Genomic DNA, 126,503 nt, shown 5'->3' on the forward strand with positions numbered 1-126,503 from the left:
TGTGTTCGAAACCAGTGCCATTTTACCTCGTTTATTTAGCGGAATTCGCGCAAATCGTGAAGTGATTTTGTGAGTGTGCGAGTTATAACCGTACTCAATTACGTATATATCTTATCATTGGTCATCTCACAACGTTTTGCTACTTATGTAAAAACATACCTACCTACCAAAGAGACGAATGAATGTGTCGTGTTTACATTGTTCAATATCTACGAATACCAGCAAAAGTCGTCGAATCGTATTCACGTTATATTCTGTAATATCGTAGCGAATCAATATTACGAGATCGTATTGATGTTTGTGAAAAGAAAGAGAAAAAAAATTTGATATTTTTACCACTTTTCGTGGGAGTAATATCGTATTTTTAAGAGTGTAATTTGCGACCGAGTTGGTTTGTGTGTTCTCGTACTTCCTTTTTATTTGTTATTATCAATTTGTTGTTGTTGTTTTTTTTTATCGTATTCCATGTTTGTGTATGTATACTTAACGTGCAACTTTATTACGAATAGTTTCTTTTGATATACTCCTTGTGTCCCCCCTCGCGATAATTTTCCAATTGTTAATCGTTAGAATTTTTGGTATTTTTTTTTTCTAGATTGTGTCAGTTTATCTTATTTTTGGTTATATTTTGTGTTCTTTTAGCGAAATCGAAAACAAAAACGAAATATATTCGTTGTGTCAGTTAGACAACTCATGCACTCCGCTCACGCCAGTCGATTCGCCGCCTCGTAGCCTTACCGCCGCCACAGCCGCCACCGACACAACATCTACCTCTACCACTACAGCCGCAGCCTCATCATCTGCAGCCGCAGCCGAAACATATCTGTACGAAAATTTTCCTCAACGTCTGATCGAGAAATTACGCATCAATCCGTCGCCGTCGTCTCCTTACAGCAGCAGCAGCGGCAAAATCACGGTGAACGCCACCAAAAACCGATATTCTACCATTGCCCCAGCCACCAATACCCAACAACAACAACGTACCGCTGCTGCCAGTACCGGCGCTATCAAAAACAAGAAACCGGCTGCGTTGTTAAACAGCAGCAGCAGCAGCAACAACAACAACAATGTAAAGTCGATGCCGAACCATTGACTAGTAGCGTACCTTTGGGCATCGAAGAACTGTTGCTGGCCAGTAGTAGCAGCAGCAGCGGAAGCAGCTGTAGCGATTCGGATACGTCAGCGTCGCATCAGTGTGCAACTTTGGACGAATACTGGTTGATGAACGAAGATCGTAGAAAGGATTCGGTATCGTTTTATGGTCTTTTGTCGTCCGGCAGCAGCAGCGAGAATGACAATTTGTCGTCGTCGCCTCCTTCGTCTTCTGAGGCCGAACAGTCGATTAAAATTGAAAATACTTATTCAATCTAATGAGTCTTCTGCCGCCCCATCATCGCCGTCCGATGATAGCAGCGTCGTCGTCGTGAAGGTTTCCGATATACCCAAACCGGCAACTGTTAATGTTTTTGTACCGTTTACCGAGGAAATGAACAAAGGATTTTTGGGATTGGATGATACTGGACTTACGAGTGAGTACCTTTTTTTGTTTTTTGGATTTGGGTTTATTTCTGTTGTGTTTGATGGAATGGTGAAAACCTACATAAGGGTAAGGTACCCGAATATCGACCACCATTTTGGGCGAAATGTCCGCGGCGAAACGTCCGCGGCGAAATGTCCGCGGCGAAACGTCCGCGGCGAAACGTCCGCGGCGAAACGTCCGCGGCGAAACAAATGGTACCCTCCCCTCTCTATCATTACCCTTCTTTATTGTGTTGCAAATATTCGCTTACATTTATTAATTATTCTCTAGATTGGCGAAATTGATTTTTCTGTATACAAGATAGAAGGAGAGGGTAAAAGAGCTCAAAAAATGAAAATTTTTTGAAAAAAGTTTTTTGGGTGTTTTTTTTAATGGCAAATTTTTTATGAACATGAAATTTTTTTAATAAAAAGTATTTGAGAATTCAAAATTGAAAAAATAAAAAGTATTCGAGAATTGAGTTTTTTTTTAAAATGCAATTTTCCAAAAATTTTTATTCTTGTGTTCAACTGGCAGAAAATTTTGAAACCGTATCATTTTGACCAAAAACAGGATTTTTGGTAAATTTTGGCAAGAACTGGACTTTTTTGACAGTTATGGAAAAAATCGGCTTTTTTCAAGAATTTTACCAAAAATGGGCACTTTTTGACAATTTTGACAAGAAAATTAAATTTTTTGACAATTTTGGGCAGAAACAGGATTTGTTTGAGAAATTTTGGTAAGCACTAGACTGTCACACAGCTTTGTCAAAAATTACCTCTTTTCCACAGTTTTACCAAAAATGGCCACTTTTTGATAATTTTGACAAGAAATAGGAATTTTTTGACAATTTTGGGCAAAAACAGGATTTTTTGGTAAATTTTGGCAAGCATTGGACTTTTTTGACAGTTATGGAAAAAATCGGTTTTTTTCAAGAATTTTACCAAAAATGGGCACTTTTTGAGTTTGACAATTTTGACAAGAAAATTAAATTTTTTGACAATTTTGGGCAGAAACAGGATTTGTTTGAGAAATTTTGGTAAGCACTAGACTGTCTCACAGTTTTGTCAAAAATTACCTCTTTTCCACAGTTTTACCAAAAATGGCCACTTTTTGATAATTTTGACAAGAAATGGGAATTTTTTGACAATTTTGGGCAAAAACAGGATTTTTTGGGACATTTTGGCAAGCACTGGACTTTTTTGACATATTTGACAAAAATTGACTTTTTTTGAGAATTTTACCAAAAATGGACAATTTTTGACAATTTTGACAAGAAAATTGATTTTTTTGACAATGTTGGACAGAAACAGGATTGGTTTGAGAAATTTTGGTAAGCACTTGACTGTCACACAGTTTTCTCTAAAATTACCTCTTTTCCACAGTTTTACCAAAAATGGCCACTTTTTGATAATTTTGACAAGAAATGGGAATTTTTTGACAATTTTGGGCAAAAAAAGGATTTTTTGAGAAATTTTGGTAATATGCACTGGAATGTCAAAAATTGTCTATTTTCAACAATTTTACCAAAAAAGGCCACTTTTTGACAATTTTGACAAGAAATAAGGTACCTAAGTGCCTACCTAGGAATTTTTTGACAGTTTTGGTAAAAACATGATTTTTTGGAGAAATCTTGGAAACCACTAGACGGTCTCAAATTTTGGGCAAATATTACCTATTTTCGATAATTTTGCCAAAAGTGGCTACTTTTGACAATTTTGAGAAAATATAGGCATTTTTTAGGAATTTTGGATAAAAGCAGGGTTTTTTGAGAAATTTTGGTAAGCACTGAACTGTCTGGCAGTTTTGGCAAAAATTGCCTCCTTTCAACAATTTTACCAAAAATGGCCACTTTTTGACAATTTTGACAAGAAATAGGAATTTTTTGGAAATTTTGCACAAAAATGGGCATTTTTTGATAATTTGCTTGGGCAAATTTGGCAAAAAAAAAAATCAGAACTTCATAGGAGAGTGGATCGAGAATTAGAGTGCTCTCAAAAAAGAAGTGAGAAGAAAAGACCTGATTATACTTAGATGAAGAAATACAAAATTTCAGCTGTCTAGATCAATTAAGTGTAATTTGCATTTTTTTTCTTTTTTTGACCCAAATTAAAACATGCACTTTTGGCTCCTGAAATTTTAACTGGTAAATGGTGATATATTTTTGCTGCTCGCTCTTTTGGTTCAAAATTTTTTTGCCAGTTGGAATACTTCACTTGTGGGCACAAGACGAGGTGCCATGCCATGACAATTGAATGGTCTAAGACGAGAGAAATATCGATAAAATGGCCCTCGAAAGTGTGAAGTTGAAGAGTTTTCAAGTGTGTTGTACTCGTACGTTTGATCGTAATTTGTCGACCTGGCGTCCTGGCCACGTATGCAAGGCTACGCATGCATCCATGGTTCGTGTTCGAGGTTTTGAAATTTGAATTTTTTACGTCGATACTTTCGCCAATATTACCCCGTCTCTGTCCCCTGTGAAGATTGTGCCGGTGCCGGCATTTTGTTTGCGACACGATACTGGATATTATTATCATCCCGCGATCGGAATAAGCAAAGTAATTATCGCATAACCGATCGTTCCAGCCTCCAGACGTATTAATTAATCGCGAATAAGGACATTAATAAAAAAAATTTTAAAAAAAGAAAGAAAGAAAGAAGAGGATTTTTTATAATACGTACATACACATGTACCTACTCGTCGTTGAAATTTCCTCCTCTTTAGTTCGATTACCCCCCTGATCCCCTTTCACTCTGGTTGAGCTCACCTTTTGTTTTTTAAAGCGCAATACACAGACGACAGCGAGTGGCAGAACTAAAGATTACTTTAGGCAGAACTGTGATTTCGAATCCATCGAACGTTATATGTATCAACCGTTTTTCCAGTTCAGCGAGAAATTAATTACACGTGTGATTGGAAAGGACGCGAATTCTTGGAAATTTTTTACTTAATCGAGTTTTTTTTCACTCGTAGACGCTAGAAGGTTTTTATTGGCGGTTTTTTTCCTCTCGCCCTCTCACTCTAGCACGATTTTCTCGAAAGAAAAGGTAGAACGTAGCTGCGTTAACGCAATTACTTAGGTGTACCTATACGTACCTGCTCAGGTGTAATAAGAGTTGGGACCGAATCGGACGTCAAGTTACGCAGCTTGTTTGCGAACCAATAGAAAAACGCGAGTAATTAGGTGCTTGTTTGGTGTGTCTGTGTAGTGTGTGTAAGCTGTAAAAAAAAAGCGTCGATTAGATGAAATTTTTTCTTTCAAATACTCGAGAATTCGTACATACTTGAAGACTATTGTGTGTAGGGTATACTACGTAACGTTGTCGTCGTCGTATAATTTAACGTACACTTGACAGATTATTAGAACGCCTTATAACCGAGATATAATCGAGTTGTTTGGTTCATTTTTTTTTTTTCGTCGTGTTGGTTTTTTGATAAGAATATATTATTACTCGTGTGGTATTTTTTCGAGGTTGACGTGAGATTGAGAATTGGCTCGTAATTTGGAACTGTTTTTTAGTTTGGTTATATGTCTTCGATGGTATTGCTCGAATGCACACCTACTCAAATCTCCGAATCGTTCAGAAGTAATCGCCAAATAATACTCCAAATGTGCTCCTTTCTTCCAATGTACATATGAGGTTCCTAGTCTCTCTAACTGTCACTTTTTCAGATGACACGTGCCTATATTATCATCACACAGTCGGTGAACAGAATGATAATGAATGAGGATTAATAATGAAGTCACGGTGTGATCTATAGGTATAAAAGTCTCTCCCGATGTTGGAACCGTTAATCGACTATCTCGATCTTATTTCATATTCATATTATAACGCACATCTACCTAGTCATCAAAAAGAAACAAACTGTTGCGCTAGTGTTGATTACACTTTAACCGAGATGACTAATTAATTTCCGCATGAATGCATCTTTTTTAAACAAAAAAGTGTTTGAGAGTAATTTTCAATTTTCACGAGATCACATATAGTTGGTGTGTTTTTTTAGGAAATCGACTCGAAAAAATGAATGAATGAAAAAAATGAGAGCTACCATCGTTGGCATTCTACATACTGGTAATATGTATGTGTACCACGTACCTAAAATATTGCGTAATAAATAGAGAGGTACAGCGGTTGGAATGTACTAGAAATGAAATGATGGATGATATTAGGTATCCCCTCGCAGTCAGCTGAACCTCGAACTTTGATAATGTACCTTAGAATTTGTGATAGATAACCTATTGCGATAATTATTATTAATTGTATGTCTTTATAATCGAGTATGAACCGAGAGCTATATGTATAAGTTTCAATGCTCTTCCCTAATGAATGCTAAGTGTATTATCAAATCTCACATCTGGTCTGAAAGATAAAACTTTCATCATATTTATTTTTATATAATAAAATCGTAGTATTTGGTATATTTCGCGTTCAAAAGGTACTCAAGGGGAGGACAAAATCAAAGCTTTAAGCGTGAATACTTTTTTGCAAAAATTTTCCAAAATAGAATATCACTTTTCTATGCAAAACTTTTCAAAAATCTTGCTTTCATGCCAAAATTACCAAAAATCCTGCTTTTATGGCAAAATTTCTATTAATTTTAATTTTTTTCCAAAATTGCTAAACATTTTACTTTTTTGCAAATAAATTGTCAAAAAATTTATTTTTTTGCAATGATTTCAAGAATTTTGTTGTTTTTTTTTTTGGGTCAGGATTGCATAAAATCTTGCTTATTGCCAAAATTGCAAAAAATCTTACTTTTTTGCAAAACTTTCCAAAAAATAGCTTTTATACTAAAATGTACAAAAAAAATATTGTTTTTGTTTTTAGCCAAAAAAACTTGCTTCTTACTTTTTTTCAAAAACTGCCAAAAATTATCTGTTTGCAAAAATTTTCAAAAATTCTGTTTTTTGTCGAAAAATTGCAAAATAATCATTAATCTTACATTTTGCCAAAATTGCAAAAATCTTACTTTTATGACAAAATTTCCAAAAATTTTGCTTTCTTGCTGAAATTTACAAAAATTTGGTTTTCTTTTTGTTTAAAATAAAAACGTCAAACAAACATGCTTTTTTGCACAAAATTTCCAGAAATTTTACTTTTTTTTTCAAAAATTACCAAAAATCTTACTTTTTTTGCAGAACTTGCCAAAAAATATTCAAAAAGTCATTTTTTTTGCAACAGTTTTTAAAAACTTTGTTTTATTTTTTACCAGCATTAAGTGAAATTTTCGAGATGTAATGTGGGACAAATGACGCTGCATTTTCATTTATCCATCGTCGTTTGAATTTTGGACGTATGTGCTCGTCTTGGGTATGAATAAGCTTATTCGTAATTATACAGGAGAAATTCATCGATTCATCGCGAACACGCGCTGGGATTAGTAATTAAACTTTGTAAATGCATTGTTCATTCGATTATCGTGATAAGAAAAGTACTCGAGCTTGGCACTTTGGAGTTACAATTTTCGTAAGTGTGCTTGGAAATAGTCGATGATGAAATGCTGGGCTTTCTACTAAATCACGAACCGTCATGTGTTTTCGGATCCAATGTACTGAATTTGAGTATTGAACTCCTTAAAGCAGTCTTCGTTTTGGTGAAATTGAAGTACATGTAACCAGATTGCGTTGATTTTTCTCTCATGAGATGCTGAAAACAAACGAAATGAAAATATGTACTTCGTTATACTAGGCTATGGAATAATAATATAGTTAATTAAGTAATACGCTGTAGGCTTACGAAATTGTCATTTTGTGTTCACACGACGACGATACTAAACAGTCGCCACGCGTACTAAAATTTTATTACCGTATAGTCTTTTTATCGGCGTCTTTCCTTGTACATATATATACGAAGAGTCCTACGAGATGTGATCAGTAGACGTTGTCTGGGTTATTATTTTTTCTCCACGAATATTTGATCTGTGAAAACAATTGTTGACGAAGTCCTACAACCTACAGAATGGATTGTTTTACTCGAGCAACTGCAGTTCAAAAATCAAAAAATCGATCGACGTAATTTTTTAGCAGCTCATTGAAAATAATATTTGTTATATTTTTGAAAATGACTAGAAATTTGGTAATTTTTTTGGTAAATTAAGTACTGAGGTGTATTATCTGTAATAGTGTAAGTAACTGTAACTTTGGCAAATGTCAATCTTCCAAAAATGACTTTCTGACATTTTGTCAGACTTTTGAAAACTTGAAAAAAATCTTGTGAAATTCTCATCATCAATAACTTTTTATTATAAAATTGAGAGCCAAAAACATTCCCATGATTGAAAACATTCCTTGCAGAGGAGTTTTTACCCCCCCCCCCCCCCCCAACACACACACACACCTTTTATTACAGCTATTCGGAAATAGGGGTAGGTATTGGAAGCCTGCGTCGATCGATGTCGCTACAGATGTACTTACATAAATATAGCTGCTGCATGTTTGTTACAAATACCTACTCGAGGGAAACGTCGAATCGTTCCATTTCAATTATTTCATTTTCTTTTTGCGGAATCGGAAGAAGAAAAAAAAGAAGCATAAAACACGACTGAACGACGTTGGTCGACAGAAATCGAAAGCGTGTAGATTTTCTCGATGTTATATGTAGAAACAAAGGCGAGAGAGAAAGAAAAAAAAATGCTAAACATTGGCCAAAGAAGGAAAGAAATTGACCGATATGGTTATAGTTATTGCGAAAACAATGAAAAAGAAAATGACGACGATGAAATGGAAGGTTAATAGAGACGAAATGTTGCTGATTAGGCGTAAATTTGCTTTTTCGTGCTTCGAAACACTGGTCGGTTTGAATTACAAGTCTGTAGCGTAGGAAGAAGTCCGTTACTTTGAAAATGCCTTTATTAGCTGAATTATGTTGAAATGTAAAAAAAAATATTTTTTCCAGCAATTGAATTTTTAATTTTTTCCCAAAAAGAATTGGTTTGTAATTGATGTAATTGTTGTAAAAAATTGTTGGATTTGAAATGACACAAAAAAATTTTGAAAATATGTGTCTAAATCGAGCAAAAGGATCATGAAGATGGTAAATTCGAATTTATGGGTGCTGAATTTCATTTTCACCTTGTTTACAGCGTTTTTTTTTTTTTGCAAACTGGGGAATTCGAAAATTTTCTGGAGGCTCCAGAACGGTTCGAAACCATCATCAATCAATTTAGGAGGTCGGAAATGAGGTACAAATTGAATTTCAGGATTTTATGTCAATTTGATCAAAGGGTATACTCTCGGGTAAAATAGGTGAAATATCTCTTTCTCTATTTTTTAAATTTCGATGAAACATTTTTGGGTACATCTGAAAAAAATGCTGAAGCCAACCCCCCCCCTTCTTTCCCTTACTCATAATGCCAAAAAACGTTTTTTTTTTCGGGGAAAAATTCACAACGAATTTTGCTCAAAAACTGTTGAATTTACCCAAAACAGCCCTAGAGGAGATATGAGTCTAGCCAAGTCAATTTTTTCAGAGTTTCAAATTTTCTTTTGTCAATACCCCCTCCCCCTCACCGCTCCGAGGGGCCATCAAATTTTTAAAAATTCACGTGGCTAGACTCATAATCTCCTCTATACATTTCGGGAGAATTCAATTTTTTTTTCAAAACTCGTTGAAGTAAGGTAGAGTGGGGTAATTGCAAAGCACTTTTTGATTAGTGACACTTTGAGAGAGCGCTGTGAGAAGACTATTGCACGGATGAAGCTGAAATTTGTACCACTTATACTTCAGGGGGTTCTCTATCAATGGTAAAATTTTGGTACAATTTGGTCCACAAATCGTGGAGAAAATTGCAATTTGCAAATTTGAAAATCGACTTTTGCATTTACCCTATGTTGGGGTAAATGCAAAAGTGGGTAATATTTTTTTTATTTTTTTGAATTTTCAACACACACATTGTATTCCACGTGTCATTTGCTAACTTTTGATGTATTCGTGGTCTTGATTCGGTAAAAAATTCGATAACTTTTCAACTTCCCAAAAAAATTTTCAGGGGAGTGAAAAAATGTTGAAAAATTATTTTTTTAAAAGCTCGCTAAAATGAACAAAAAATCAACTATTGATCATTTCTGATATTTTTTATGTAAAAAACTCGCAATAGAAATACATTTTTCGTCAAATATATTAGTAAAACGTTGAAAAGGAGCAATAATTTAAAAATTCAGTAAGACTCTTGATCACTTCTCTAACGTGTAACTCATCATGTGACGGTGGAAGTTTATTTTTTTTGTAATTTCGAACCATTTTCAAGTTATTTAGGGCAAAAAAATATTTGTGGTAAGCGCAAAAATGAAAAAAAAAATCGTTTTTGCAATTACCCCGAGTCGATTTTTTCTGGGGTACTTGCAAAAACGCAATTTACGGCCAAAATAAAAAAAAAAATTTCAAATTGCGATATCTTACCTTAAACTTCAATCCTTCATGACCCTAAATCGTGAAAATTCCAGATAAATTGACAGTTTTTTCTATTTCACATGCATTTTTTTAAAAAACACCTCTCACTTTACTTATGAGTGGTTTCAACATGTTTTGATAAAAGTGTTTGCTACGGAGCGACAAGTTGAACCACGCGAGTTGTGACCAGGTGAATATGTCGGTAAAGGTTGTTGCTTCGACACCCCCTAGTTGGCACAACCAGAAAATTGATATTTGTTAGCATGAGATCACAATTTTGCAATTACCCCGTTTTTGCAATTACCCCACTCTACCTTAACGATTTTTTCCCCAGAAAAATGCGTTTTTCACCATTGTGGGCGAGGTGGTGGGGCGGAGGAAAATTTTTTTAAGCTTAACTAACAATGTTTCATAAAAATTTCAAAAATCTGAGGACTGGAGCATTTCAGCTATCTTACCCGGGAATACCATTTTGAATTTTTTTATAAGAAATAAGCCAAATTCGAATTTTTAAAAATTCGCCAAAAATCGAAAAATAAATTTCAGCGACTGAATGTTTTTTGGAATCGTCTTTTGATTCCTGTTTGTTTGTTTTGTACATAAATTTTTGTGCTGATCGCGATGCTTATTTTCTCATTAGGGAAACATTCGATTTTCGACCCACGCAATACGTTGAAAAAGCTGCCAGGAAAATTGACAGCCGACGTTCGATCAATTGAGAAAACTGTAGAAGTGTTTACTGTGCTAGTTTTCCTTTTTTCTCTGCTTGTAGAAGCTTTCTTTCCCATGTTATGCCATTTTCTCACGTGTTTCATGCAACTTTTGCTTAATTCTTTGCAATTTCATTTTTTGGGAAATTCTAGTAGGTAACTATTTTTTGAATTTTCATTTTTTTTTTTTGATTTTGCAAAATTTTATTGTGCCAATATGTACTTTGATATTCAATTCTCCCAAATTTCTTGTAATTTTTGTTGATTTTTTGAAATATTTTTTTAAAATTTTTTATGGCATTTTTTGTTGTTTTTTCAAATTTTGTTCTGTTTTGTTTGCATTTAATTTTTTTTCCGAATTTTTCTTAATTTTTGTTGATTTAGTCATGTTTTGAAAAATGTTTACTAAATTTTAGCCATATTAAATTATTGAAAAAAAAATTTTTCTAAGCCAATTTCATAAGAATTTAACAAATTTTTTCGAGCGATTTTCGCAAAATTTTGTCCAATCTCGTTCATAAGAAAAATAGTATAAAATATCCGAAATTTTTTATAGAACTGAATATTTGTAATGAATGATACAATACTTTGCAAGGTAATAGGTGGAGGTACAAGCAAAGCTACTGACTATAAATCAGTCGGATAATAATTGTATAAGAGAGTCGTGTTTACCAAATTCATACAAGGTTACCAACAATGCATCTATTTTCTCTTATCAATGCCGAGTGAAAGAAAAAAATGGGAGATAAGCTCCGATACGATTTATTGCACCCCTTGTTCCCTACAACATCCACCGTAATCGTATTTTGCTCAAGATTTTCTTAGATATTTACTGTAGTGTAGAACTGTAGACCCAATTAGGTTACGTAGATTTCTCATTCCCAATGATTTATTGTTTTTTTGTCACTTTTCTCTCTTCTCTCTATATTAAAAAAACACTCACGCATTTAGCGTGAGAAGACCGACTTTTCTTTGAATAAAATTTATTTAGGAACGAATTGATTCACTTTTTTTGAAACATTTTTACAGCAATTGATCTGTTTACAATCGAGTCGAATCATTTACAAACAATTGACAATTTAGTAAATAAATTGATTGATTTCTTGGTGAATCATTCGATTGATTTGTAGGTGAATCATTCGCGAACGAGTTAATCAATAGTTACTAAATTATTCGCAAACGAATTGATTTGTATTTAAGTGACTCGTTCGCGAACAAATCGATTCGTGTAAGTGACTCGTTCGCCAACGAATCGATTCATTTACTCAATTTTTTATGAATCATTCGCGAGCGAATCGATTCCTATAAGTGACTCATTCGCGAACGAATTGAACTTTTCATTTAATTATTTTTCGTGAATCATTCGCAAACGACTCGATTCATTTAATTAATTTTTGTCGAGTGATTATCGAGTCCAAAATTGATCTGCATACATTCGAAATGAGAAAATCGATAAATTCCAATATTTTCTGTCAAAAATCAACTTTCAAAAATTAAAAATCATTTGAAATAAGAAAATCGATAAATTTCAACATTTTCTGTCAAAAATCCATTTACCTAATCAATTTTTGGTTAATTATTCGTGAATAATTCGAGTAATTATTGAGTCCAAAATTGATCCGCGTACATTCGAAATAGGAAAATCGATAAATTCCAACATTTTCTGTCAAAAATCGTTCAAAAATTTTTTAAAAAATTGTGCTGGGGGTGCGATTTGAACCTTGTACCTCCCGCACACTGAGCCAATTCCTTCGCTACAGGGCTACCGCAAAACCTTACCGAAATGAATTTTTAAAAGGTATACATGTTGCCAAACTATTTGAAATGAGAAAATCGATAAATTTTCATTTCTATTTTCGTAAAATTGATCGATAAACGTATCGTTTAAACGTAGATCGTATCAATAAAAATATCCTCGAATTTTTGTCGAACTCGAATTTCCAAAATTCATCCGCGAATATTCGAATTTCGAAATAATACGAAAATCAATAAATTTCATTTCGTAAAAGTGGCACATGAAAAAATCATTAAATAAAAAAATTAATTTCTCAAGAACGGCTGAACCGATTTTGATGAAATTTAAAATTTCACTCGTTGGATGCTAGCTTGACATTTTGTCATCATCAGCATGTTTCAAAATTTCACAGCTTCCGCGTTTATCGAGCGACAAAATTTGCAGGGGGACTTTGCACAAAATTCATTAAAAATGAAATTTCTCAGGAACGGCTCAACCGATTTTGATCAAATTCATTACCTTACAACTAGGTTAGTAGCCGGATTTTTTGACATCATCGTCATGTTCCAAAAGTTCAAAGCTTCCGAGGTTATTGAACTTTAAACTTTTTTTAAATTTTTTTTTTAAATTCATTATCTAGAAAACGGCTGAACCAATTTCGATGAAACTTTGCATATCACTGGACCTCTACCATCCCTACAAACCAAAATTATCACCACGACCCAAATTCCCAGAGCGGAAAATACTCGAACATGACGCAAGGACCAGCTGTGGCTCATTTACAAGCCCTTCTGCCCCCCTCCTCCTTACTCATGATAAGTTGTTCACGATTCTGAACCACTCCAAAGCGTCTAGCAAATTTCTGAACTTTTGAGTATTTTTTTAAAAATATTCTGGAAATAGTCAGGCAGACGTATTGAGGTCCCTTCCGTCCCTTGGATCAGTTCAGGCCTACTTTATTGATTAGTGCGTTTATTTAAGTATTTTTATCTATATTATTTTTCAAAAATATACCAATTTCGCTGAATACTGGAGGCTTTAGAACCGTTTGAAGCCATCGTCGGCCATTTCAAAATGTCAAAAATAGACTTAGAAATAAGTAGTTTTTTTTCTCTCTATACTTCGGTTCAATCAGGTGAAATTTGTGTGTTTTTCATGCAAAAGATTTAAATATTCGTTCTGCAATATTGTCTTTGAAATGTTTTTTGGTTGGTTGAGTGTGGAGGAAATACTGTAACAGGTTGTACTGTACTTCTATGTACATCCACAATCCACATCCTATCTACATGTTGTTTAATCGGTGGTAATGGCTTAGTCTGGGATGGGGTTGAAGTTCTTGATCCATCTGTTTCTCTCTGACCCAATTATACGTATTATGCTTGTGTACTTAGGGGTGATATGCGTACAGGTAAAGAGCTGGAAATGAAAAAGGGTGTATTGCAGAGAATAATGAGAATAATGTGCATGGAGAGTTGAAATATGTGTTTGGTGAGTGTTGGCGCCAAGGGACGAGAGATATGCACATTGCTTATGCACGTGCATGTGTATTTTCAGAGTTGATCTAATTAACTCCTTAATAATTAAAAAAAAAAATTATAATTAACATATCGTATTTTATCGGAACTCTATAGCCTTTATTTATCGTCGTGTCGATCGTTAAATGAAGCTTTCGACTTTATGACCTTTGTTTCATAACAAGTAATTAAGCAAAAGGGATAGCGATAGAGTACTTCCCAATATAATTAATCTTATCTTCCCCCCAGCATTCTAAATGCGTATTAGTGAAAAACATATTTTCGTGTGCAAAAATAATTGCGAGGTATCAAATGAACTTTTTAACAAGTTCATTACTGCGTGAAAAGTGCTTGTGGTACGTTTGAAAACCTTTTAACAAAACTAAGTATGAAAAATTTATTGTTTACCTGTTTCCTGGGATGTCTGACGAGTGGTAAGTGTAGATTCTGTGCTCTTTTTTTCATAATGCAGTTTCTTTTTCGAGGGATTTCGAACTTAGGAGAAGATTTTTTCTAGTCATAGTTGAATTTACTAGCATATTAATGCGATTTTGAGCCTCACATCTTTGAAATAAATGGTCGAAATTGATTTTATTTTTTTGGAATTATCCACAGATTATACGAAAAATTTTCATTTATTAGCAATTTGATTGGTTCTTACAGGATTGTTGTTTAGAAAGGTTATATCTCGGCGAGTACAGAGCTGCTTTTTTAAAATTTGTTTTAGAATAAAAATGAATTGGATTTAAGCTTACGTAATTTAGGGTCATTTTCATGCGAGCATAGAAATTTACACAAACAGGACTAAAAGTCATTAATGCCAATACATGTAACATTTATTGTTACACTTTAGGTCTAGAACTCTCACTACCTGCCTCTTCCAGCCATCTAGCAGGATGTAGCATTGTCAACAGTTACTTACAAACACACACAATAGGTACCCGATTTTTTTTTCTACACACATTCAAGTATAGAAAACAGTTTTACTGCTTTCTTTCTTAGTATTTTTTCTCTATGTTGTAAAAATGAGCGTGGTACATTCTTTGTTCAAATCGAACTAGTCACTTATCTTTTGAGGGTGGTTTTTTTAGTCATCAAAGAAATAATTCCGAACTCATCTATTCACTCACAGCACCGAATACGAATACAAGAGACCTGTATAATCCCTGCAGGTACCGTGATGTCTGGCCTTTAACCTCGAACAATAGGTGTAGGTTTGACATTTTGGTGGTACCTGTTAGGGAGAACCTTGAGAAGAAATTATTTATTCATTACCTATCAAAAATCTTTAATTTTAGAGGGAAGAGGTGTCCGATTTCAAATTTGTTTGCACCTATCGTAAGATGGCGGATTTTCACATCGGAACATCAACGTAAAATTTCAAATTTTGCAATCATCACGGCAAATTTTTCAAGATTATAATTTTTTTTAACCTTGTATAAGTACCTACTTCAAGTTTTAAAAAACTCTCGTAAATGTGCGAATTTTAAGAGATGGCCGAACGGATTTTAAATTTTTACCATCGATGGAAAAGGCGTGAGATTCCAATCAACATGCTGCCTTAAAATTTCCTTAATTTTCATTTTCTCCCTCAAATTGATGTTTTTTCACTTTTTTTTCGTATCTCTGGAAAATATTCAATTTGAAGGGGAAAAAAGAGTCTGATCTCAAATCTATTTACGGCAATCGAAGGATGACAAAACTTTTCGCGTAGGAATATTTGAATCGGTGAGAATAGAAAGGGAGCAAGTCACAATTTCGGAGTTTTTTTCACGGTTATGTGGGTTTTGAAACTTAATTCCTTGAAAAATGGCTAACATTTTCGAGAAGATCATTTTTTGAAATTTAATTTCATCTCTGTACTGAAAAAAGACGAAAAAAGTAACAACTTCGGCAAAAAGTTTTATGTCTCAAGGGGTTTTTGGTCAATTTAAACGAGATAGCAGTCTAAGTGATGTACTTAGATGTAGAATCAAGCCCCATTCGTGCCCGAGCAATTTCAAGAGAAATGTTGGTGATTGAGTGCAGAAAGGGTCCAAGTCCCATTTGTTTAGGCAGCAACAGCGCCGGCGCATGTGAATATTTTTTTTCAAAACTGTGTGCTTGGGGTCCTCTTTCAATGACCTTAAGCATGTTTACCAAAAATTTTTCATTTTCGAATAAATCAGTGTTTTGTTATTCCTGAAAAATGCGAAAATGTGACTTGGCCCCTTTCTGTTCTCGCACTGATTCACTTATAACCTACTAAAAGTTTGAAGTTGTCCGAAAAATGATTTTTAAACGAGCGTTTATAGTGAATGTGAAGCTTTAAACTAGGTAATTTACTATTTTTCAGGTTACTTTTTCATAAATATTACGTAAATGTGCGAAGTAAAAGAGAACCGCCGAGCAGATTTGAAATATTTCACCAGTTCACCTCTGTTGGAAAGGGCGTGAAATTCCAATTCACATGGTGTCTTCAAACGTCCTTATTTTCAAATTTTCCCCTTCATACGTTTTTTTCTCGCTTTTCATCTTCAAATTTTAAAACAAAAACTCAACGAACTATCCAAATTTCGTTGATCCTACCCACTGGAGACACACATTCGTCCAAGCATGAGCACTTTAAACAATTTTGTCAAAAATTGGTAATTTTTGAAAATTTCTTCATTTATACTTGGATTAAATACCTACTCTAATTTCAAATTTCAATAATATGAAAATTTTCAAAACGAGAAGTCACGTCTTTGTTTTATTAGCATTGATTGCAAGTGTATTCCTTTAGGTTTCTACCTACACCTTTATTTTTATGATCATGTAGATTTGCTCATTGCTGTAACGATTGCGATGTATGTACGAGTACCTATTTGCCTATAATGAAAAAAAACACAAAAAATTCATTATTTTGGAAAAAATATAAAGAAATCTGAAAATTGCATTTTAGGAGGTTCTCAAGGAAGGGGTTACTTCGGGTAATTAAGGGACTATGTGGAAAATCTGAATATAAATGCATAAGTACTGATCTTTTCAATGTTCATTGCAAAAATTATTTAAATCCGTCCAACTGCCCTCATGAAATTTACAATTTTACGCAATTTTTCAAGAAGACATGACAGCTACATTTTCAACATCACTTGGTATCATTCATTTCAACCTAAATTTTTTGTCAAGATGGCATTTTACCTACAACTCTTGAAATTTTATTTTCTTATCAAATCCAATAGAAAATTTCACGGTCTATTTATTGGTGTCTGAAAAATGGATGAAATAAAACCTTTTCCTTCTCTACCCATTTGCAGGATTTCTTGAGTTATAGCATGAATAAACATGAATTTTTTTTAAAATTGCATAAAAATTCTTTATAAATTTCAAGAGAACGGTTTGGTGGCTTCATACCTCGTGACATGTACTGTAATTTAACAAGGGATGTCTATCTTAATAAAAAATTGGTTTATCCTAATTCGAGGTCGCTGAACTCAAATTTCGATTCCATTGCATTCCAAAAATCAATCCAGCACCATTATTACTTAATCATGAAATTTGCGTCAAAATTCACAATCGCCCACAAAAACAGATTTTTTGGAAAAAACTTCAAAAATGCGTTTTTCAATTATTTAGGTGCAAAGTACTCGTAATAATGTACATAAGTACATCATGGCTCGAAAAATTTTAATTTTTTTTAAATTTCCATTTTAAAACCACAAAATATCCCTCAATGCACAATTACGCGAGCATTGATATGAATATAAGTGATGAGAAAAAAAATGATTGTTTCAGCAAAGGTGAAGCGAGTGATCTTCATTTTAAAAAAAATGAATTTTAAATGTCAAGAAAGGTGTTTGCTCATTTTTCAAGAGCATCAAAATCAACAGCAGCTCAATAAGTAATATTAAGTACTTCAATTTATTGTAAAACAATTGCATAGGTACCTACGTTATATTTCACCTACATATCAGCGCCACGCACCTATGTTTGAATATGTAGGCAACTCTTCTTGCAGGTAACAAATATGTATGAGCCATTGCAGGTCTAGCAAAACCATGAATAAACAAGCTATCAGCTATTCGCTGATTGCAAAAGGGTTTTTGCTTTTTGTTAGGTGCTTTTTTTTATTTTTTTTTTTTTTTTCGTAAATTTGATCACAGCCAAAAGCAAGAAGAAATTTACGAAGTAACGAATTTGCAAAAAAAAATAAAGAAAACTGAATAAAAAGCTTCTGGCTTTCGCTAGCTTTTAAGTTGCTACTTCCTCAGCTTTCAGCTAGCTTTCTGCTTTCCTGCGTAAGGTAACTTGTTACTGATCCAGTTCTGTATTGATCCAGTCTGTTATTCATCCCGCACCTCGATATTCCGGACTGCTTTTCCGTAAAAACTAAAGTAAAAACTAATGTCGCATGGGTCAATAATGTCGTTTTGCGAGAATCCAAAATTGATAAAAACATGGGTCAAATGTCGCATGGGTCAAATCGTCAAATGTCCTGGTCCCGATAATTGATAACTTTACAAAATTGTTTTTGATTTTGAGTTATGAGTTACAATAAATGTGGCTAGAAGGGTTTATGATGAAAAGAACGAGAAATACCATTCTCAAAATGCAAAAATTGCAAAAACCGCACAAACGCTCTCTTTATTGAAAATGCTTCAACTAAAATATGTAAACAAACCGAAACAAACGCAAATATGTTTACTGTCATGGCAACGTTAATCTAAAGTCGGCAAAATAGTGTTCGTATTTTCCATTTTTCACACTCAAAAATGATCAAATAATGTTCATTTTTGGATATGTTGTTTAGAAAGGTTATATCTCGGCGAGTACAAGCTCGGTTTTTTGAAATATTGTCTCATAAATGAATAATGCTCGCATGAAAATGACCCTAAATTACGTAAGTTTAAATCCAATTTATTTTTATTCTAGAGCAAATTTAAAAAAAACAGCTTTGTACTCGCCGAGATATAACCTTTCAAAACAACATATCCAAAAATGAGGCAGATCCATTCGTCCGTTTTTGTGTAATTTGGAAAATAGAATTCGTCATATTTTACCTACTCGTTTACCTACTAAACTACACCCTTATGACCATTTCTAAAGCATCCAAAATTGAAAAAAATCGTCGTTGTTTTTTTTTTTGAAAATTTACCAAGTAACAGGAAGATTGAAAAATAATCCCTTTTTAATGAAAAAACATTCCACGTCTCCAAAAAATAAGAAGAATCTTAGCTTATTACTTGGGTATAATTGTGTAGGTAGCTAGGTGTACGTATCTACGTATGACAGATATTTGGAATTTTTTTGGAAATAAACGCCGCGCCTGTACCCGGGAACCTCGTCGAGGGTTAAACAGAAAATAGAAATTTACTGGACTATTTTCTTTTGCTGTTTCTATAGGTTATTGTTCAGGCTTTTGCGTGCCTACAGTTATCAATTCAACAGGCTACGCATTTCAATTTTATGAGACAAACCAGATACAAAACGCGACTGATTTAAAGTACAGCGTTGGAGTTCGAATGGTATACGACGAAAATAATGAGCCTCCAGGCGACGCAGTAATTGCATTTACTTATCAATCGTCAGTATCGACAGGAGAAGAAATGCTGGAATTTGTTATCGGAAACAAAATTATCATACGATCAGAATTAGGTGGGAAAGATATTTTTGCAGTTAAGCAATCGAAAAAATTAAATATCTTACCCTTTACTACATTCAATTTTCATATTAAATACTCCACCAATAAACTAGATGTGAGTGTCACCTCCATAGGCTGGAATGAGCTAAAATATTCCCTCGTTGGTAATTTTTCTCATTTTAATTATATTGCATTTGCCTCATGGAAGGCACTAACGTACTTCCAGTTGCCATGTGCTTAGGGCACAAAAAATCCAGCAGTAGATGAGCGCTTATGTATGTGTATATTGATTGGTATAAATAGTAATTATGTGTGATTTTTAAAAAATAAAATTTCTTTCTTTCTTTATTTCTTTCTTTCATTATTGCTATAGTGAGTTGAGTATTCAGTAGGGCACCGAGGTGTCCACTTGTCCAATTGTCAACTACTGAATGGGAGCAATATTATATACCTACGAAGTGAAATCGTTGGACTTAGTGATTTAGTACTGCTCCTTGTGGTACCTTGTAATAGGATGATGAATGAACAGTTATGAAGAAAAAAAGCAATGATTTTGGTTAGAGCCATTGGAAGTATGTGAGCAAGTTTGTGTATTAGACCAGCATGCCAAATGGAAAAGAAAAACAGGAATTAACAGTTAAGTATGTCATCAACTGGTCAGCATAACTATAAGCATTTTTTGATGATGAAACAATCGTTGCGTTGATCAAATTGAATTCAAAATCTCACTTTTCTCTAACACAATTTCCGGGTGTTTTTTTCATATTTTTCTCCAGCAAACCTTTGTTCTTTGCAGCTGGAGGCAAATTATTACCAAATTTTAAAAAGTCCAAACTATTTTTAGATGATCTGAATAAAAATTAAATTAAATAAATAATTAATAAATAAAACAAGTTACATAGAAAATACGAGGGTCGATCAAAATTGTAAGTAGACTTCTCCTATATTTTTCATGCTTAGTATAAGCGTAGCGAGTTCGTAAACACGGTTAACTATAGTATTTTCGTGAACTATAGTTAACTATAGTAAACATGAATTTTTTTTTTCAATATTTTGGACAATTTACTGGCTTATAATTCCTGAAAACACACAATTTATCATTCCAAATTGTGTGTTTTCAGGAATTATAAGCCAATAAATTGTCCAAAATATTGAAAAAAAAAATTCATGTTTACTATAGTTAACTATAGTTCACGAAAATACTATAGTTAACCGTGTTTACGAACTCGCTACGCTTATACTAAGCATGAAAAATATAGGAGAAGTCTACTTACAATTTTGATCGACCCTCGTAAATACTAAGCCGTGGATTATGCCTACAGGGGAAACCACGCCAAAAAAAAAACGCGCCTACATCAGTACCTCCGAGGTGGTGAGGAAAACTGATGATTAATAGTATATTATGTGACAGGAGCGGAAAGTATGCGATTAACGAGTGCGAAGTTTAAGGAGCGAGGCGAAGCCGAGTGACCTAAATCGCACAAGTTAATCGCGTTACTGTCCAATTCTGTTACTTTCCTCCCTAGATTTTAATTTCATATGATCGAATTATGAGTAGTTATTTCAAAAATCCCAATTTTCTATTTTTTCAAAAATCAATCTTTGGAATTTTCCATTTATTTTATGCTCCTCTCAAAATTCTAATTACCTACTTTCTCCTTCATTTTTTTTTTTTGAAAATGGGAAAATTTTGGCTCATTCAACTCTGTTTTTTGACCTTCATTGAAACATTTGAAAACTGTTCTGCTAAAAACCTGTTTTTTTCCTTCTTTCAAAATTGTGATTTTTTTATTTAAAAATCATCTTTGAAAATGAAATAATTTACAACTTGATTGAATTTTGATCTGGTCTCCCTTCTCCTACCCCTCCCATTCCAAATTGAAGCATTTTTAGAAATTTTCTCTCTGAAAGTGTTGCTTTTTTGGTTATTTCACTGTTTTGATCATTTTTTTAATTTTTCCGTTTAATTTTCTCTTTTTTCAAAATCTTAAATTTTGAATTTTTTTCCTTTTTTTGTTTTTTTTTCAAGATTTCAACGTGAAAAATTTTGTTTTAGATGAACATTGACCTAATTTCCCCTCCTCTCCCTTCCCCTCAGTTCCTCTCTTCGTCCTTTCCTTTCAAAAAAATTGAAAAAAATGCTGCTGAAAATCCTCTTGTTTGATATTTTTCTTGATAAAACAGAGCAAAATTATAGAAAATCTATATCGAAAATTGAAAAATTCAAATTTTTACCAATTATTTACCTGTTTATGTTCTCATCGAAATTAGAAAAAGATAATACCTATGTTGAGAGAGGGCAGATTGGCCCCACTGCCGTAAGGTAGTGCTTATGTTATGAACCCCTTATATTGAAAATATTGGTAACGTCTGAACTACTTTAGGAAATAGGCTAAGTACAAATATATACGCGACATACTCGCACATATAAGGCGGCACCATTCTCTAATTAAGAAGGGTCGCGAGCCTTTGACGTTTATGGCCCGAGATAGGGATTTCGGACATAAATAACTAAAATCACATAAATTCTTCAATTTATGTAAAAGTATTTGTACTTAGCAAGTGCGCTATTGGTCCCCCCCAATTAGGGGTGGAGAATAAGACAAAAGTAGCGCCTTTATAATACAGATTTCTACTCTTGAGAAATCACTAGTGTTTCGGCAATTCGCGATAGTCGGTTCATTCGTCGATGTTGATTAAATTTACGTCATGGAAGCGCCCCAGTTGAGGGGAGTCCATGACGAAGACTTTGCGTTTTACACCATTTCTAGCATGGTTAATACTACTGTGAAACTTAGATTAATCGATCCTCAATCGATTAATAACGTGAGCCTTTTTGGTATTGGGGGATTTATCCGGAAATCACCCCAATATGCAAAGTTTAACGCGATACCTCGTTTAGTTAAGTGTCATCAAGCCTACAGTATTGGACAGGCCAAGATAAGCGATGACAAACGTGTACAGTTTGAAGTAAGTGGTGGAAACGCCAACTGAAATAATTATAGTGCATAATATTAATCTTTTCTCGTGGAGATATGGACCATGGTGTTGCCTCCACGATGACTAAACTAAAATGCTTCATTCTCGTGTATATATTATGTGAATGTATTCTTCTCCTATTCTATGTCTTCTGTTGTTGACTAGGGTAAAATCTACTTGTTAGATTATTGTCAATTTTGGCTGACCTGTGTCACTGTGTGACCTGGTCATAACATAAAGAAATTCGTTAGGTCATACTGTCTCACTAAATTTATAGACTGCTTTGTATGCCAATGAATTTATGTAAAAAGTGTAAATATACGTAGTAAGTAAAACAGAATTCGTATTTATTACGTGTATTCTTTAAATGATGTATAGAGTGATTAGACAGACTACGCCCTTCTGAGCTATCTAGGTATTCGAAAATATTCCCCCGCCTAAGGAATATTTCTTATCTTCACCCCCAATGGTATTCCTTCCCAACTATACCAACTAATAGTATGTCTGTATTTTCCCACTATATCATTATTTTGGCGCCTGAACGTGGGACCTGTGTTTTAATTTATTTATAAATTAAAGATGGGTTAATAAGTCTGCACTTTGAGGTGCTCGATGTAGTGAATTAGGGACCTTTTTAATATTTAATTTGACCCCCTAACTGTTCAAAAATCGATCTTTTTGACCAGTTGGCGGAGCCTGTAGTTAGGTCCCCCTACTCATAAAACGAATTCTCACAATTCGGATTACGAGTGGATGAGTTTCTGATGGACGAGAGTCCGAAAATGAACTTTCATCTGTCAGAGACAGGGCACTCCTAGATTTTTGAGACGAAAATGTTGATTCTCTACCTGGATACTATGTACCAAATTGAGATCAAATGGGTCGTGATTGTCCCCGTTTTCAGCTTGTAAAATCTAGGACTCTAGGGAGACCTACATTAGCAATTGATCTTAACGTAGATCTTTTGTGTAGGTCGCACTTTCATTGATTTCATGAAGGTTACTAAACTCACAGAGACCCTTTGCACTCTCATCGCGTCCCAGTTGGGTTTGTCTCCGAAGTGAGTGTAACGCCATCATGAAATCTTTGGTTAGCCTCAAAAAATGTAGGGAGATCCACTTTAAGCATCAAGAGTTGAAATTATACCTGTTGTTGTGGATCGCACTTTCATTGATTTTCGAGAGATCGGAATCTTTGGTTAGCCTTGATAAATCTCACTATATTCACTACAGTTCGAGTGCGGCAATGCTCCAGACTTATTACGAATTCTACCCTAAAATTAGATTATGCTTAGATTTTTACTCATTCAGCATTTTCTCCAAACCTTATGGGGCGGAACGTATGTTGAAAATTGAGAAATTAACCTAGTTTATTATCAATAGAAAATATCTAGATTTAGACTTTTTTACCTCGTCCTTGATGTTGTCACTCAACCCTAACAGGTTCAAACAAGGTCGGACTGAGACACTAAAAAATTAATTACGATAATAGAAAAATTTAAGCATAGTTTAACTTTATTCCATATCTCGTCCTTGATACCATTTTTTACAATAATATGGCATGAATTCGTGTCGGACTGAGAATAAGAACTAACCAATAGCTATACTATTAGTTACAACTTAGGTAGACATATTTTTAGACAAAATTAATTCCCATCAAAATTGACCAAATTGTCACGAAGTATTTTCGAACCAAATAGTACCAAAAATTCAGTAGGTAACTAGGTCAATAGGATATTGAACTCGCATCGCGTCCTTTACAAGACGAGGGTGACGACGATGCCGCGTTTCAATATAACCAGTAGATTAGGGATACGTGACATTTTTAATGTACCATAGCACCATTAAAAGAAACACCTCTCTTTCAGCAAAGAGGGTGTTTACACGTGATTATTTAGTCTTTAAATAGTTTACCGCATGGATTTAATAACTCGGAACATAATGTTCAATGGTTATTGAAACCCACAAAGAATGTGTGTTGTATTTTTTCGATAACATAAGTGAGAATTTTCCTATGCATGAAGCTAAGATTTTCACTTAGACAAAAAATACAATACACCTTCTTACCTCGTTTTTGATACTGCCTTGGACGACCTATAACCAAAAGGTCAACACAGCCAAACCAGTGTCAAAAATGTGACATGCGTAATTTTAACAACTTAGCGCATATATTTTTTCCTCATTTTCGGAGCTGTTTTGTTGACTCTATTCAGGGACCAATCAGCACCGAATTGATTAAATTGATTGGCTTAAATTTACATATGACTAATATAGATTTTTATAACTCGTTTTACGAAATAATTACATAGTCGATACAATGTAGATTTACGTTTTTCAAATAGAATATTTCGATTCTTACGCAACCTGTTACTTGGTCTCATTTTTAAACTATTTTTTGGAAGGAAATACTCGTAAATGTGACAACACTGTAAATTAGGGTGAGATGCATTTTCGTCTAAATAACATTATTTTTTCGGTGCAATCTTTTACACACGAGCCGCTAGATTTTCGTCCTTGAAGTTCCCTTGAAATTACATACGAAGGGAAAGAATTCCATCACCTTAGACTTAGCTCATGGGGGCGTAGCCTGCTCTCCGAAAGAGCGTAGTTGTAAGCGAATGATGTTGTAATTTCAAAAGAAGGGATGCAGGAATTTTTTGGAAGTGGAAAATAGTACATAGAGCACACGTTTACCTCCACCAACCCCGCCACCACCGGCGGTATTTTTCAAAGCAAACCTCCGTTAAATAAGTTAAAATAGGGATACTTAGCTACTATGTATTTACGTATATTTGTACAACAAGTGTCACCCCTTTTACGCGGAGGCGCGAAGCCAAGGTCATAAATCTCAAGATTTAATAGCCCAAGGCGACGATTTGAAAAAAGGGGGAAATTCTTTGAACATTAGGACCTCCTACCAACAGGTCAATGCTAATATAACTATTATACACTTGACACAAAAATTATTCTGTTTTCGACTCGCGTGGGTTACAGTACCATTCCGTTTTGCACTTCGCGATTTATGAATACTCCTCCAGCTTTAAGCACTCGTAGCAGAGTAAGTAAAGAAAAACCTTTGATTTCTTTGGACTTTTGCAACAGTAGCCGAAAGCCCGCTCGCGTAATGAATCCGGATTTGAATATGAACGAAGAGAATCATAATTCAAATAATTTTAGTGATCAACCGCAGGAATACACCATGGTGTGTATAAATGCGGATGATAGTAATTCAGATACACTTTCCGATGAAGGTGTTGGTACTCAGGAAACTTCGTACCCCATTGACCCCGAATCACTTAGGGACTCGACTGACGATGAGGTTTACAAAATTTTCAAAAAGACTTGGGATTGGAATAAGAAAATGCAATCAAAATTAAAATCGAAAATCGATGCTACTACTCAGGAAAATAAGAAAGCGAAAAATTACGCCAAAGAAGCAAAAAAGACCGCAATCTATTTAAATGATAAACTGCAGGACATTTCGATTCAACAATCTAAACTTGTCGAATCAACCAACGAATGGTTGAAGGAACTAGGCGAAAAATTAGAGCAAACCTCTTTGAATGTATCGGAAGCAAAAATTGACTCTGCTAGCAATTCGTCTGCCATTCAAAAACTTTTGGAAAAAATGTTACAAATGAACAACGAATCGCGAGATAGGGAGAACGCATCTAACCAGTTTCAAAACGACCTAAATTTCGTGAAAGACGTAATTCGTAGACTACCAGCCAAAACTAGGAAGGTTAAAACCAACCCAATTGATCCAGGTTCGGTAAAAAATGCAGGTGTCTATTTTTCGGACGAATTAAAATATTTCCCACATGAATTTTTGGACGATTTCGAAAAATATTTTAATAACGCGAACGCTGACGAATCTCACAAGGTATTTGCTTTCAAAAAGGTCATGCTTACAAAAGATGCTCCCCAATTTTTGGAAACGGTTCGTAATATCCATCGTTACGACGAATTAAAAAAGAAATTTCTAAATTATTACTGGGACAGACATTCCCAAAACGAAGCGATGAAATTTTGTCAGTACAAATTTACAACCGCGAACGATGTTAAAGACATGGCTAATAACATGATTCGATGGGCGCGATCTCTATCTCACCATCGCCATGGTGATGCGGAGGACCTCATCGAAATGTTAATCAATAAAACTCCAGAACAATATCACAATAGGCTCATAGAGGAAGGGCAAACTTTGGACCAATTTATTGATAAATTATCCAGGCTCACTGACATCCAACGCGACACCGTGAATGAAGTTCCGATAACTTTCTCTCGAACTCGTAGATACGAAAATTATCCAACTTTTTCACAACCTCCCCCAAAACAAGTAAATTCGTCGTATCCGCCCCAAGAAACATTACAAAATTTATGGGACATGCTATCCCAGCAAGCCAAAAAACCCAATAACAATTATCGAAATAATCGTTCAGGTATTTCTGAGGAAGCCAAAATTTCGGCCGATAAACCCATAGCGACTTATACCAAAGATAAGCCCGAAAATTCAAAATCTAATCAGGCTTCCACTCAGACCCCACATCAACAAAAACCAAATTCGAAACCTTTCAATGTCGATAAATACGGAAACTTAGTCGCGAATAAACCAAGACTGCCGCGTACACCACCTGCCGACGTCAAAACGGTAGAATTCGATGAAAAAACCGACAAATATGTTCTCGTCGACACCCCTCCAGAAGACTTAGAGGAAACTGTATCGGTATGTAATCTCCTTAATCAGATGTTTGAGGATCAACCTGAACAGTTAGACCTTCAAACCATAACTCTGAAAGTAGGCACGATAACCTCCGCCATGTCTTCTGAAGAGAGTGAAGAAGAATACGAAAGTTTGAATTCGGGAAACGCATATCACTAGGCAGCCCGGGGGCAGTACCTAGTGTTAAGAAAGCCCCATTCAAAGACATTCTAAGCGATTACATATGGGTTGGGGACAGTCTCTCGCATTACATGGCGCGCGGAGAGGTCATTCTATCAAGTCAACTACCCAATTATTTACGCGACCAACTCCCTCTCGAAACATTATTTAATCGATTATCAAAAACTGAATTCCCACCATATTCAAATTACATACTTTCGGCCGGACAATTAGAATTCAACTTCTCGCGCAAACCTTATCGAGTAATTGAACAACAATTACGAAACATCGTTGAATTATTATTAGATAGGAAAGCAGAAAGTATAATTCTTTTATTTCCTTTGGTAAAACCGCGCAATATCGACGAGCCAGATGTGAAATTATATAGGTACATAAATTTCAAAAACATGTACGCTCGCGTAGCTGCGCACCCAAAAGTACTTTTCTGGAAAAACCCAGCCTTACGATTTTTACAAACGGAAGTAAATTGTGATGAAGGTAAATTTTTTACACGACCCAAAATAGGAAATCGCAAAGAACTTTTACCGATCGAACAAAAATTCCACTATGTACCTGCAATTAAACGATACTTCCCATCAATTCTTGAATACCGCGATGTTCGAAACTCTCTCATTATGGAATTAATACGCCAACGAAATTTTGAGGCATGGATTGAGCACGTAGATTCAATGGAACAAGAGCAAAATTACACCAATACTCAAGGTGAAATGTGGGGAAGAACGACTATGCAGGTCCAGAATATCACAACAATTACGGATTCCAAAAAATCCAAACCAGGCAAAATTGTTAGGGCTGCATTCAAAGAATTACAAAACGACCCTCGAGCAATTCCTAATCAAAATTTAGGCGAATTATTCGCATCCAAAATTAACGAAAATCGATTAAAAATTAGAAATGCTAAAAAACGTAAAAACAAAAATCCCCTCGTAAATCATATAAGACATGAACTCACATCGATCGATGCAATCGACAATGCGATACTCTTCAGAGAACCTGAGCCAAAAATCTCACGTCAGATAGTCACACAACGCACCGACGATCCCGCGTGTGTCGTACCTGTCTTCATAGGTCAGAGAAAAGTAGCACTGCAATTGGATACCGGGGCACTTCCCAATGTTCTCACGAAAGCAGTATTGAAAACATTTCTAAAAGAAGCACCCCAAAGTGTGAAGTTTTTTAGGCTGAAAAAGAAAGTCCAACTTAAACTTGCAGACAACTCGATAGTTGTAGCAGCTACGCACCTCGCCCAAATAGAAATGACACTAGGACCCGTAATAATCAGCGCTCCATTTTACATTATGGACGCTCCTGGTCAAACATTTTTAATGGGTAGAGTCTCAATGGAACACCTACGTATGACGATAAGTATTCACAGGCGCGAGTTAATATGTGAGCCAGAACATCTTGACGAATTCGTAATCCCTTTTATGCCCACGATCGAGTTTCAAAGTGCCCTCACGGTGTACTCTATGACATTCGAGGAGCAAGATGAATACCTCAGAATGTACGATTACATGGCAGGGGCAAGTTTTACTGAAGTGGAGAAAGAGATTATTGAGGATAAAGCGACAGCTATAAAAACTTTTCGTGAAAATTTGCGTAGAGATTTAAAGGCAGCTGTCGAAAATGGCTCAATCACAGAAGAGCAATCGATTGAAGGATTTAAGAGGTTGGAAAAATTTTACGATATTTTTGATCTAAACCCCGGAATATACTCAGGTGAACAAGTAAAATTCAACTTCAAAGAGGGTGATGAACATCTCAAACCCTGGAGAGGAGAGAAATTTCGACCCAGTAAAAAGCTACTCCCAGCATTACGTCGCGCGATCGCGAAAATGCTCGAACTTGAAATCATTCAATATTCACATTCACCATACATTAACACCCTAGCTCCCGTAGTGAAGAAAAATGGGGACATTCGTATCTGCCTCGATGCAGACGAATTAAATAAGTTCTTAATTAATGTACTCACTGAGCCGAATACTATAGCCAGCATGATCTACGATAATGCTGGAGATCGACTATTTTGTACATTAGACTTCACTGCTGGATTTTGGCAATTAGTACTACACCCAGATTCGCGAAAATTTGTAGCTTTCCAAGTTGAGGGGCAAGTTTATGAATTTATAAGACTCCCCTATGGTCTAAAAATATCATCTGGCGAATTCGTTCTCATGATAAATCAAGTCATCGACAACGAAGATGGAATCACGAAATACGTAGACGATATAAAAATATCGGGGAAAAATTTCGAGGAAACCATAGCTAGATTAGAAAAAGTTTTTCAAAAAATTCGCGATCATGGTTTAACACTAAACCCAACCAAAACTCAATTTTTTCGTAATTGCGCAGACCACCTAGGATTCGTAATTTCTGATCAGGGGGTGGGAAAACAAAACGAAAAAATCAAAAAATTGGATGAATTCGAGAAAAAACACACCAAGAGAGGTAAATTCTCTCTTTCTAAGAAAAACGATATTCTAGCCCTAGTAGGGAACACAGGCCTTTATAGGGACTTTATCCCGGAATACTCGCAAATAGTTAACCCCATTTACGAACTAACTAAGGGAGATGTACCCGTAGAATGGACTGAAGTCCAACAAAAAGCTTTCGAAAAACTAAAAGCTGAATTTCGTAAGGACTTTAAGCTACAACAAGCTCCAAAAGAAGGGGACCTCTTCCTTGATACCAAAATTACAGACGACGCAATGAATGGAGTTCTTTTTTACATGCATGAAAATGAAAAACGAATCATCCTATTCGTCTCAATCGCGTTTAAAGACCATCAGAAAAATTTTACCCTTTTTGACCGCGAAATTATGTGTTTAGTAAAGTGCATTCAAAAATTACAAATTTGGCTACACGGTCGACGAATACATGTAAGATCGAACCTCCTACCCATTGTAAACCGTTTTCGCGAAATTGCCCAAACACACAGAAAAGCAGCTCACTGGATCACTGTCTTGAATTGTTACGATTTAGTTTACGACATAACCACCTCTAATAAGAAGCTTTACGATATAAAAGCCCCAGACTTAGAGATAAATAGTGTCCAGATTGTGGATTCTCCCGAAGAGGAAAACTACCTAACTGATATCGAAACTGAAAAATTTGAAACAACTATTGAACCCTATGAGCTAAAATTCTTAAGTGAAAACATTTCGGAACTCAACCAAAGGCTACAAAACATCGCCTTCCACCAAAAACATGATCCCTTCTGTAAAAAGATCATCGAAATTCTTGAAGAAAGAGTCCCTCCTAACAACAAAAAACAGAGAGACATTCAAAAAACAAAAATGTCACGATTTGAAATTTTTAGGAACCCCGAAGGAGAGAAAATTCTTTTAAGAAAAATTGAACAGGGATCAAAAGTTCCATGCCTCCCCGATGACCTATTTTTCGACACAGCCGATTATTTACATTGCGCTTACGGCCACGTAGGAGCCAACAAACTCGACGCAATTTTTAGGAGAATATATTACCATAATAATTCCCTGACTTATATACGCGAAATTTGTAATATCTGTATCGTGTGCAAGGTAAATAAAAACTACGCAAAACACAAAATAATCGAATATGCCCAAATCGAAGCTTACGCTCTCGGGGATGTACTATCCGTTGACATATTTGGCCCTTTGCCAGCAAATCAATACGAGCCCAAATACCTGTTAGTAGCGAAAGACGTTTTTACGAACCGCACTTGGATTAGGACCCTGTATAATACTAAAAAAGAGTCAGTATGTCAGAGGATGGATACAATTATCAAAAATATCAAAGACCAGAAAGTTCGAGTTAGGAAAGTCATTACCGATAACGGATGCCAGTTTATCTCGAACGCCTGGTACGATTTACTAGAATCCCATAGAATTCAGGTGGCACACACAAGTGCTTACAACCCTCAATCGTCCTCCGTCGAAAGAACCATGAGGTGTATAGGTGATAAAATTCGCGTAAAAACCAACGCGAATTATGACCCTCAACGCTCTCATATAGGATGGTACGACGTCATTGAGGAAATCGAACTCGAACTCAATAATACTCCCACCTCTTTCGGATTTAAACCAAATGAAGCATGGGGCATTCTGGATACGATCACATCCCAAATCCCACATGAGAAATTGAAATTCAATTTCCCTCGCGAACTCGAAAAACTCCGCGAGAAATTAGCAAAACAAGAAATCCCATCCATTTCGGTCGCACAATGTCTAAGCCAAACACTAGACCCCAACGTTGACCTTATAATAGATAGGGACGGTTATGCTAGAGTCACTGCTGATGGCGCGTGCTCAAAAAACGGTGACGCCAATGCAATCGCAGGAATAGGGATTTGCTTCGCACCAGAATCCTTATTGAACATTTCTGAGCGCATCACTCACCCTGACTATCCGACATCCAATAACCTGGCAGAGCTACTCGCAATCAAAACAGCTCTCGAAATTTTGAAAGATAACGAAATCAAAAAAGTTAAGTTATTGAGCGATTCGAACTACGCAATTAAGGCACTCAACAATACTGTCTCTTCATGGCAGACAAATAATTGGAAAAATTCGAGAAACAAACCTGTTCATCACGAACAGTTATTTAAGGAAATTCTCGAATTGAAAAAAGAATTCGACGCGTTAGAATTTATTCATGTATTTGCTCGCAAACACGAATACACTAACATAATAGCCGACTCTTTAGCCAAGAAAGCTGTCTATACCATGGAGGAACGAAGACAGCGAATTTTCGATATGACTCAACGCCAAATTGTCGAGACCTTCATTCGTGAGAAACGCAAACTTAAGAAAATCGAAGAGGAAACCTCTTTCAATAAAAAACATCTCGATCCGACATTTTTTGAACCAGGTGATTGGGTCCTTATGACCAACCATAAATTATCGTCTCACGAAAGAGGAACTTCTGGAAAATTATATCAAAAGAAAATAGGACCCTTTGTAGTTATTCAGAGAAATGGGCAAAATTGCTACTTATTAGCACCAACCGATGATACTACAGATGAGCGTGTGGCAAATATTCGTCAATTAACCTTATTTATCACTAAAGAAAATTTGGAAAAATTAAAAGACGAAATTTGTTTACAATCTCATATCGATTCTCGAACATTAGAACAAAAAATTAAGGATTTCCTCACAGATTATCGCAATAATATCGAAAGCGAGTCAGAGAACGAGGAAAATAAGTCAAATTCTGATGACGAGGATATTGAGAGTGAGATCATTGTTAGCAATAAAGACTTTAGTCGAGCATCACAAGCCGTTATGAAAGAGGTCACAAAAGCAGCACGAGAATATCGCGCAAAAGCTCAATTAGAACGAGAAAATCGCGCGAAAGCTCGAGCCGAACGTGCCGCACAAAACGAACTAGATTCTCGAATCCAAGAAGGTGATACCCTTGCGAACCCACATCCCTCCTCTTCTGGGGCAGTTGTAGCCAAAGACTCACAGCCAAAAAGGAACAGGGGGAGACCTAGGAAAAATCGTTTAACCGATTCGCAGGAAACCACTTATAGTCAATCATCCCAAACTGACGATGACGAACAACCTTCTCAAGGGGCACCCGAGACCTCGACTCCAAAATCCAAAAAACGGGGAAGACCCAAAAAGAATAGAGAAAATGACTCTCAAAACAGCCCCCCAGAGAAGGAAAATGATTCTCAAAATAGCCTCTCAGATAACTCTCAAATTGACTTAACATTGACAGACTCCCAACAGACCTCTGATCAAAATGATAATAACCAAGAGGTAACAATAGGATCCCAAGAACCCACACTGACATCAACCCCAGTCGTAATCCTCAAAAGAATTAGGAAATCGCAGAATTCCCCACCTGACTCAGGATTCGTAGATACGCAGCAACCTGCGACACAATCCCAAAATGACCCTCAGGTAGGAAATCAAAACTCTCCACCTGACTCAGGATTAGTAGAAACGCAGCAGCCTGCGTTACAATCCCAAAATGACTCTCAGGAAGGAACATATAATTCTCGATATCCTCCCCTACCTATCATCCGAATTTCCGATCGCGTCAGAGCTAGACTAGGACGACCCCAACCCGAGTCTTATTGGAAAAAACAATTTGTAACCAATACCGTCGAAGTCGTAGTCGATCCCAACGAAAACAACGAAAGGTGGGATCACCCAAACAATTAAGGAACTCATCCTTTTGCCTCATGGGGCAAAAATACGATTCATCTAAAATCCAGGTATTCATTACGCGATGCGAAGTAAAAATTATAAAACCCACAAAAATAGAAAAAGTATTTATAATCAAACAAATGACGCATTTTTCAAACACACGTGTTGAAAAATGCACATTTATAGCCAACCAGTCTGTCGACCCTACACAAATGCGATCACTGTGTCAGTAAACCAAACGCCGAAAACGGCCTTGACTCCTCGTCAAAACATTACCGTTTTTTGTTGCGCAGGTTCACGAAATAGGCAAAAATGTGTATTCACCTACCTCACTGTAGAAACCTCTGTCGATTGCCCCACCTTTCACAAAATAAGAGGTGGATGAATAAACAAATCACACACCTATGATCGACAAATAAGCATTCATATTTTTATTTATTACATTGAATAAGTAGGTAAGCTCACCTAATGCCAATCTGTCAATTGCCTCACAATTACTGAAAAGCAGGCGAGTCTACGTAATTATTCACACATAGAAATGAATGCTTAATAATCAAAACTAGACGCAAAAAGCGCAGACAACTTCTACATAAAAACCAAACTCGTCTATAAAAGATTATAATCCACAAGATGCCCTGTGCACCTAAACAACTAATTTAAATCTGCATTCTTCAAATGCAAATAAATGCAATATCGGATCATTGTATCACTATAACCAAGAATATAAAAATCAATGCATTGAGTACCCCTTTTTGGTCCGATGTCAATTGTACCGACAGATAGATATGACCACAATCATGCTCGATGTGTTAGAACCAAAATCGGTTATAGAAAAATATAATCTACATGCGGCCTTATGCACTTATACAAACATATTGAATTTGCACTCTTCAAATGCAAATATTCAAATCACGTAGATCATTCATTCGAAAACACAATGATCTGTTCACACAAAATGACCTAAAAATCTCAAAACCATATAGACGAGAATGGTAACAATAATCTTAAGTTATTATAATTTATTGGTAGATAACTTTATTATTATTATAAGTTACAATTTAAATACGAATTCCATACTAATATACTCATTCCAGAATAAGCATAGAAAAAATCGTCTCGTAAATACGATGTACATCGCTACTGCAGAGCAACAGTTCGACACTCGCATCAATCACTGTCAGTTCGAAGTGAGAAAACCACCCTAGTTAAGATTTTTACGATCGCGGACAGTGACACGCTCGTAAAAAGTAAACTACTTAATGACCTAACGCCCACCGCGTAAACCGGTAGCAAGGGTGCGTAATACAGACGACAACATGCGCATAAACCACACATTGTAGACGACGAACCGATTCTCTCTCTCTTTTCCATTAATCCGATTCGTAAATAAATTATCAAAAAGGAACCAAAAAACAATAGCTAAAATATCAAACACATAGAAGACTCTCATCCCGAGATCTTCATCCCTTTTCGATGACTTTTATGGCAACTAATTTTTCACAAATTAAAAACCACCAAAAATCACGTTCTCACACTCCCAAAATTTTATTACCTAAGGGCGTAACTTCTTATCTTCTGTTTCACACCCATATCTTTCACTTTTGGTCATTATTTTGAAAACAAACCCTTCGCTTCTTGACTTTTTACGCATAAACATCGCGAGAAGATTAAAACGCACTAAAATTTATGTAAAAAGGAGTAGGGACACTTTTCAAAGGACAAAATAGTCAAAAAATCACGTCCAAAGTACATAGCAAAAAGAACAGACCACCATATATGTAGTGAAGCCAGTGCCAAGAAGACCTACCTCTACCTTTGGTGAGATCGACACTTTTTTCTACCTACTTATATTTTGCTTTTCTCATATCTTGCTTGTCTCGTATATGTAATTGCAGCTACCCACAGTGGTATACTGCAATATTCAGGATTGCTTGATTTTACGCTAATTTTTCCGTTTTTTCTCGTGAATTCTAATTTTCGCATCATGAACCATTGCGAACTCATATGCGACAAATGCAGTCGCCCATTAACCCACTGTGGCCCTGACGTAGTCACAGGTAGGGACAGAATTTCGATCACTAAGTGCCTACACCTTTTTCACTATAGTTGTATCTACAATTTTTACATCCAAAGTATGGAAACTAATGCCCACAACATGAAAATTTTTACGTGTATGCGTCGAGGTTGTCGAGAGAAATTATGTGGGACTGACTTTTCGGTAGTGAAACATTCTTCCAAAATCGTGCATTATATGCACAACGACACGCGAGTTCGTGATTTAAACAACCAACTCACGATGCAACGCGATCTGTACACTCGCCTACAGGCTACAGTGTCAGATATTTCGAGTGAAAATTCTACTCTGCGAACTCAACATGAGGATATTCAAAGAGAATACGCAAATTTACAGGCTCGATATAATATGCTAATAGATGAACAGACCAGCAACCTGTATGCTAGTATTAGGGCCAGGAATACCCCATTAGGTCCCTTTTCACCACCGCATTACAGGCCGCAATCTCCGATATACAGTCCTACATCGATGTCATATGCCTCTATTCCGACCAGTGCTCCAACTCCAATTCCTAACATGAATATTCCTCCACCGTCAGTAATTTCAACCCCATTAAACGCTCCACCTCCGACTCCTACCGATCAACCAATTTTCCTATGTACTCAAAATCTCGTCCAAGTACCGACTACAAATTACCGATCGATCCTTCCAAAGCCGTCGACTAGTACCGTTATTGTGACACCGGTCAATTCTCGTGCCTCAACACCTCATCCACAAGGATCCTCGACTGAAAGTAGCGGTCAAAAGCGGCCAATCAGCTCCGATCTCTTTGACGATGACATCAGGAAATATGAATCCCGATTCGACAACCAATTAACTGGCGATGAAAAATCAGGGGAGTATGGTCCGATAGGTTCACATATTTCCAAGAGGGCACGAATTCCACCACCGAAACAAAAACGAGGTACTGCAGCTGAGAAGGGAAATAATCACAGTAAATACCGTAAGCGCTTTGGAACCGATTCCAATGAACTCATTCCTTTCTATCCCATAAACTCATTCCCAAAAGGCTTTACAGCGGCGGCATACGAGGTATATGAAGATAGATATGTTGTGGTACTGTTCACCTACAACATCTTCATGATAGGGGATGGACACGTCTATGGCATTATAAAAAATCTTTCGTTAGGTAGGCCTTACACCCACCAAGTAAGCACAGAATTCTACCGACAAGACTTATTACTCGACGACCTCGTAAAATTTATTTCAAGTTTCAAAGAAATCCCTGCTCGAATCATGCTGTCGATAGGGACATACGACGTACAGTGCGGTACACCATATGACAACTTTTTCGAAAATATGCAAAAACTATGCATTTTTCTGAACACTAGGGCCGTAAAAGAATTAATTATATTGCCTTTGATCCTACATCCCAAAGCAAATTTAACTAATTCTACTCAAATTTCAGACGCTCTCAACTACGATTGGTCTCGCATATTAGATGCGAAAATAACTCGAATTCCAGGTATTTTCGCAATGATTAGCCAACACCTACCCAACTGGAACAGCGCCGGTCCGTACTACCCGATAACGATGTATGACGACACCATAGACGCTATCCGACGACAATTCATACCCGAGACCAACAAGAAGAGAGATGCCCAGCCACTACCGCCGACCATACCTGCAGCCGGAAATGATCAAACCCCAGCTGACCAACTAGAAGTTCCGCAGGAATCAGCCATAGACCTATCTACTGACGAAACCATGCAACCATCTCCACAGCCAGGAACTTCGTCAAGTTCGAATATATTAACCAACGCTAATAATTCTAACTCAAATGTATCTTTGATGGAAGTCGACAATAACCCGACCCCATCCACTTCTAAAGATTTTGATTTAGTAAATTTAGCCACGAAACAACCCGTTACAATGACAGAAGCACTCCAAGCCAGCGATTCCGGCGAGCCACTCAGATGCACGATTCGACGTACGGCCAACGACACGTTTGAAATCACCAACTCGAGAACCGTGGCCAGTCACCGAATGACGAATGGCACTGAAATACCTCGTAGCGCTGAGGAGATGCCTCAACCATTCGTACGCCTTCAAAATCTACAATCTTGGGCTGAGGAATCGGAACAGGACCCAGAGGTCCGCCGAGCAGCAGGAATAATCCAAAGTTTTAATGCAGGGCCCAACAGATACATGCGTACCACCGCAATGCGCACCCCAGAACCAAATCCGGAAGAATAAGTAAAACTGTATCGAATTCGTAATTTTTTACTTTTAAGCTTTAGCACTAAACACTAACAATAAGCTTAGCATTAATAATTCGACCCACGCTAGAGTGTCAGTTGAATCTTATAAATATAAATTTTTTAATAATTTACATTTGTTCAACAGTTTGAGAAATACATCGTAGTTGCCAAGGTAGAGACGATACGTAAATATGTAATCGATATAACAACATCATATCCACTCACAAGGAGATACCCCAACTACATAACTGATGGACAAATCAATATTCGTAAAAGTTCAAAAATATATTTTAATTTTACTCCTTTAAGTATGTACATAGTAGTTATATTAGGGCTTAGGAGTAGACGTATTCTACCACCCTTGATACTGTACACAACAATTTTTTCGATATAATCAGAAAATTAAATAACCCAGGGTGACATTTTTTTTTTTTTTTTATATATATATAAAAGATCCAATCATTTTCGACAATCTTCTTCATTTTTTCAAGTCACACCTGGTTAAAAAATTGCGCGTTAGTTAGAGAAAAATACGTATGATAGATGAAAATTTAAAAATGCGACTCAAAAATTTAGGAAAAAACCGGAATTTGGAAAACATAGTCATACGTAAATTAAAAATTTAAAAAATGTAGGTCAAATTTCTGCAATAGGTCAATAATTAGACAATGAACCGACATCGTTATTAAATACATAAAATGGCTCAAAATCTGACTAAATTTGAATAAGTTAGAAAATGGAGTGAGCAACCTTTATGTATTTTAATCAACAAACCATAAATAAAAGTATTCCTTTTGAATTAACCCCTCTTCTAATAGTTATTTGGCTACCCACAAACCTCACTATTTTTCAAATTTTGACTTATTGAAAAATAGCACCAAGCTCTTCGATATCATCCATGATACAAAAACAATTTTTTTTTTTTAACCCCATTCTAAATTAAGCCTGATAAGCAAAAAAAGCAAACACCCAAAAAATCGTTACCACCTTCTGAAAAACTCCCTCTTTTTGAAAATTTCTGCAATATAAGTGGCATGTCAGCCGTGTGTATTCTTTCATCAAGTAGTAATTAGAGCTCCTCAGTCTTTTGACGTCTTTTGTATTCTCCTACAATAGTTCCAATGACTCAACACGCCTGCGTGTGAGTGCTTGTCAAATGGACCGTTGGAACTTTATCAGGGCCACACATTATTCGAAATCGAATAGTAACCAAGACTGACTCTAATATACTCTTATGGGCGATACATATGGAGGATGTGTGCAATTGTACTTGCAAATCGAAATAGTCCCGCCTCCGAACCATCTTTGGAAGTTTGTTCCCTCAGAAATAAGCTGCACAGCGCAGTGAAAAACGGAGGGGCAGTGGCATGCATATAGGACTGGAGGGGGGATGGCAGGGTCTGTACGGCGTGGGATCAATCTCCTCTATGCTTTTTTCATGATCCGTGATCCACTTCGATGATCTGCTCTCCTCTGAGTGAACTCACGAAGGGGCAATTGAGAGAGGGCAGATTGGCCCCACTGCCGTAAGGTAGTGCTTATGTTATGAACCCCTTATATTGAAAATATTGGTAACGTCTGAACTACTTTAGGAAATAGGCTAAGTACAAATATATACGCGACATACTCGCGCATATAAGGCGGCACCATTCTCTAATTAAGAAGGGTCGCGAGCCTTTGACGTTTATGGCCCGAGATAGGGATTTCGGACATAAATAACTAAAATCACATAAATTCTTCAATTTATGTAAAAGTATTTGTACTTAGCAAGTGCGCTATTGGTCCCCCCCAATTAGGGGTGGAGAATAAGACAAAAGTAGCGCCTTTATAATACAGATTTCTACTCTTGAGAAATCACTAGTGTTTCGGCAATTCGCGATAGTCAGTTCATTCGTCGATGTTGATTAAATTTACGTCATGGAAGCGCCCCAGTTGAGGGGAGTCCATGACGAAGACTTTGCGTTTTACACCATTTCTAGCATGGTTAATACTACTGTGAAACTTAGATTAATCGATCCTCAATCGATTAATAACGTGAGCCTTTTTGGTATTGGGGGATTTATCCGGAAATCACCCCAATATGCAAAGTTTAACGCGATACCTCGTTTAGTTAAGTGTCATCAAGCCTACAGTATTGGACAGGCCAAGATAAGCGATGACAAACGTGTACAGTTTGAAGTAAGTGGTGGAAACGCCAACTGAAATAATTATAGTGCATAATATTAATCTTTTCTCGTGGAGATATGGACCATGGTGTTGCCTCCACGATGACTAAACTAAAATGCTTCATTCTCGTGTATATATTATGTGAATGTATTCTTCTCCTATTCTATGTCTTCTGTTGTTGACTAGGGTAAAATCTACTTGTTAGATTATTGTCAATTTTGGCTGACCTGTGTCACTGTGTGACCTGGTCATAACATAAAGAAATTCGTTAGGTCATACTGTCTCACTAAATTTATAGACTGCTTTGTATGCCAATGAATTTATGTAAAAAGTGTAAATATACGTAGTAAGTAAAACAGAATTCGTATTTATTACGTGTATTCTTTAAATGATGTATAGAGTGATTAGACAGACTACGCCCTTCTGAGCTATCTAGGTATTCGAAAATATTCCCCCGCCTAAGGAATATTTCTTATCTTCACCCCCAATGGTATTCCTTCCCAACTATACCAACTAATAGTATGTCTGTATTTTCCCACTATATCAATGTTTTTAATTGATTAATTTTCTTCGTTTTAGGAGGCTGAAAATGACGATGATGATGACATGGGAGGTCCTCCCGAAAAGAAAGGTAAATTATCAAAGAAGAACCAATCGAGGCTAGTCATCTTGACGAGAATTCTCTAAACAACGCTGACGACAGAATCGAACAAAGTCACGAAAGCGAGGGCAAGCAAATGAGACCAGATGGAATCAAAAGTACGTTTTTCATAATTAAGTATTCGACGGCTCTGCTAACGAGTAAGGTTTATTTAATCGATCGTTTTTTAATCACAGGTGAACCTAAAGAACCGCAAGACGAAAGTACGTCTTCATCGGTCGATTTGAAAGATAGTATAGATATCAAACCGGCCAGAACACCGCAACCAGTTCAAAGCACTTCGTCGTCGTCGTCGTCGTCGTCCGAAAAGAAAGAGAAATGCAGTAAGTATACCGAGACCGACATTTTGGCTCGGGGAACCTTTTGACAACATTTTATTAACGATCGAATCTATTTTTTTGCGATAGTTTTCAAACCAGAAGATCTGCAAAGAAGTTTTATGCCAGTGCTGCAAAAATTATACCAACAAGAGGAATCGGCGCCTTTCCGTGAACCAGTTGATCCGCTACAGTTGGGTATACCCGATTATTTGGATATCATCAAACAACCGATGGATTTGTCTACCATTAGAGGCAAGCTCGACGTTGGCCAATACGTTGATCCGTGGAATTTCGTCGACGATGTGTGGCTGATGTTCGATAACGTTTTGCTGTACAACAAGAAAACGTCGAGAGTTTATAAATGTTGTACTAAGGTGAGTTGAATATTCAACTTGGACGACGATAGGTTGAAATTTTCTTCGATTTTTTTCGAACTAACGATATAATTTTTTTTCCTTTGTGGAACAGTTGCCTGAAACTTTCGAACAAGAAATCGACCCAGTTATGCAAAACTTGGGTTATTGTTGCGGTCGCAAGTATACGTTCAGTCCGCAAACGCTGTGCTGCTTCGGTAAACAACTACAATGTAGGTACGATACCGAGAGACGCGAAATATTTCAATTACCAAAACATTAAGTGAGTTACTTTCGGGCTCGAAGATTCACCTAGGTCTACTTTTTTTTGAAGATTTACGAATTGTAACGTGTGACTTATTTTTTTCGTAATTTTTCAGATACACGAGTTAATAATTACCTCAAAAAGAAAGAAGCCGGAGCCGGCGAAGTAACCGTTCGTATCGTATCCAGCTCTGAGAAAACGGTCGAAGTAAAACCTGGCATGAAGAGCCGGTAAGTAGAGATAGTTAGATGCTTAAAAAAGTCGAACTATGCAATATTGCAACCTTTGCTAATTGAATTATTCGTAATCTGAAAATTCCAGACGACCAAAAAATCCCGATACCGAAACGATTAATGGATTGGTTCAGGAAAATGTTGGATAAATGTATCATCGAAAGAATAGTGCTCGATTACAAAGTGAGTATCGAATTTTACGTCCGATTGAAACTTTCAATTACTATCGTAAGCAGCGAAATAATAACTCGATGTGTTTTTCGTTCCGTAGGATATTTTAAAACAAGCGATGGAAGATAAATTACAGTCTGCTGCAGAACTGCCGTATTTTGAAGGCGATTTTTGGCCAAATGTTTTAGAAGAAAGTATCAAAGAATTAGATCAGGAGGAAGAAGAAAAGAGACGGCAAGCTGAAGCTGCAGAAGCCGCCTCAGCTGCTGCTAATAACGTAAGTGTCTCTAACAAGTCGATTTATCGATATTGAATTTTCATTTCTGAAGTGTAGATTTTTAATTCGATTACGTTTGTAATATTTTAGCAGGTGTATAACATGGATGGCGATTGGCGAAGGCGAAGCCGACGTCGATTTTTGGGCGTCGAGTTGTAAAATTGAATAAATTTCCAAACACGTTACCTTCATTTTCAATCTCTCAACGCTATATTTTTTGAATTTTTTATGAAGTACCAGGTTTTAGTGTCCAAGTTATGTTGAAAAATTTTTCAAAAGAGGCCATAAGCACAAAAATGATGATTTTTTAGAAATTGGATGAACCCACAGGAAAGAAGGGCTTCGAAAACATGAACCACCAGTTAATTTTTTTCTAAATTCTCACGTCACAAGTTATAATTCTGTCATAAAATTGTTTTATACCCCCCCCCCCTCCTGTTGTGACTACAGTGAACTGAACACTGATTTTATGAATGTTGAGACTATATTTTTTTCTAATCTTATTTTATTTTTTTGCACAGCCCATCCAAGATCGTGATCCTTTCATCGCCTGCGACCTCATGGACGGCAGAGATACCTTCTTAACGATGGCTCGTGAAAGACATTACGAATTTTCGTCGTTCCGAAGAGCGAAGTTCTCATCGATGGCGATGCTGTACGAATTACATACGCAGAGTCAAGATAAATTCGTCTACACCTGTAATAGTTGTAAAAATAACGTCGAAACCAGATACCATTGTACCCAGTGTGATGTAAGTATTTTTTTTCTCGAGCATTTTTTTGTATTAGTATGATTATTCGGTTTAGCCAGGAGTGAGTAAGGGAATCGTGGAACAGCTCTCTGGAGTCGTTTTTATCATTTTGTAATTCGAACTTCGTGTTTGTGAATGAATTCTCGAGTTTGTCGATTGAATATCACATAAATATGTTGTTGGTCTAATTAGTTCACAGCTTGTTTTGGATTCTAGGAAACATTGTTATTAGTAGATAAGGACGGTGTTTGAAATATCAACAGCTGTATAATATTTTTGTCTCTGGTCTGTTGTGAGAAAGTTATTAAAGATGATAGCAGAACGATCTGACGAATGCTTCAAATCTTTTTTGTATGAGTATTTCATTTTTTTTTTTTTTTTTTTTTGAAAGAATTATTTGAATTGTTATTTAGTTGTGAAGATGGGAAAATAATCCCTAGAGTGTTTCGAGCCTACTTCTACGTACCTGTGATTTTATTCGAAAAATCAAACAGAATTTCATTTTAATTTCGAAGATAAAGAAGATAATGCGAAGAGTACTTCGAAGCCTATATCCTTGTACATTTCATTTTAGTTGAAAAATCATCCTAAATCGTATTCAAATTCGAAGAAACAGTTTTTATTTTGAATTAAAAGACTACCTAGGTAAGATAGGTATACTAATCTTATCCGCCATGATAGTCCATGATTTATCATTTTCAACATACTTCTCTCAAAAATCTCGATATTTTGATACAAATGTACGCCATGTGTGTATGGAACTGTGAAGAAATTTAAAAAAAAAAAAAAAAACGAAGCCCGGATAGATTGCGACCACCTGCATGAAGTTATTCTCGACATAGAACGTGATAATTTTATCGAAGGACGATCAAATTTAGTTATACGAATACAATCTGAAACTTAGTTGTTGATATGAACAAGCATATCAACCGTTAATCGTTGCTTCTTAACGAATGAAGCCAGTTGAATTGTTTGTAAACCAAAACAATACTCAGTCAGATCGTATACAGCCAAAGACAGCCAGTAATTACTAGAATAGTTGGTAGGTGTGATCTTTATTAAATAGGATATTAACACCCCCACCAATGAACAGATTCTGGGTTAGTTTGTGCTCTAGACAGGTAATTTACTGAGAAAGCTATGTCAGGACGTGTAGTATTTGCAACATACAACAGTGCACCAATAGCTTGTTTGTAAGAACAGAAATTATCTACTGATTCATACGTGAGTTTCTTATGTACTGAAATTGGTGGCATTGGATAACTTTCCGCTGTACCATTTTTGAAACCAAAATTAGAAACTATTTCTTCCACATATTTTGACTGATTTAAAAATACACTATTTTCGATCCAATTTACATAAAATCCTAAAAATTTCTTAGGTTTACCTAGATAACGAGTTTCAAATTCAGTTTCAATTAATTTACGTACATTTTCGATTTTAGCAGGATCGTTACCTGTGATTAAAATATCATCTACATAAACAATTAAAATTATAATATAATTTTCGATTTTCAGAATATATACACAAGGTTCACGTTCGATTCTAATAAAGTTAATTGAGATTAAAAATGCATGGAACCGATTATACCAACATCTAGGTGCTGTTGCAAAGCCATACAAAGCCTGTATTACCTTGCACACGTAATTTTTCCTGTCACCTGTAGCCCCTTCAGGTACAGTCATATATTTTACTCTATCTAATTTCCCATAGAGAAACGCATTTTTGATATCTAACTGTACTACATGCCAACCATACTGAATGATTACAGCAAATAACCACCTTACAGTGATCAATCGAGGAGTAGGTGAAGTTGTATCCTTTGAATCGTACCTTTCAGGATCGCGACACCCTACAGCAACGATTCTGGCCTTTGCTGTACCATCATCTTTAACTGTGAAAACCCACTTACAAGGTACAATTTGCATGTCTTTTTCTTTCTTAACTAGTTCCCATACGTTACGTTTATACATCACATTTAATTCTCTTTCAATTGCAGGCCCCCACTTACTAACATTAGTTTGTGATGTTGCCTGACTATACGAAATAGGAATTTCTTTCGATGGAGTAAACAACTGTTCGATGTTACAGAAATTGATCTTGGAATTAGTTTCATCCCAATCATAATCAATAACGTTTTCAACAATTTCATATTCGTTATCATCCTCATTATTTACTAAATTAGATGAACTAGAACTAGAATCAACTACTTCTGGTGTATTTACGTTTGTTTCGTTTATTTCAGATGAAAATTCAAGACTATCAGTTTGATTTGATGGAAAATCATTTTTGTACAATTTTTCCTCATCAACTTCTACATGACACGAATCAATGGTTTTCTTTGTTTTTGGGTCAAATAAAGTATAACCTGTTCTAGTGAAACCAACCAGATACAGCATACTAGAACGAGAAAAGAACTTTTGTCCTTTTGGTATTAAATCGTTTTTCGTAGACACCCTAGATCCAAATAATTTTAAATAAGTCAAATCAGGTGATACATTAAACAGTTTTTCAAATGGAGTAACAAAATCAATACTCGAATGCGGAGTTCTATTGTATATGTAGCAAGCAGCGTCGATAGCTAGCCCCCACATATTCACAGGAAATCCTGACTCAAAAATTAAAGCTCTCGCACGTTCCTGTAAGGTTCGATTCAACCTTTCTATAAGGCCATTGTGTTGATGACAATGAGCCTCTGACAACTCTCGTGTCAAGCCATAATAAACTAGAATTTCATCTACTTGTGAATTGTTGAATTCTGTACCTCTATCGCACCTAAAGATGTCAAACTGCCCCATCCCAGGATATTTAGCCTGGAGGAAACGTAAAGCTTCTTTTAGACAAGGAGTTACCTCCTCCATCGATTTTGATTTAATAACAAAGACTTGTAGATAACGGGTGAAATCGTCAATTACACACAGTACATACGAATTCTTTTTCTCAAAAGTTACAGGTGTAATAGGACCAATCAAATCAGCGTGAATAATTTCACAAGGACGTACTGCTCGATACCTATCTTTGTCAAAAGATTTACAGGTTTGTTTAGCCTGTGCACAAACTGGACAATTATTTATCCGAGCTGTAGCAATTAAATCATTCACCCCTTTTGTCACTGATTTTAATTTATTTACAAAAGGAATTGAGATATGGCCCATGCGTCTATGCCAAATATCCCCCTCCTCTTGTAACAGTTTTAATTTTTGTGGAGAAATTTTAGATTTATTTCGTCTACGTTTTTTATTTTCTACTTCTGCAAGTAGAACTACAAGATCATCACGAATATTAATTTCATTTGAATTCAATTCGGATTCAGATTTTTCACTATTTAGGGACTGATCAAACGTTTTTGCATATAAAATATATAACTTATTTCGTTCATAAATATTCGCTATTTTAGTTTTTAATTTTCTACAAGAAATAAAACCAGATCTAGGATTTAAAATTAACGACGTTTTGAATTGGGTGTTCAACGCAGATGCGCTAATAATATTAGAGCTTGCTTTAGGAATAAATTTTACATTAGCCAAATAGACGATACTTTTGGTTTTACCATTATTAAGTAAAACAGGTAATGTACCAGACCCTAAAGCCTGTACGTTTGAAATATTATCAATAGTTCCTACATTTTCAGCAGATTCGAATTCTACATAATTCATTAAAAAATTTTTGTTTGATACAATATGGTGAGTCGCACCGGAATCTACAATGAAGGCTACATTATAATTAAACATATTCATTGATAATGCATTAGTACCTTTATTTTTAGGACAGTCCTTTTTTTCGTGTCCGTAAGCGAAGCATTTGTAGCACATTCTACCAGAATTTTTGCAATCGGCCGCAGAATGAAAATACTCGCCGCATTTCTTACAACGTATTTTATTTTTTTCTTGTGGAGTCATCTTCGCGAGCTTTTCGCGCTGTTCTTCGTTATACTTCATATGTAGTGGTACAGCATTCGAAGTAGTCGGATCAGTAACTTTCTGCTGCTTGGATGGACCATGACCATGAGAAGTATCATCTTCTGCCTTTCGTTTATTATTTGGTTTACCTGCCCTACTTTTAGAATTAACTGCTACTTCGGTAAATTTTTTCTTTATAGTTTCAAAATCTACTACAGGTAATGAAGAAATCGTAGTATAAAACGAAAAAAATACGGATTTAGGATCATTAATACCTTCGATCTTGTGCAAAAAAAATGTCTTAACATAATCATCAGAATAAGTCGTACCTATATCTATATAATCATTAATTAATTTCTCAAAGTCTCCGATGAAACGTTCTTCATCAAAACCTAACCTGTATCTCAAACGTTGAGATCTATCATGTAAAGAGATGTAATCTTGGGTTCGGCTACTTCCAAATAATTTGCTTAGAGTATCCATGGTATTAAAAGCGGTAAGTACAGTTGAAATACGATTCGCAATTGATTTAGATACAGAAGCGCGTATATACTGAACAGTTTGCGCATCCAAAACTACACGTTTATTAGGAGAAACATCAATTTGCATACCACAGTCAGTTTCTATAAAGGGAAGCAGATTTAGCGCTCGTAGATCTAATTCCACCATCGACTTCCATGTTTTAAAATTCTTGTGCCCATGTAATTTCTCATGCTCTTGCATATTGCGTATTTGAAAAGGTGGCGTAATATACAACTTATCGAGAGCAAGTAATCGCTGCATTTCATCGGAACTGGAAGCTTCACCTCCATCACCACTACCACCGCTAGCTTTTTTATTTCTCGTAGACATGTTCTGGAATAAGCAGGAATTAATAACGAGTACAGAAAAAAATTCTATTTTTTAAAAAAAACTTGGATAAAACGGTTGAAGTTATACGAATACAATCTGAAACTTAGTTGTTGATATGAACAAGCATATCAACCGTTAATCGTTGCTTCTTAACGAATGAAGCCAGTTGAATTGTTTGTAAACCAAAACAATACTCAGTCAGATCGTATACAGCCAAAGACAGCCAGTAATTACTAGAATAGTTGGTAGGTGTGATCTTTATTAAATAGGATATTAACAAATTTCGCTACCCTTGGCATTTTTCACTCATCTCGACTCGAAATGTTTCAATCAGTGGCTCGTAGTGTTACGCGTGTGAAAAAATTATGCATTATATTTGATTGTGAATTGCGATGGTGATGAAGGAAGGAGGGGAAGGATCGGTTGTCGTGTTTGTCGTATTAATAATTACTATATACAGTACGTATATATAAATCGTTAGCTTAATGCGCATTACTCGCGGTGCGTTCTTCGTTCTCTTTGGTTTGAATTTTAAAGAACGCTGTGAACATTCGCCTACCAAATGAAATGAAATGGTTTCCAAGATAAGAAATGCCGATGCGCAGGTGAAGGGAGCATTCGAGTTGGACTGACGTGGGAAGGGACAGAAGTGATAGTAGCCGATCAGAACGAAACTTCGCCTACGTGTTGTGCATGAAACATCAACTTACAGCTGATATTTCGTTTATCTGCAAAAAGCCTAATTTGGAAATTGAAGGGGCAGGGGTATAAGGATTTTCGTAAATCCAATTATTGATGAAGGATTCCGGAATGATTTTTCAAGACGAACAAAAAAGGTTCTCTGACAAAATTGCCTATCTCTAAAACTGAAGGCGCTACGGGCAACCATACTTTTTGTATACATAGAACAAATTTTTTCCAAGTTTTTCAAAAATTTTCAAAAGATGAATTTTTGTCAATTTTGAAGGTAAATTCTTGTGTAACTTTTCAAGACGAGCAAAAAATGTCATGTCGTGAAATTGTACAACTTTGAAATTGAAGGAACCAGAAACAAAAGTTGAAAAAAATTTACAAAAATTTTGGGGACATTCTTGAAAATTCATTTGCCTGTGGAGCCTTCAGTTTTAGAGATAGGCAATTTTTTCAGAGAACCTTTTTTGTTCGTCTTGAAAAATTATTCCAGAATACATGGTCAAAAATTGGATTTACGAAAATCGTTATACCCCTGCCCCTTCAATTTCCAAATTAGGCTTTTTGCAGATAAACGAAATACCGGCTGTAAGTTGATCATCCATGTACAACACATAGGCGAAGTTTCGTTCTGATAGGAGTCCATCTTGACCGGAATCGGAGCACCTTATCGATGACGTCATAACACTATTTCTCGATGTTTTTTTTTAAAGTCTCATTATTAGAAATTAGAATAGAAGTTTTTAAATTTTAATAGGATAGAAATTTTTCAACTTCTTGTAGAAATAAAATGAATTATGTAAATTTTGATAAATTTCTCGTCGAATGGTGTAAACAATTTTTGTTTTCGTGTAGAAACAAACTACTTTACGGATTGCTATGACTGTGAGTAATGTAAGTCCAAGTACACTTTGATATTGAAACTCATTGAGTTGAGTATGTAATTTTAATTTCTCAAAATTTTTAATGAGCACAATGCACATAAGTGTTTCAAAATGTTTACAATTTTATTCTGTTCAAAATGGGTTTTTATACTCAAAGGCTCGCCGTTTAGTTTAGTTTACCTTTCAAAATTCAAAATTCATTAAAGCTCAAAGTTCAAAGTTGTAAAAACCTGTGATGCAGAGTAAAAATCTAAAAATCAAACTTTGAGGCTTGAGCTTTAATGAATTCTAAATGGTAAACGCTAGCACCTTTGGATAAAAAACTATTTTGATTTTTGAAATTGAACAGAATAAAATTCTGAACATTTTGGTATCACCTTGGTACATATGTGTTGTGTTCACTAAAAATTTTGAGATTTCGTAATTTCAGTTCAAAATATACTTACATAACAATCTGTGAATGAAAATACTTCGTTAAGTCGTTTTTTCTGCACAAAAACAAACCATTTGACGAGAAATTTCATTTCAATTGGGAAAAGTCCTCATCAAAATTTACGTAAATTCACTTATTCCAGTCGAAAAACGATTTTCTCCCATACAAGTGATGAAGCGAAAAATAAAACAGAAAAAATTTTTTTAAAAACATTGAGAAATAGTGTTATGGCCAGTGATGCATAGTTACCGGTAATTTAAAATTGGGTAACTTACCAGTAACTTACCGGTAAGTTACCGGTAATTTAAGTAACTTATAAATTTTCACTAAAATTGTTCTGAACATCAGGATTGAGATGAAGGTTACCTTGAAATCATCCAAAACATCCAACAACTAACAGAACTGGGTAGGGACTTTTATCTCTCAAATGTTTTCAAAATTCCTTCAAAATTATTAAAAAACAAGTAAAAAAATACTTGATTATTGATTTTGCTTTTGCTTAATTGCTTTTCAATTTAAAAATAAAAATAAAATCAGTCTTGCTGTGAGAACTTGAAATTTGAATTTTGAAGGATCCACAGTTTTTCATGAATTTCTATTACAGTACAAAAAGAGAACTGAGAACTGAGAAGAGAACTGAATTAGCCAGTTGCAACTTTGCAAGAATGAAATTAAGGCAAAAAAAACACATTTTCACAATCTCATTCTCAACACCAATCATTTCTCAAGTTCAAGTTCAAACCACAGAGTATTCAAATCGAAATCAAACAAAAAAAAATGAACACTTTCGAAGATTTGTAATAGGTACTAGCCACTAGGTAGGTACCTATCTACGTATTAAAGTAGTTGAGTAAATAGTAATACAATACAGTGTGCTGTGTATCAAGAGGTTCAACAAAATTAAAATTTACACACAATTCAATTCATTTTTGATTTCACAATTTATTCATAGCCTTATAATAGGTCATCTCACAAGAAGTATGTACCTACTCTCTAAATTTGAAACAGTCAAATTTCCCTGTTAAGAAGGCAAAATCCAAAATGTCATCACTGAAATAAATGGTGAAAACAGAAAAAGTACTGCAAAAGTCAGTTATTTAAAATTTTTTACTGCCGACCAAGCTGACCACAGTATTTTTTGACTGATCAATACAGTACCAGCACCTACCTACCTAAATAATTCATTTTTGACTGATCAGTTCAGTAAATAAATAATTCACTTTTGAAGTTTTGACTGATCAGATCAGTAAATTATTCACTGAAAAATGAAAATCCAGTCAAAAACTATGGTTTTTAAGAAGCCAGAATTTTGTCATACCCTACTGTTAAGTGCTATGCAGTAAAATTTGACTCTTTTAAAATTTAGAGAGTACAAATTGTAACTTGTTGTATCTGGACAGCTACAGCAGTACATGCAAACATCAAAAATTACCCTTGTCAACATTTTTGTTGAAAATTTATAAATTACCACGGTAACTTATGGTAATTTATGTCATGGTAACTTACCGGTAACTTACCGGTAAGTTCTCGGGTAAGTTACCGCGGTAAGTTTCCATGCATCACTGGTTATGGCTCCAAAAAACTTCTAATTCTAATGAAACTTTGAAAAAAAAACATCGAGAAATAGTGTTATGACGTCATCGGTAAGGTGCTCCGATTCCGGTCAAGATGGACTCCTGTTCTAATCGGCGATTATCATTGGATTGGTACGATTCGGTTGCGAGTTGTGAACTACTTTTATGCTAAAACAGCATTGTGGTGTGAGCTACGGTTAGGACGTTCATTCTTCATTCTATATTACGTTAATTCGATCGGTGTATTCGGATCTTTGGATTAGTAGAGTCTAAGACGTAATTACGTACGTGATTTTTTTTCTAATTTTTTGCTTTTTTTTATTTTGCTAGGACTTTGATCTTTGCATTTCCTGTTACACGAAGGAAGGACATCCACACAAAATGGACAAACTTGGTTTGGATTTGGACGATGGTACCATATCGCCTTCGGAAAAACAAGCCAATCCTCAAGTACGTATTGCTGCAATGTTATTTTTATTTTTTCATTTTTTGAGTGTAAATCTAATCCACGATTCGTTGTTTAAATTGCGCTTACAGGAAGCTAGAAAACAATCGATACAGAGATGTATTCATTCTTTGGTGCACGCTTGCCAATGTCGAGACGCAAATTGCCGACTATCAAGTTGCCAGCGCATGAAACGCGTTGTCCAGCATACGAAGGCTTGCAAGCTAAAAGTGAACGGAAATTGCCCAATTTGCAAGCAGCTTATAGCCTTGTGTTTCTACTACGCCAAGTATTGTCAAGTGAGTACAAATTGCTACCCCTTATGGATCAATTCCCCTCCCAGGGACGAAATCAAAGGAGAGAAGGACATCTAGAAAGTTGGAAAAGTTGGCAAATTCGTATTCTTTAAAAGTCGATGAGAATTTTCAACTGTTTGGAACGCCATGAAAATGCCAACTGACAACATGAGTGGAATTTTGAAAAAAAAAAAATTGAAAAATTGACTAAAAAAAACAACCAGAAAATGTTATAATTTTTACAACTTTGTTGAAATTTTGAAAAAAATTGAATAATAATTATACGAATGTTTCGAAGAAATTTTAAAAGTTAGCTGAATTCAAAAAATTTGTCGAATGTTGAAGCAGGATAATTAAAATAAATTTTAAAGTTTTAAAAATTCCAAGGTTGGAAAAATTGACTTTTTATTTATACGTAATCTTTTACCAAATTGAAATTTCTGAAAAACTGCATTTAGATTCAAAAAATATTTTAACGCAAAATACGTAAATCTCGAAATACAAATTTTCATAACCTTTTGTTCTCGATCCGTTCGGCTTATTTATTTTCTAAAAGGGGGAAAAAATCATTCGAATCAAAATACAGCTTTTTAACCTCTCAAAATAGGAATTTTCTAAATTTTTTGACCAAAATTCTCGTTTTTTTGTTTTTTTTTTAAACAAAATTGTTAAAAAGTTTTTTTTTAAATCACTCAAACATCTCACTTTTTTGTCAGTAATTACTAAAAAGTTCTGCGTTTTGTCGTCTTTTATCAAAATGATCAAAAAGCCTCGTTTCTTGCTAAAAATTATTATCTACTTAAAAATTATCGATTTTTCGCGAGGAATTCCTGATAGTCTCAATTTCCTCCCCCCTTCTTCCCCTTCCTTCAAGTTAACCAAAAGTATCACTTTTTTATCTGAAATTTTCCGAAAATTTTCGCTTTTTTATCAAAAAGTTGGAAGAAAGTATCGCTTTTCCCACAAAAATATCATTTTTTTGTCAGTAATTTCTAAAAAGTCCTGGAATTTGCTAAAATTTTTTAAACTTTGATTTTTGACCACAATTCTCGTTTTTTTTTTTTTTTTTTTGCAAAAATTGTTAAGAAGATTCTTTTTTCTTATATTTTTGCTAAAAAATTTCGTGTTTAAAAAATGTGTAAGGATTGTCTTTTTTTTTAGAAAATATCAAAAGTCCTGCCTTTTTCCTCAAATTTCCCGAAAGTCTCGCCGCACTTTTGACAAAATTACGAAAAAGTATAATTTTATTGCCAAAACTTCCAAAAAGTACCGCTTTTTCCAAAAATGATTAAAGGTTTACTCATTTCTGACAAATTGACAAAAACTCTCGATTTCTTGCAAAATTACTGAGTAAAACATGCCATTTTTTTTTCTCAAAAATTCCAAAAAGTCTCCCTTTCCTTCAAGAACTGTCCAAAAGTCCAGCTTATTGTTTTTGTCAGAAATTGCCAAAAAGCTTTTCCTTTTGCTAAAATATTGTCGTGATTTTTCGTTTTTTCAAAAATAACAAAAATTTTCGCTTTTCAGCAGAATGGTCGAAAAGTGTCACTTTTTTGCAGAAAATTTCAAAAAGTTTTATATTTTTTCAAAGATTGAAAAGTCTGGATTTTTTGACAGAAATTCTATTTTTTTGAGCGAAATTGTTAAAGTCTCATTTTTTCTCAAGAATCACCTAAAAGTCTTGCTTTTTTCCAGGAACTGTTTTTTGCTAAAATTGTCGAAGACTTTGCAAAAATTCTCATTTTTTCAAAAATTGATGAAAAAATTTCTTTTTAGACGACCTGTTTGTTTTTCTGTTTCATAATCACGATTTCCAAAACAAAATCAATCCAAATTCTAAAATTTTGAAGCTAAAAATATATAAATTAAATAAACTCCTCACATAAGAAATATTGTTTTTTTTTTTTTTTGTTTCTCAAAAGTACGAATTTTGAAAAGCTTCTGCTCATGTTTTAAAATTGAAATTTCTAAAAAAAAAAACTAAAAAAAAAACCAGGTATTTAAATTCTAAAATTCTGAAACCCCCAAATTATGGCGAACCTTCTCACATAAGAATAATATAGTTTTTTCTTTTTTTTGAAATTGAAATTTTCAAATTCATGCCTTCGCTTTGTTTGAGCCAATTCGTTTGCCTTTTCTGAAATTGAAAATATTTCAACTTGGTTTTTCGATCTCATATAGCAAAAAAAAAAAAATTTGTAAAATTTTACTGGGCGATGTTGATTTTTGGTAACAAGAGTTGGCATTTTTAGCGATTTTGCTCACTCATCCCTCTCTGAGAAACCACTTCTGTGTTCTGTTCATCGCTGATTTCCCCCTCCCCTTCCCTTCCCTTCTGAAATATATTTTTACTAATTTCGTGTTGTAATTTGTGTCTATTCGCAGGATGCCAAATGCGCTGTGCCCATATGCTCGAGTATCAAACAAAAAATGAAGCAACAACAACTGCAGCAACGAGTACAGCAAGCTCAGCTTCTGCGTCGTCGTATGGCCGCGATGAATTCGCGTATATCGAGCAGTACCGGATCAGGCGCGCCGTCCAATTCGGGAGCTCTGTCTCCGGGCAGTTCTGTGCAGAATTCGTCGTCTTCTTCATCGTCGACGCCTTCGTCGTCGCATCACCAACCTCAGCATTCTCCGCACGCCGGCATGGGAGTGAAACCCGGAAGCCTGCAACCATCTCCTAGTGTTTTACAAGTACTGAAACAGGTTTGTTTAGTAGAAAAACGCATGTAAACAACGAGGAAACATTTTGCAAGGGTGCGGAATTAATCTCGGTTGTGGCTGTTTGCGTATAGGTTCAAGAAGAAGCGGCTCGTCAGCAACAGCCGCATGGTCATACCGGTATGGGATACCCGACTGTGTTGCAGCAGCCTATGCCATCGCCGCAGAGGGGATTGGTTCAGATACCCGGTCAAAATATTCCGAACGTCGCGCATCCGGCGGCTAATATACCTAACGAGCAATGGAAACAGACCAGGTAATTTTTTGTTGGAATTGATTACGAATTTTGGATGCGGTGAGAATGGGTTTGTGAAAAAATGAAAAAATTTTTAAATAATCTATTTCAGAATGCGTTTTTTTTCGGTTCGTCTAGATATATTGGTCTCTTTTTATGGAACCTTCCGCCTCCCCTTTTTCTAAAATACTTTATTCGTGTGTTGAGCCCATATTTCCAGTATTTGTACATTTTAGGTTGTAGAACTCCAAGTTTTTTAATTCAAAATACCTTGAATTGAAATGAAGTTTCACTTTTTGGCGGACGATTTTGACTGTGACCCTCCCTCCCCCCTTCTATCATAATTGTCGATTTTTATATTTTACGTGGGAATGGAAAAGTGCGCGAGGAACGTTCACCAGCAAATAGAGAAGAGATTAATCGAGAGTTGTCGACGTTTTGTTGATGCGATTTTTTTTTTTTTTTTCAATTTTCCCGGTGCCACTTTGCATTTTGAATGCTAAGTGAACACTGGAAAATTGAAAAATACAAAAAAAACGTTGGGCCGAGCCTAATTTGGGCCAGGCTCAACGTTTTTTTTTTTTTTTTTGAATTTCAGGTTGAGTCCAGTTGTATAGGGTTTCTCAAAAAAGTATTTTTTGAGAGGTTAACTCAAAGTTATATGACTTGAAATGTTCCCCTTCAAATCCGGGATAATTTGATGCCATGCTCAATACCATTCCGTCAAGAGGGGGGGGGGGAAGGGGGGTTCTGATAAAAATGTGGTTGAATGTTTAAAGATTCATTTTTTTCAAACCTTGCCTTTATTTCTTCAATAAAATAAAGAAAAAATTGTAGAATGCTAAGTGAACACTAGAAAAGTGAAAAATACAGAAAAAACGTTGGGCCGAGCCTAATTTAGGCCAGGCTCAACGTTTTTTTTTAAAATTTCAAGTTGAGTCCACTTGTATAGGTTTGCTCAAAAAATACTTTTTTGAGAGGTTAACTCAAGTTTATATGACTTGAAATGTTCCCCTTCGAATCCTCGATAATTTGATACCATGCTCGATACCAAACCGTCAAGGAGGGAGGGGGGTGCTAAAAAAAGGAAGCGGAAAGAATAGGTATTCCAAAAAAGGTCAGTCCAATAAATTAATCGAATTTAACACGTCTTAATATCATTCGTTTTCACTCAAATTTTTTTACAATGCCTACTCACCCAAATACTAATTAAACCGTCATTGAATGGTCCTTAACCCTCCCTAGGGGTAGATGAGGGGGGGGGGTGCTTGATTTCTCAATAAAGACACAACTGAATTATATATTTGAAAAACTACTTCGGACGTGCGGTATTTCGAATAGTATGTTTTCGTGGTCGCTAAATAAGAATATGAACTTACTTTTATGCCCAACCCTTCAATGTCCCTCTGTGCCCCAAAAAGGGGGGCAAAATTTTGAAAAATCGTGAAAAGTCGTGTGATATATTGAATGGTATGTTTTCGAAGTCGCTGAGTTCGAATATGAAGTTATTTTTTGGACCCAACCCATCCAAACTACTAAATGCCCCAAAATGGATCAAAATATTGAAAAGTCGTGTGATGATGATAAATATTGAATGGCATGTTAAAGTCCTTTTTTTTTCAATCGATTTCGAAATTTTCATTCGTTGTTTTCTTTTCTACATCAAATTTAGATTTTTATTCTTTCGCAGTTTACAATTGAAATTTTAACTCCCCCCCTCTCCCTCCAAATCGAAATATTCGTGAAATTTTCCTGTCAGAGTCGCGTTTCTTTTTGGCAGAATTTTTTGAAAGAAAAGTCTTACTGTTTTGCATTTTTTCCTCTTATTTCAATATTTTGAATTTTCTATTTATTTTCATATTTAAAATTGGAAAATTTTGACCCTCCCCCCTTCTTTTCTCGTTGAAAAATTTTACAAAAAAATGGGTTTTGATTTTTTTTTAACTGATTTTGAAATTGACTATTTTTCCTGTTTTCTTCCAGAATTAGAAAAAAAAGTCAGCTCCCTCCTTCCTCCGTGGAAACTGCAAAAAAAATTCATATTGAAAAATTTTTTACGCCCTTTCTCTTTTCAAATTGAAATGAAGAAAAATCCGGCTAGAAGGCCTGATTTCATGTCGCGATGTCTTCTATGTATTTCTCAATTCTCTTTGTATCAAAGTTTTGAAAAATGTCAATTTCCCCCCCCCCCCCCTCCTCCTCACCAATGGAATTTTTGCAGATATTTTCAGTTAAAAGTCGAATAAAAGAAAAATTCCTGTTTTTTTTTCATTTTTGTAAATACCTATTAAAATATTGTTGCTTTTTTGCAAAAAAATCCCTCAAGTCTCAACTTTTTCCGAAAATTGCTCATAAGTCTAGTTTCTTTCCAAAAGTTTCCAAAAATATATATATTTTTTTTTACTTTTTGAATTCGACTCCTCTGGGCTCCTTTACCCCCCCCCCCCCGGTTTATGAGAATGTGAAAAATTTGGAAATTGTAGCGTCACTTGTCGAATTGCCGAATCTGTCTGATTCGAGATCGCTTGGTAATTTTTGGATTCGACTACTCTGGGCTCCTTCACCCACCCCTCCTCCCATTTATGAAAAAATTAAAAATTTGGAAATTGTAGCGTGACTTGTCGAATTGATGAATCCTGCAGATTCGAGACCGCTGGATGAGAATATGAAATTACTTTTTGAATTCACCCCCCCCCCCTCCTCGGGGCCCTTCAGACCCTACCTGGATTGCGAAAAAAAAATTAGAAATTATGAAATTGTGGTGTAACAAACTGATTAAGGTTCCCAAGTTTAAATATCGGTTCATTTGTTTAGATTCGACTCATCAGAGCCCCTGCACCCCCTTTTTTTTTGAAAATTGAAAATTTTGAAATTGCGGTGTGACGTGTCGATTTCTTATTATTCGAGGTCACTGGATGTGAATATCGATTTGTTTTTTGAATTCGACCCCCAGAACTCCACCAACTCCTCGCCATTTGGAAGAAATTTTTAGAATAAAGATACGTTTTTTCCCGAATTGAGGACTGTAGAGATATTTTGGGGTTGGGTCTGAAAAAATGAACAGATATTCGAACTCGAACTCGACGACCACGAGTTAGTAGAAATCGGCGGTGGTTTCAAACTACGAGAGTTGACCTGTCCTTGCATTTGAAGGGATTTTAAATTCTAATCCGCGAATTTGTGCAAATGATGGTTAATTGGCACGCTTTTCAGGTCGCTCGTGTATCACTACTGATGGCAATATTGTCTGTTTTTGCTTTGCAGGTACCCTCAACCGTCGGTCATGATGCCGCAGAACCCGTCGCAGGCAGCGGCGGTGGCGGCGCTACGTCAACAACAGCTGAACATGCAGCAGCCGCCTCAAGCGCCGCCGAACGCTTCTCCGATGCTGAACCAGCAGCAACAGCAGCCGGGTGGCCCACCAGGTCCTCAGGGTCCGCCGCCACCGCAACAGCTAATGGTAGGCGGCGGCGGTCCGTCGGGCGCCGGTTTGATGAACCAGAACGCGGTAGCGCCTCAGCAGGCGCCGCCCAACATGGGCATGCAGGTGCTGCCGACGCCGGGCAACAGTCCGAACCGCGTGCCGCATCATCGGCAAGCTCTGCAGAAGCTTCTGCAAACGTTACGCTTACCGAGCTCGCCGCAGCAGCAAGACCAAATCTTGCAAATACTGAAGACGAATCCGCAGTTGATGGCCGCTTTTATCAAACAAAGACAACAGCAGCAGCAACAACAACAACAGCAACAGCAGGTTCAACAGCAGCAACAGTCGCAAGGGCAGCCGGGCCCTCACAACAGCAGCAACCGCAGCAGCAACAACAACAACAGCAGATGGTCGGTCCGCAGGGCGTGCAGCAACAATATCAGCAGCAGCAGCAGTCGATGGGCGTTGTGAACCAGCAACAGCAGGGCATGCAACAGCATATGGGAGTGCCGAACGCTCAGCAAGGCCAATGGTACCAGCATAATCAGATGGTCGCCATGCAGCAGCAAGGTTTCGCCGCCGCCAATAACTACAACTCGCCGCAGCCGCCGCCCCAGCAGCGGATACCGTCGGTGGTGAATCGACCCTACAATCAGAACTTCGGCGCCGCGCCGGCGTCGATCCGAACCAGCAATACCAGCAACTGTTGCACGTTCAGCAATCGCAACCGCAGCAACAGCAACAACAGCAGCAGAATCCCAACGAAATGAAACCAGCTCCGTCGCCGTTTCCCTCGCCTCAGGGTATGATGGGTCCGGGTAATCTGGGCAATCCTGGATTATCTGTGCAGCAGCAACAGTGACCATCGTGAATACGTACGTGTTTGTTTTATCTTACCTACTTTGTTGTGGAATTTTCTCGATACCGTATCGCTGCTACTGCTGCTGATGATGCTGGTTGTGAATTTTTGGGCATCGTTACCTTTTTCGTTGTTAAGCCGATGGTCTGTCTCGATGTTCTGATCTTCGAGCGTTGTTGTCGCGAATTGAAAATTCGTCCAGCAAATTACGACATCGCCATCTGTTCAACTGTCGCTAGTGTTGTTGCCAAAGGTCCGGGTGTGGGATTTTTCTCGAAATTCACCATTTTAAGGATGGCGAAAGCGATGAATAAAAAATCGAAAATCTATAAACACATTTTTACGAGCTTAATATGCAATTGCGAAGCGACGATGCTGTGTTGATTCGAGTTTACCGACGAAGCTCCTACCTATATTCCGCAGCTGCTGCTGCTTGCTACTGTTTCGATTTGTAGAGGGTAGACTCGTTGTTATCATCGTATATGTTGTATATGTATTTGTGTATTTTTAGTCTCGACGAAGAGAAGAGTTGTTTTGTAGCTTCGTTTCAAGTGATTTGTTGAAGATTTTGTATTTTACCAGCTGTGTCTGCGAGCATCAATTTGGAAATTTTTTTCATTTTATTAAGAAGCAATACGTTTATTTTAATTTTTTTCCCGTTTTGTTTCCCTTCTTTGTTTCTTTAATTTACTTTCTTTCATTCGATAGATTTACGTAACGTTTACTTTTTTTCCTTTCCTAATAATAATCTATGTTTTGGTACGATTCGATTCGATTGATTGAATAATTTTCTAAATTTTGTAATATAATACTATACCTTCTTGTGTTTATATGTTCGGACGGTTCGTGAAATGAATGACGTTGTGATATTATTTTTGTATGTTTAGCACAATTATTTTGATGAAAAAAATTCATCCCATGTTTTTTTTCCCCCTCTGTAACGAGATGTAATCTAATTTACGTGTAAAGCTATATCGCGTATGATTTTTGATTATTCGTTCGTCCCCCACCCCTCTCCCCTCTGTTGATTATTATTTTTTTCAGTACCTACGTATCTTAAATTTATGTAATGATTTTCTTCACCATTTTTTTTTTTTTGGTATTCTATTTCCTCGTATGCATAATTAATTCTTTTTAATTCTGTTCTGTTTATTCGTTCGATGAGAGCTGCGCGTAGTAATCGTGTGTATTTATTATTTTAGTCGCCATGTCCCGCCCTTGGCGACGAATTTATTCCAAATAAGCGCGACTTGGTGATCCATGCTCAACGTTGAGGGTACGTTCGAATTATGGACATAGAATTTTTTTTCGATATCACTTTCACTCTTTGATTTATGAACATCCTCCTCGTGAATGGGATTTAATGGGTTTTGATAGCCAAAGAGAATATAGATTAATTTAAGTATTTACGAATGACTAAGGGATTTTTGCGTTCAGAATTTACGATAAAAATAGGTAAATTTATTTAGGCAAAAATCCACGTTTATGGAAAGGAGGTAACGTTGCCTGTTTTTTTTTTTTTTTTTTTTTTTTTTTCAATTACAATTTTAATTGTGGAGTTGTAGTTAGATGAAGGGACTTTTTTGTGAGTCTTAATCACGATCTCATGTTTTTTTTCGCCTTTACGAAGTTATAACCGAGGTGGTTGGGTTTAATTTCGATGCATTCATATGACTTTTTAATCATTTACGATGAACAGGGTGTTCATAAATTGAATTTTGAAGTGAATCAGGGTGTCTGACAAACTTGCGAATTTTTTTTTCGTGATTTTGGTGTGCTTCAGTGGCCTAAATTACCAGAATGCGGTAATTTTTTGCGAATTTTGCAAAGTCCTGTTTTTTTTTCATTTTTATTAATCAAAGTTTAGAATTTTTCATTTTTCATTTTTTTTTTTTTTTTTGATATAGAAAAATTTCAACTTTACCTTTCTCCCCCCCTCCCCCCATTATGTATTTGAAGAATTATTAAATTGAATTTAAAGCCCTGATTTTTCAATTTCTTGAAATCATGAAGAATAATATTCTGTTCGCATACGATAAAAAAGTTTGAATTTTTCTTTTAAAAATTTCGAATTTTTTCTTTTTTTAATGTGCTTTGAAAATGGAATAATTTTAACGCCTCGTTTCCTCCTCTCCATTCAGATTTTTGAAACAAAAAATGATTTAGGAGTCTCATTTTTTGACATTTTTTTTTTCAATCAATTAATTTCACCTTTTACAACACGAACACTTTTTTATTCACGAAAAATTAAAATTACAAATACATTAAATTTTATAAAATGAGACGCGTTTCGGTCGTCGTAGCGACCATTATCAATCACGAATGAGATGAAAACTGCGAGATACATTGTAGAAGATGTGTAGATGCGTTGGGAAATTATCTAATGGTGGGAGGGGGGGGGGCGATAACAAGAACAAGATGAAAATGCGACGTAAATTATGATCGAGGTAGGTTGGGTAGGGGTTGATTTAAAATAGAAAGCAGAGAATCGATAATGCTGTTCGGTGAAATATCATTGACCATGTTGAATTGTGTTGAATTTTCATGGCGTTTTATTTCCAGTTCGAGGGTGTTGAGTCGATGTCCTTTTTCGGCTGTATGCAGTATCGCTACGCCTGAGTCAGGTATAAAGTCATGTCCTGAGTTTATTAAATGGTCCGCAAAATTACTTCTCCCAAGATGTCTGTTTTTCCAAGCTGAGATGTGTTCTTTTATCCTTATTGTAAAACTTCTCCCAGTTTGGCCTATGTAAGTTGCAGAGCAATTATTGCAAGACAAACGATAAACGCCACTTTTTTCCATTTTCGGAATTTTGTCTCTGGCGTTGCAAAGCAATGACCCTAGCGAATTCGTTGATGAGTAGGCAATTTGAGTATCACTTGTGTCCCTACTTTTGAACACCTGGACCAACTTTGAGGTTGAAGATACATGGAAATTGAATTTTTTGAACTTTTTCTTGTCCTGGTGAGCTGTGTTGATCAACGTAGTGTTGTTGTTGAGTAATTTTTTGAACCGTATACGATTAAGTAATTTAAAGACAAGCTTTTTAGGGTATCCATTATTTTGAGCGATGTGGATGATGGTGTTGAGCTCTTTTTTGTAGGCCTTGGTTGAGGAGAAGGGGGTATTTAACAGACGGTGTATCATATACTGGATACCAGAGGTTTGATGGGAGTGGTGATGGGCTGAAGTACTGTGGATTAAGATGTCCGTATAGGTAGGTTTTCGATAAACGTCAAATCTGCATTGATTTTCATGTAAAGAAATCGATAGGTCTAAAAAGTTCAGAGTTTTTCCACCTATTTCCATTGTGAATTTGATTGATGGAAAAATGCTGTTGATTTGTGTCAGAAAATCATTCAATAATCGTTCGTCACCATTCCATGCACAGAAAACGTCATCCACATATCGAAACCAACGAGTTACATTTTTAGCCAATGGACAAGTCGCGAAAATTAGACCTTCTACATGTGCCATGAACATTTTGGCCATTTTTGGGGCAATAGGACTGCCCATTTGAAAGCCATTATCAAATTTAAAAAATTCTTCCCGAAATTGACAATAGTTTGAGTAGAACAGTAGGTACATGATGCAAATAAGCTCAGCTTTTTGTAATGCCAAAATATCCGATGTTAAGATGTGTTGCTCGACTATTTCAGCGCATTCTTTTAATGGGATGCTGGTATACAGAGCTGTGACGTCGAAGCTGACTAGAATAACCTCCGCTCCCCCGGAAAAGGATTTTTTTTTGATAAAACTTTAAAATTTTTTGGTAATAAAAATATTCTGAATAAATTTCCTCTCCTCCTCCTCTTCCAATGAAAATTTTTTTTATTATTTCCTGCCAAAAATCAAGCACGATTGTTTCCTTTCTTTTTTTTTTGAAATGAAACTTTCAAAGTATTTTGATTCTGAACAAATTTTACCCCCCTCCCCTCCTCTCAAAAAAAATGATTTTTTTTTTTTCAATAAAACTTCGAAAATTTTTGGTAATAAAAATATTTTGAATAAATTTCCTCTCCTCCTCCTCTTCCAATGAAAAGTTTTTATAGCATTTCTTGCCAAAAAATCTCATTTTTTGGGCATACATAATTGAAAAAAGTTTGGTTTTTTTTGCCATCTCATTTCAATTACATTTCAAAATTTTCAATTTTATCATTTCGAATCAACGTTCCCCTCCATTTTGCTCAAAATTTAATCTCCCTCCCCCCCTTCACAGCGATTTTTCGTCGTAATTATTGCAAAAAATGAAAAAATTCCTGTTTTTGAACTTTTTTGATTTAATTTTGAAATTTTCCATTCATTATTTTTTTCATTAAGATTCTCAAAATTCAATTTCATTTTTTTTTGCTTGTTTAAGAGAATGGGAAAATGTTGTCTCGAACAAATTTCGCATATCGTCGCGTTTGTTAGACACCCTATGCCTATGGTCGTATTTTCAAATATAAAGTGCGTCGTTTCATTCTGCAATATTTAATTTTGATCTCCATTTTGTTTTTTCCTCGAGTACTGGATTACTGACGACGAATAAACGATGTCCTTAATTTTCGAACGTTTACCTTATTAATTAACAACGATGAGCGTCGCGTAGGTGTTTTGTTACCAAATACCAATAATTTTTGTGGAGCCAATTTTCCCCTTTTTTTTCCTTATATAAATGAATCGATGGATTGTCTCGAGTGTTTCGTTGAATTCGTTCCTTCATTTCGAAGAGTTCAACGTGTTCGTATACTAAATGTATTTTTTATACATTTGTTTCCACCCTTTCCTTTTGTTTGTTCGTTTTGTTTGTTTTTATTTTAATTATTATTATTTTTTTATTTTTTTTTTTTCGCCTTTTATCGTTTGATGAGACTAGCTTTTGACAAGCGGTTTCTGTCTTTCTTGTGTGTGTGTGTGTGTGTGTGTGTGTGTGTGTGTGTGTGTGTGAGTGTGTGTGTGTGTGTGTGTGTGCGTGCGTGCGTGCGTGCGTGCGTGTATATGTATATGTATGTGCTCCCATTTTTTTTATTTTCGATTCAAAATTATCGTTTGTAGGTATAACTTTCAAGTTTTTTTTTTTATTATTCTATCGGTGTGGAAAGTATGCATTTTGCCCCCTAGCCCCGTCCCTTTGTTGAAAGAAATCCACCATCCGAACATATCAGAGCCGTTTTCTTATTATTTTTTTGTTTCCTTTCGTTTTCCCGATGATCATGACGAATGTATACTTAAATTAAGAAAAAAAGCTAAACGCGTGTTGATTTCTGAACTTTTTTTTTCTCCAAAATAATTATGTATAAAAAATGTGTTTTCATTGTAAAGTATTAAGTTCTTTGTTTTTTACGTTAGTGAAATTGTTTATATAAGATTATTCCTGTTGTAAATGTGGTAAGCCTGCCGTTAAATATCCCCCTCTTTCTGCCCCATTTCTTCGTTTTTCTTCGACTTATGATGTGTTTTTTTTTGTTTTTATTTTTTATTATTTATTTTTTTAATCGCTCGATTGTGTAGGTATTTAATTATTATTAACGCCGCATATGGTTTTGTGTGAGCCACGTGTATGTAAAATGTGTTTGTGTGTTCCGGGTTTATATATTATTTATGTAGGTATTTATTTGAATTTTTTAATTCGCAATTCGTCTGTCGTTTTATGTGTGTTTTTTTTCCTCTTCGAAAATATTGTACAGAAGCGTGATTGAAATTCGCGCTGGAGTTATTTTTTTATACGTTGTTTGTGTACAGTTTATTTAATTTAATTTTTTTTTCTCGTAAGCATTGTGGCGTTGATAATGTGATTTTTTTTCTCTTATTGTTTTCTTCGAATTGTTTTGTTTATTTTTTATTGTGTGTGGGGGTTAAACGAGATGATGAAAAAAATTAAGAATTAAATATTTATTTATTGTTGTTGATGATGATGACGACGACGACGACGAATGATTTTGTGAAAGTACATTATTTTGTAATAATAATATGAAATTGCGACGAAATCGCGTAATTTTGTGATCAGTTTTAGTCATATTTTTAAAAATACTATTGTATCTTTACCAAGTATTTGAAAAATATTTCACGATGCGTGATGTGTACCTGTTTGTGTGTGTGTATGTGTGAGGTATAAATGTGGAAATTTTATCGAAAAAAAAAAATGATTTTTACTTTTTTAACGTACCTAATTGGGAATTTATTATAGTATAATGATCAACTTGGTTCCAGTTGTGTACTGCGACGTGTGTTATACGTTTCTCTTCTTCTCTTTTTTCTCTCCATTATCATTTCTCTTCTTTATGTAGTTGTAGAATTTATATAAATAATTGTAATAATTGTTATTTTTTAATCGAAATGTATATAAAATGAGAGCTTTGTCAATTTTGTTTTTTTTTCTTATTTAAACGAGAAAATACGTCGTCCTCGTCGTGTGAACTACATAAATATCCATCAATATGAGTTCATTAATGAGTATAAGTGTTTTTTTTTCTCTTTGTAAATAAAGATAGCCTGACCAATTAGTCGTTCAAAATTGTCTACTGACATAAATGTTAAATCAATTATTTTTATTTTGTACAAAGTTTGTTTTACAAAATTTAAGCATGTATACATGTGTAATGAATTTTGGTAATATTTAAAAATATAAGTTGTTATTTAGTGATGTGGAGTATTCATTTTTACCAGAGTTGTTTCGTTTTTTTAGGACTGTTTTATCAGATTTATGGTTCAGATGTCGAATCAGCCTGGTTTTGAATTTGAGGAGTTTGATTTTGTAGGTTCTTCATTATACTACAATTGAAGAAGAAGGAAAATTGTCCTCATTGCCCCACCTCTCCGCTGTAGAGAGAAGAGACTTTCATTTTGAGTTGAAAGCCTACTTGAAAATGCCCAACTTCGGTCATCTATCGAAAAATTTAGAAAATTGAGTACAACATTGTTGAAACTGTGATCTAAGATCAAATAAAATTATCAAAATCGTTGTAAATCAATCGTTAATAAAATATGATGATGATTCAAAAAAACTTGTTGAAAATAGTTAAGGTAAAGTGGGGTAATTCCGATGGTAAAATTCAAAATTTTAGCAATTTCTCATTTTTTGGATTTCCTGTACATTTTGGGGCAAAAATGATAAAACAACTTTATTCCTACGTCCTTCAGCTACACATTCACTATATTGAAGAGTGATTTGTGCGGAGGCTTCATACATATAATTTAAAAAACGTTTTGTAAGGTTGAGTTATCGGAATTACCCCATTTTTGGGGTAATTCCGATAATGAGTTAATTTGAGTTTTATAAGGAAAGTAATTCTCCTGGGGTAATTCCGAGCCAGTAATGTTGAAATATACCATTTATTGCATACTTGGGTTTTTATTTCATGTAAATTGAATCATTAGAACAAAAATTGAAAATTTTTTACAAATATGCATTTTTGAGGCATAATTTTTGAAAACTAGACCAACTAGAGAAAAAAGCCCCTTTCTAAGGGTTTTCGTTGATAATTTTGACCCCTCAAAACAATACTACACCAAAACAGAGAAAAAAACATTACAGGGCAATTTTGCTAGGGCTATTGGAATTACCCCAGGGCATGAAAAATGATCGACATGCTTAATAATTCAACACCACCAAACAAATAATTATAAAAGCAAAATCAAAAGAGGTACTGACACTTTAACATGTATCCATCAAATTTCAACTTCTAAACAGAATTTTTCAACAAATTGTGAATGGTAAAAACGAGTTTCAAAAATGCATTGTTTTTTGCCGCAAAGGTTTTGGGCATTCAGATTTTGAACTTTGCACAGACTTGACAAAACAGAGCAGATGGACCATCTGATCATTAATGGGCGTAGGTTAGCACTAAAACTATCTACTTTCTTCATCATTTGTGCCAAAATGTGTTTTGCAACAAAGCTAGGGCTTGCTATCGGAATTACCCCATATCGGAATTACCCCACTTTACCTTACATGAAAAAGTGTTGGAAACGTGTTAAAAAGACGTAAGCAAACTCAAAGTAGCATTACATTCTCTGAAAACTGTCATAGAAGGATAAAATTTCATAAAAATATGGTAAAATGCAACTAATAGTTGGGGAGCCCGCGTAAGGATCTAATGCATCCTCCCTTCGATCCCCCAGACAACTTTTTTCTTAAAGGAGAGAGTCCTGAAGAACATTTCTAGCCCTTGTACTAAAAAAAAAGTGACCCTGCTTACAAAATGGCGGCCATTTTGATCGACAGGTCAGCCGAAATCGCAAATTTTGCGTTCCAATATAGGAATTGCACAAAATTTATCTAACCGTACAAAGGTAGATCGAAAGAACAGGCAAAAATTCATCACCTGTCAAAATTTCAAGTGCTAAAGTGCGTTTTTCGATTTTTGATGAATTTTTGAAAATCAAATTTAGGCCAAAAATGAGGGAAAAATCAAAATTTTACCAAATTGACCAAAAAAGCTGAAATTTGGGATATACCCTATTTTCGACATGTCAAATCGATTGGAAACTGTTTCTAACCGTTTTGAGCAGTTCTGGAGCCTCCATCAAATTTTTGGAACTCGAAATTTCCACAAAATTTCATCAAACTGGAGTTGGAAAGCTGAAATTTATTCTGCTAACTAATTTCAACGCGCTACGAAATGCTGCAGGAAAATTTCAAGTCGTTTTGGAGCCTCCAGTAGATTTTTAAACTTTAAATTTTTACAAAATTTCATCAAATGGAGATGGAAAGCCGAAATTTACTCTACACTCCAATTTTAACACCCTCTGAAGACGACTTCAGGTTGCTTCAAGTCATTTTGGAGCCTCCAGTGACTTTTTGAAAATTACTGGAACCTCTGGTAGATTTTTGAAACTTGAAATTTTCATCAAATGACGTTGGAAAGAGTTTCTGAGGTTGATTCCGACACATTTTGAGACATTTTTTGAAAAACGTAAGTTTCTAAAAAACCGCTGGAGGCTCCAAAATTGATTGAAACTGCCTGCATTCGACTTCATAGCGCCATTGAAATTAGTTGGCAGAGTTAATTCGACTTTTGAACTCCATTTTGATAAAATTTTGTCAGAATTTCAAGCTTTACAAATCCGCTGGAGGCTCCAGTAATTTCCAAAAAGTTGCTGAAGGTTGCAAAACGACTTGAAACCGACCTGCAGTCGACTTCATAGCGTATTGAAATTAGTTTACAGAACGAATTCCGGTTTTCCAACTGCATTTGACGAAATTTTGTTACGAAAATCTCCTGGAGGCTTCAAGAATTTTCAAGAAGTCGCTGGAGGCTACAGCAGATTTTTGAAACTTGAACTTCTACATAATTTTATCAAAATGGTTTTGGAAATACGAAATTCATGCTGTACTCCAATTTAAACACGCTATGTAGGTACTAGTACATAATGTGACTGCTGGTGAGTTTAAGTCAATTTAGAGCCTCCAACGATTTTTTGAAAATTACCGGAGCCTTCAATAAAGTTTTGTAACCTGGAAGTTTTATCAAGTGGGGTTGGAAAGACGTTCTGAAGCTAATTCTGACACATATTGGAGCATTTTTTGATAAACAGAAGTTTCTAAAAAACCGCTGGAGGCTCCAAAATGGATTGAAACTACCTTCATTCGACTTCATTGCGTATTGAAATTAGTTGGCAGCGCGGATTCGGCATTCGAACTCCATTTTGATGAAATTTTGTGGAAATTTCAAGCTTCAAAATTTACTGCAGGCTCTAGGAATTTTTAAAAAACCACTGGAGGAGTGGAGGCTCCAAAATTACTTGAAATCCACCAGCAGTCGACTTCGTAGCGTTTTGAAATTAGTTTGCAGAATGAATTTCGACTTTCCATCTCCGTTTGATGAAATATTGGAGAAATTAAAAATTTCAAAAATCTACTGGAGGCTCCAGTAATTTTCAAAAAATCGCTGGAGCCTCCAAAACGACTTGAAATCCCTCTGAAGTTGACTTCGTAGCGTATTGAAATTAGTTTGCAGAGTAAATTTCGGTTATCCAACTCCATTTGGTAAAATGTTGCGGGAATTTCAAGTTTCAAAAATCTACTCGAGGCTCCAGTAATTTTCAAAAAGTCGCTGGAGGCTCCAAAATGACTTGAACCCACCTGAGGTCGTCTTCAGAGGGTGTTAAGATTGGAGGTAGAGTAAATATCAGCTTTCCATCGCCATTTGATGAAATTTGTGGAAATTTCGAGTTTCAAAAATCTACTGGAGGCTCCAGTAATTTTCAAAAAAGTTGCTGGTGGCTCCAAAACGACTTGAAATTTTCCTGCAGCATTTCGTAGCGCGTTGAAATTAGGTAGCAGAATAAATTTCAGCTTTACAACTTCAATTTAATGGAATTTTGTGGGAATTTTGAGTTCCAAAAATCTGCTGGAGGCTCCAGAACTGCTCAAAACGGTTTGAAACAGTTTCCAATCGATTTGACATGTGGAAAATAGGGTATATCTGATATCTATGGAATCACTAGACTTACTTCAGAGAACGTTTGGCAATATCATCTACATTTTCGTGTTCACTCGTTTTCAATTTATCCCCCCCCCCCCCCCCCCCGGAGACAACCACAGACAAAACTACCAGAGGTCCACCAGCCCGCTCAAAAACTTGTCAGTCAGCAAATTTTAAAAACACTAGTGGTATTTCCTTTTAAAATCGACACATTTTACCCTTGGGTGAAAATTTTTCCAAACATTTTAATAATCTACTAGGTATAAAAATCTGCAAAATTTTGATAAAATTTAAAAACAATGTCCCATAAGCGATTTTGAAAGTTTTAATCTCCAAGTTCTAAGTACTTACTCTGACAAAGGTTTGGCTAGAGTGGGACGATCACTTCTTCTCCGACGTTTGATAGGTACCTATGCTCTTTTCTTGAGGTTCTGCTGACCTAAACAAGTATGTAGGTACATAGATGTAATGATGCAGGTATTATGCAACACAGTAATAATGTTCAGTAAGTAAGTGAGATAATTAAAATTTTGCTAAAATTTAAAAACAATGTCCTATAGTGAATTTGAAAGTTTTAATCTCAAAGTTCTACTCACTCTGGCAAAGGTTCGGCTAGAATGGGACGATCATTTTTTCTCCGACGTTTGATAGGTATCCTCTTTTCTTGAGGTTTTGCTGACCTAAACAAGTATGTAGGTATTGTAGGTAGATGTAAGTAATCATAATGATGCCAGTATTATACAACACAATAATAACGTTCAGTAGGTAAGTGAGAAAATTTTCAAAGTTCAACTTTAACCATTAAAATATGAAACCCACCTTGAGGAACGTTTAATTGAGGTAACTTTCTTGCTTTTCAATTTTTTTTCCTTCAATACTTTGGGTGGTGTTAACACATTATTCCTGTAGTTATCTATATATTGTAGCATTACCTACAAGGAAAGGCTGGTTTCAAAAAGCACCATTAGTAGAGCTCAATTTAACACTTGAGTAAAAAAAATAATTTCAGTATGTAGATCAGTAAAACTTCAAACTTTGAAGCTATGTTGCTAAAACAAGTACGAGTAGGTATGATTCAATTCAATTTTTTTCTGTAAATTTTTCAATAATAAATGTGCTTAACCAAGTGTAAAGTTTTGTTGTAGCCCTGGTGATTTTTTAAACCAACCTATGACTGAAGTCATGGCTTAAATGTGTAATGATGCTTTTAAAATTAAAAAATGCTTACTCTGGAGTTAAGTTTTCAGGTTCAATGTTTTTGATCAATAGTATAGTTTGAGGTTCACGTACTTTCGGCTTCTTGGCGGGTTTTTTAACCTTCACTTTGGTTTTGGTTGTGTCTTTGTTCACTTTTTGCTTGCTGGATTTATCAACTGTTTTCCCCTCAATAGTAATGCTCCTTGGTTCCAAACTTCTCTTTTTTCGCGAATCCACCAATTCGGGCAGCAAACAGTTGAAATAAAATTGTCGAATTATACCAATCATCTGTTCTTGCCAGAATTCACGATCCCGCTTTATTGAAAGAATTAACGTTTCTCGAAGTGTCCAAATCACAAACAGACAAAATTCTCGATTCGTAACCTCAAGCTGACATTGGATTAGATAACACTAGGCAACGGCATATTTGTGTTCGGGTTGAAAATGGGCTTAATCGATAGTTTAGACCCTAAAACAAAAAACAGAGTGGGGTTTTTCAATTTGAGTTGTTTTTGTAGTCAGGAGAGATGATCAAAGTTGCAAAACTAGCCGTTTTTGCCCTATTTCACAAGTTTGTGGAGACATCAGTATTATGTTTCAAAAAAAAACAAGGTCATATTCGGATTCTACGCACTTTTTTAAGTAAACAATTTCACCGGATTTTTGATTTTCGAAGTTTCAAGCGCATACAGAAGATTTTTGTTTGTAACATACATATCTTAAAACTCGGAGCGAGAGCCTCGCCCGCGCGAACACGGTTCCGAGCCACGAGTACGTGGTGGAGTAACGCCAGCGTCGCGCGCTCCTAGTTTTAAAATATGTTACAAACAAAAATCTTCCGTATGCGCTTGAAACTTCGAAAATCAAAAATCTGGTGAAATTGTTTACTTAAAAAAGTGCGTAGAATCTGAATATGACCTTGGTTTTTTTTGAAACATAATACTGATGTCTCCACAAACTTGTGAAATAGGGCAAAAACGGCTAGTTTTGCAACTTTGATCATCTCTCCTGACTACAAAAACAACTCAAATTGAAAAACCCCACTCTGTTTTTTGTTTTAGGGTCTAAACTATCGATTAAGCCCATTTTCAACCCGAACACAAATATGCCGTTGCCTAGTGCTATTTACACAGTAGACAGAGTCTACGATCATTTTACCACAGTTTGGACTATGTCCTAGTAAACAATTCGAATATGTAATTAGAAATTACGATCAATTAACTACTCAAGTAGGAATTAGTTGGTATTCAGTAAAAAATCTATTCATAGATTATTTGTAATTTGTTGAACTAGGTCTATATAAATCCTTCACTGGATTATCTGAATTATTAACTTACAAATTAAACCAATACCTACCTTGATTATCTTGTTGAAAATTAATACAAAGTCTTTTTCCTAGACTATCTTGTACCCTAGCATTTTGAAATGAGACCTAAATACTAGGGCGGGTCGAAAAAAAACATATGTCTTAGAATTTTCTGAAATTCACATATGTGGTTCCTTTTGAGTTGAAACCACCCCAAAAAATTTTTTAGCTCCCCGCGGCACCATGGGGCTGAGCCAAGTGGCCTCAAAGTGGGGCCATTTTAGCTAAAAATTCACGTTTTTCAGGTTTAAAGCTCCAAAATCGATTTTTAAAATTTACGGCTAGCACTCAATTTGTAGAGTTTGAGATGCTGAATCTCCCTGTGGAGTTCATTTTTTTTTTCGATGGTCGCTTACGTTGGCATAAATTCGTTGAAAGCATGAAAATTGCTGATTTTAAGGTGCCAGGAAAATGTTTCCGCGAATTTATGCCCAAATGGTGTTTTGTAGGGGCACATATCGATGTAGTAAGTTGTATATGTAGTCGAGGGGTTAAATTTAGAATCATCAATATGCCCTCAGATTGCTGATATAGGGTACATGATTCGACTTTTGTACAACATTTTAGGATTTCATCAATTTGAAAATTTCATCAGATTGCTTCCACCTACTTTTTTCATGTTTTCAAAAAAATTTTCATTTCATTTTTTAAAAATTCAATTTTGAATGACATATGTATCTTGGAAGTACACAAAACCTTTTTTGAAAAATGTGAAAATATCTACTTTAAAAATATGAAAAAATGATAGACCATCAAAAAACGACAAAAATCAAAAATAAATTGAGAAGCATCAACACGATGCCTAAAGTGGAATTGAAGGGTGACTTTCCAAAACGCACTAAGTCCAAAAACCGTTTTTTTCAGAAATCGTAAAAAAATGCGGATGCGAAGTACTGTGAATTCTCCATCACCAATGATGATAAAGTTGTCTATTCGAGGTGTTTAGGCATCGGTCTCTTTTAAAATCCGGAGTTACCTAACCATATTTTTGACGTACGGAGTTGTGAAATGTTGAACACTGGATGTAGTGCGTTTTGGAAAATCATGGATTTAGTGCATTTTGGAAATCATTAATGAAATTTGTTAAAGACATTTTGTAACTTTTTGAACTTGATTGGTTTTCCAAAACGCACTAAATCCACAAAACAGATTAATAATTATCTGTTTTGTGGATTTAGTGCGTTTTGGAAAATCATTTTTTTTTACCGGCACTTTTAGGCTTTCAAAGTAGGCATGAAACGGCAGCTTTTTGCAATTTTTATCACTTGGAGTGATAGGTCACATATTTTACTACCAGATGGCGCACCTAACTCATTTTTGTCAAAAATGGACTTAGTGCGTTTTGGAAAGTCACCCTTCATAGGTAGTTAGGTACTCTTATTAATTAATACAAATCATTCGAAATTCAAATAAGTATCATACTGGAATATCAACTCTCAAGCTTCAACGTGAGTTCAACTATAATACCTCATAGGTGCCCTAGTTCTTAGTTCTTACCATCATGATTATCAAAATACATTATACAACGTTGTTAAAAGATGCGAAGATTTACGATTTTCATTTTTCAATTTTCATTCCCACATTTTTGGATTTCAATTTTTCAACGCTGTTCGCTGGGCAACGTAATTGACTGAAATGGCGCACCAAAAAATCTTTACATTTAAAACATAAACATGTACATTTTTGATTTTTCATATTTCAATTTCATTTTCATTTCCATTTAATTTCATCATTCATGACGAGTTGAAAGACGAAACTAATAAAACTGCATAATTAGGTGAAATGCTGAAACCTGAAACCAGCGTTGTGAAAACGAAATGATTTCGTTTTCGTTTTTCGTTTTTGTTTTCAATTTTAAAAAAATTACGTTTTCGTTATATAACGTTTCGTTTGGTTATTTAAAAAAACTTTTTTTTCGTTAATAACGTTTTTTTCGTTATTTTTTTCTATGCACTAGTTCCAATCATCTAAACATTAATTTTGGCCAAAAAAAAGGACAGAGAAATGAAAAAATCAAAGATTCAAAATTTAAATTCACCAACTTGGATTAGAGCATTTGATTTCTTATACAAAATACCTAGGATACCTGACAAATACATGTTCACACTTTTCTACTTGAAAAAACTATGATACATAAGTAGGTACAGGAAAGGGGGAGGGTGTCGCAGAGGACAATAATGTTGCTATTTTGTATCCGCGGCAAGGGCAGGGAACCTGTTTCCTTTCCATTGTAATTGTATTGGCCCTTAAGGCAATATTAGCTAAGGGATGAAGTCACCACCAGACAGGAGATTGCAGCTAGGTATATGCTTTCATTGGAAACATATACCAGCAACCAGCTAGCACTGGGGATGCGCGACCAGGTGGAACATAGAATGTGCCTTTTTGCATCATCTTGGAATTAAATAACAGAATGCATTATTTCATCATACTGGCCAGTTTTTTTACACACATACCCCGCAAAATGTACCTCTCATGGCTCTCAAAGTCTCATTTCAACCTACTTTTTGTTCCTTTTTTTTTATATTTATTATTGCTGCGCAGCCACATAGAAAAAAAGTGAAAACGAAAAAAAACGAAAAATTTATTTCGTTTAACGTTAAATATCGTTATAAAAAATGAATCGTTTTCGTTTAACGTTATGTTGCTTTTAACTACAAGAATTTCGTTTTTTTTCGTTTTTCGTTTTTGATAAAATAACGTTTTCACAACGCTGCCTGAAACGGGGCGAAAATGAAAAAACTCCAAGTCATACGAATCCTTCCGAAGCATTTCCGAAGACTTCCGAAAAAAACATCCTCCAAATTATACTGTACCTAGTCGCCAGTAACTCGAGTGTTGATTTTTCTACAGTAACATATATACATAGATTTGTTCAGGGCCCATCTGGCATCTTTTTTTTTCGTTAAACGGTAATCTGGCTTCTTTTTTACAAAGTGGCATCATTTTACGGATGCCGGATTAACATCACTGTTTTTTGGCTAAGTCTACGCGTATAGATGCCGGAAAACTGGTCAAATTGTTGATGCCACATTACCATATATACTACCACCCCTTACCCCTATGATGTACGCGCCAAACGGGTAGAGTGCGCTGCTCGAGCGTTTGTATGAAGGTTTTGGAATTGTTGTTAAGGGACAAACTCGCATTAATTTTTGGCAACGGTCGTCGACCGTATACAATGGACGAATAGTTCAAGCGGAGAAAAAGACGGCCACATTTTGGATGCAGAATCCAGGAAACGTTCTGCACATGCGCCAAATATGATGCTTTCGGCGCTGGTGGAGAGAGAGACGGTTTCCTACCACCTACCCATGTTCAACCAGTGAACCGTCTCTCTCTCCACCAGCGCCGTAAGCGTCATGTTTGGCGCATGAGCAGAAGGTTTCCTGGATTCTGCATCCAAAATCTAGCCGTCACATTTTGCCTCATTTTCACGGCAGAACTATTCGTCCATTGTATACGGTCGACGGCAACGGTGCTAATAGACGATAAATGGTAATGCGCCATCATAGTTTTTCCTGGAAAGGCTGATGCTTTGCCAGGACGATGCACAGTTGGCTGTGAGCACCCTCAAAACGCCTGTAATTCAAAAACTTACAATGAATCCTAAAACAATGGTACAGTAATATTCTCCCTTATGTTTTTGGGGTCGCAGAACACGAATTTGACAATATTTTTTTTGTAGGGGTGATGGGTGAGGGGGTGAAGGGGGTGAAAAATTCAAAATTTGACAATAATGATGTGTGATATGTCGAAATGTATGTTTTTGAGGGTGTAGATCACGAATCTGACAATATTTTTTTCGTAGGGGTGAATGGTGGGGGATGAAGGGAGTGAAAACGGTGAAAAATTCAAAATTTGACTATAATGATGTGTGATATGTCGAAATGTATGTTTTTGAGGTCGCAGAATACGAATTTGACATTATTTCTTTCGTAGGGGTGAATAGTGGGGGGTGAAGGGGGTGAAAAATTCAAAATTCGATCATAATAATGTGTGATATGTCGAAATGTATGTTTTTGAGGTCGCAGAATACGAATTTGACATTATTTTTTTCGTAGGGGTGAATAGTGGGGGGTGAAGGGGGTGAAAAATTCAAAATTCGATCATAATAATGTGTGATATGTCGGAATGTATGTTTTTGAGGGTGTAGATCACGAATCTGACAATATTTTTTTCGTAGGAGTGAATGGTGGGGGATGAAGGGGGTGAAAACTGTGAAAAATTCAAAATTTGACCATAATGATGTGTGATATGTCAAAATGTACGTTTTCGAAGGTGAAGGAAGGGTGAAGGGTGGGGGATGAAGAATTTTATGTTGAGGAGTCGTCAAAGTCCCGGTAAGAAAAAATTTGTAACATTTTAACAAAATTCACTACGATTTTTCACTACAATTGACTGTGGAGGTCGTTGGGTCACTTTTGGTCAAAAATGGCAATTGACAACTTGAAATACACTATCTCAAGAATTACCAGCCACTGGAATTTCCCGATTCACCCCTACGAAAAAAATATTGTCAAATTTGTATTCAGCGACCCCAAAAACATAAGGGAGGATATTATTGTACCATTGTTTTAGAATTCATTATAAGTTTTTGAATTACAGGCATTTTGAGGGTGCTCACAGCCCACTGTGCGACGGGACGTTCCAACTACTATCTCGAGTGTTTTAAATTTTTTTCGTTCAACTTTTTGATGTATTGCACCTTTGAAAACATTGACCTGCTTCTGACATTTTTTGAAGTCCATTTAATCAAATGTTTGCTTTTGATTTGAAATAAAATAGCATTTGCCTACATGTAGCAGTTGTTTAGCGACCTTTGCAAAAATTCTTGGTGTTTTTCTTGAACCATATTGAGCTTTTGAATGCGATAACCTACTTTTGAATTTATTCAGACTATTTTTATCAAACTTTCGCATTTCTTAGGAGAAGGGAACGCTAATGACAGATGTAAAAAGATTTTCCGGCGACTTTTGCAAATATTTTATTTTTTTTAGATTCGCTTTGGAGTATTGATCTTTTGAATGAGCTGTACACGTATGGGAAAACTATTTCCATCTCAAATTAAATGCGCAAAGTCGATTTAAAGGGGTCTGAAAAATTTAAATCACTCGCAAAGGTCGTCGAATTACCTTTACACACCTACCAAAGCGTTTCTATCTCGATTCAAATGCAAAAGCCTGATTTAAAAACTTCAATGGTTGATCAAAGACAGAAAAAAAGTACAAATTCTCGCAGAATTACTCGAATAACCAGAGATGGGGTGATTCGAATCGCGCATCAATTTTGAATCGCATTCAGAATCGAAATTTTACCAGAGCTGGAAATCCAAGGTTTACTCTGTACTCCACTATCAACAAGATGTAAAATCCACTGTAGATGGGTTCAAATCATTTTGGAGCCTACTGCCTTTTTCTGAAAATTTTTAGAACCTTCAGCACATTTTTGAAATTTGAAATTTCAACAAAATGTCTTCAAATGGAGTTAGAGAGCCAAAATTCAATCTGCAAACTAATTTCAGTACGCTATAAAGTTGATTGCTGGTGGTTTCAAGTCGTTTTGAAGCTTGCAGCTACTTTTTGGACCTTCATGGATGACAGAGACACAAAATTTTTAGTCTTACTAAAAGTATTTATTTGCCGAGTATTTTTGGAACTTGAATAGCACATTTGTGGCTCAGGCTCAGGCCTGTCTGTTTTTTAAAAATCAAACTTTCTAAAAATCTATCATTCAAACTTTAAAAAATATTGATCAGTAAAAATGATTTTTACTGACCAATGCAGTAGATTTTTCACTGTTTTGCAGTAAAAAACTATTGCTTTTAAGAAGCCAAAATGTCGTGACTGCTAAGCAGTGAAATTTCACTGCTTCAAATTTAGAGAGTAGGTAGCTGTGTTGCTTCGATTTCGGAAATTGCTTTATTATCAGTGATAATGTAAGTTTTTAAAATTGTATGTACAATTTCGGATACATGCGCTCAAAATCGCAATAGTAGGTAGTTTGAAAGAGCAAGCAAAAATTCATCACCTGTAAAAATTTCGAGTGATAAAGTGCCTTTTTCGACTTTTGGTGAATTTTTGAAAATCAAATTTAGGCCAACAATGAGGGAAGAAATCAAATTGACGTACTCGTAGAAAGCTTAAGTTTAGGGTATACCCTATTTTCGACCTGCCATATCGATTGGAAACTGTTTCAAACCGTTTTGAATATTTCTAGATCCTCCAGCAAATTTTTGAAACGTGAACTTTCATGAAATTTTATCAAATGGAGTTAGAAAGCCGAACTTCATTCCGCAAACTAATTTCAATACGCTACGAAGTCGGCTGCAGGTGAATTTCAAGTAGTTCACAAAAATCACATTAAATGTAGGTGGAAAGTCGAAGGGGCCAAGTGATTTTGGAGCTTTCAGCAACTTTTATTCCTTGAGTCTCCAGCAGCACATTTTTAAAACTTGATATTTTCACACAATCTTATCAAATGGAGTTAGATAGCCGAAATTTTCAATTCGATATGAAGTGGACTGCAGTGGTTTCAAGATGTTTTAGAAGCTACCAGCTACTTTTTTGAAATTTAGATTTTCCAAAAAACGCCATAAAACTCGTTCAAATAATCTAAAGCTTGCTTGCTCGTGAGTGGTGCCTGTTAATGACCTTGACAGATTACGTACTTACTTACCCGTTATTTTTATTTAAAAAATCGGCATCGCGACTCCTGTTTGAAACGTATTTTTGTGCATCAATTTATTCGATTTCACACTTCTTTGAAAATTTCAAAAATTTACTCTTCCTCCTTGGTTTGAGGGAAAACGATACAATTCAGTTAACATCCTCTTTTGGCATTTCTCCGAAATAGATTGCTGGTAGTTTCAATCCATTTTGGGGCCTTCTACACCTTTTTAAAAACTTGAGTTCTTTAAAAAATGCCACAAAATCTGTCCGAATTAATAGTGCGTACTGCGCATAGTGAATTTCGGCTTTCCAACTCCATCTCATGAAATTTTGTAAAAATTTTAGGTTTCAAAAATCTCCCGGAGGCTCCAATGATTTCTAAAATATCGCTGGAAGCTCCAAACGATCTGAAATTCACCTGCAGTCGACTTCGTGGCGTATTGAAATTAGTTTGCAGGATGAAGTTTGGTTTTGATGAAATATCATGGAAGTTCAAGTTTCAAAATTCTGCAGGAGGCTCCAGAACTACTCAAAACTGTTTCAAACGTTTTGCAATCGACTTGACAGGTCGAAAACAGGGTACATCCTAAATTTCAGTTTTCACATCAATTTGATTTTCTCACTCATTTGTGGCTTAAATTCGATTTTCAAAAATTCACCAAAAATCGAAAAGTGCACTTAAGCTCTTGAAATTTTTGACAGGTGTTAAACTTTTGCCTGCTCATTCGATCTGCCATTGTACGGTTTATAAAATTACGAGCAAGTCCTATGTTGGAACGCAAAATCTGCAATTTCAGCTGATCTGTCAATCAAAATGGCAGGCATTGTGTACGCATGGCCAGTTTTTTGAGGACAATGGCTAGAAATGTTCTTTAGAACTCCTCCTTTAGGGAAAAATTGCCTGGGAGGATTGGCAGGGATGCTCAGTAGATCTTTATGCGGGCCCCCAACAATAGGCAGCTTCAACTTTTGGAAATTGTTTTCGACAATCTGGACAGTTATGATAACTTACAACGAATTAATTTTGAAAAAAAAGTGTCTGCAGGATTTCGAAAAATTTGATAGACCTGCTTTGCATTTGAAAATTGTCTTTTTTCTCGTAATATAAATTCTGTGATTTTTGAGCGAAATTTTCAAAATGTGTGTTCAATATAGTACATATTTTTAAATCCAAAATCTTCAAAACAAAGTTTCCAAAAATAACGAAAAATCAATTTCAGAAGCTGTAACTGTTATTTTCGTGCACACTGTTTCAACTTTGGAATTAGCAATTTGTTTCCTTTGGAAATGTCTCAAATAATCTAAAGTTGTCTCTTCAAATTTTTTTGTAGTCTTGGATTTGGGGACATTTTTTTTTTGAAAATTTTAGGCCTAAGAAACGTAAATTTTCAACATCAATTATTCAAACTTTAAAAAATGTTTAAATTCGAAAATAAACTCCTCACATAGGTAGTATACAATTTTATTTACTTCTCAAAACGTGATATTTTGAGAGCTATTGCCCTCACATTGTTCGGACCTTTTTGCCATTCTTTTTCAAAACTGAAACTTCTAAAAAAATCAGTCAAATTTTGAAATTTTTAAGCCAAAAAATTGGTGATTTCCCATAAAAAACATCGCTCTTTTACTTATCAAAATAAGAATTTTAAAATGCTTTTGCCCTTGCTCTTCTTAGGCTAATTTGTTTGTTTGTTTGTTTTATTTTTTTTACAAAATCGAAAATGAAATGTTCTTATAAGTAATTACAGTCGGGGAGCCCACATAAGGGTTAATTGCACCCCCTGCCGATCCTCCGGGACAACTTTTTTCTTAAAGGGGGAGTCCTAAGGAACATTTCTAGGTCTTGTCCTCAAAACAAATGACCCTACTTACCCTACTTACAAAATGGCGGCCATTTTGATTGACAGGGGACAGCTGAAATCGAAGATTTTGGATTCCAACATAGGACTTGTAGAAATCTTTTAAACCGCACAAAGGTAGATCGAAAGAGCAGGCCAAAATTCATCACATGTCAAAATTTCAAGTGCTAAAGTGCCTTTATCGATTTTTGGTGAATTTTCAAAAATCATATTTTGGCCAAAAATGTGAGAAAAAATCAAAATTTTACCAAATTGATCTAAAAAGCTGAAATTCGGGATATACCCTGTTTTCGACCTGCCAAATAGATTGGAAACTGCTTGGAGTCGTTTTGAGCAGTTCTCACTATGCTACGAAGTCGACTGCAAGCGGATTTCAAGTCGTTTTGGAGCCTCCAGCGACTTTTTGAAAACTACTCGAGCTTCCAGTAGATTTTTAAAACTTGAAATTTCCCCAAAATTTCATCAAATGGAGATGAAAAGCCGAAATTAACTCTGCACTCAAATTTTAACACCCTCTGAAGACGACTTCAGGTGGGTTCAAGTCATTTTGGAGCCTCCAGCGAATTCTTGAAAGGTTTCATGGCGTTTTTAGGAAAATTTAAATTTCCTAAACGTAGCTGGAAGATTCAAAATCTTTTGAAACCACCATGCAGTCGACTTGTACTGTATTGAAATTAGGCAGAGTATTTCGGCTTTCCAACTCCATTTTGATGAAAATTTGTGAAAATTTCAAGTTTCAAAAATCTGGTGGAGAATCCAGTAATTTTAAAAAAGTCGCTGGAAGCTCCAAAATGACTTGAACTCACCTGCAGTCGTCTTCAGAGGGTGTTAAAATTTGAGTGCAGAGTTAATTTCGGCTTTCCATCTCCATTTGATGAAATTTTGGGGAAATTTCAAGTTTCAAAAATCTACTGGAGGCTCGAGTAATTTTCAAAAAGTCGCTGGGAGCTCCAAAACGACTTGAAATCCGCTTGCAGTCGACTTCGTGGCGTATTGAAATTAGTTTGCAGAATGAATTTCGGCTTTTCAACTCCATTTGATGAAATTTTGTAAGAATTTCGAATTCCAAAACTCTGCTGGAGGTTCCAGAACTGCTCAAGACGACTTCAAACAGTTTCCAATCGATTTGGCAGGTCGAAAACAGAGTATGTCCCAAATTTCAGCTTTTTTAGGTCATTTTTCTCACATTTTTGGCCAAAATATGATTTTTGAAAATTCACCAGAAATCGATAAAGGCACTTTAGCACTTGAAATTGTGATGAATTTTGGCCTGCTCTTTCGACCTACCTTTGTGCGGTTTAAAAGATTTCGGACCTGCTTTTTTAATTTTTTAGAGTCCATTTAATCAAATTTTTGCTTAGCAGTTGTTTATCGACCATTGCGAAAATTCTTAGTGTTTTTCTCGAACTATATCGCGCTTTTGAATACAATAACCTACTTTTGAATGCATTCAGACGGCTTTTTATCAAACTTTCGCATTTCTTAGTACAAGAGAACGCTAATGACAGATGTGAAAAGGTCATTCGACGGTTTTTGCGAATATTTTAATTTTTTGTAGAGTCGCTTCGGCATACTGATCTTTTAAATGAGCTTTACGTAGGTATGTGAAAAGCATTTCCATATCGAATGAAATGTGCAAGTTCGATTTAAAGGGGTCTGAAAAATTCAAATCACTCGTAAGGGTCGTCGAATGACCTTTACACACCTGTCAAAGCTTTTCTACCTCGATTCAAATGCGAAAGTCTGATTAAAAAATTTCTGTGATTGGTCAAATACTGAAAAAAAAAATACAAATTCTCGCAAAATCACTCGAATAAGTAACATTAACTAAACTGTTGAATAAAATTAGACAGCTTTTGACCTAATTTCGAAGTATTTTATTTGAACTGACGCATTCGATTTGAGATAGAAACTCTAGATCACGAGTCGTAGGAGATTGATTATGGCTGAGGCATCAAAAATATATGAGGTAATTTGGCATCACTCGTATACGTGGTAAAGTGGCTTCATGAAGTATATAGGGTAACCCGGCATCACCAGTATATGTGGTAAAATGACATCATGAAGTATATGCGGTAACCTGGCATCACGTGTATATGTGGTAAAGTGGCTTCACGAAATATATATGGTAACCTGGCATCAATCTTTTTGGCAACATCGCATGATGCCACAAAGTCGTTTACACACCAGAAGCCACATTACCAGCAAAATTATTTTCTGCATACCTGAACTTCGTAAGTGAATATAAGTCTTCAGTTGATAAAATAAAACATAACTGTGCCTTCAAAGTTGAAAAAGTGCAACACTGACATAGGGATGCCAGTCTCCCGTATATATTCTTGGATGCCAGACTACCGTCCAACGACTATATATACGAGGTGTGGCAATTTGAAAACAATACTTTTGCCATTGCGGGAGTTGTAGTTACATTAGAACAACGGACGAGGTCTCATTTGAAAAAGGAGTGGATTTTCTATTACTGTACAAAATTTCAAGTTGATTGGATGATTTTTGTGTGTTTTACAGCCTCTCAAAGTTGGCAACTTTTTTACCCTCGTCGTGAAAATGAGTATTGCAAATTTTTTCTTGTAGGAATTTTTACCTCCTCAAGACATCTCAGTGCCTACTCAGCAGTTCTACTCCCTAGATTTAATTCCTAGTAACCTTTACTTCGTTCTCAGAAGGTTTTTACCTGAAAATCCAAATTCATTGCATTATTGAGCATGACTGAAGAGCCTCCACTCAAATTTTGAGGAAGCTGCCTCTGAATAAGGCTGTACAGATTTTTGAAGGGCGTTTTGGAGAATAATTGTGGGGTATTCTGATGAAGGATGACTATGCTGAAGATATATGAGGTCAACCTCCTCCAAAAATTATTTTACACTCACCTCAGAGGGCGTTTCCTCTCAACCATTAGGAAACGATTTCCCCATAACCTTCTCTTTGTGAGGTTTTGATTGAGTGAGCTTCCTCCAACAGCTCCTTATCTCTTTTAAACATCATTTTTGACTTTTTTGGACTTCCACCACTCCTCCAATTCACAGTCGTCTCTCCCTGAATCAAAGACCCTCCTCAAGACTTCCTCAAAGTTTCACGACGAGGGTAAAAAAGTTGCCAACTTTGAGAGGCTTTAAAACACACAAAAATCATCCAATCAACTTGAAATTTTGTACAGTAATAGAAAATCCACTCCTTTTTCAAATGAGACCTCGTCCGTTGTTCTAGTGTAACTACAACTCGCACAATGGCAAAAGTATTGTTTTCAAATTGCCACACCTCGTATATATTTTGCTTGCGACCAGACATGTCAACTATGCTTGGCATATATACTGAAAAGTGAACAAAATTTTAAAATTGGCATAATTTCTGTTCTATATCACTTATTGAAATTTTATTTACAGATTCAATCTAATATTTAAAAAATCTATGTGTTGAAAAAAGTAATCAGATTCTTGGGCTAAATTTTGAAGAAAATTTTTGAAAATGGAGACACCACAAGAAAGCTTAAACAAAATAAAAATTTTTGATGTTTCTAATTTTTCAATTGGCCAATAAAATACTGAAATATTTCGAGTCAAATTTGTTGTCGTGTACACTCAGGATCGATGTATTTGCATACATCTCCACCAGCACATCACATTCTACTCACTGCAAATCAACTGTAGACCCTGCGTTCGTCCTCGCGCCTTGATTTCTAAGCCATGTGACCTCTGGTGGAAGTTTCTGAAAACTCATAGTTGACTTGTATAGTAAAATTAACCCATGACTTGTCAACTATAGTTGACAAGTTGGTCAGTCCACTTGTATAGTAAAATTAACCCATTCAACAGTTGACAAGTCTGGATACTAATACCTATATTTTTTTTTTTTCAATTGATTTTCTTGGAAAAACATAATTATAAGGTGCACCGGGGAAGTCCAAATTCGGGGTAAGTCAGAAAAACTGCTCCAGCTCTTAGAGGCTTATATCTGCCGAAGCGCTACCCAGGGGTAACTTGAGGGTACTACCCCTACTTCATCACAGCATGAAAAATTTCGCGACCCAGTTTCATTTTGTGGGGGGAGAAAGTAATTACAAGGGCATTTTCTCTGGTTGTCTATGGTTGTAGTCATAAAATGCACGAATTACTTTTGGTGATTCTCGATATAATTGCACTTCTTCGCATAAGTACAATTATCCACCAACATTATGTCCTCTGACTCTTTCCTAAGGAGCCTCGTGAACCGGATTAAATACACGATTTTAACGGGGAACTTGATATCGTGAAGCGCGAAGTCATAAATGAGTAGAATACGTTATAAGTTGATAAGTTGCTCAGGTAGGAGACCTGATGGTAGATTTTCTCGGATTAAAGCGTATGAAGGAAATTATGACATCTCGATTAGCCAAAATAATAAATTCATGTATTGGTTTCGTAACACGTAATATCACAGGTTGCTCAAATCGTATACATGAATGAGACTTCTATAATTAAATGATAATTATAAACTTCTAATAGAAAACGTACAAAATCGAATGCGTAAGATGGTGACAGGCTTTCAACGTTTTTAGTTGCATATTGAGCCCAAAACCAAAAAGCTCATATGCAACCCCCGAATCCCTCGAGGTCGTGGTTGAGGACATTGTGTTCTATGGAGTGCAGTGTCTTCTGACGAGCGTTATAACCCCAATGCCCGAGTGCTAGTTACATTCCACAGTTCCTCATTTATGATCCTTTATGACTTATATCCCACGGTACTGTGGAGATATAAGAACGCGTGCGTGACTCGGTATGTTGGTCCGTAAAGGATGGATAAGTTCCATGGGTCCATAGAAAGCGTATCCGCGTCATAAATTCGTATTTCGAAGTCTTGATCACCGAGGTATTCCACTGGGCAGCAAGAAGTCGAAAGCGTGAGGAGGAATGCGTACAACAACTAATCAGCTAGCAAGGTAGGTTGAAGGAACTAACAACTGAGGAAAATATGCCCGTGCATGAACTTATAAAGGCGAAAGTTCAACGCAAAAGTAGCAGGGATGACGGATATTCTTATGTAGAAGTAGGGACATAACGGCGCGCGTCGCGTAGGTCTTATTGGTGGTATAAAATAGGTGGTGGAATCGCGTAAGGGATGATGAAATCGTAAATATTTCCATCACCTGACGTCACGAATACCATAAATCGAATGCGTATGACGTCACGAGTACCTTATACTTACGAGGAAATTTTCATTTTCTACCGCTTATAGTGGAATAAGTGGTCATTTCTACCGCTACAATTTTACAGGCTTTTGATTGGTTCTTTTTTAGTTGCTGTTTTGAATTTGATTTCAAATTGTAACCAGTGTTTTTCAAACTGCTTTTTACCTCAGAAGAAATGATCAGTAAAAGTGATATTATAAGTGAAAGTATTCCTAAAACAATAATGTAAAATCCCAAGTATTCAATTTTTTTAAATTTTCCATTATTCATTATTTTATATCGCTTTTTCTGACTTACACCCTAAATTAGTGCTATGGGGTAAGTCAGAAAAGTGAACATTGATAATTAGGATTTGACTTCATCGATTGTGTAATACGTAGAATGATATGTTTTCGAGGTCGTAGAATCCGAATCTGGAGTTATTTTTTTTGTAGGAGTGGGGGGTGAGGCGTGGGGAGGGGGCAATTCCAAATTTTTCCTACATTATTGTGTAATATGTCGATTGATATGTTTTCGAGGTCGTAGAATCCGAATCTGGAGTTATTTTTTCTGTAGGAGTGGGGGGGGGTGAGGCGTGGGGAGGAGAACATTTCAAATTTTTTACAAAATTATTGTGTAATATGTCGAATAATATGTTTTCAAGGTCGTAGAATCCGAATTTAAAGTTATTTTTTTGGTAGGAGTGGGAGGTGAGGCGTGGGAAGGTGAACATTTCAAATTTTTCAGACATTATTGTGTAATATGTCGAATAATATGTTTTTGAGGTGCTAGAATTTGAATCCGGAGTCATTTTTTGTGGTGAAGGTGGAAGGTGAGTCGGCCGCATATCCGAATGTCCGAATTAGTACAATATAATAGAACCACAGGGGGTAAAAACTGTATCTGAATGTCCGAAGCGAAATGACCGCGAATGTCCCAAAAGGTGTGTCCGAATGTCCGAAGTAAAAAAAAACTTGTATTACTAGGGATTCCCAAACATATCTGGGTTTTGACAAATATGGAAGCCAATGGAAAGTACAACTACCTTGCATGTAGCATAAAAATACCTAGATATTGTGTAAGGTCGATGAAGATTGAAGATAGGCTCATGAAACCCAAAACAAAGTGAGAGGCACCACTCCCAATCCTGGAATTATGATCGACTGTACATCCTAAGCCTTATTGCATTTTTACTTCAGGAAAATCAGGCTAAAAACCATTGATGAAGGCACAAAAATCTACTTTTTTACAGATGAAAAGTTGAAATCCATAAAAGGCATATCTAGGACCCCATCCAAATGCACATGCAAATTAACCAGTCTTTCAAGTCGATTTGTGAGGTTTCTCTTCTCCAAATTGCTCTAAAAAGTGGATTTTGATTTTTTTGACCTTTTTCACCTCCTTTTATTTTTCCCTCTTAAGAATTTGAACACACCTCAATTTTTTAGCCAAAGTAATCTCCACTCATATTTTTCAAATCCAACGTAAAATCACAAAAAATATGAAATGCCTCTGGCTAAAGATGAAATGCTCTTATAGTCCAAGAAGAGGGGGAAGGATGAAAAAAAAATGTTTTAACAGTATGTGCCTATAATCAATCTTGATTGAGAACTGAAGAAAATTCTAAAATATCTTTCTTGATCTTACAATTACGAGTAGATCTGAGTATTAGGAATACCTTTTTTCTGATACATATCTAACATTTGCCTATAGGCTAGTACGATTCATTTTAATAATCTCCAAATTTTCAAAACGTTACCCTGGAAGTTCTTTTCCAATTTCGAAAAATCAAAACAATTTCACAGGTAAGTTTTCAACTATTTTTTCAAATTTTTGAAATTGGCAAAAATTATTTAAAAATTGGCACCACTGCCCAACAAAATATTTCCCCGGTTTTAGGAATGATATCTTTCTACAATTTAGCATATTAATTAATGCGAAATATTTGCCAAGAAAATTTTTTTGAACTATATTATATTCAACAGAAGTACTTACCTACTTTAGAAACCCTTGTAAGCGCAAAAATCCAAACGGACATTCAGATACACTTTTTGGGACATTCGCGGTCATTTTGAAACGGACATTCAGACACAGTTTTTACCCCCATGGTTCTACTGATAACCACTAAATGTGAATACATTTGCTGTCTCGTTTCTGTGAAATATCTAGTCGTGATAGAGATTGAATTAATTTACGTTTAACTCGTTCAGCAAAATCGTCTCCAGGTTTAATAAAATTGACAAACTGTAGAGAATTGATCGTTAATTCAGGAGCTTGTACACCAAACCATTTCTTATGTTTCGCTCGAAGATCATACCGTAAATCGTAGCAATTCAACATTGTAATCCATCCTGCTGCTTTACGCTGAATTTCAGCAAGTGTCTCAAATTTGCTGACGATCGAGAGTAGGTCTTGGCGAACATGAATCGTTCTACCGTGAAGCCACAATTGTAATTTTGAGATGCACTTGATTAAAGTATACATTTCTCGTTCAATTAGTGTGTAGGATTTCTGGTGTGATTTAAAGCTGTGACTAGTAAACATAACGATCTCATCCATTCCGTTGTAATTCTGATATAGGATACCGTTCATAGCGTCAGCTGACGTGTATGTGTCGAGGTAAAGATCTATATCATCGCGAGGAGGTACTAGTTCGAATTCTTTTCTGTATTCTTCTTCTAGTTTATCCATAGCTTTCTGCTGTTCTGGTCCCCATACGAATTCAACGTCATCGCAGGTTAGTCTGTAGAGAGGAGCGATAATTTGCTGGTAGCAAGGAATAAATCTTCGATATAGTCCGGTTTAGCCGATTAATTCAAGTATTTCGTTCTTGGTTTTCAGTTTGAAGATTCCTTTGGCGTTCGTGTGTTTTTTCTTGAAGTCAATGAACTTGTCTAATTTCTTAGATTGTTTCATAATAACGCCAGGTCCTAGGTCAAAACCAAGATGTTCGGTTTTCTTTTGAAAGAACATAGTTTTCTTTGCGTTGAGTTTTAATCCGTTATTACGTAGTATGGTAAGAACTTCAGCTAGTAATTCGAGCATTTGTTCAAATGTTGCAGCTCTGAAGAGAATATCATCGACGTATTTCGTAATTCCTTTTTTATCAGGAATGATGGTATTTACGAGATTAACGAAAAGTGCAGAGGCGGTTTTCAATCCATAAGGTAAGCGTATAAACTGATAGACTTGTCCATCCACTTGAAATGCACAATATTTACGATCTTTTGCTTTCAGCACCAGCTGCCAGAAGCCTGCAACGAAGTCGAAGGTACTAAACAGCATGGCTTCAGCGTCTTCCATTATTATGCGATCGAGGAGTCCAGCTTCGTTATAGTTTTCTTCCAATATAGGATTTAAATCTACTGGGTTGAGGCAAATACGTATTTCTCCGCTCTTTTTAACGTTGACGACAATCGGATTTATATAAATTGAATTTGACGGTTCAATTATATTCGTCGCTAGCATCACTTGAAGTTCGTGTCGTAGTGGTTCCATAAGCTTTCGTGAGGGGTTGTATTTTGCCCCACGATAGCGAATTTCTTCTCGAGGTATGTTGAAATTCAAACCAACTTGCTCACCGACATATCGTCCGGGAAATTTACTGAAGACGTCCTTGAATGTGATTAACGTTTTGTAGGCTTGGTTTGCTTGATCTGAAGTAATCCGTTTATCACGTACAGCGTCGGTTAATTGTGTATCAAGACTTTGTTGGAATATTTCAGGACCATCGTCGTAAACTCCTTCAGGTAATGAATGATATAGTTCAGCGAGATTAGTTTGACGTAATACTTTTTTCATTTCATGTTTGAATTCAGGTCGAATGTATGCGGAATTCAGCATGAGTTTTCCTTCGTAATCAGACGGTATCAGGAAAGGCAGCTTCTCAATTGAAAGATTCGGTTTTGGTTGACAGTATGCCATCCCATCTGCGAGATTGGGATGAATACCTAGTTGCTTCATCGATTTAGTACCAATTAGGAATACTTGATTGCACTCCTTAAGTACGTAAAATGGTATTTTAAGTTGGTGTGAGCCGAATTTCAAAGTAGGTACAATAACGTAATTGGTAGTTTCAGCTTCTTTATTATCCGCTAATACACAAATCGCTGGAGTGTTGAGTTGAATAAAATCAATAGCGTCAGAATGGTTATCGATGATGAATAAAGCAGTTTGTTCTGACATGACGTTAGGTACTGCTCCTGTGTCCAATTGGGCTGGATAGAAAGCGTTCTCCAATTGTAATGCAACTACACAGGTATTCGAGTCAGTTTTAAGCGTAATTAGTTGAGCTTTTAAATTTTCATCAATTTCATTGATTTTCAGCGGTCCACGAGGAAGTCGTGATAATATTGGATCTTGTTTGCGATTGGTTGCTGGAACTGCGTTATTTATTCGTGATATGGAATTGACAAAAACTGAATCTTTCGATGAATCTGTCTTTTCTTCGTCATTTGAATCGGTTGGAATATCGCTAATTGAGTGACCAGTATCGTCCGTATCGGTTGGGATATCTTCAATTGAACATCCGGTATCGTCTGTTTTACCGAGATGAAGTATTTCGTGTGTCATTGATCCAGTGGAAGATGGTTCTTCGGTTCGAGAAAAATCAGGAGTCAAATTCACACTGTTTATCGAAGGTACAGTATTCGCAGATGTTTTCTTCGTAGATTTATCATCAGATTGTGTAGATTTCTCAGAAACTTTTTTCTTTGTTTCAGGTACATCTTCTTTATATACACGATGCTTTAGAATACGTTTAGATACGTCACAGACGTCTGCTAGATACGTTAATAATCGATTACGTAGAGTTAAGCTTGGATACATATTCCCATGGGGGAGGGTCATATGGAAATTATCCATTTTGATTATAACGTTCCCTTTAGAGTCTTGTGCTAGAATATATTTTCCTTCGATTTTCGTACTTCGTGTTACTTGGGTAAATAACATAGCGGGTTCAATGAGTAGATGAACGTCGCAAAGTTTACATACATTCCGTATAATACGTAGCAGCGCATACCAATGGTTAACAGATACGGTAGGATTTTCCAATTTTCCAGGTTTAATTATTGGAAACATGAATACGATGTCTTTGAAGCCTTTGTCAATTAATGCATTAATTATTGCGTGAAGATTTGATATATAGAGGATGAGAATGATCGGTTAAGAGAGGAAGGGTTCGAAGTTTCCTCTATGTGATTGTGATTAGAAATATTCCTTACGTGGGGAATATTTGCCTTCATTCCAGACTAGCTCAATGAGGGAGAGGCTGTGTCATTCACTTCTCTATATCGATATTTCCTGATACTAATTAGAATAAAAACACACCTTACGCCTTTCAATGATATTTTTATTACAAATTAGTTCAAGTACTAGAGACATTTCTGTACATCTATTCTAAACTATACACAGGTACGAGTAGATGCTCGTATATGTTTAAATAGACAGACAATAGATGAGTTTTTACTATTAGCATTATTAAACATGCGACGCGAGTTTCTCCACTCTTAATTGTAAAAATATTTATATTAGGTAAAATTCGACAACGTTACAATTCGACACTAATTAATATTTTTACGTTATGAGAAATATTCATCCGGAAAAGGCCCTTATGTCCTAAGTATCCATTCACGAAATGACGCTTCACCGTGGACATTCCTATCCCACCCTCCCAGGAGTGACAGATAGGTCGTGGGTTTGAGAATATGTTAGAAAGTTTCTTTGATACCGTATGAAATAATTTTAAAGTTATTTTTAGCACTGTTTTTAAAGAGATTTTCGAGTTATTCAACCAGATAATTCACGTTTGTCCGAAATTGTACGAAAACTGCGCGAATCAACTAAATATGGTCAACGGTAACAGATTTAATCAATTACGTTAATGACTTACAAATTTCCACGCCGAAAGTGGTACAATTAAAAATGAGATGACATGAGATGGAAGATCTCATGCGATCATAATCAGATGAGGTAGCCGAAACCATCTCATCTATGCGGAACTAAAACCAACTTGTCGCGAACTCGTCAAAGTAATAGAACAAGCTAGCAATGCCTGTGCATCGCTTTATATAATGTAAGGGATGTAGACAGGGTGCGCTGAGGAACAGGTACAACCCTTTTATGCGCGATGCGCAATCTATCAAACCAGACATGATCGATTAATTCGCATCACACAATAAAGGAAAATACACACGGACAGTCGTCCGTATATATGTGTGCGTATGATTGACGTTTTAACCCTTATTTCCCCTACAAGATACATATAAATTGCGTCTGTGTGCGTATGAATTAACTCCACCCTCGCATTAAATAAACATGACAGGTGAGTGATCGGCACTTCCCCTACAATAGACACACGAATCGTAGCGTGTGTCTCTGTGTGGGTGAATTGAATTACGACGATCCTTTTTATGAATGATCGTATATCTAGACTAGCAGTTAACACATTACCGCAGCTTCCAGCATAGGGGAGGAAAAAGAATGTACTTTGTGGTACATATAATGTGTACCAGTATTTCGACGTATTTTCCTAAGAAAGACTGATACGAAATACTAGTAGAGTATGTAGGGCAATCCTTCCCATAACATTGCCCCTTCGTGGCTTTGATTTAGAGAGCATAGATCACTCAGAAAAGCACGGATCATGAAAAAATGGGAAGACACTAAAGGTCATTGACCTACAGCTCTACACCCCTCTTCCCCTATACCTGACCCTATACTGGAAGGTACCACTGCCCCTCCGTACTTTGCTGCGTTATCTGCAGTCTAATTTAGCCACACAAATATGCAAATACATACTTATGTCAAAACGAAAGAAAATTCGGAGGCGGGAAATTTTGAGGTGAAGAGTGATACCATCAGCACTTCCGCATTTAGAGACACCAATCAGCGCACCAACGACCAATTTCCTAAGATATTAGAAGTTGAATGTCTGATTAATGCCTGTAAGATACGTCGTCTGTGATGATATCGTATGACAGGCTCGAAAAGGTAATGATTTTGTGGGAATAAATTTTTGAATAAATTTAGAGTTCGAGATTATTGGTAAATGGAAAAAAAAATTCTAAAATTTTGTAAGTAGCCAAATAATACGTGAGTGTGGGGGTCGAATCCTAAAGAGACTTTTACCTATTGTCCTAACAATTTTGATTAAATACACACACAGGGGTGTGTATTCGTTAAGCGAAGTTGGTTCGTCGTTACCACATATAATTTAGCCTATTGTTGCGAATTTCAATTTTTTAGAGGGTATGACGGCCAAGAATTCCGGTATCTTTTGTTTTCGTTAAAAAATTTGGGATGCGTCATCTAATTCTAGTTAAAATTAATTTTAGGCGTTTCTTTGTGTCATACCAGAATTTTGGAAAAAAAAAAAATTTTTTACGTTAAGTTGTGAGTGACGAGATAAAGATAAAATTGGGTCAAAATTTGAAACGCTATGCTATCTTAAAATTAATTCCAAAAATTTGTCACTCGTTTTGTAAATTTTTGTCAATGTTTTTTGCTTATAATTAGTCCAAAACTGCGTTGTCGATTAAAATTTTGCGTAATTCTAGGTCAACGTATTTACAACTTAAAATTAGTAGATGCGTACGAATACAAAAATGCACATGAATATGGAATGCAATGTCAATTCAAATCGAAGAATACAAGTATTGATATTATAACATCGTTTCAAATTGTTCGAAAATACATTTTACAATAAATAACTGCACACATGTGCCAAAATCAGTTCACATTATTTTATCATTAGTTCACATCATTCGAAGATACATTTTGTGATTATGGATGCTCATTATTGGAAAATTCGTTTCGGTTTGTTTGATGGCTATTGTTGTTTTTGGTTGGAAAAGTAATTTCGTCGTCGACATAGTATCCAGAATATTTGTTCAGGAGCGTCGTGGGGGAGGTGGGAACCTCTCGGTGCCACGGGACCTTCCGACATCTTCTTGACTGCGATGTCTTGAAGTGTTCATTACTGGTTACACTGTGGAGGAGAAATTATTAGTGAAATTTTTATTAAAATACCTACTTTTGCTATTGTTTATATGCAGCATTCTCAATAAGATCTGAAATTAAATTGATTAGGGTTAAGTTCAGGTTCCTTTGAGATTCAAGAAAATCGATTACTTCTGAAATTAGTTTGATTAGGTCTGAAATTAAGTCATCCATTATGCTGAAAAAAAAATTTGATTATTTTCTGTAAAGGAATTTTTTGATTATTGCTGTGGAAGAAAAAAAAAAAAATTTTAATAATGGTATCTTCGTTGTGGTTGAACTCGTGAATTGATTCGATTTCTCTTGGAACGTGCTTTGAGTCTTTTTGAAATGTACTTTATCTTGGTTGCTTGTGCTGTTAAGAAATTAATTAATTTTGACAGAATATCGATTATTAGCAAAAGTACACGTCGCATTATTCTCTAAAAAGCAATCTGAAAATTAGGTTATTCTTGATGATTAATTCAAGTTGATTTGAAATTTGATCGATTCTTAGCAATCGTATTCGATTTGTGCTTTCTAAAACAGATAAAGTTGGGATTAAAATCTAGTTTGATATATTGTACACGTATTTTGCATCTAAAAAAAAATTGTAATTAATATCTAATTCGAAAGGCGATTTTATTTACAATAACAAGAGATCGAGGGAATTTTTATGTTCTTGGGCACGAATATGTGTTCGTGTCGGAGAATTTAGCATTTCTATTTTCTCGTCTCTGGTATAGATCGATTACGAAGGATTTTTATAGTTCGTAACTCTTTTCTCATCTCATCACCCCAAGATTTAAAAGATGGCAAACGATGTACTGCTGGCTCAGGCTTTTTCTCACATTTCTCTGTACACTTTTCATGTATCTGTACTGAACATGGCTGTATCAAACATTCATTTGATGCAGTTTCGGAGGTTGATTGTTCGTCCTCTATTTCAATTACAGTTGAGTTTGTGTCATCTTTGCTTTTCTCGTTAAGTACTCTCGTTTGTTCTTCTTTTTCTTTCGGCTGGGATTCATTCGCGTTTTCTAATTCATTTACTTTGTCTAACTTTTCCTCAGACTGAGATTCGTCTGCTTTCTCTAACTTTTTCTCTGATTGAAGTTTCTCTATTCCGAGTAAATGTTGTAGAATCCTAAATTTTCCTACGTCCTTGTAATTCATTTTCTTTATTTCTGGTGATTTAGAGGGAGTAGGCATCCTGCTTACTTCCTCAATTTCGTATTTAGGGCTAGAGGAATCAGACGTTTCGCTATCTTCCAATGAAGATTTCGAATCAGTGCGTCTGATTCTAAATTTAGGAATAGGAGGACGATTATCTCGTCTTGTTGGAGTATTGGTAGTTAGATCTATTATCGAATCGTTTAGATTTTTCTGAACTTTCGCTTTCGTACGAACTTCGGGAATGAATCGATGACTGAGGTTATTGATAATTTCCTCATAGGCTGCCGTTTTTATGCTTGGGACGTGGTTATTAACAAGAATCGAATCTAACCTTATTGTTCGGAAATAACGATCGGCTCTTATGACTGGAAAACCTGTCATTCCTTCACCAAATATGTCATAAACTTCAGATATTTTGGTAAAGTTTTCTGAATTTCTATCCGGGTATGGGATTAATGGAAGGAGGATTAGTTCCTGTACACCTCGTTTTCGAAATAGTTCACACAGTTGTCTGAGCTGATCTTCGAAAGTTTTAGCGGGAGTACCGGAATGTGCGTCATAGTGTCCTATGGACAACATTAATCTTGCGGGTAGCGTATAAAGGGATTGTAGGTGCTCAATGAGGTCGATAAGTAGCATATTAGGTCGATATAGTTTCGAATCTATAAGTTCGGTGTATTTTTTGCCTGCCATTAGGAATTTTGCTATGCCGTACGCATGGCCGTCACCTAATATCAGGATATTGTACGCAAAAAATGCTACCGCATAGATATTCTTACTACTTTCGTATGAGGCCGCTAAATATCCTCTCGGGTATGAATTCGTAGGAAAAAATGGTCGAATATCCATCGAGCTTGTTCCATATCGTTTCTGGAAACGACGATGGTACATAGCTTTCTCTATCAATGAACGAGCTTTCTGGGGTGGATCTTCAATTTTTTGCCTTTTCGCTACCTGAGGTTCACTTTCCTTTTCTACGTCTGTCTCCCGTGCAAAATACGCGGGATTCCAGATCGCAGATTGGGAATTCGGCACGCTATTCTCATTCATCATTTCATACGATCTTTTTCCTTCATTCTTTTGTTCATTCGCATTTACGAGTGAACTATTCTCCACTACCTGGATCGAATTTACAGGATACGGAACCGGGGTTACCGGTGGCTCAGGTCTATGCGATTCGGTTATCATAGGTGTTGGTTTAAATGCACTTGTTTTATGGGTTGGAAAAGTGGGAAATTGAGGTGAATTTTTCATGTTAGGAAGTATTATTTTAGATGGTTTAGGTAATATTGGAACGGGTTTATTGATAGGAGGAGGAATTGGATTTTGCATTAGCGGTTGCATCGGATAGAAAGGTATTAACATTGGTTGGGATGGATGGGGAAGTCTAGGATTGTAGTTATTCGTAGTCGGATTAGTGCGTATATTTCCTATGGCCGAATGGATCGCATTGTTTAGAGTCATGTCATATCTAGCTTGCAAATTGGCGTGCTCACTCCGGAGTCCGTCAATATGTTTCCTTAATATGCGATTCTCTCCTAATAAAGTGTTTTCCATTCTCACAGTGTAATCCTGCTGAAGTATCAATTGATTTGCGAGTTCGCTTATTCTTTCATCCCTATTTCTCACTTCGCGGGTAGAGTACTTAATTTCCCTATAGTCTAATGCCTTAATCATCTCGTTACAGTCTTCTTTCGCGCATTTCGCTACTCTCAAGTCGTCTTCATTAACCTCATTCGATTTCATACGTAATGCGAAAATGCATCCATAGTGGTAAAGATGACCACATGATGTTGCATTAGGCGAATCTCTCATCGTGAATTTGTGGGGACCATCTTGCAACAGGGGTTGCTTACATCCCTCACAAATAATGTCAAAACAAGTTGTCATCGTGATGAACAGTTAATTTTCGAAGTCGAAATATGGAGACAAGAAACGAAAAGTAATGGCTTTGAGTAAAAAATAAATACGCGAATTTTATTTCAAACAATAATAGTCAATATAATATTAATGGCACACAGGTATGTGTCATTAATGTAACTTTACGTTAACACCTGGATTAAGTACAGAAATAATCAACGATTGCAATTGCAAACTTACCGTTGGTACCTCGGAGAACTTAAACTGGAGCAACAATCATCGATCTCGTCAACATCACAAGTAATTTTTGTTTCAGAATAATCGATCCTTCTAGCTGATTTTTCGGCTAAAAGATTTACTCTTACAGGGTTGGCAAGTGTCCCCACTACCTAAGCATAGATCTTAGGCTGTGTAGTGGACATTTACGTGTAATTGTATAGGGGGTGAGGTAAATTTCTTCGAAAATGGGCTGAGACAAAATCGATGTGACGTAAATTACGAGTCAATTATTGGTTTCTTAGTGGTGTATTGGCTATTACGTGATCTTAAGGAGGCTGGGCTTTCTTACGTTTTATTTGCATGTTTAGGGGTAGGTGACAGGAGAAAGAAAGCGTCTCTTTGAAATGAGAAAGAAAGAAAAAAAAATCTAAAAGGTAAAAAAAATTCGCAAATGGAGAAGACCGACAAAGTTTGTATGAATTCTGGCTAAGTGGAAGAGAAAAAAAAATCCCTGTCTCGACGAGTAGACATCTGTTTAGAATACAATTAGCTCGCAATATTATTTATTACCGCATTTGCGTACCGGTCACCGTTATCCGGCTAATGGGTCGCGTGTCAATCATCCGGTGCATACAGTCGTATGCATCGGTAACTGAAGGGTAGTTTTTAAGCGCCACCTGCTCGACTACCTGGCGGCTGGACCGCTAATGTGTCGATGTGGTTTGCGTGCTACTATTCTTTGGACAAGTATTTTTTATAATCGTCTGGTCAGATTCTTTAAGTAGCGGTATCGTCTCCTAGACGCGATACAATGTATGTTGTATAATATCTTTTCGGCATTCAATTATTAGTACACGATTTTCTATCTCTCTCTTTTCTAAATTAATATACAAAGCGGTGGTTTAGAGTGGTTGCTCTTGATTGATGGTTTATATTGGCGACTTTGGCTGTCAGAGATTTTAAAAAACCGTTGGTTTAGGATAGGAGAAAACGAGCGAGGGCTTACTTATGCAGGTGTTCTATTTGTGTCGCAAGATTTATTAAAATTTTGCGACGCGATGGAACATGGAGCCATTACCATCTCGAAGTGCGGATGGTGTACACATAGGTAGGATAGGATATGTCAGTGTATATTTATATAAGAAGGAGGAGAGGAAAGGAAATATTTTGGCTCGTTTTACCTATATAGCTGTGGTGGATATAAGGGGTTTGATTTCTATGTGTCGTCGTGAGGACGGATCACATGTACATTGAGCTGAAGATTGCTCGGGGGGTAGGAGTTTTTTAATAATGCGATTTACGAACGAGTTACGCATTGAAGAATTGGGATAATTTTTTACGTACGTGAATGGGTACCTCAAGTGTTTGCTTGATTTATCTATTACGACGTAATAATTATTCGGCATTGGGAATGGAAATTGATCATGATTTTTATGCATTCGCATAACAAGCATGATTTGAAATTTGGAAAGGAGTTTAAAATTTGTTGCCATAATTTTTCTTTGTATAATGGGACAATGCTATGGGTTTTAGACAATTACGACAATGGGTGATTTTATTGCTTGAAGTGGTGTTTTCTATCGTCGCAATTTCTTATTGCATCGTGGAGTTATGTTATGGTTTTGAAGTAGATAATTACGACGACGGAAAATTTAAAAAAAAAATGGTTTTTAATAGGAAGGAGAAATTGACATTGCCATATTGTTGCATCGTTCAGGGTAATGCTATGGGTTTTTAAAGTACCTGATTATAGCAATGTCGGAGAAAAAAAAAAAATTTTTTGGGTGAAAGGATAATTTTCATGGGCTTATAACAATTGGTTGTGTACCATGACCAAAGTAGGGTGTTAAGAAGAGAAGAAAAAAAAATCGTCATGTGTATAGCAAGGTAGGTAATAGGTGTGACGGGGTGTATATTGGTAATCATGTTTGATCTCTAGTAGCCGTTCGCGTGTCGTATATGTGTGTATACGATGCGTAAGGTGTATCGAATTGTGTTTAGAATGTTTAGACAGCGGGGTCTCTTTTCGTCGCATCGTTGTTCTTAGAGAGAAAGGATAGATTCGTGTATAAGTAGTAGAAGCCTTTTACTTTCTAGTTTTTTCCTGCCTACGCAGTACTAAATGTACAAAAGGGGCGGTATTCTTTGAAATTCATCGAAACAGGTATAAGAGAAAAAACACATGCAACAAGCAATGTGATTTTTGAGTACATGATTTTTGACAAATTTGTTGACACCTCTATTGCTTTATTATACCGAAGCGTGTACGTTTTTTCTTTCATTTTTTGATTTACTCATTCGTTCGACATTTATATTTTTTTTTTGTTAATATTGGGCAGTACTTTTTTTTTTGTTTTTGTTTGGGTTTTTTATTCTGCCTAATATTGTTTTTTATTTTCCTATCTAGCTTATGTTAATTAGTGAATCGAACTAGTCGAGACAATAATTGTTTTCTTATTGACTTCTATTAGATCAAATCACATAGTACAATATGATGGGACAATGCTAAGATTTACATACCATACCATGTGATTTTGAAGAAATATTGTGAGGTTATTTTTTGGTGGGATATATTTTTTTTTAATTTTTATTCCAAAATGAATTTTGGTTTTTTGTTCCCAAAGCTCCGAAGACATGTGACATGTATGACTTTTTCTCGGAATGGTTTTGTAACCCACGTCAGGCGCCAGATGAAGTGAATTCGTCAATTTGGACAGGTAACGTGTCTTTGAAGCCTTTATTTCCGAAAAAAATTTTTAGAGGGGGGAATCAATTCAAATAGGTTAATTGATGAATCGAACTGGTCGAGACAGTAATTGTTGTTTTAATAAGAGATTCCTATTTGGTGTGTTTATACGATATGAAATGATGGGATAATGTTGAGATTTACACATTGTGCTATGTAGTTTTTGTGTAGTTTAGATAGGAAATTTTTTTTTTAGTCGAATTAGAGTATTTATGTCTGGGTTATTTTTATCATAGGTCTGTACCACTGCTTGATGCGGTGGTTTTATCCTTTTTTAGCTTTTCTATGTCCTCAGGTGTCAATTTGTGTAGCTGTACAACTGGTGTCTTATATAGGTTTGGTTCAATTCCTAACGCGTTTGTGTCGTAAGATAGGGATCGTGTTGCAGAATCAAATTTTGCTGAGATACGATCCGATCGTCTCCCTGTTGGGAGGGAGGTGGGTCGCTGAACTCTTGCCCCAGTCCTTTGTACTTTCGTGTTAGTTTCTTGCGATTGTGACGCCTGTGTGTCAGCTATTCCTGAATCCGGTGGGGTGTCTTGTTGACCTTGAGCATTTTCTCGAGTATTTTCCGGTGTATTTTCAGGAATTACTGGATTTCCGGGTGAATCCGGGTTGTCGTAAAATAAGTCATCGTCATGATACTGATAATCATTTTGACTTTCCTCGTTAGAGAACAATGTTTCTTGAGAATCCTGGGATCCAAAAGGGATTGTCTTTTTTAATGGTCTTCCTCTTTGTGATCTAGGAATTGTGTCATCCTGTGCCCCAGCTGAAGTGGATGCTGAGGGGTCAGCTATGGTGGAACCATGCGGAAGTCTCTGATCGAGTGACATATTTTCGGCTTGTCTCATTCGCGCTTCAGCACGCTGTTCTCGTGCTGATTTGTTGATTTCCTTTAAGACTACCTGGGATGCTTTCTTGAAATCATTTTTATTGATTGAGATCTCTGGTTCATTATCCGTATCAGATTCGATTGGTTCATCGACGTCTTCTTCGTCATCAGAATCTTTCTGATGATCAGTGAGAAAGTCTTTTATCTTTTGTTCCAATGTCCGTGAGTCAAGCTTTGATTTGAGGCAATTTTCGTCTCGTAATAGTTCCAAGTTATCTTTCGTGATGAATAACGTTAATTGACGGATATTTGCAACTCTTTCAATGTCTGAATCATCGGTTGGTTTGAGTAAATAACAGTTGTGACCGTTACGTTGAATTACGATAAATGGACCTGTCTTTTTCTGATACAGTTTTCCTGATGTCATTTTTATAGCTGATGACTGTTTATGATTTGCCATAAGAACCCAATCTCCTGGTTGGAAAAATGTTGGATCTGGATGTGCTTTATTGAATGCATGTTCTTCTTCAATTCTTTGGAGTCTACGTTTTTCTCTGATGAACGTCTCTACAAGTTGCCTAGGTGTCATTTCCTCAATTTTCAAAGTACTTTGTTCAACCGTATATACTGCTTTCTTGGCTAAGGAATCTGCGATGATGTTTGTGAATTCATACTTTCTCGCAAATACGTGAATAAATTCTACTCTTTCAAATTCCTTGCGCAATTCTAGAATTTCTTTAAATAAGTGTTCGTGATGAACTGGCTTATTGCGTGAATTCTTCCAATTGTTAGTTTGCCATATCGAGCAGGAGTTGTTGAGTGCTTTGATTGCGTAATTTGAGTCGCTGAGCAATTTTACTTTTTGTATTTCATTTTCTTTGAGGACTTGCAAGGCATTACGAATTGCAATTAATTCCGCTAAGTTATTTGAAATTGGGTATTCTACACTTGTGATACGTTCAGAGATGTTTAAAATTGAGTCTGGAGCGAAACATATTCCTATTCCTGCGATAGCGTTGGGATCTCCATTCTTTGAACAAGCGCCGTCCGCAGTAACGCGTACGTAACCGTCGGGGTCAAAAATGAGGTCAATGTCTGGGTTTAACCCTTCTTCTAGACATCTTTCAGTAGTGACAGATGGGAGTTCACGCTTCGCTATCTTTTCACGAATTTTCCTGAGTTCTTTCTTGAAACTGAACTTTGTGCATTCGGTGGGGATTTGTAGACTAATAATATCAGCTATGCCCCATGCCTCATTGGGTTTGAATCCAAATGATGTTGGTGTATTATTTAGCTCATTTTCAATTTCATTGATGACTTCTTGCCATCCTAGGTGTGATCGTGAAGGATCATATGTTTCGTTAATTTTTAATCGAATCTTATCACCGATACAACGCATTGTTCGTTCCACCGATGAAGATTGTGGATTATGCGGGCTAGTATGGGCTGCCTGTATGTGGTGAGTATCGAGTAGACTATACCAAGAATTGGAGATAAATTGCGAACCGTTGTCCGTAATTATTTTCTTTATTCTGACTTTATGCATTTCAATATCATGTATCACAGTTATCATTTGTTGGCATACTGATGCCTTTTTGATGTTATATAACGTTCTTAGCCAGGTTCGGCCTGTAAAGATATCTTTTACAACTAGCAAATATTTGGGGTCATTTCTCCTTGCTGGTAGGGGTCCATACAGATCTACTGATAAGACGTCACCTATGGAGTATGCCTCTATTTGAGCGTATTCGATAGTCTTGTGATTCGCATAGTTTTTATTCACCTTGCACACTATACACATGTTGCATATCTCGCGAACGTACATCATGGAATTACAATGATAAAACATTCGTCGGAATATCACGTCGAGTTTGTTAGACCCTACGTGTCCATACGCACAATGTAAATAGTCTACAGTGTCAAAAAATAGTTTATCTGGCAGACAGGGTACTTTTGAACCATTTTCTAATTTTCTCATAAGAATTCTTTCTCCTTTGTTATTCCTGAATAATTCAAACTTTGCTCGTTTGTTCTGTTGAGAATCCCTTTGTTTCTTATTATTTGCTGGTATATTTTCTTCTAAACTTTCAATGAGCTTCATGCAAGTCTCATCCTCTCTCTGATATCTTGCGATATCCTCAAGATGTTGATATAGCTCTGGGATGTTCTCATCTATGAATCTAAGCTCAAAAGGTTCCATATTTGATCGGAATTCATTCAGGTTATTAATATCTGGTTCAGGTATTGGAGGTCCTGTATCTTTTAACACTTCCACGTTATGGATTTCTAGTTCAGGTGCCCTCACCTTGTAGAGGGTCTTATTGGAGAAATTCATATCATAACGTAGGTCATAACAATTCAAGACCGTTATCCAATGTGCTGCCTTTCGATGGGTTTGTGCGATTTCACGGAATCGATTGACTTTCGGTAGAAGGTTTGATCTGACGTGAGTGAGTCGTCCATGTAGCCATATTTGTAGCTTTTGGACACACTTTACTAGACACATAATTTCACGATCGAAAAGTGTGAAATTCTTTTGATGTTCCTTAAACGCAATCGAGATGAACATGATAATCCGTTTCTCTCCATTGGCCATATGGAAGAGAACTCCGTTCATCACGTCTGCCGAAAGTTGAGTGTCTAAGTACAGATCTCCTTTCTTTGGTGCTTGTTGTAATTTAAAATCTTTCTTAAATTCCTCTTTCAATTTCTCAAAGGCACGTTGTTGTATCTCAGTCCACTCTACTGGTACGTCGCCTTTGCTTAATTCGTATATCGGGTTTACAATTTGAGAATATTCCGGGATGAAGTCTCTATACAATCCAGTGTTGCCGACTAACGCCAAGATATCGTTTTTCTTAGATAAAGAGAATTTTCCACGTTTCGTATGTTTCTTCTCGAATTCTTCGAGTTTCTTGATCTTGTCACTTTGTTTTCCAATTCCACCGTCGGAAATCACAAAGCCAAGATGGTCTGCGCGGTTCTTGAAGAACTGCGTCTTAGTCGGATTTAATTTCAAACCGTTCGTTCTTATTGCCGTGAAAACTTTTATAATTCTCTTAAGAGTCTCTTCGAATGTTGTTCCAGAGATTTTTATGTCGTCAACATACTTTGTGATGCCATCTTCGCTGGCAATCACTTGATTAATCATATTTACGAATTCCCCTGATGATATTTTTAGACCATAAGGTAACCGATTGAATTCGTAAACTTGACCTTCTACTTGGAAAGCAGTGAATTTGCGCGATTTTTCATCGAGTTCGAGTTGCCAAAACCCTGCGGTAAAGTCAAGGGTGCAAAAGAACTTGTCTCCGGCATTATCGTATAACAGACTGGAAATTGTATCAGGTTCAGTGAGGACATTGAGTAGATATTTGTTGAGTTCGTCAGCATCCAGACATAATCTAATATCTCCATTTTTCTTTACGACGGGTGCTATGGTGTTGATGTAGCAAGAGTGCGAGTAACGGATGATACCAAGCAAGAGCATTTTTGTGATCGCTTTTCGTATTGCAGGTATTAATTTTTTACTGGGACGAAACTTTTCACCTCTCCATGGTTTCAGGTGTTCGTCTCCCTCAATGAAGTTGAAGTGAACTTGATGTCCAATGTATTTTCCGGGATTCATGTCAAAGATGTCCCAAAATTGGTTCAGATGTAACAAAGCTGTGCACATTTGTGCTTCCATGATGAATCCGTTTTCAACTGCCTCATTGAGGTCATTCTCTAGATATGTTGATTTGGCTAATTGTTGCTCCTCAAATACTTCTTGCTCTGCTAAGGTATATATTGTTTCAGTTGGATCGGCGTAATAAGTATCGAAATCCTCATCATCATCTAGATCCAATGCGAATACCGTTAGTGCACTTTGAAACTCGTCGGGATGTAAGAATGGGACTACAAAGTTCTTGCAAAATGTTGGTTCATTTGTAGATAGTCCATGGAAATTTTTGCGAGTCGATTATGTATCTCTAGTGTCTTCCCATGATGAATGTTTGACCAGGTGCATCGATGATGTAGAATGGGACTTTGATGTACTGTGCCCCTATTAGCATACGAATTTCGACAATATGAGTTGCTGATTGGATTAGCGAATTGTCGGCTAATTTGAGGGTAACTTGCTTCTTCAACTTGATGAATTTTACCCATTGTGGTGCCTCCTCGAGGAAGGTCTTAATCATGACTCGAGAGAGAACGTTAGGAAGTGCCCCAGTATCCAATTGTAATGCGACTCTCCTATTTCCTATCATTACTGGGATGGCACATGCTGGATCGTTAGTTTTCTGGGTCACTATTTGGGCTGAAGTTGAAGGATCAGGTTCCTCATTACTGAAGTAGGTGTTGTCAATTGCATCGATCGACTTGAGTCCTTTATTTTTTGGTTTTTGAGTTTTTTCAGATTCAATGTAGATCGGCTGTTGCACCCATTGATGGTCATACTGTTCTATTAATATTTCACCGAGGTCCTGAGGTGATAATTCTGATGCTAGTTTGGTTTCTTCGCAATGTTCCTTCGTTATTGAGTCAATTTTCTTTTTACATCGGAGCGTCTCGCTTTGTGACTCATCGGGAAAATCTTTGGTTACTATCGCTTGAAAACTCTCCATGTCCTCTTTGGAGTTAAATTTAATAGTTTCAATGCGGGCCAATTGAGGTGTTTTCAATTTTTGTTGCGCGAGTTCGACCTTGGCAATCTCAGAAAAAATTGTCTCTCGAACATCCATGTACTCAGAATTTGCCATGAAATATCGATTTAAAGTCGTGTTGTGATGGAATTTTTGCTCAATTGGTCTAAGTTCTGCAGATGCCCCAATCGTAGGTCTTATTATGGTCTTATCTCCTGCCATTGCGGTCTCCGTGTATAAGAATTTCATCGATGGAATTTTCAAAAATGTGACTCTCGGTCTATTCGCCACACGTATGTAGATGTTTTTGATATCCCTATACCGATTCAACTTTATGTCCTGTTCTCCTTCTTTTCTAGGTTTCATTACAGGGAATAATAGTATAATGCTCTCTGCATCCTTATCAAGCAGTTCATGGACTATTAGGCTCAATTGAAGTTCAATTACTGCGTACGGTTTTCGCGAGTAGTTAAATTCTAACATGCCAGCTGATAGGATGAAATTCGATTTCTTTGGGAATTTGCCTCTTTTCACTCTAAGAAGGATTTCTTCAAAGGAAAGTTGGTCTCGTAAATATTCTGGTAGCTCTTTTTCAGGTGAGATCTCGCCTTTTGCCATGTAATGGGATAATCCATCACCGACCCAGATATATTTCTTAGTCACTGCTTCAACTGGGGCTCTATAGGCACTAGGAGTTGCCCCTTGGCTACCTAGTGGTTCTCGTTTCCCGCTGTCGAGCACTGAGCTTCATTCTCGTCTGATTCTGATGGGATATTCATCATTAAAGATTGAAGTGCTGCTGTGAGACTTTCTCTTTCTATTTCTGATTCCGAATCCTCAAACATGGTGTTAAGTAAATTGCACATTGCTACTTGATCAGTTGGCTCTTCCTGATGGGTATCAATGACAACGTATTCATTTAGTTCGGGATCGAATTGTATGGTTTGAATAGGAGCTGGTGGTATAGTTGACGCGGTTTTAGGTTGAAATTTGTTTATAAAGACTTTTCCGTTTTTATCGATAGTGAATGGTTTTTGGTTCGTATTTTGAGGTATAAAGGTCGTGGTCGGTTTTGGCTGTTGGGGATTTTGAAGTATTGTTTTCTGTTCCGGCTTTTCCATCGTAGGATAAGTTGGTATAGGTTTTGTTGGGGTAAAGTTAGATGTTTCGGTTTGCGCGGGAGTACGATTAAAGTTGGCTTTAAAGTTAGGTTGTGCCGTTTTTATGTAATTCCATAAAGCGATTAGTTGATCGTTTGGTGGAATCGGTAAGTTCGGATTTCGTTGAACTGGGGGTACAGCCTGAACTTGCGGTGTTTGAGTCGACTTATTTACAAATTGTGTGTTTTGAGGCACAATTTGGTTATCGTATCTGCGTTTATATTGACGTCGAAACACTATCGGTACTTCATTGTCCGGGTCACGTTGGATTTTCGTCAACTTGGCTAATCTCTCCAAGAACTCTTCCATCGTTTGACCTTCTCTAGTCAACCTGACTTGATAATCTTCTGGCGCTTTGCCTATCAGGAGGTCGATGATCTCTTCATCATCCATATGGCGATGATGTATGAGCGATCTAGCCCATCTTGCCATCTTATTCGCCATATCTTTCAGATCCTCACTGTATATGAATTCATATCTACACGCCTTTAATGCCTCATTCTGAGCTTTACGGTCCCAATCAGTGATGCATGGAAACTTACCGTGGTAACTTACCCGAGAACTTACCGGTAAGTTACCGGTAAGTTACCATGACATAAATTACCATAAGTTACCGTGGTAATTTATAAATTTTCAACAAAAATGTTGACAAGGGTAATTTTTGATGTTTGCATGTACTGCTGTAGCTGTCCAGATACAACAAGTTACAATTTGTACTCTCTAAATTTTAAAAGAGTCAAATTTTACTGCATAGCACTTAACAGTAGGGTATGACAAAATTCTGGCTTCTTAAAAACCATAGTTTTTGACTGGATTTTCATTTTTCAGTGAATAATTTACTGATCTGATCAGTCAAAACTTCAAAAGTGAATTATTTATTTACTGAACTGATCAGTCAAAAATGAATTATTTAGGTAGGTAGGTGCTGGTACTGTATTGATCAGTCAAAAAATACTGTGGTCAGCTTGGTCGGCAGTAAAAAATTTTAAATAACTGACTTTTGCAGTACTTTTTCTGTTTTCACCATTTATTTCAGTGATGACATTTTGGATTTTGCCTTCTTAACAGGGAAATTTGACTGTTTCAAATTTAGAGAGTAGGTACATACTTCTTGTGAGATGACCTATTATAAGGCTATGAATAAATTGTGAAATCAAAAATGAATTGAATTGTGTGTAAATTTTAATTTTGTTGAACCTCTTGATACACAGCACACTGTATTGTATTACTATTTACTCAACTACTTTAATACGTAGATAGGTACCTACCTAGTGGCTAGTACCTATTACAAATCTTCGAAAGTGTTCATTTTTTTTTGTTTGATTTCGATTTGAATACTCTGTGGTTTGAACTTGAACTTGAGAAATGATTGGTGTTGAGAATGAGATTGTGAAAATGTGTTTTTTTTGCCTTAATTTCATTCTTGCAAAGTTGCAACTGGCTAATTCAGTTCTCTTCTCAGTTCTCAGTTCTCTTTTTGTACTGTAATAGAAATTCATGAAAAACTGTGGATCCTTCAAAATTCAAATTTCAAGTTCTCACAGCAAGACTGATTTTATTTTTATTTTTAAATTGAAAAGCAATTAAGCAAAAGCAAAATCAATAATCAAGTATTTTTTTACTTGTTTTTTAATAATTTTGAAGGAATTTTGAAAACATTTGAGAGATAAAAGTCCCTACCCAGTTCTGTTAGTTGTTGGATGTTTTGGATGATTTCAAGGTAACCTTCATCTCAATCCTGATGTTCAGAACAATTTTAGTGAAAATTTATAAGTTACTTAAATTACCGGTAACTTACCGGTAAGTTACTGGTAAGTTACCCAATTTTAAATTACCGGTAACTATGCATCACTGGTCCCAATAGTAATCCAAAAACTTCGATTTTAATTCCGGATATGTTTGTACATTTCTAACGGTTTCGAGGAATGAATTTCTCGTTTTGGTTTGAATAACTCCTTTGAATGCAAGAATTTTATGCCCCTCGAGAGCATTGGTCTCCATAAAATAATTGTCAAATTCGTCAAGAAATTCATGAGGAAAGTTTAATTGATCGTCAGTAAATGAAATCCCTGCGTTCTTCACGGATCCTGCGTCGATCGCGAGCGATTTCGATTTTATGCCATGAGAGGGTGGATTATGACGTATTGTTTCTTTAATAGCGTTAATCTCTTTCACCATTTTTAGACTCCCTTCATCACGTTTCCCATTATCATGATGAATTTTATCTATGGTTCTTGAAATTTTCTTAATATCGAACGAATTTTCTTTCGCGGCATTATTAGTTTCTTCTATCGCTACATTTGTCGCTTTCAATTTGTCGTTTAATTCATGCATCCACTCTCCAACTTTCATCAAATTTTTATGAGATTCAACCGCGACGTTAGAAACTTTTCCATTTACGTATAATGAAGTTGATAGGGTAGAAGTGAGAATAACTGCGTTAGAGAGAAAGGGTTCGAAGTTTCCTCTACTTGATGGTGATTAGAAATATTCCTTACGTGGGGAATATTTGCCTTCATCCCAGACTAGCTCAATGTGGGAGAGGTTGTATCATTCACTTCTCTATATCGATATTTCCTGATACTAATTAGAATAAAAACACACCTTACGCCTTTCAATGATCTTTTTATTACAAATTAGCTCAAGTACTAGAGACATTTCTGTACATCTACTATCAACTACACACAGGTACGAGTATATGCTCGTATATGTTAAATAGACAGACAATAGATGGGTTTTCACTATTAGCATTATTAAACACGCGATGCGAGTTTCTCCACTCTTAGTTGTAAAAATATTTATATTAGGTAAAATTCGACAACGTTACAATTCGACACTAATTAATATTTTTACGTTATGAGAAATATTCATCCGGAAAAAGGCCCTTATGTCCTAAGTATTCATTCTCGAAATGACGCATCACCGTGGACTTTCCTATCCCACCCTCCCAGGAGTGACAGATAGGTCGTGGGTTTGAGAATATGTTTGAAAGTTTCCTTGATACCGATTATTAAGAATCATTTTAAGAGTCGTTATTAGAGATTTTCGAGTTATTAAACCAGATAATTCGCGTTTGTCCGAAACTTCCGAAAACTGCGCGAATCACCAATAAAAGGTCAACGGTAACGGATTTAATCAATTACGTTAATGACTTATAAATTTCCACGCCGAAAGTGGTACAAACAGAAATGAGATGACATGAGCTTGAAGAGCTCATGCGATCATAATCAGATGAGGTGGCCGAAACCATCTCATCTATGCGGAACTAAAACCAACTTGTCGCGAACTCGTCAAAGTAATCGAACATGATCAAGAAGACCATATGCAAAAACTAATGTTTTAGAACAAGCTAGCAATGCCTGTGCATCGCTTTATATACTATAAGGGATGTAGACAGGGTGCACTGAGGAACAGGTACAACCCTTTATGCGCGATGCGCGGCCTGTCAAACCAGATGTAACCGATTAATTTGCATCACACTAATAAAGAAAATACATACGGACACTCGTCCGTGAAGATGTGTGTGTGAGATGACGTTTTTAACCCTTATTTCCCCTACGAGAAACATATAAAAATGCGTCTGTGTGTGTGAGCTGTCTCCACCCTCGCATTAAAATAAACATGACAGGTGATCGAATGACATTTCCCCTACAATATACACACGAATCATTGCGTGCGTCTTTGTGTGGGTGAATTAAATAGTACACGATCATTTTATGAATGATCGTATACTTATACTAGCAGTTAACACATTACCGCAGCTTCCAGCATAGGGGAGGAAAAAGAATGTACTTTAAAGGTACATATAAATGTGTACCAGCATTTCGACGTATTTTCCTAAGAAAGACTGATACGAAATACTAGTAGAGTTTGTAGGGCAATCCTTCCCATAACATTGCCCCTTCGTGGCTTTGACTTAGAGAGCCAAGATCACTCAGAAAAGCACGGATCATGAAAAGATGGGAAGACACTAAAGGTCATTGACCTACAGCTCTACACCCCTCTTCCCCTCTACCTGACCCTATACTGGAAGGTACCACTGCCCCTCCGTACTTTGCTGCGTTATCTGCAGTCTAATTTAGCCACACAAGTATGCAAATACATATTTATGTCAAAACGAAAGAAAATTCGGAGGCGGGAAATTTTGAGGTGAAGAGTGATACCACCAGCACTTCCGCATTTAGAGACACCAATCAGCGCACCAACGACCAATTTCCTAAGATATTAGAGGTTAAATGTCTGATCAATGCCTGTAAGATACGTCGTCTGTGATGATATCGTTAAGACAGGTTCGAAAAGGTAATGATTTTATGGGAATAATTTTTTGAATAAATTTAGAGTTTGAGATTGTTGGTGAATGAAAAAAAAATTCTAAAATTTTGTAAATAGCCGAATAATACGTAAGTATGGGGGTCAAATCCTATAGAGACTTTTACCTATCATCCTAACGATTTTGATTGAGTACACACACGAATGTGTATTCGTTAAGCGCAGTTGGTTCGTCGTTCCACGTATAATTTAGCCTATCGTTGTAGAAATTTGTTTTTGCGAATTTCGGTTTTTTAGAGGGTATGACGGTCAAGAATTCCGGTATCTTTTGTTTTTGTTACGAGATGAAAATTGGGATGCGTCATCTAATTCTAGTTAAAATTAAATTTAGGCGTTTCTTTGTGTCATACCAAAATTTTGATAAAAAAAAAAAAAAAATTTTACGTTAAGTTATGAGTGACGAGAAAAGGATAAAATTGGGTCGAAATTTGAAACGCTATGCTATCTTAAGATTAATTCCAAAATTTGTCACTTGTTTTGTAAATTTTTGTAAATATTTTTGCTTATAATTAGCCCTAAATTGCGTTGTCGAATAAAATTTTGCATAATTCTAGGTCAACGTATTTACAACTTAAAATTAACAGATGCACACAAATACGAAATGCATATGGATAAAGAATGCAGAATCAAATTACATTATTTCAGAAATACAGGTGTAAAGAATAACGTCATTTCAAATCATTCGAAGGTACATCTTATGATTATGAATGTTCATGAATTCGGAATTAGTTTCGGGTTGGTTTGATGACTATTGTTGTTTTTTGGTTGATGGAATAATTTCGTCGTCGACATAGTATCCAGAATATTTGTTCAGGAGCGTCGTGGGGGAGGTGGGAGCCTCTCGGTGCCACGGGACCGTCCGACATCTTCTTGACTGCGATGTCTTGAAGTGTTTATTACTGGTTACACTGTGGAGGAGAAATTATTAGTAAATTTTTATCGAAATACCTACTTATCGCTACTACTATGGTAAGCAGCGTTTTCCATAAGATCTGAAATTAAATTGATTAGGGTTAAATTCAGGTTCCTTTGGGATTCTAGAAAATCGATTACTTCTGAAATGAGTTTGATTAAATCTGAAATTAAGTTATCCATTATGCTGAAAAAAGTTTTGATTATTTTCTGTAAAAAACGATTTTGATTATTGCTGTGAAAGAATAATTTTTATTAGCAGATATCCACGTTATTGCCGAGCTCTTAAATTGATTCGATTTCTTCTGGAACGTGCTTTGAGTCTCTTCGAAATGTACTTTATTTTGGTTGCTTGTGCTGTGAGAAAGCTTGTAAGGTACAAGCGTGGCCCAACTGCTTAGCAGTTATTCGCGTAATTCTTGCCTTAGGGTTTATTCAGTTAATCAACCCTTTAAGGGGAAATACGCGAATATTCTTCTAAGTTTCACCAGAATAGGGGAAATGATGATAATCATCCGTTTGAGGGGAAACGCGCGATCTGTCCGCGATCGATCATCCCTCTAGTGGAACCACCCTTACACTAATAGTGTGGTAAAGTGGGCGGAGCTTTAGGAGCGATGTATCTCAGGTAGCTAACAGGTATATCGTGAAAAATCTACCTCTGTACTTAGCATCGGAATCTCGAGCTCTCTGGAGCTAAGTCACCCAGTTAATGTGTTTATCTAATTTGCATATTAAGTTGAAAATACACAGGCATCTCACCTGTGTCTTACACTTCCGTTTTACCCACTTCCGACGTGGAAATATCAACCTATTTTGTGAATAATCTAAATTAATCACTTTTGGTTTCTTTTGCTATTGAATTATTTCCTGGTACTCGCGATGCTGGGAATAATTCATCTAAATTACTCGAATACCGCGAATATTGCGAATACTGCGAAGAACTCTTTAAAAATAACTCTAAAAATATTGCTTTCTTACGAACCTGTCCCTAAATAACGCGACCAAAATGTAGTTTTCATAAATCGATTCGGTCATGTTGATATGAGTGACGGAAATACCTGCAGTGTCAGTAAGTAGTAATTTTATGTAGCCCATTAGCTAGATGAAATGCGTTTCATCTTGCGAACCCTAGAAATTTGCATGATTGTTTTGTATGTTTACCCATATTTTTCATAATTGTGTTAATTTAAAGTATCTTTTCCTTGGAAATTACGTATGTGCGTAATTTACCAAACCCATGATTATTTGTGTTGTAATTTACTTCAAATAGACATATTCAGTACACCTTACGAGTATGGTTTATTTCTAGTTTAGTACACCTCTTTTATAGAACGATGTGGTGTAGGATAGAATTACCCAGTGTCCGTATTGAGCTAGTCTGGACATAGAATTGTTCCCCTCTTAGGGAATAATTCTTGGTTTCAATGTCTTATAGAGGGATTTTGACCCTGTTCCTCTATAGCAATAATTCCTATCCGCCCCATATCATTTTATTTGGCGCCCAAACCTGGCTTTTTTATGGCTTAAGCATATGCTCAAGTTCATAAAAAAGTACAACAACCCATTACCCACCTAAGTGCATTAAAACTATTTTGATGAAAATTATTTCGAGACAAGTTTTTCTGGAAAAAATTCGCAATCTTCATGGAATATTTGCGTGCATGAGAAATGGTGAATTTTAGTTTTATCAACATACCAACACCTCTCAGCGTATGTGTGGTAAACCAACACCTCTCGGCGTATGTGTGGTTAAGTTGAAAAACTAAGATTTCGTCAGTTCTCATCTCACGTCATCTTTTCTGTGAAGAGGAACGGATTAAAATTCCACAAGTCGCATTCGCGAATTGTTGGAATAAGATTTTAAACACTCGAGAGAAGTTTCAGAAAAATGTTTTTAATGACCCATTTCTTTTGATTTTTTTTTTGAAATAATTTTGAGTAGGATTTAGTTGTATTTTTAAGAAACTCGCGAGGTTATACTTGCTTCTGAGAAATACAACACAAGGGAAGTTCGAACTTTCTCAAAGGCTTCGGATACCTGGTTGAAAGATGTGATTCCTATTTGTGTGTTTCTCAGAGTCCTGCATAACAATACTTGCGAGCCAATGAGAATACAAGTACCCAAAAATTTAAAAATCAGTCTAAAACCACCTTAAAATTCCTTTTTCTCTAAGTTCAAAATTAAAATTTCTGACCTAAAAATAAAATCTTCGTAAGTTAATTTTTTTTTGGAAAATCTAAACACTTTTGATCTTTAAATTAACCTAAAAATCATATCTAAAAATTTCAAAGTTGAAAAATATAAAATTCTGGCCTATAATAAATTTTCTTTTCTTTCACATAAAAATTAAAACTTCTAGTCTAAATTTAAAATTTCGTAAAATTCCTTTCTTTTGAAAAATTTGCGCATTTCTATGGGACTAACTCGTGAATGCGGAATGATGTATTTTGGTCTAAAATGAGCTGAATTGGAGAGTCTCAGGTAGCGAGAAAACCCTCAGGTATGGTGGCCTGTCCGCCTACTTGAGAGTGTTTTCAAACTCACGAAAGAAGACTTTCATTTATGGTGGCCTGCCCGCCTATCTGAGGTCCTATTTCACTGAAGACTTGAAAATGCAGTCTCATAAAACTTAACTAAAGTCAACCAAAAAGATCATAACTGAAAATTGCTACTTTTCATAAATCTTTGTGAAAATCATTTTATCCAACAGAGAAACGGGGCACTCTCCCCGGCTGACCTGAAGTAATGGTCTATCTCTTAATGTGGATAATTTATATTCACGGAAATTTATGCTTAAGTAACAATCCAAGTTAGGATATTTTAATTGAATTTTTTCTTGGTATAGTCTGCAATAAGATTGCCTCTCAGGAAAATCATTTTACTCACAGAGAAACAGGGCACTCTCCCTGGCTGACCTGAAGTAATGGTCTATCTCTTAATGTGAGCATTTTATTATCCTGAGAGTCATTGATTTTTTCCTCAACGAAAAAATTGACAAATTGCTCACGAACACCAGAAAATTTCAATTAAAACAAATGGTGACCTCAAGTTAAAAAATTGAAATTTTTTCAAAGTCCAATTCACACAGAAATCTCATAGAAATAACCAAATAAAATCCGCAGTTCGTGAACAAAAAATTCACGAACTGTAGGATCCAAATTATTTTTTATTTTTTTTTGAAACCAAAAAATACCTAAGTGAAAATGACACACGTAAAATTGAGCTGATTGAGTTTGATTTTCAAAACATACCAACACCTCTTGAGGAATGCATGGCTAGGTTAGAAAGTTGGATTCTCTTAGTGTCAATTTTACAGTCATTGCTCACGAAGGTATAATTCCAAATTTTTTTTTTAGAAAAACCTTTCGATTTTCGTCTTGTCAAAATTTAATTTTTTTTTGAAATTGTGAACACCTTGTGAAAAAATTAAAATTCATAAATTTGGACGGAAAAATGTCAGATTAAATCAGCCTGATTGTTACGAGTCAAGGAATGTCTAATACCGGCTAGGCAAAAATTTCTAACTCGGGACAGTCGTCCTGATACAACATTCCACAAAAATGGCTAAGTTGAAATTTTTGAAAGTTTCTTAAAGTTCCAAATTTGAGGTTTAATCTCACTAGGTAGGCAACATTTTCGGTTAAAGTCCAAAAAATTCGCAACTCATACATCATGTATGAGTGACGAATTCGAGGAAACAAAATTTAAAAGAGTGATTTTGTTTGTTTTACAAAAATAGCTTTAAATAAGGCCTACCTGTATCTCCATAAGTCTTGTAAGATTATGCTAGAGTCTAAAAAATACAAAACAAGGGAAACTCGAACTTTCTCAAAGATTTCGGATATCTGGTTGAAAGATGTGGTTCCTATTTGTGTATTTTTTTCAGAGTCTTACATAACAAATAATTACGGGACTGTGAAGGTACAGGTACATAAAAATGCTTAGAATTGATCAAATCACGAAAAATTCTAAGTCCAAAAAATCCAAAATTTAAAAATCATCACTCTTAACCCTCTCAAAATTATTGTTCTAAATTTAATCCCTATTGTAATGGTTTTGCGCCGAACATATTTTTCATCTCACTTACATGAAAATTATGTAAGGGCCTGAGACTCAACACAAGGGAAACTCGAACTTTCTCAAAGGTTTCGGATACCTGGTTGAAAGATGTGATTCCCATTTGTGTGGCTCTCAGGTACCACATAATAAAAAGAATGTAAGCCAGATGAACGATATGTTAAAAGTACAAGTACATGGATCAGATTAGGGAAAATTGTTTGCCAAGGGCACTCACTCTCTGATATGTGTCAGGGATTGAGGGGCAAACAATTACAGTTTATTGATGTGTGAAATCACTGTGAAAAAATAAAAATTAGTAAAAAATTATTTTCGAGAATTTTTGTCTAAAAAATTCCAAAAAGGTGACTAATTAGGTGGAAAATTCACTCCGGAGTTCATTTTAACACTGCGGAATGGGTTCCAAGAGTGAATAAGATACCTAATTATTTCGATGTCACAACTAATTAGAAAATTCACAGTGATGAAACTCAGAAATCAATAAACTCTCAAACTTGCCAATTTAGGAACAATGATGTGTTTTTTCTAAGGTGGTATGAGTATTAATTTGATAAATTCAGAGAATTGAAAACCAAAAATGAAACGTCATGAATTTCATTTGCGATTGATCTTCTCTGAATAATCAGTGGATACAAACAGCCTACATTCCTAAAAAGAAAGACACACCATAAGCCCATAAAAATTATTGTCTCATAAGTCAAAAATATAGTGTACTGTTTCTTCGTCATCGTGTATATAAAAATCAGATTTTTTCTGAGAAAATCAAGTTAGTAGATGAGACCTAAAAGCCTCATTTACGACACATTTTTTCTCATTAAATTATCTGGAAAATCGTACACAGCCTCGGAAAAATAAGTACACTATAACCACTCAAAATTTTACCCCCTTGTTCAAAATTTAAAAACTTTTGGAAATTCCCTCAATATCTAAAAATACTGTGGTATAGGCTAAGTCGCGAATACGCCAGTCACTGTATATAAAACAAGATGTTTTAGTATACAGTACCTACTTAAAAACTCGTAGGAAGATAGGTATACCACAGTACACTGTTTTCACCCTTGTTTAAATAAATCCCATGTATCTAAATTCCACTTTCTAAATCTTTCGGCTCGCTAAATTATAACCTTCCAAATCTTACCATCTCAAAAAACCGGTTAGCTAGGTCCAGAGAAAATAATCTGTACACTGTGTGTTATGCCTCTCTTTCGTCTCTCTCTCACCCCTGTAGAAAAGGACAGAACACAGTATACAGAAATCCGGATATTCAAATATTCTAATATAAACCTCGACCTAGCCACCGTTATAAGGGTTGGCGTGCGCATAAAAATCGCAGCTAACCACTTTCCCCTTTCTTTTCGTTCGATAAATCATCCCTGGTATACTGTTGTATGGTGCATCGTTGAAAACCTGTTTAAGCCAACGAACTCTAAGTAGGTCAGTTAGGGTAGCAGATTTGTGTGTGTGCGTGAGTCGACACACATACACACACGGATATAACGACGTCACCATAGCAACACACCCTTCTAAATTCTTTCCTTCTCGCAAAATTATTTTTTATACATAATGTTCTTTTTTCGCTCTCTTTCGGATCTGTTTCTTTGGCTATTAGATACACTTTCGAGGCAATATTTTCGCACACAACGAGAGTGCGAATACAGGGGCGACATTCCTAAATACCTACCTCCCTTACACCCCACCGCCACCATTAGAGAAGCTGTACACATATGTGTACAGAAAGAGTCATCAACCCTTCAAGGTGAACAGGTCTTCTCGTCGCCTTATATAATTTAGGTAGGATTTTTTTTTGCTTTCACCTAGCTTCTTCCTTGTTGCCACTTTCTTACGATTACATGCGTGAGAAAATAATTTAGGCACGCGACCAGACACACCCCTATTTGTAGGAGGAGCTGAAAACATGAACCAGTAATCCCACTACAATTAGGATTTTTTAGTGGTGATATCAACCCTTCGTAACAGATCGATAATCATATTGCCAATAATCGTCTGGTGGTGTACAACTGGTTTCAAGTGATCAAGGAAGCAGTTCTTGGAGCATCTCATCTTTAAACATCAATACCAAGGTACATATTTTTTCACTTGCAAAATATTCTTGACCATAATAGATCAGTTTATGGAATCAAAGAATACCCAAACTGCTTTTATTAATCCCCTTTTTGAACTAGTGAATAAAATGGACCTCAGTGCTAATTCTCAGAATCACGACGGAGTGCGTGAATCTGAAGAAATTCCCTTTGACCCTAGACCCATTATTAATACTGCATATATTTTTGATAGTGAATTTGTGTTGAAAAATGTAGACACCAGTGATAATTCTCAGAATTACGATGAAATGCGTAAATCTGAGAACAATTCTCAAGATTCTCAGTCTTCAAAAACGCCTCAATCTTTGTCTCAAATCTCTCAGTCTTCTATAAATGCTCAGTATTCTCAAGATGCTCAATTTGATTCTCAATCTTCGATCAATTCTCAATTTTTGGACGAACCACTTCCTTGCGATTGTGAAATTGCACATAAGAGAATAGATCAGATGATTAAAAATATGGTCAATTATGTAAACGATTCTGTACCTCACGATGAAAATTTAACACCTAATTCTGATCTATCGTCTGACTCTGAGGAAAAAACTTTAATTTTTGATGAGAAAACTGATACTTATTTTGACGAGGAAAAAATTAAGAAAAATCTCGAAAAAACAAAACTTGATCAAAATTCATCGATTGATGCGATGATTGGTCAGAAAACTCTTCAACAATTAATGGAAAAACCGCCTCATAGTTTAGAGAAAGAAGCAGCCTTGGCAGCTTTGAGCCTCATGACCACTGAAATTTTGGAGGATTCTGATAAAGAGGGATCTGACAAAGAAAACTCGTCGGAAAACTCCAATCACTAGGTGACCATGGGGCATCTACTAGTGAAAAATCAGCCCCAATGGCAAAATCAGTTTTGGACAAATATATCTTTGTAGGCGATAGTTTATCTCATTTTGTGGCTCGCGGTGAAGTTCGATTGTCTAAAAATTTACCGGAATATTTGAGAGATCAAATTCCTCTCGAAGAATTATATGGTCGACTACTTTTGGCAAATTTTCCACCAAAATCAAAATTCGTTCTTTCGGCTGCTCAACTCGAATATAACTACTCTCGAAAACCTTATCGTATCATTGAAGATCAACTAAAAAATATTTTAGATTTATTATTTCAGAAAGATGCTGAAATGATAATTCTTCTTTTTCCACTTTTGAAACCCAGGACTACTAGGGACTTAGAGGTCAAAATTCATAGGTATCTCGATTTCAAAAACATGTTCACTAGAGTGAGCACTGACCCTAGGGTCATTCTTTGGCGGGGACCATCAATGAGATTCCTAGAAACCGAAATTGTTTCTCGAAAAAATAGACCATATCTTCGACCACGATTAGGAAATAGGGACGAACTTCTGCCAATCGAAAACAAATTTTTCTATGTACCAGCCTTAAGAAGATATTTTCCAAATATGGAAGAATATAAGGACGCTAGGGACTCGTTGATTGAGGAAATTGAGCATATGGAGAAATATTATCAAAAACATGGCGCATATAGTGAACGTAAGAAAGTCTCAGGAGGGCTTAAGGCACTTTTTGACCCTCGTACGGCTCCCTATATTGACCCCGGCCATCCTGAGCCAGAGTTGGATCTCTTTCAAATTTCTCAAAATAAAAATGAAAATAAAAAAGTAACATTCAAGGAAAAACTTGAGGAAGTTGAGAGATACTCGCCAACAGAGGCCTGGGATGAGTTAAGTTTGAGTCAACTCCCAGGAATTCAGAGCATTCAGAATAGGGAATTTGTAGTCGAAGAAGTTTTACATGTTTCGCAAAAACAAAAAACAAAATCGAGAAAACGAACCAAAAAATTAGAAACTGTAAAATCTTTGGAATTAGACAAAATTAATTCCCTCGATCTAAATCAAGTACAAAAGTCTACTCTCTATCAAATGGTCAATAAGCAGACTAGGGACCCTGGGTGTACAATAACGGTAATTATAGGAGGCAGCTTTGTAACTCTTCAAATTGATACAGGAGCCTTGCCTAATATAATTTCGATACCATCTGTCAAACATTTGCAAGAAATAGCACCTCATTGTATCCAGTTAATTCCATTAAAAGAAAAATTAAGAATCAGTTTGGCTGATAATTCCACAAAAATTACATCCCGCTACTGTCTTGAAGTCAAAATGAACTTAGGGGCTGAACTGTTCAAAATTCCGTTTTACATTATAAAATCTGATGCAAAAACTTTCATTCTGGGTAGACTGACAATGGAATATTACAGAATGAAAATAGATATCCAAAATAGAACTTTAATTTGTGAATCCGAATACTATAGACCTTTTTATGTCTTTTTCAATCCTCATGAGGATACTAAAATTGCAAAAGTTGGATTCATTAACACCTTGTCCACCCAGAAAAACTCAAAAAATTTAGGACCCTCGATTTTAGATCAAATCCCAGAAGACCTACCACGAACGTCTCGCAATCTTGTTCCAAGAGGGAATTTTTCTGACTTTTCATACCAGGCATATCTTCACAGAGAGAGGCCCTGTATAAAAGGGAAAATATACAATTTTGAAACCCTGGAATATCGTTATACAGACTCTACAGGACCCTCTACTCGAATGATAGGTGAATTAATGAGGAATAAGATGATTGCGGCTAAAATGGCACGTCATATGCGTGCACAAAACTGCAATCACCCTTACGATCCCAGGAATAATTTTGTTGTAGAAAGAGGCCTTTCTGGGGCACTTCATGTAATGCCTGTTATGTCAGATAAAAATTAAGCAAGATGCTTAAATTTCAAAATTCTCAAAATTAGGCATAATCCCAAAATTTATAGGTTGAGAAGACGAAGAATCGCAAGAATTCACTGGAGATAGTCTCCACTTAGAAGGATACATGTCCAAGTAAGAGAAAAATTCAAATTATTTTCTTTAGGTTAAATTAAAATAAGTTAAAAAAGAAAAAACAGGTGTACTTTCGATAGTATTAATTTTAATTTTAATCCATTGGTGTTGGGAACTTTATTCATATTTTTAATTTTTTCTCTTTATGTCGTAAAATAATATTTTTTAAGTTGAACTGATACAATAAAAAACCCCATAAAAATTAAAAAAATTTTAAAAAATATCAAAAAAAAAAAAAAAAAAAAAAAAAAAAAAAAAAAAAAATATGTAGACTCGAAAGTATCCTAAAAACTGTCTAATTTCTTGAAAAGTTAAAAAATCCATAGCCTAATAGTCAACTTTGAAAAATATTCAAATCCATTGATTTTTGTATGAAAACCATCAAGTATCTTACAGATGAACCCCATAGATGTCTCAAACCATTTTTGTCAAAATTACAATAGAAATTTATTTCACAAAGAAATTCTATCAAAATTCTCAAACTAAAAATTCGCAATATAGAAATCAGTGTTTCAAACAGACGGCAAAAAACCTCACATTTGTCCCATTTTTGATCTCATTTTGTTATAAAATTTCAAAAAGAAAGTATTGTAGTTTCAAAATTTTCAACTTTCAAATCTCCCAAACCCCCGCAAAAACTATAGCACAACACCCTTTATCCTATAAAATCTTTGTATTCAAAAACCGTTTGGCAAAAAATCTGAAAATTTTTATTTTTTTTTAAAGTTCAAAAATTTACCAGTGTTGAAAATTTTTCTAAATGACCTTCTGCATCGTCGTAATATTCTAGAAACTTATTCCCAAATGACCTTTAGAAAAAATAAAATTTTTTTTTTTATCTAGGCTTTGTTCAACTTTTGAACACCCGAAAATTCAAATTGAAAAATCGTACTCAATATTGTGAACCGCAAAAATTATTTAAAAATCCCCCTAGGTATGCCCAAAAATTCACAATATTAACTCCTCCTTTCATGTCAAAAAATTCAAAATTTTAGTCAAAAATCTTTCAAAATTTCAATACTCAGAAAAGCCTCAAAGACAAGTGACCTGTCCAAATTGACGATTCACTTAGTCTGGCGCCTGACGTGGGTTACAAACCTTTTTGAGAAAAAGTCATACATGTCACATGCCTTCGGAGCTCTGGAGTATTGCTAGGTTCAAAATTTTTCTTTCAAAAAATCAAAATTCGTAAAAATCAAAATTTACATTTTTTCAAAAATCACTAGTGTTGCAAAAATTCGTGAAAAAACCTTACAATTGTCCCAACAAACCTTTCATGATCATTTAAAAAAGTCGCAACACTAGCATTAAAAAATTCAATTTTCAAAAATCAACACCAGTATTCAAAAAGTCAAAAATAGTCTAAATTCTCCCCACAATGCCCTAAAAAATCCAATACTGATGCCTATTTTCTTCTAAAAAATTTCTTCGAAAACCGTTAAAATCAACACTGGTATGATTTATTTTTTCTCTTATCAAGATTCTTACCCATTTGATCGTTATCTTTTCAAAATTTGACCCTAGGAAAACACCCAAAATCAAAATCACGATACGATGAAAATCCCAAATTTTTGAAAAAATCCAAAACCCCAATAAACCAAAATTTCAACGTTCTAAAACCAAAAGCACTGTGAAATTCAAAATTATCCAAAAAAAACCCTACAGATGTCCCAATAATCACAGTGCTCATCTCCAGAACACTTTTTTGAAAAATATCAAAAATCTTCAAAAATCCTAAAAACACCCAAAATCAACGTTGTGAACTTCAAAATTTATCCTTAAGATGACCCTAATATTCACAACGATCAAAAAACTAATTTTTTTTGTTGAAAATTATAAAATTCCAAAATTTGAAAAAATTTATCTCTGATTTGAAAAAAACACTGAAATCTAGATTGCTACGAATTCATAAATTTGGGAATCTGTCTTCATTTCCGTTAAGTGTGAACTCAAATTTCATACTGAAATTATTTTTTGTAAAATTTCAAAAAACTGAAAGTTGAAAAAATTCTAAGACAGAAAAATGAGATTTGAGTTACATGGCATCAATCCAGGTAACTGAAATCAATCTCAGAATTCTCTGTTTCGAACTTAACTTTCCATTTTTTCACCTAAAACTAGATTTTTTTTGAAAATAAAAACTCTAACCTTCAAGAATTATGATCGTAACAAAAAATACCTACTAACTAACCAAAAGGGAACATATAACAAGCAGCTGGATACCTAATTCCATTCACAATGCTAATGCTTGTGAATGAGAAATCAACCCTCGTATAAGAATGTTGTGTGTATAAGGAAACACCTGTAAACAGACCCTTTTTGTAGCAGGTAGACAGAAAGAACAAGTTTCAAGTGTGAGATAGAATGAAAGGCTATAAAACGTTCAGTGACCTTTATAAAACAGTTCGACACATTTTTTTTTTTCTTAATATTCTTCTCAATGTTTATTTTGTAGAACTGGTTTACTCAAAATTTATCTTTTTCATCCCTTTGAGAAGTAGCAAGCACATACTTGTTACTCCTCAAAGCACCCAATACTCGGATCAAACCCCAATAATAAAATTTTAACGTTGAGAAAAGACCAAAACTGAACCCAAAAATATTTTCAAAATAATTTAAATTTCAAAATCTCATTTTTTAAGTTTCAAAATTAGCTTTTCCGATCATTTTTTCCAAAATTCAAACTAAAATCAACTTTCTCTTCGTAATACTAAAACCCTTCGATGAAATAATACTTTGACAACTTTCAAAATCATTTATTAATCCCAAAAAATAAATTAAAAAATTCATTTCATCGAAATATTTGATTTTCCAAATTTGAAATCTTAAGTTTCACTCTAAATTGATCATTTATCCCAAAAGTTTCATCGAAAATTTTCGATGCAAACACTTCAAAATCTTCAAAATCGCGTGGGGCAACTTTCTTGATCATCCCCAATCACTCTAGGACCGTCTAAAAATTCAAAATTTATTTTTTCGAAAACTCAAAGTTCAAAAAATAAAAAATAAAAAAGTTCATTTTTTCTGACACCTCCCCACGAAAAAAGGGTTTCCGGTGGTGAAACGTCACCGAACCGAATTGGCTACGACCAATCAAAAGCCCTAATCACGCGTGACCACCCCATAAAACCAGTTGTGCAAAATAGACACAACTGATTAGAATTTTTTTTTATCAGAAAATGTGTTCAAAGAGTTGTTAAAAGTGTTACTTGATGAACTTAATGCGTTGATTTAAAGTTTAAAAGTAAAAAGTTCGGTTAATATGTCGTTGGTATCAGTAGTAAAAGAAAGTACAGTCCGAGAAATGTACTGCTTCACTAGAAAACGTAAGTACAACTTACAACTAATCCTACTATCTGTGTGTATTTTCCGCATAAACTGCAATAGAACATACACACGAATGTATATTTTTAGATCACTTGCCAAAAGATAGAATAAGAGCCATGAGTGTGCCGATGCGGGAGGAATATAATACTCCATTTGAGTATTCAGCTGTACCGAAAAGTAAGAGTGAGTTAGATGATAGTTCTGAAAAATTGTAATGAAAACAGCGGAGATGAAAAAATATTAAATTCAATTATTTTGTTTCTCATAGTGAAGGTATTAAACCACGTCGTATTTCACGATAATACGTGGGCCTTATGTGTGGATGTGGGAAGTTTTCCGAGAACATTAGAATGGCGGCGTATAGATTTAGTCGGCGATGAAATTATAAACGTGGCAAAGCGATAATTTGGCAAAAAGCGATGCGGTTATAGTTTTATTCATCATCTAATGTTGTTCGATAGTTTAGAAACTTCCTATTTTTGTTGTTCTTTTTGACATCTCTCTTTTCAAATAATATGTTACAATAGCGTTGCGCCGGGATGAATCGTGTGTAACCTTTGTCTTTGGAGTTTACTCCACGATTAGCACGCTTAGGATTGATGAATGTCGATTCTGAGTAGCTAATCAGGGAGTACTCTCCAAAGACAAAGAAGTACTAATCATCGTGAATTAGTAATCTCAAGTCTCACTCACGAACGGGCGTGGAAGTGAGCACTAAAATTTATATTCAAAAAGTGATCTACGTGATCATAGGATGAAATCACGTAGATCACAAACGAAGGGAGCTACTTCAAGATCGTAGCAACCTTCTCAAAAATTGATTATTTATTTTGATTTTTTTTTACTTTGAATCAAAATTATCTTACTGAATGAAATTTCTAGATCCTAAATTTGAATGACTGAAATGACTTACTCAATCATCCGCTTACCACTATTCAGCATTCAAACTTTCTTGGCTTCTTTTTGGACTCGGATCTAGAAAAATGACAAAATTAAAAGATTGCTCAAAAAATTTGCATCGATCTAAACAACTAAGTATACCTGGGAACTTTGGCTTGACTTTGGCTAGAAAATCGTTTGAAATTTGATCGAATGCAAATGCACGTTAATACCTAGTGATTTTTTTTTTGATTTTTTTTTGTTAAGTTTTTTCCAAATCCCCGTTAATATTAAGAAAAAGTTTATACGCGAAACTCGTCTAGGATTACTAATTATCATCAAATTTTTTTTTGTTGTTATTTCATATTGATTTAATTTCGAAGGAGGAAGATAACCTTTTGTTTGTCATTTGTCATATTAATGACAAATTTATTTTCGAGTGATGTAATTTTTTTTTTAAAATTTTTTCGCATACGTATCAAACCATCTTTCCTCGTAAATAGAGACAATCGACTTATGATTGATCTCGAAAATGTAGTTAACTGATTCTCATGATTTTTTTTTTGTTTTTTATGAATACTTGTTCCGGTGCGTAATTATAACTCATTTTATACTTTCTTCTCATAATTGTCTGTTTTCTTTCCAACAAATCTCATTCATGGCCCAAAATTGATATTTTTTTTTTTGTAATTCAGAAGTCAAAATTGGTAAAATACATTGAAAGAGAGTAAGATAGACAGAAAAAGAGAGAAGTGGAAAAATGGAGAAAAGTGAGAAAATCTTATTCAAATTTTTGTATGTTTTTTGTGATTATTTTCTTTTGAGCAATGGAAAGCCTCGATTCCCAAGTAAAAATGCTCAAAATGAAAATGAAAGAATGACAAAAGCATGGAAAAAGTTGAGAGAAAGTATGTAAGAAAAAATAAAATAAAAAGTACCTGATTATGCAAAACGAGTAAGTCTGAGAAAAATTGTCATCAAATCTCAGCAAAATTCAGTCTTACTCTGCAAAACACCGAAGTGATCAATTTCTTAAAACTCTTGAATGAGGAAAATCTGTGAAAAACAAATGAATCAGGAAAGAAATAACTCAGAGTTCTGAGTAAAAAAGTGTGAAAAGTAATACTTAGCTTAAAAACATCCAGCCGCATAAAACAGGAACAAATAACCAAACAAAGTCTAAAAATTAGGAACATGGATACTTTCGACTCAGGAACCGAAATTTTTTCAAAAATTTCCTCGAAATAAAACTGACTAAGTTTTTGGAATCTGTAACAAGTAAAAAATCAAACAAATCGAATTAGTAATGCACATAATACAGCAAAATGAATACATGAAATAAAGTTAGACTAAAAACTATCTACCTATGTCAAAATTTACCAAATTTCACAAAATTTTCAACTTTCTGATAAAAATTTCAACTATCTCTGACAACGTATACAATCAACAAATTGCAACGTTGCCAATAATATGCT

At 35.7% G+C, this 126,503-nt stretch overlaps 3 protein-coding genes across 5 annotated transcripts in view; all 3 read left to right on the forward strand.

The window, feature by feature from the left end:
- The first annotated feature begins 1,091 nt into the window (after positions 1-1,091).
- LOC135845601 (histone lysine acetyltransferase CREBBP-like) lies at positions 1,092-41,878 on the forward strand. Of its 2 annotated transcripts, none has more exons than XM_065364270.1 (7): positions 1,092-1,529; positions 40,510-40,689; positions 40,768-40,914; positions 40,999-41,285; positions 41,380-41,547; positions 41,645-41,759; positions 41,851-41,878. In XM_065364270.1, the coding sequence occupies exons 2-5, from the start codon at positions 40,668-40,670 to the stop codon at positions 41,545-41,547; spliced, it is 624 nt and encodes a 207-aa protein (XP_065220342.1). In that variant the 5' UTR covers positions 1,092-1,529; positions 40,510-40,667; the 3' UTR covers positions 41,645-41,759; positions 41,851-41,878. The 2 variants fall into 2 exon arrangements, with proteins under 2 accessions (XP_065220342.1, XP_065220343.1); XM_065364271.1 differs by lacking the exon at positions 1,092-1,529 and adding an exon at positions 20,827-20,843.
- Positions 41,879-46,125: 4,247 nt separating this feature from the next.
- On the forward strand, positions 46,126-59,031 carry LOC135845599 (CREB-binding protein-like). The gene is made up of 6 exons (XM_065364267.1): positions 46,126-47,958; positions 51,625-51,744; positions 51,832-52,038; positions 54,421-54,744; positions 54,834-55,015; positions 58,259-59,031. The coding sequence occupies exons 2-6, from the start codon at positions 51,676-51,678 to the stop codon at positions 58,887-58,889; spliced, it is 1,413 nt and encodes a 470-aa protein (XP_065220339.1). The 5' UTR covers positions 46,126-47,958; positions 51,625-51,675; the 3' UTR covers positions 58,890-59,031.
- Positions 59,032-123,826: 64,795 nt separating this feature from the next.
- The window catches only part of LOC135843691 (uncharacterized), a 5,716-nt gene continuing 3,039 nt past the window's right edge, over positions 123,827-126,503 (forward strand). Inside the window, exons 1-2 of one of the 2 annotated variants that reach the window (XM_065361656.1) lie at positions 123,827-124,148; positions 124,237-124,326. The gene's annotated coding sequence lies outside the window, so the exon portion shown is untranslated. The remainder of the gene's footprint in view (positions 124,149-124,236; positions 124,327-126,503) is intronic. The other variant, XM_065361655.1, reaches the window with a different exon arrangement.

The sequence above is a fragment of the Planococcus citri genome, chromosome 4, assembly GCF_950023065.1.
Source record: "Planococcus citri chromosome 4, ihPlaCitr1.1, whole genome shotgun sequence".
NCBI lineage: Eukaryota > Metazoa > Arthropoda > Insecta > Hemiptera > Pseudococcidae > Planococcus > Planococcus citri.

What these genes read in the sequence shown, in the direction of transcription:
- LOC135845601 (XM_065364270.1), top strand. Translation starts at nt 40,668, where the DNA reads ATGAGACCAGATGGAATCAAAA. An exon ending in CGAAAAGAAAGAGAAATGCA is followed by an intron (nt 40,915 to 40,998) that starts GTAAGTATACCG and finishes TTTTTGCGATAG; the next exon opens with TTTTCAAACCAGAAGATCTG. An exon ending in TTTATAAATGTTGTACTAAG is followed by an intron (nt 41,286 to 41,379) that starts GTGAGTTGAATA and finishes TTTGTGGAACAG; the next exon opens with TTGCCTGAAACTTTCGAACA.
- LOC135845599 (XM_065364267.1), top strand. Translation starts at nt 51,676, where the DNA reads ATGGACAAACTTGGTTTGGATTTGGACGATGGTACCATATCGCCTTCG. An exon ending in ACTACGCCAAGTATTGTCAA is followed by an intron (nt 52,039 to 54,420) that starts GTGAGTACAAAT and finishes GTCTATTCGCAG; the next exon opens with GATGCCAAATGCGCTGTGCC. An exon ending in TTTTACAAGTACTGAAACAG is followed by an intron (nt 54,745 to 54,833) that starts GTTTGTTTAGTA and finishes GTTTGCGTATAG; the next exon opens with GTTCAAGAAGAAGCGGCTCG.